Source organism: Oncorhynchus gorbuscha, linkage group LG06, assembly GCF_021184085.1.
Source record: "Oncorhynchus gorbuscha isolate QuinsamMale2020 ecotype Even-year linkage group LG06, OgorEven_v1.0, whole genome shotgun sequence".
NCBI classification, from domain to species: domain Eukaryota; kingdom Metazoa; phylum Chordata; class Actinopteri; order Salmoniformes; family Salmonidae; genus Oncorhynchus; species Oncorhynchus gorbuscha.
Genome location: NC_060178.1, coordinates 63,296,677 through 63,424,919, shown reverse-complemented (window position 1 = coordinate 63,424,919; position 128,243 = coordinate 63,296,677). Strand labels below are relative to the sequence as shown.

The 128,243-nt window shown below is 43.6% G+C and overlaps 1 protein-coding gene across 1 annotated transcript; it reads left to right on the top strand.

The window, feature by feature from the left end:
- The first annotated feature begins 9,120 nt into the window (after positions 1-9,120).
- On the top strand, positions 9,121-68,299 carry LOC124038222 (V-type proton ATPase subunit B, brain isoform-like). Its single transcript, XM_046353816.1, has 14 exons — positions 9,121-9,390; positions 48,422-48,477; positions 49,076-49,174; positions 49,256-49,349; positions 49,924-50,001; positions 50,685-50,824; positions 53,210-53,311; positions 54,152-54,249; positions 54,422-54,545; positions 62,944-63,094; positions 63,758-63,840; positions 64,057-64,161; positions 65,668-65,797; positions 67,395-68,299. Exons 1-14 carry the CDS (start codon positions 9,285-9,287, stop codon positions 67,535-67,537), a joined length of 1,509 nt encoding a protein of 502 aa, XP_046209772.1. The 5' UTR covers positions 9,121-9,284; the 3' UTR covers positions 67,538-68,299.
- The last annotated feature ends 59,944 nt before the right edge of the window (positions 68,300-128,243 follow it).

The following is a 128,243-nucleotide window of genomic DNA, read 5'->3' as shown; positions in this document are numbered from 1 at the left end:
TATATGTATATATATGTATATATGTATATATATATGTATATATATATATATGTATATATGTATGTATGTATATGTACATATATATATATATATGTATATGTGTATATATACATATATATAGTATATATGTATATGTATATGTATATGTATAGGCTCAAGGTCATTGGCCACAGATATCAATGTCAAATCATATATCTACCGTAGCTTTGATTGGAATGATCCTTTCAACATCATGCTTTTCAAAATCTTAGCTATATATATACATATATACATATATATACATATATATATATATATATGTCTTTTATACTGATAACAAGTTCAAACAGGTGCCATTAATACAGGTAACGAGTGGAGGACAGAGGAGCCTCTTAAAGAAGTTACAGGTCTGTGAGCCAGAAATCGTGCTTGTTTGTAGGTGACCAAATACTTATTTTCCACCATAATTTGCAAATAAATTCTTTAAAAATCCTACAATGTGATTTTCTGGATTTTTTTTCTTATTTTGTCTGTCATAGTTGAAGTGTACCTATGATGACATTTACAGGCCTCTCTCATCTTTTAAAGTGGGAGAACTTGCACAATTGGTGGCTGAATAAATACTTTTTTGCCCCACTGTAAAATACAGATTAGCAATCTACGACTGACTTATCTTTGCCAGAACAATAGGCTGTGACATTTTGACGGACCATTTTCATATTTCAGTCTACCCACTGGACACAAATTTCAATGAATTGCCTATTCCACATTGGTTCAATGTCATTTCATTTAAATTAAGTGGAAACAACGTTGATTCAACATGTGTGTCGAGTGGGTAGTTTGGGTGGCTACATGTCTAAAGATGAGCAGCTCTAACATCACACTGCCTCCCATATTATAAGATAAAGATGTAACATATTCCTATGACCTTTTTACCATATTTGTGAAAAAGAACAAGTTTGGCAATAAGCACTCTGCAGGAAGGCTGCCTCTACTCTGTTTTTGTCAGGCAAAAATGGAAGAAATTAAACAAGTTATTTCAAGTCACTAATCTGGATATATGCACTGCTTTTGCAAGCCAATGCTGATGACTGGTCATTGGTCAACAAAGACACGTAACGTTTTGGTTCTGAAGCATTGATGATAATTTAAAGTTGACTTGTGGGCAGTGGGTTCAAAACAACATTTTTTTAAATAAAAATAATGGGAAGTTATACCACTACCAGAATGGGCAATTTTGAGACTGGAGGAACAAAGGGGCACGTGCTCTTCGGTAAAGTCATATCTGGGCAGTGTGCACATGCCTGAAGTCTGGGCTACCATGGGAACACAAGACCCTGTTCAGATTCCACATGCCATACGGTTATATCGTTTTTCGGGGCATGTTTGCATTGGGTCGGAAGTAGAATTTTAAGACACATTTTCATTCCATCCATCCCTCTCTCTTCTGTGGATGAGTATAGTAATGCTTCAGTGGCATTGGAAACTGACGGTCTTTTGTCAATTAGAAGTATGAGCATAGGCAGAAAATCTTACCTTCCCCACTGTGTCTTGGGAATCTCCCAGGAGAGAGAACAGTCACATTTATGTCCACCCCCTTTTTTACCCCCACCCATTTTCTCTCTTCTCCTGCAGTCCAATTAGACAGAAGGTTGGGAGGTTTTGTAAATGGGGGGGTTAGGGAGCCGGTACATTTGTTAGGGGGAGTTTCATAGCTTGAGACCACCACCAACACATTTCTCCCAAAAGTCTTTAAAACTAAGGCTTTGGGAGGAAATAAAAACTGCATCCAGTCTGTTTTTGTTTGTTTTGTCCACCTCTTTCCTTTTCCTATTTGTACATACAGTACCAGTCAAAAGTTTGGACACACCTACTCATTCAAGGGTTTTACTTTATTTTGACTACTTTCTACATTGTAGAACAATAGTGACCACATTAAAACTATGAAATAACACATATGGAATCATGTAGTAACCACAAAAGTCAAAATATATTTTATATTTGAGATTCTTCAAAGTAGCCACCATTTGCCTTGAACTTTGCACACTCTTGACATTCTCTCAACCAGATTCATAAGGGGTGGCAGGGTAGCCTAGTGGTTAGAGCGTTGGACCAGTAACCGGAAGGTTGCAAGTTCAAACCCCTGAGCTGACAAGGTACAAATCTGTCGTTCTGCCCTGAACAGGCAGTTAACCTGTCATTGAAAATAAGAATTTGTTCTTAACTGACTGGTTAAATGAAGGTAAATAATGAATGGAATGCATTTCAATTAATAGGTGTGTCTTGTTAAGTTAATTTGCGGAATGTCTTTGAGCCAATCAGTTGCATTGTGACAAGGTAGGGGTGGTATACAGCAGATAGCCCTATTTGGTAAAAGACCAAGTCATATTATGGTAAGAACAGCTCAAATAAGCAAAGAGAAACAGTCTTTAAAACATGAATTTCAAGAACTTTGAAAGTTTCTTCAAGTGCAGTCGCAAAAACCATCAAGTGCTATGATGGCTCTCATGAGGACTGCCACAGGTAAGGAAGACCCAGAGTTACCTCTGATGCAGAAGAACAGTTCATTAGATTTACCAGCCTCAGAAATTGCAGCCCAAATAAATGCTTCACAGAGTTCAAGTAACAGACACATCTCAACATAAACCGTTCAGAGGAGACTGTGTGAATCAGGCCTTCGTGGTCAAATTGCTGCAAAGAAGCCAATACTAAAGGACAGCAATAAAAAGAGACTTTTTGATTCCAATTGCCATGTCTTTGTGAGACGCAGAGCAGGTGAACAGATAATCTCCGCATGTGTAGTTCCCACCGTGAAGCATGGAGGAGGAAGTGTGATGGTGCTTTGATGGTGACACTGATTTTATTTGGAATTCAAGGCACACTTAACCAACATAGCTCCCACAGCATTCTGCAGTGATACACCATCGCATCTGGTTTGCGCTTAGTGGGACTATCATTTGTTTTTCAACAGGATAATGACCCAAAACACACCTCTAGGCTGTGTAAGGTCTATTTGACCGAGAAAGAGAGTGATGGAGTGCTACGTCAGATGACCTGGCCTCCACAATTACCCAACCTCAACCCAGTTGAGATGGTTTGGGATGAGTTGGACTGCAGAGTAAAGGAGAAGCAGCCAACAAGTGCTCAGCATAGTCTTGAAGGAGTTCCCACATATTGGAAAAGTATCCCAGGTGAAGCTGGTTGAGAGAATGCCAAGCGTGTGCAAAGCTCAAGGAAAAGGGTGGCAACTTTGAAGAATTTCAAATGTAAAAAATATATATTAAAAATATATTTGGATTTGATTAACAGTTTTTTTTTTGGTTACTACATGATTCAATATTTGTTATCATGGTTTTGATGTGTTCACTATTCTACAATGTAGAAAATAGTAAAAATAAAGAAACATTCTTGAATGAGTAGGTGTGTCCAAACTTTTGACTGGTACTGTATGTATGGGGATTAGAAAGTACAGGCCTTATCAAAGCTCCAACCCTCTCATGCCACATAAGACTAGCCAAGAACTAGTGACCTCAGGTCCTGTAGTGCGCCAAATCTAGAGGATGTTCTAGCCTTCCCAGCCTGTTAAGTGACCTGCCTACCTTTGACAAGCTGTTAACATAGCCCGGTGCGGTTCATACCAGCTCTTTGTATTGGCCGGACTAGAGAGGGAGCATCGAGCCAGGTAAGGTTGGGCAGGCTTGGTGCTCAAGAGCTCCAGTGCGCCTGCATGGTCCGGTCTATCCAGAACCACCTCCACACACCAGTCCTCCGGTGGCAGCTCCCCGCACCAGGCTTCCTGTGCGTGTTCTCTATCCAGTTCCACCAGTGCCAGCACCACGCATCAGGCCTACAGTGCGCCTCGCCTCTCCAGCGCTGCCAGAGTCTCCCGCCTGTTCAGCGCAGTCGGAGCCTTTCTCCTCTCCTGCCCTGCCGGAGTCTCCCGCCTGTTTAGTGCAGCCAGAGCCTTCTTTCTCTCCAGCGCTGCCGGAGTCTCCTGCCTGATCAGCGCAGCCAGAGCTGTCAGGTTGCATGGAGCAGCCAGAGCTGTCAGGTTGCATGGAGCAGCCAGAGCTGTCAGGTTGCATGGAGCAGCCTGAGCTGTCAGGTTGCATGGAGCAGCCAGAGCTGCCAGTCTGCATAGAGCTGCCAGTCTACATAGAGCAGCCAGAGCTGCCAGTCTGCATGGAGCTGCCAGTCTGCATGGAGCTGCCAGTCTGCATGGAGCAGCCAGAGCTGCCAGTCTGCATGGAGCAGCCAGAGCTGCCAGTCTGCATGGAGCAGCCAGAGCTGCCAGTCTGCATGGAGCAGCCAGAGCTGCCAGTCTGCATGGAGCAGCCAGAGCTGCCAGTCTGCATGGAGCAGCCAGAGCTGCCAGTCTGCATGGAGCAGCCAGAGCTGCCAGTCTGCATGGAGCAGCCAGTCTGCATGGGTCAGCCAGATTCTTCCAGATCTGCCAGTCAGCCAGACTCTTCCAGATCTGCCAGTCAACCAGACTCTTCCAGATCTGCCAGTCAACCAGACTCTTCCAGATCTGCCAGTCAGCCAGACTCTTCCAGATCTGCCAGTCAACCAGACTCTTCCAGATCTGCCAGTCAACCAGACTCTTCCAGATCTGCCAGTCAACCAGACTCTTCCAGATCTGCCAGTCAACCAGACTCTTCCAGATCTGCCAGTCAACCAGACTCTTCCAGATCTGCCAGTCAACCAGACTCTTCCAGATCTGCCAGTCAACCAGACTCTTCCAGATCTGCCAGTCAACCAGACTCTTCCAGATCTGCCAGTCAACCAGACTCTTCCAGATCTGCCAGTCAACCAGACTCTTCCAGATCTGCCAGTCAACCAGACTCTTCCAGATCTGCCAGTCAACCAGACTCTTCCAGATCCGCCAGCCAACCAGACTCTTCCAGATCCGCCAGCCAACCAGACTCTTCCAGATCCGCCAGCCAGGATCTGCCTGAGCTTCCTCTCAGTGCCGGGCTTCCCCTCAGTCCCGAGCTGCCCCTCAGTCCCGAGCTGCCCCTCAGTCCAGTGGGGTTCTGGGTGAGGACTATTAGGCCATGGTCAGCGGCGAGGGTGGATTATCCCAGGACGCGAGGGGGAGGAACTAAGACATTTATGGAGTGGGGTTCACGTCCCGAGCCGGAGCCGCCACCATGGACAGACGCCCACCCGGACCCTCCCTATGGTTTTGATGTGCGTCCGGGAGTCCGCACCTTAGGGGGGGGGGTGGTTCTGTCACGCCTTGGTCTTAGTATTTTGTGTTTTCTTTATTTGTATGGTCAGGCCAGGGTGTGACATGGGTTATTGTGGTGTGTTTTTGTCTTAGGGGTTTGTGGGGTGTCTACGTCGTCTATGGCTGCCTGAGGCGGTTCTCAATCAGAGTCAGGTGATTATCGTTGTCTCTGATTGGGAACCATATTTAGGCAGCCATATTCTGTGAGTGTTTTGTGGGTGATTGTTCCTATCTTTGTGTTTGCACCAGATAGGGCTGTTTCGGTTTTCGTTATTTCATTTCGTTATTTTTTGTAGTTTCTGTTTGTATAGTTTTTCCTTCATTAAAATATCATGAATCATCATCAAGCTGCATTTTGGTCCGATCCTTGTTCTACCTCCTCGTCAGAGGAGGAGATAGAAAAGAGCCGTTACATCTACAGTATGAAGATTCCAGGTAGCTTATGTAGGTAGTAAAGGTGTTTGCGTGGAATCATATCTGATAAATGAGGGCAGTGCTCCTGTGGGCGGGAGCCCTTCAGTAGTATTAATGTGCTATTTTTTTGCATGCAGTCTAAAACTTTTGGATAGGCTCTCCAGGGACTACGGGAATGGGTTGTGTCGTCAGATTCCCCACTGTAAAGCTTACCCACTTCAATTTGTAGTGCTTTTTCTGCCATCAGAGAGCTGGAGTGAGTGAATGAGAGTGTGTGTGGGGGAAGGTGGGCAGTTAAGAGCGCTGGGCCTGTAACCGAAAGATTGCTGGTTTGAATCCCTGACTCGACTCGGTGAAAAATCTGTGCCCTTGAGCAAGGCACTTAACCCTAATTGCTCCTGTAAATCACTCTGGATAAGAGTGTCTACTAAAATGTAAGCGTGTGTCGGTTGGGTAGGAAACAGAGGTTCAAAACCATCTTCAAACGTTCACTTTTAACCTATTGTGCTGGATGTGCTGCTTTAAGTGAAACAGGATCAGTGATTTTATTTTTTTATTTTTTTACCTGGCACTCAAGTGAACGCGCTCACCAGGACACGTGTCAGTGTGAGGCACATGTGGTTTCAGAAATCTGGAGCAAATACTCAACCTAAGGTCACAACGCACTAGCAGATCACCGATTTTGATAGATCACTAACTCGTGTACGGTAGCAATAGGTTATGTGGACAAAGCGTCTCTTTTGCCATACATTATATCAAACTAAATTATAAGGTGAGAAGTCATGATTTTCATTCATGACTCATGAGATTATAGTGGGCATTGTTGTTCTCTCATAATTTTCTAATATAGTACCTGAAAAAACAAAATCATAGGGAAAAGCAAAAAAAAAAAAATTTTCACATGCCTAAAATAGACATTGAACGTTCAGTGAGGCTTTACTGCCACACTGGCGGTGAGAAGTCATCCCATTTGGGTATTTTGTAGCACTGTTTTTAAATGTAATTTTGAAATGTAACCTTTATTTATCCAAGCAAGTCAATTAAGAACAAATTCTTATCTACAATGATGGCCTGGCCAGTGACGACTTGGAAGTGCGGTTCAATAAAGGTATTCTAACTGAAGTGCCCTACTTTCAATGACCTTTTAAACTGTATGCCCTCAATATACAAGTACCCTTGCCCGATCCTGGCCATTCTACTGCTGTAGGCTAGGCAAAATGTGTGGATTAATAGGGACAGGTCGAAAAGCATTAAACATTTGTCCTATTTAGCTAATTTGTCCTATTTAGCTAGCTTGCTGTTGCTAGCTAATTTGTCCTGGGATTTAAACATTGAGTTGTTATTTTACCTGAAATGCACAAGGTCCTCTACTCAGACAATTAATCCACACATAAAACGGTCAACCGAATTGTTTCTAGTCATCTCTCCTCCTTCTAGGCTTTTTCTTCTCTGGACTTTATATTGCGATTGGCAACTTTCATTAATTAGTTGCTACCGCCACCGACCTCGTTCGTCTTTCAGTCACCCACGTGGGTATAACCAATGAGGAGATGACACATGGGTACCTGCTCCTATAAACCAATGAGGAGATGGGAGAGGCAGGACTTGCAGCGCAATCTGCATCAGAAATAGAACTGACTTCTATTTTAGCCCTTCGGTAACGCAGACTCCTCATTGGCGCACGAGAGCAGTGTGTGTGCAATTATTGAACAACATAGATTTCTAAATTTATTTAGCAATAAATTAGTCAGCCTGTTAGGCTATTTGATCAGAGAAATGTGCAGGTTGTACAAATGATGTCTTATTACATTGTCATACACTTTATCTACAGCCTGTAGAACATAGAAAGAACACAAAGTATTTATACCTTAGGGTACAGTATATTTTCTACATGATTTATGTTAGATTATTTTTTGATGGAATGTTGCTGGTGCGACGCGTCTCTCCAACCTGGAGAGGCGCACTGGGAATGGACAAGCGTTATTTTTCGCACCTGCTTAGTGGGCACTGCTTATCACAGGGCGGCTCAGCACTCACCTAAAAGGCCCAAATGCCACTGATTGATATACATTTTCTTTGTTTTTGAGCAGAATTGTGTGAGGGTTTATGTGTTGTTGGAGGTGCGTATTGGTCAGTTTAGCTTGGAAGATGCCCCCCTCGTCATAGGCGGCAGCCTAATCTTGTCTAATGGGCAGGTTGGCCATGCAAGTACCACTATAGCTAAAAGGTGGACATGCTCATAGAGGGCGGGGTGCTGAATTTTTGGGGGGCTCGCTCTACAGACGGCTATATTGGTCCTCTAGTACAGGACTAGTAAAGGACCAGTGGACTACTTTTGTGAAGAAAATAATAACAACAATACAATTCAAATAATAATAATTTCATGGGGGTGCTGCAGCACCCTGCACATCCCTACATCCCACGGCTATGGGCATGCTGGGAGAATGTCAATTTCTTGATACCATACCAAAATGTAATCCCCATAGGTGCTGGAAAAGACAGCCTAAACTGAACAAAAATATAAACGCAACATGTAAAGTTTTGATCCCATGTTTAATGAGCTAAAATAAATCCGTATGCACAAAAATCTTATTTCTCTCAAATTTTGTGCACAAATGTGTTTACATCCCTGTTAGTGATCATTTCTCCTTTGCCAAGATAATCCATCCAACTGACAGGTGTGGCATATCAAGAAGCTGATTAAACAGTATGATCATTACACAGGTGCACCTTGCACTGGGGACAATAGAAGGCTACATTAAAATGTGCAGTTTTTCACACAACACAATGCATAGATGTCTCAAGTTCTGAGGGAGCTTGCAATTGGCATGCTGACTGCAGGAATGTCCACCAGAGCTGTTGCCAGAGAATGTAATGTTCAGTTCCTAAAACAAAAGCTGCCTCCCAACATAATTTTTGAGAATTTGGCAGTAGGTCCAACAGTCAAAACCACATTTGGGGTTGGGGGGGATATTTCTGTCTGTAATAAAGTGTTTTTGTGGGTGTAAAAAGGGGCCACTGCTTATCTCAGGATGGCTCAGCACTCACCTAAAAAGTCCATAGTGTTTTTGTGGGGAAAGACTCATTCTGATTGGTTGGGCCTGCCTCCCAAGTGAGTGGGCCCGCCCGCTAAGTCCGCCAAGGCCCACCCATGGCTGCACCCCTGCCCAGTCGTGTGAAATTAGTTAGGGACTAATGAATTAATTTCAATTGACTGATTTCCTTATATGAGCTGTGACTCAGTAACATCTTTGACATTTTTTCATGTTGCGTTTATATTTTGGTTCGATTATAGATAATCACATTTTAATTTGGCATTATAAAATCTATCAAGTGTGCGTTTAAAAATTACCTCCAATTCTTCGGTTGTGAGTCGTGTTAATATCATTATTTAGTGCAGGATCGGTCTGTATCCCATATACACTATGTTGAGTTTATTTAAAAAAAATGTGCCTGTGATAAGAGAGGCGCGCGCAGGCACCCGCAATGATCATGTGAACGCGCCCTCTGTCGTGCCTTCCAATGTCATATGACTAGCCGCCGCAGTGTCATTTAATACCATACAGAAATAGCTAGCTTGTTACCAGTATCTTTTAGTTGTTACCCTTAGCACACCAGCTATACTGTAGTTCAGGTAGAGGGTTTCGTTTATTTAAGTATGACAACCTTGGTGGGAAACAGGACAATGGACATCAACGGTCCTGCTGCGGCAAGGACACACACACAAGCTGTGACCAGAAACTACATCTCTCAACCAAGGCTGAGTACGTAGCTAGCTACCTAGCCATATGCTTGGTTCTCCATAGCTTGCTAACTACTGGATTGTTTGCGCGAAAACAAATACTTAGTGTATGTGAAATATTCGATATAAAATACATTTTGCTTTACCATTGAACCGACTGTCACTGCAGCGACATAAGTAAAATGCTTAAACCTGTGTGCGGAGTTGTTTTGCAACAGTCCCATTTATAATCTTTGCTTGTCTGTTATGTAAAAGTGTAATCGACCAGTTTAATATTAGCGTACACTTATAAATATAACTATGTGTTTAACTATTTACTATATTTTTTCATCATCAAGCGTTGTGCGAACATAAGCTAGCTAGCTAAAGGTAAAGGCAAAGTAGGCTAACTAGCTAGCATAGCCAAATCAGCTGACTGCTCCTGACAGAATGAATAACCGTGCGATAGGAAAATATAGCGTGTCACGAAATCAACGCCTTTTACTCTATAATGTACAGAAGATTGTATGTCATTGGAATTGTAACTATGGCGCTAACTAATTGTATTGGTTTGTGGTGTGGAAATTATTGCTAGGAAGATGGAGTTATAGATTGACAAATGTTAATTATCCCACTAAGACGTAATCACGTGAGGCTGAAGGCACAGATAACATTGAGACCGATGTTTCACTGGATGTACAAATGTGACGCATCCGGTTGGCGTTTCCACTCACTACCAAATATGGTAGTGAGGAAGCCAACTGGCGTGCAGTGGGAGAAGATGGAACGAGATGGATTTTGACCGACATTCAGCAAATCTACTCAATTAAACATTTTAATCTCAATACAGTTCTGTTCCCAAAACTAGAATATGTTATAAACAGAACGGACTAAGTTTTGTAGACTTCACTCTTTGCAAAATAAAAATAAAAGTGTGCTGTTTTAGGCGTGTGAAGGTGAACTGAGGTATTGCACACGGTCACCTCAGAGTAGGCATTCTCTTACAGAATATGCAGATTCAGATTAGAATGCGCCAATAGGATATAGCTATTGCTTGTTCTGCCCACTGACTCATTTGTTCCTGTTGGGAATTACAAGCTTTGGTCTAGTTATCACTGTACATATATTTTTTCCCCTTATTGTGTTGTTGACTGTAAGTTTAACTGTTTTTGTCGCACTGCTTTGCTTTATCTTGGGCAGTTGTAAATGAGAACTTGTTCTCAACTGGCCTACCTAGTGAAATAAACATTATAAACAATCTTTGTTGCAGGCCTGCTGCTGGTAGTCATTAGATATCATGTTTTTGGTTTTCACCCTAGCACTACACAACTGACTCATCCCTAGCACTACACAACTGACTCATAACAAACTCATAATCAAGCTTTGATTATTTAAATCAGTTGTCATGCTAGTGTAACTGATGTGAAATGGCTAGCTAGTGGTGGTGCGCGCTAATAGCGTATCAAATCTGTGACCTCACTTGCTCTGAGACCTTGAAGTAGTGGATCCCCCTTGCTCTGCAAGGGTTGTGGCTTTTGTGGCGCGATGGGCAACGATGCTTCGTGGGAGGCAGTTGTTGATGTGTGCAGACGGTCCCTGGTTCGAGCCCAGGTAGGGGCGAGGAGAGGGACGGAAGCTATACGCCAGGACAGCGGAGTCAATCACCACCTTCCGGAGACACCTGAAACCCCACCTCTTTAAGGAATACCTAGGATAGGATAAGTAATCCCTCTCACCCCACCCCCCCTAAGTTTTAGATGCACTATTGTTAAGTGACTGTCCCACTGGATGTCATAAGGTGAATGCACCAATTTGTAAGTCGCTCTGGATAAGAGCGTCTGCTAAATGACTTAAATGTAATGTAAATGTTACACTAGGGCAAAAAACAAAAAGTGCACTGGTGGGTGGGGGCAGGACAGAGTTGGGGAAACCCTGATGTAGACTACCATGGGCAGTGACATGCTACTTACGGCCTTTCCCAATGCATAGCATTTAAAAAAAACAGAAGGTAAACACTTAATAAAAGACAGTGAATAATGATAACTTGGCTATATACAGTAACGAGTCTGTGCAGGGGTATGAGGTAATGGAGGTAGATACAGTGCATTTGGGAAATAATTCAGACCCCTTGACTTCTTACACATTTTGCTACATTAGTCTTATCAAATTGATTAAATGGTTTTTCCCTGATCAATCGACACACAATACTCCGTAATGACAAAGCAAAAACAGGTTTTAGAAATGTTTGAAAATGTATTAAAAATAAAACATCACATTTACATAAGTATTCAGACCCGTTACTCTGTTGAAACACCTTTGCAGCAATTCCAATCAAGGCTTCTTTGGTATGATGCTATAAGCTTGTCACACCTGTATTTGGGGATTTTCTCACATTCTTCTCTGCAGAGCTTCTCAAGCTCTATCAGGTTGGATGGGGAGTGTCACTGCACTGCTGTTTTCAGTATCTCCAGAGATGTTCGATCGGGTTCAAGTCCGTGCTCTGGCTGGGCCACTCAAGGAGATTCAGAGACTTGTCCTGAAGCCACTCCTGCCTTGTCTTGGCTGTGTACTTAGGGTCGTTGTCCTGTTGGAAGGTGAACCTTCGCCCTCAGTCTGAGGTCCTGAGCGCTCTGGAGCAGGTTTTCATGAAGGATCTCTACTTTGCTCTGTTAATCTTTCTCTCGATCCTGACTCGTCTTCCAGTCCCTGCCGCTGAAAAAAACATCCCCACAGCATGATGCTGCCACCACCATGCTTCACTGTGGTGCCAGGTTTCTTCCAGATGTGACGCTTGGCATTCAGGCCAAAGAGTTCAATCTTGGCTTCATCAGACCAGACAATCTTGTTTCTCATGGTCTGAGAGTCCTTTAGATTTCTTACAGTTGGTAGAGCATGGCGTTTGTAACGCCAGGATAGTGGGTTCGATCCCCGGGACCACCCATACGTAGAATGTATGCACACATGACTGTAAGTCGCTTTGGATAAAAGCGTCTGCTAAATGGCATTTATTATTATTATTACATTTCAGAATGGAAGCCACTGTGTTCTTGGGCACCTTCAATGCAGCAAACATTTTTGGTACCCTTCACTAGAACTGTGCATCGACGCAATCCGGTCTCGGAAATGTACTGACAACTCCTTCGACCTCATTACTTCGTTTTTGTTCTGACATCAACTTTGGGCCCTTATATAGACAGGTGTGTGCCTTTCCAAATCATGTCAAATCAATTGAATTTACCACAGGTGTAGAAACATCTCAAGGATGATTTAATGGAAACAGGATGCACCTGAGCTCAATTTCGAGTCTCATAGCAAAGGGTCTGAATACTTTTCTAATTTAATGTTTGTTTCTTGGTTTAAATGTTTTTAATTTAAAAAAATTAAAACAATGTTTTTCACTTTGTCATTATGGGGTATTGTGTGTAGGTTGAGAATTTGTATGTATTTAATTCATTTTGGAATAAGGCTGTAACGTAACAAAATGAGGAAAAAGTCAGGGGCTCTGAACTACCCCAATGCACTGTATGTGCATATTTCTAGGAATAAAGTTAGATTGTTAACAGCAGCAGCATATGATGAGTCAGTTTATACAAAAAAAAGTTTATACTAAAAGGGTCAATGAAGTTAGCAGACTTATGGCATGGGGGTAGAAACTGTCCAGGGTCCTGTTGGTTGCAGACTTGCATCGGTACTGCTTGCCATGCTTAAGCAGCGAGAACAGTCTTTAACCTGAACCCCGTTCCACGGGCACCATTAGGCACCATTTTAAAGATAAAATTCTCGTTAATCCAGCCACAGTGTCTGATTCCAAAAATGCTTTACAGCGACAGCTTCACAAACGATTGTTACGTTACTAACAACTCACTGAAAAACCCAGCCATTTGTCCAGCCAAAGAGAGGAGTCCCAAAAGGCACAAATGGAGAAAATGAATCACTAACCTTTTGAGGATCTTCATCAGATGACACTCATAGGACTTCATGTTACACAATGTACGTTTTGTTCGGTAAAGTTAATATTTATATCCAAAAATCTTATTTTACATTGGCGCGTTACGTTCAGTAGTTCCAAAACATGCAGTGATATTGCAGAGAGCCACATGAATTCACAGAAATACTCATTAGAAATGTTGAAAATTCAAGTGTTATGCATGGAACTTTAGATACACTTCTCCTTAATGCAACCGCTGTGTCAGATTTTAAAAAAACTTTACGGAAAAAGCATCATCTTAGAACGGCGCTCAGAGCCCAAACCAGCCAGAGAAATCTCCACCATGTTGGAAAGTAGTGACATGCGAAATTACGCCTAGTTTCTTGAAACGGGTCGCATATGGTCACCAAGAGCAGAAGACTGAATTCAGACTACAACATTTAAAAAAAAAATGTTTGGTCACACACACATATTTAGCAGATGTTATCGCAGGTGTAGAGAAATGCTTGTGTTCCTAATATGGTTCTAAGGTTGTTTGTGTACTGCCTTTAGCCGGCATCAGAAACAGCAGGATGATGGCCAGGCCTATTTTCACACTGTGGTGGAGAATAGATCTCTGAAAGGCAGCCTTTTCCCAATACACCACTGCTAAAAGGCCTGTGAGATGGAGGCATATCACAGATGGATGGTGACCCCATTAACTGTCCCTTGAAATAATAACATGGGGATGTGATTTCTCTCTGTTCTCTTTCCTGTATAATTTTTTTGCCAATATTCAAGAACACATCAAAAACCACATGTTATCCACTTTTAGGCAAAGAGATTCATATAAATTTAAGTAAACGCTGGGCTGAAAAATTGATTATTTAGCAACACAATGCAGACAGGTATTTTTGTACAGACAAGACAAAAGATTTGCAAGCTTCAGTTCAATTGATAAAGCTAGTCACAATTTGATAATGGGAAATTTCAGTTAGGTAACAGAAACTAAACTTGGTATCTGCACAGTTCTTCCTGTAAATGTGTTATACAATTTTCTGTGGAAATTGTTAAAAGTAGTCATTGTGCATGGATTTCTATGGTTTGTTCAACTTTTAAACTCAATTGTTCGTTTGGTACACATTGTAAAGTGAAAAATCTGAGTCCGCATGATTTCGTTACCATGGAATTGCCCTACTGCTAACATGAGTCAATTAACCTAAATTGCAGTTGGCTAGGCTATATCTTGGGTGCCAATTTCAACCATTTAATGGATATTTTAGAACGGGGCATCGGCGAGATGATTAGTTGTAATATTTGCAGTGTCGTAGACAAAGTCATTGTCAAAAACATGTTTACAAATAAAATATATTTATACAGGATGATAATACAAGAGGGAATGAATCAAGTAACTTCTTCGGGGTATCCCCCCCCCCCTTCTCAATTTCCGCCTGAAGACATACTCTAATCTAACTGCTTGTAGCTCAGGCCCAGAAGCAAGGATATGCATATTCTTGGTATCATTTGAAAGGAAACACTCTAAATTGTGTGGAAATGTGAATTGAATGTAGGAGAATATAACACAATAGATCTGGTAGAAGATAATACAAGGAAAAAAGTTTTGTTGTCGCATCATATTTCAAATGACCAAGAACAGCCAAACATTCAGATAGGATACTGGTTATAACTCCTATTGGTTATAATTTGAATGAAGAACATAAGAGGGCAACAATAGTTTAGCAAAGTTTCAGACAGACAACTTCAAGAATGAGCGAGCTACATGACATTGAGCATGAAGTCTCCCAGGTGTCCCACACAAATGTACCCAATTTTGAAGCAAATGACTATATAAAAATACATAAATGCTATTATAACCCCCCCCCCCCACACACACAGTGGGGGCAAAAAAGTATTTAGTCAGCCACCAATTGTGCAAGTTCTCCCACTTAAAAAGATGAGGCCTGTAATTTTCATCATAGGTACACTTCAACTATGACAGACAAAATGAGAAAATAAATTGAGAATCACATCGTAGGGTTTTTAATGAATTTATTTGTAAATTATGGTGGAAAATAAGTATTTGGTCACCTACAAAGCAAGATTTCTGGCTCTCACAGACCTGTAACTTCTTTAAGAGGCTCCTCTGTCCTCCACTCGTTACCTGTATTAATGGCACCAACTTGTTATCAGTATAAAAGACACCTGTCCACAACCTCAAACAGTCAAACACTCCAAACTCTACTATGGCCAAGACCAAAGAGCTGTCAAAGGACACCAGGAACAAAATTATAGACCTGCACCAGGCTGGGAAGACTGAATCTGCAATAGGTAAGCGGCTTGGTTTGAAGAAATCAACTGTGGGAGCAATTATTAGGAAATGGAAGACATACAAGACCACTGATAATCTCCCTCTATCTGGGGCTCCACGCAAGATCTCACCCCGTGGGGTCAAAATGATCACAAGAACGGTGAGAAAAAATCCCAGAACCACACGGGGGGACCTAGTGAATGACCTGCAGAGAGCTGGGACCAAATTAACAAAGCCTACCATCAGTAACACACTACGCCGCCAGGGACTCAAATCCTGCAGTGCCAGACGTGTCCCCCTGCTTAAGCCTGTACATGTCAAGGCCTGTCTGAAGTTTGCTAGAGAGCATTTGGATGATCCAGAAGAAGATGGGGAGAATGTCATATGGTCAGATGAAACCAAAATATAACTTTTTGGTAAAAACTCAACTTGTCGTGTTTGGAGGACAAAGAATGCTGAGTTGCATCCAAAGAACACCATACCTACTGTGAAGCATGGGGGTGGAAACATCATGCTTTGGGGCTGTTTTTCTGCAAAGGGACCAGGACGACTGATCCGTGTAAAGGAAAGAATGAATGGGGCCATGTATTGTGAGATTGAGTGAAAACTTCCTTCCATCAGCAAGGGCATTGAAGATGAAATGTGGCTGGGTCTTTTCAGCATGACAATGATCCCAAACACACCACCCGGGCAACAAAGGAGTGGCTTCGTAAGAAGCATTTCAAGGTCCTGGAGTGGCCTAGCCAGTCTCCAGATCTCAACCCCATAGAAAATCTTTGGAGGGAGTTGAAAGTATTTGTTGCCCAGCAACAGCCCCAAAACATCACTGCTCTAGAGGAGATCTGCATGCATCATTTATGTTTTGACATAAATGTTGAACTTTATCGAACAAATCAAACATTTATTGTGGAACTGGGATTCCTGGGAGTGCATTCTGATGATCATCAAAGGTAAGTGAATATTTATAATGCTATTTCTGACTTCTGTTGACTCCAACATGGCGGATATGTCTGGCTGGTTTGGGCTCTGAGCGCCGTACTCAGATTATGCTTTTTCCACAAAGTTGTTTTTAAATCTGACACGGCGGTTGCATTAACCTGTTAAGTCGACCCTCTACTTTTTCGAACATTCTGTTAAAAATTGCGCAACATTTTAGCGCCCTGCTACTCATGCCAGGAATATAGTATATGCATATTATTAGTATGTGTAGATAGCAAACACTCTGACGTTTCTAAAACTGGTTAAATCACGGCTGTGACTTTAACAGAGCGTGAGTTTCATCGAATAGTGCAGGAAAACCTGATCACTGAAAATGGAAATGAATATCCTTGCGCTTACTTCCAGGAATTGTTCAAAGTGAACCGAATTACATGAGACCGAGGTTTCAGCGCCTACAGCTACCACACGTTGTCTAGAGTCTTGTCATTTGATTCGCAATTGATTCTTGGTCTAACCGGTTCAAGGGAACTCCTTCCCTCCGTTCTCCGACCGGATGTTTTGGTCGAGCTCTCTCGGCCATGTTTTTTTCCAAGACGACACCTATAGAAGTTACATCGCCTCCTGATGAATTTGGTCGCTTATTAACATGTACTAATACCTAAAGTTGCATTACAAAAGTATTTCGAAGTGTTTTGTGAAAGTTTATCGTCGACTTTTTGAATTTTAAAAAATGACGTTACGTTATGAAACGCTATTTTTTTCGTTTATCATACAGTCTACATAGAACAATATCTAGGCTATATATGGACCGATTTAAATCGAAAAAAAGACCCAATAGTGATTATGGGACATCTAGGAGTGCCAACAAAGAAGATGGTCAAAGGTAATGAATGTTTTATATTTTATTGTGCGGTTTGTGTAGCGCCGAATATGCTAATTATTTTGTTTACGTCCCCTGCGGGTCTTTTGTGGTGTTACATGCTTTCGCCGAAAAGCATTTTAAAAATCTGTTGCCTGGATTCACAACGAGTGTAGCTTTAATTCAATACCCTGCATGTGTATTTTAATGAACGTTTGAGTTTTAACTAATACTATTAGCATTTAGCGTAGCGCATTTGCATTTCCAGAGCTCTAGATGGGACGCCTGCGTGTCAGGTAGGAGCAAGTGGTTAAGGAGAAGTTTATCTAAAGTTCCATGTATAATAGTTGTATCTATCAATGTTTATTATGAGTATTTCTGTAAATTGATGTGGCTCTCTGCAAGATCACTGCATGTTTTGGAACTACAGAACATAACACACCAAAGTAAAATGAGATTTTTGGAAATACATATTCACTTTATCGAACAAAACATACATGTATTGTGTAATATGAAGTCCTTTGAGTGTCATCTGATGAAGATCATCAAAGGTTAGTGATTCACTTGATCTATATTTCTGCTTTTTGCGACAACTCTCTGACTGGAAAAATGGCTGTGTTTTTCTGTGACTTGATGGTGACCTAACCATAATTGTTTGTGGAGCTTTCGCTGTAAAGCATTTTTGAAATCCGTCACTGTGGCTGGATTAAAGAGAATTTTATCTTTAAAATGGCGCCTAATACTTGTATGTTTGAGAAATTTGATATGAGATTTCTGTTGATTGAATTTGGCACCCTGCAATTTCATTGACTGTTCCCAGACATGTTAACAAGAAGTTCATCTTTTAAATGATGTAAGATGCATCTATTTACATAAATGTTTAATATTACGAATGGTCTATTTATAATTTTAGAGCCCTGCCATTTCACCGGATGTTGACCTGGTGGGACGGTAGCATCCCACCTACCCCAGAGAGGTTAACTCCTTAGTGACGGCAGTATTTTCACATCCGGATGAAATGCATGCCCAATATCTTGCATGTATGATTTAACCTCTGGGATATGTGGGACGCTAGTATCCCACCTGGCCAAAAGACAGGGCAAATGCAGAGCGCCAAATTCAAATAAATTACTATAAAAATCTATTTATCCATAAAAACACCGGTTCCAACTTGTGCAAAGTGACAACAAAATATCTCAAAAGTTACCTGTAAGCTTTGCCAAAACATTTCAAACTACTTTTGTAATACAACTTTAGGTATTTTATTACGTAAATAATCAATAAAATTGAAGACTGGATGATCTGTGTTCAATACAGGAAGACAATAAACTGAAGCATGCTTTCTGGTCATGCGCCTCGATCTAACAGTACACTTCAAGTGACCCTCGTTCAAGATGGCCGTACTTCTTCATTGCACAACTGAATAACCTCAACCAATTTCTAAAGACTGACATCCAGTGGAAGAGATAGGAACTCCAAGAAGGTCCCTTAGAAATCTGGATTCCCAATGAAAACTCATTGAAAAGAGTGACTTAAATATATTTTAAAAAATCTGAATGGTTTGTCCTCTGTTTTCGCCTGCTAAATAACTTCTGTTATATACAGACATGATTTTAAACAGTTTTAGGAACTTCAGAGTTTTTTACATTTTTTACAAATCCAAATCTAAAAATACGCATATCTTTATCTTCAGGCATTTGAATTTGGGCAGGCATTACATCCGGACGTGAAAATACAGCCCCGTCACCAAGAAGTTAATGAAAGTTTGATTTTATAGTAAATTATTTGAATTTGGTGCTCTGCATTTCCCCTGGCTTTTGGCCAGGTGGTACCCTAGCGTCCCACATATCACAGAGAGGTTAACACACTTGTATGCCATCTGTTAATACGAATAAAATGGGTAAATAACGAGCCTAGTTGGTTTACCCACAGAAAAATACAGGAACCTTCCTCCCAGCCATGATTGGCTGAGATGATGGATGGGCTGGAGCTGTCGAGATTAGTTCAGATTGGTCTGCCATGTAGCATGCTTCTGTGTATAACATGAGCTGCTAAGTATGTGTGGATAATCCGGTCTTCCATAGCTTTTTTTGAAAGATATCATGAACTGAACGGTTTGCTATACTGCTCTCAACACTGCTGCCCTGAAGTTAATAGCGCTATCGACAAAGCTCAGTGGGAAAAACGTTGGAGTAGTTTCTAGAGGATGTCGTGCCATGCTTACTCTCACTGACTCTGAAAATGAATCAGCCAATGAGGAAACCCCTGACTTAGTTGACATTTTCATTGATCCAGACATTATAGTGTCTTCTGATGACAATGGTGGGGAAGGCTGGCTCGCTAGGTAAAGATAGCTGGCTCGCTAGGTAAAGATATGTTTACAATCTGTGTAGGACAAGCCCCCCGAGTTCCCGAGTTGGATGACAGTTCAAATTGTTGTTTTTTTGTTTTTTTTCTCCCCCCCAGTCAGTTTTGTCTCTCTCTCGTACCCAGTTATTTTCAACCCGGTATTAGTTGGGATTATGGTTAATTGTTTAGCAAGCAAGCTAGCTAGCTTCCTACATTTCATAACAAAAGACTCCACTATGGAAGTAACAATTTCACTGTTTACTGTGCATGTGAGTTTAGGGATCCTGAGTGGCGCAGCGGTCTAAGGCACTTAATCGCATTGCTCTAGGTGTCACTACAGACCTGGGTTCGATCCCGGCTGTATCACAACAGGCCGTGATCGGCAGTCCCATGGAGCGGCACATAATTTGCCCAGCGTTGTCCGGGTTAGGGGAGGGTTTGGCCAGGATAGGCTGTCATTGTCAATAAGAATTTGTTCAAAACTAACTTGCCTGTTTGAATAAATAAAAACGTGACAGATTTTATTTTATATAGTATATGTATACCAGAAACTTTAATGTGAACAACATTTTTTTGTTACATCCTGAATTCAAAATGAATTAAATCTTTTTTTCCTCACTCCTCTACACACAATACCCCATAATGACAATGAAGACATGTTTTTAGCACATTTTTTTGGACAAATGAAATGGATATCTAATTTGTACTGTACAAAAATATAAATGTAACATGCAACAATTTCAAAGATTTGATTGAGTTACAGTTCGTATAAGGAATCAATTAATTGAAAGTATTAAATTGAGGCCCTAATCTATGGATTTCACATGACTGGGAAACTAGATATGCATCTGTTGGTCAGATACCTTAAAAAAAGTAGGGGCGTGGATCAGAAAACCAGTCAGTATCTGGTGTGACCACCACTTGCCTCATGCAGCGTGACACACCTTCGCATAGAGTTGATCAGGCTGTTGATTGTGGCCTGTGGAATGTTGTCTCACTCGTCTTCAATGACTGTGTGAAGTTGCTGGATATTGGTTGGAACTGGAACACTGGTGGAATATGCAATTCAAGTGAGAGACTTTGTCATATCTTCAAACCATCTTTATTTAAATATTGATACATTTTTGCAATAATGAAACCGGACAACTCTACAGTCTTCACTATTGGGATGAGCAGCCTAACTGAAAATGTTTTTTTTATTTTTTATTTCACCTTTATTTAACCAGGTAGGCTAGTTTGAGAACAAGTTCTCATTTGCAACTGCGACCTGGCCAAGCTAAAGCATAGCAGTGTGAACAGACAACAGAGTTACACATGGAGTAAACAAGTTAATAACACAGAAAAAAAGGGGAGTCTATATACAATGTGTGCAAAAGGCATGAGGAGGTAGGCGAATAATTACAATATTGCAGATTAACACGAGTGATAAATGATCAGATGATCATGTACAGGTAGAGATATTGGTGTGCAAAAGAGCAGAAAAGTAAATAAATAAAAACTGTGGTGATGAGGTAGGTGAAAATGGGTGGGCTATTTACAAACTTATCTTATATAGGACCTAAAAATGCTTACTCAGACTAGTTCTAACCTCCCCATAAGCCACCTTGGTCCATCTCCTGGTTATCTGCATGGGATGTTGTTTGACTTCCTTAGTTTCCCAGATGCCAGGAAGATTGGACAATGAGGCATTGTTCTAAACTCTCCCAGGCTCTCAGTTCACACACGCTACAGGTTTTTAATCACATTTAACATTTACATTTAAGTCATTTAGCAGACGCTCCTATCCAGAGCGACTTACAAATTGGTGCATTCACCTTATGACCTCCAGTGGAACAGTCACTTTACAATAGTGCATCTAAATCTTAAAGGGGGGTGAGAAGGATTACTTTATCCTATCCTAGGTATTCCTTAAAGAGGTGGGGTTTCGGGTGTCTCCGGAAGGTGGTGATTGACTCCGCTGTCCTGGCGTCGTGAGGGAGTTTGTTCCACCATTGGGGGGCCAGAGCAGCGAACAGTTTTGACTGGGCTGAGCGGGAACTGTACTTCCTCAGTGGTAGGGAGGCGAGCAGGCCAGAGGTGGATGAACGCAGTGCCCTTGTTTGGGTGTAGGGCCTGATCAGAGCCTGGAGGTACTGAGGTGCCGTTCCCCTCACAGCTCCGTAGGCAAGCACCATGGTCTTGTAGCGGATACGAGCTTCAACTGGAAGCCAGTGGAGAGAGCGGAGGAGCGGGGTGACATGAGAGAACTTGGGAAGGTTGAACACCAGACGGGCTGCGGCGTTCTGGATGAGTTGTAGGGGTTTAATGGCACAGGCAGGGAGCCCAGCCAACAGCGAGTTGCAGTAATCCAGACGGGAGATGACAAGTGCCTGGATTAGGACCTGCGCCGCTTCCTGTGTGAGGCAGGGTCGTACTCTGCGGATGTTGTAGAGCATGAACCTACAGGAACGGGCCACCGCCTTGATGTTAGTTGAGAACGACAGGGTGTTGTCCAGGATCACGCCAAGGTTCTTAGCGCTTTGGGAGGAGGACACAATGGAGTTGTCAACCGTGATGGCGAGATCATGGAACGGGCAGTCCTTCCCCGGGAGGAAGAGCAGCTCCGTCTTGCCGAGGTTCAGCTTGAGGTGGTGATCCGTCATCCACACTGATATGTCTGCCAGATATGCAGAGATGCGATTCGCCACCTGGTCATCAGAAGGGGGAAAGGAGAAGATTAATTGTGTGTCGTCTGCATAGCAATGATGGGAGAGACCATGTGAGGTTATGACAGAGCCAAGTGACTTGGTGTATAGCGAGAATAGGAGAGGGCCTAGAACAGAGCCCTGGGGGACACCAGTGGTGAGAGCGCATGGTGAGGAGACAGATTCTCGCCACGCCACCTGGTAGGAGCAACCTGTCAGGTAGGACGCAATCCAAGCGTGGGCCGCGCCGGAGATGCCCAACTCGGAGAGGGTGGAGAGGAGGATCTGATGGTTCACAGTATCGAAGGCAGCCGATAGATCTAGAAGGATGAGAGCAGAGGAGAGAGAGTTAGCTTTAGCAGTGCGGAGCGCCTCCGTGATACAGAGAAGAGCAGTCTCAGTTGAATGACTAGTCTTGAAACCTGACTGATTTGGATCAAGAAGGTCATTCAGAGAGAGATAGCGGGAGAGCTGGCCAAGGACGGCACGTTCAAGAGTTTTGGAGAGAAAAGAAAGAAGGGATACTGGTCTGTAATTGTTGACATCGGAGGGATCGAGTGTAGGTTTTTTCAGAAGGGGTGCAACTCTCGCTCTCTTGAAGACGGAAGGGACGTAGCCAGCGGTCAGGGATGAGTTGATGAGCGAGGTGAGGTAAGGGAGAAGGTCTCCGGAAATGGTCTGGAGAAGAGGAGGGGATAGGGTCAAGCGGGCAGGTTGTTGGGCGGCCGGCCGTCACAAGACGCGAGATTTCATCTGGAGAGAGAGGGGAGAAAGAGGTCAGAGCACAGGGTAGGGCAGTGTGAGCAGAACCAGCGGTGTCGTTTGACTTAGCAAACGAGGATCGGATGTCGTCGACCTTTTCTAAATGGTTGACGAAGTCATCTGCAGAGAGGGAGGAGGGGGAGGAGGATTCAGGAGGGAGGAGAAGGTGGCAAAGAGCTTCCTAGGGTTAGAGACAGAAGCTTGAAATTTAGAGTGGTAGAAAGTGGCTTTAGCAGCAGAGACAGAAGAGGAAAATGTAGAGAGGGAGCGAAAGGATGCCAGGTCCGCAGGGAGGCGAGTTTTCCTCCATTTCCGCTCGGCTGCCCGGAGCCCTGTTCTGTGAGCTCGCAATGAGTCGTCGAGCCACGGAGCGGGAGGGGAGGACCGAGCCGGCCTGGAGGATAGGGGGCATAGAGTCAAAGGATGCAGAAAGGGAGGAGAGGAGGGTTGAGGAGGCAGAATCAGGAGATAGGTTGGAGAAGGTTTGAGCAGAGGGAAGAGATGATAGGATGGAAGAGGAGAGAGTAGCGGGGGAGAGAGAGCGAAGGTTGGGACGGCGCGATACCATCCGAGTAGGGGCAGTGTTGGATGAGAGCGAGAGGGAAAAGGATACAAGGTAGTGGTCGGAGACTTGGAGGGGAGTTGCAATGAGGTTAGTGGAAGAACAGCATCTAGTAAAGATGAGGTCGAGCGTATTGCCTGCCTTGTGAGTAGGGGGGGAAGGTGAGAGGGTGAGGTCAAAAGAGGAGAGGAGTGGAAAGAAGGAGGCAGAGAGGAATGAGTCAAAGGTAGACGTGGGGAGGTTAAAGTCGCCCAGAACTGTGAGAGGTGAGCCGTCCTCAGGAAAGGAGCTTATCAAGGCATCAAGCTCATTGATGAACTCTCCGAGGGAACCTGGAGGGCGATAAATGATAAGGATGTTAAGCTTGAAAGGGCTGGTAACTGTGACAGCATGGAATTCAAAGGAGGCGATAGACAGATGGGTAAGGGGAGAAAGAGAGAATGACCACTTGGGAGAGATGAGGATCCCGGTGCCACCACCCCGCTGACCAGAAGCTCTCGGGGTGTGCGAGAACACGTGGGCGGACGAAGAGATGGCAGTAGGAGTGGCAGTGTTATCTGTGGTGATCCATGTTTCCGTCAGTGCCAAGAAGTCGAGGGACTGGAGGGAGGCATAGGCTGAGATGAACTCTGCCCTGTTTGCCGCAGATCGGCAGTTCCAGAGGCTACCGGAGACCTGGAACTCCACGTGGGTCGTGCGCGCTGGGACCACCAGATTAGGGTGGCCGCGGCCACGCGGTGTGGAGCGTTTGTATGGTCTGTGCAGAGAGGAGAGAACAGGGATAGACAGACACATAGTTGACAGGCTACAGAAGAGGCTACGCTAATGCAAAGGAGATTGGAATGACAAGTGGACTACACGTCTCGAATGTTCAGAAAGTTAAGCTTACGTAGCAAGAATCTTATTGACTAAAATGATTAAAATGATACAGTACTGCTGAAGTAGGCTAGCTGGCAGTGGCTGCGTTGTTGACACTACACTAATCAAGTCGTTCCGTTGAGTGTAATAGTTTCTACAGTGCTGCTATTCGGGGGCTAGCTGGCTAGCTAGCAGTGTTGATTACTTTACGTTGCGTTAAAAGAACGACAATAGCTGGCTAGCTAACCTAGAAAATCGCTCTAGACTACACAATTATCTTTGATACAAAGACGGCTATGTAGCTAGCTATGTAGCTAGCTACGATCAAACAAATCAAACCGTTGTACTGTAATGAAATGAAATGAAAATGTGATACTACCTGTGGAGCGAAGCGGAATGCGACCGGGTTGTTGAGTTCTATTAGGAAGACGTTGGCTAGCTGTTGGCTAGCTAGCAGTGTCACCTCCTACGTTAAGGACGACAAATAGCTGGCTAGCTAACCTCGGTAAATTAAGATAATCACTCTAAGACTACACACTCTAAACTACACAATTATCTTGAATACGAAGACAGCAAAGACAACTATGTAGCTAGCTAACACTACACTAATCAAGTCGTTCAGTTGAGTGTAATAGTTTCTACAGTGCTGCTATACGGTAGACGGTGGACGTTTGCTAGCTGGCTAGCTGCTTGGGCAGATAGCAGTGTAGCCTACGTTAGGACGACGAAATACAATAATTACGCAATTATCTTTGATACAGAGACTGCTATGTAACTAGCTAAGAAGAAATTGCTAAGATTAGACAAATCAAACCGTTGTACTATAATGAAATGTAATAAAAGTTATACTACCTGCGGACCGAAGTGTGGATGCGACCGCTCGCTCCAACCCGGAAGGTGTGTGATCACCAAGTCATTGTCAGCTCAGGCTATTTCTAGCAAAACCTATTTTTCTTGACCATACGCCCAGACTAACTGCAGGAAGCTAGAGTGAGAACCACCTCTTTTATAGAAACGCATTATTAAACAGAACAGGAATGTCCTACTACTTAAGTATTGATTGCTAACTATTCATATCAGACAAATCAAGTAAAATGTAATTTATGACATTCCCCCATTTTGAGAATTCGCTTACCTTTTAAAAAGAATTACAAGGTTTTAAAGACATTTCCTCTGTTTAGTGCCTAATGAACATGACCCAGGACAAGCATCACGATTCCACTATGTAAAAAGCAACGCCTATGAACTCTGTGCCATTATAGTTCCTAAGTATTATCATCAAAAATTGCAATTTGGCAATGGTTATAAATCAAATAGATTAGGATCAGTTTCACTCCGGATCAGAGTTCACCCCTCCATTCACCACGGCATGCTGAGAATAGTCTCAACATAGTACACAACTTCTTTACCCGTGTCATCATTAGTATAACAACAATCAATCCATACATACATTCATTGCTCCACTCATATAGTTATCATACAAAACTTACTAAAATCAGTCATTTAAAAAAAAAACATTCAGTTTCCAAATCATAATTAAAACACCAATTTAATTATCCAACCCAAATTTAGAAAGAACCAATATGAATCACTGAGGAATGTCAATCACTCAATGTAAAATCCCCAACTTAACACAAATCAACACTGGCAGAATGTACATTTATATTTATAACATACAATACATTCACATTATAATTAACAAACTTTCTCATCGGGGTTATAATTACAGATCAGTAGCAGTGTATAGACCTCAATCAACCTGATTTATTATAATCAATTACGTGCACAGTTGACCAACCCCCTCCCTTTCCCAGCACTCAATCTTCTGGCATTTCTTCATTTTTCTTCTTCAGATAGCTTCAAAGTGGATGGCCCATGACAATGCCCCAATTTCAATGTCTCACCTGAACCCCACCAAAATTATTAAGTTTTGGAACGGATCTCTCTCCATGCTCACTCCACATGGACTTCTTTTGCACTCCTGATAGAAAAGGCAGTTTATAGCTTCAACTGGATGCTGTACACTCTGGATCGGACACAGATCTCTCGATAGAAGTGGTGTATGACAAGGCCGTATTGAATGCCATGTCTTCAGCCGGTTAGAGGGGGTTTTGAGGTCCACACCCTGTTTGCTCAAATGATCCCTTCCATGCATCTTCAGTGGTTCCTCCTTTAAAAGTTGCAAACTTACACCGCAGGACCTAAGAGGTAATTTGTGGTTTAGGACGGTACCCTGCGTCACTACTTCATTGCTCCAGACCAGCGCAGGGGGGAGTTAGGACACTGATTATGCTTTTGGGTCCTACTGTGTCTTTAACTGACGATGAATGGGTGACACAAACTTAAATATAAACTGATAATTGTGCACAACTTCAGTATTACTTACTAAAACTGTTGTTAACTAAGATTTTTATTTTCTTTTGTAAGCATTATTTTGGTTTTACTGTAGGCCACTCTCGATCAGTCACGTTTTACAGCGCCTAAGTGGCGTAGCGATCTAAGACGCTGCATAGCATACTGTGTTGCTGCAGATGCAGGTTCAATACCTGTGCCGGCCTCAACTGGGAGACCCATGAGATGACTAGGTTTTTCTCCCTCTAAAAACAGAAATAAATCATTCTAAATAACAAACTGGCTTTATTTACAAATTAGTAACAATGTCTCACTTCATGTTCAACAATGGCCTTTTTATAATTGATTTAGAATGATATAAAAGCCTGTTGTATATTCTCACAAATATATTATTAACCCTGTTATTAGCAGTACAATATATTTTGTTCATGGCTCCCGAGTGGCGCACAATGGGACTGCCTTGCAATTCTCCAGCTGTATCCACTGAACGCGTGCAACGTTCAAGGCACGGGGGCAGGGTACGGGATGGGCCGCAGAGCCGCGCACAGAAGACTGACCTAGCCCATAGGGACGGGAGGGGGAGGACCTCCAGACTGGCAGCACTTTAAAGGGCATTACACTAATAATGGCCGATTAAACTTTTTTTTTTTAATAAAAAATTTAAATTAGGGCTGATTTTCAAAAGTTTTCATAATCAGAAATCAGTATATATTTTTTTGGACATCTATATGGACGAATAATTTTTATTTAACTAGGCATTCTTACTTTCAACGACGGCCTAGGAACGGTGGGTTAACTGCCTTTTTCAGGGGCAGAACAACAGATTTTTACCTTGTCAGCTCGGTGATTTTTTTTGCAACCTTCCGGTTACTAGTCCCAACGCTCTAATCACCTGCCTTACATTGCACTCCACGAGGACCCTGTTACGTGAGGGAAGCAAGAAGCCAAGGTAAGTTGCTACCTAGCAGTAAACTTATCTTATCTTATACAAAACAATCAATCTTAACATAATCACTAGTTAACTACACATGGTTGATATTAGTTTATCTAGCGTGTCCTGCGTTGCATATAATCGATGCGGTGCCTGTTAATTTCTCATCGAATCACAGCCTATGCCAAACGGGTGATTTAGCACTCGTTGCACCAAACCTAACCATAAACATCAATGCCTTTCTTTAAAATCTGTACACAAGTATATATTTTTAATTGTATATTATATTTAGGTAATGCCTGCTAACGTGAATTTCTTATAATTAGGAAAATTGTGTCACTTCTCTTGCGTGCCGTGCAAGCAGTCAGGGGATATGCAGCAGTTTGGACCTCCTGGCTTGTTGCGAACTGTGTGAAGTCCATTTATCCTAACAAAGACCATAATTTGCCAGAATTGTACATAATTACGATATTACATTGAAGGTTGTTCAATGTATCATCACCCGTTAGATAAAATACAGAATATTTCACTGAGAGTATAAACGTTTTGTTTTCGAAATGATAATTTCTGGATTCAACCATATCAATGACCAAAGGCTCGTATTTCTGTGTGTTATGTTATAATTAAGTCTATGATTTGATATTTGATAGAGCAGTCTGACTGAGCGATGGTAGGCAGCAGCAGGCTCATAAGCATTCATTCAAACAGCACTTTTGTGTGTTTGCCAGCAGCTCTTCACTGTGCTTCAAGCATTGAGCTATTTATGACTTCAAGCCTATCAATTCCCGAGATTAGGCTGGTGTGAAATGGCTAGCTAGTTAGTGGGGTGAGCGCTAATAGCATTTCAAACCTCACTCGCTCTGAGACTTGGAGTAGTTGTTCCCCTTGCTCTGCAAGGGCTGCAGCTTTTGTGAAGCGATGGGTAACGATTTTTCGAGGGTGGCTGTTGTCGATATTTTCCTGGTTCGAGCCCAGGTAGGGGCGAGTAGAGGGACGGAAGCTATACTGTTACACTGGCAATACTAAAGTGCCTATAAGAACATCCAATAAATCAAATTTATTTATATAGCCCTTCGTACATCAGCTGATATCTCAAAGTGCTGTACAGAAACCCAGCCTAAAACCCCAAACAGCAAGCAATGCAGGTGTAGAAGCACAGTGGCTAGGAAAAACTCTCTAGAAAGGCCAAAACCTAGGAAGAAACCTAGGAAGAAACCTAGAGAGGAACCAGGCTACGTGGGGTGGCCAGTCCTCTTCTGGCTGTGCCGGGTGTAGATTATAACAGAACATGGCCAAGATGTTCAAATGTTCATAAATGACCAGCATGGTCGAATAATAGTAAGGCAGAACAGTTGAAACTGGAGCAGCAGCATGGCCAGGTGGACTGGGGACAGCAAGGAGTCATCATGTCAGGTAGTCCTGGGGCATGGTCCTAGGGCTCAGGTCCTCCGAGAGAGAAAGAAAGGAGAGAATTAGAGAACGCACACTTAGATTCACACAGGACACAGAATAGGACAGGAGAGGTACTCCAGATATAACAAACTGACCCTAGCCCCCCGACACAAACTACTGCAGCATAAATACTGGAGGCTGAGACAGGAGGGGACAGGAGACACTGTGGCCCCATCCGAGGACACCCCCGGATGGGGCCAAACAGGAAGGATATAACCCCACCCACTTTGCCAAAGCACAGCCCCCGCACCACTAGAGGGATATCTTCAACCACCAACTTACCATCCTGAGACAAGGCTGAGTATAGCCCACAAAGATCTCTGCCATGGCACAACCCAAGGGGGGGCCGCCAACCCAGACAGGATGACCACAACAGTGAATCAACCCACTCAGGTGACGCACCCCCTGCAGAGAGAGCGCTCCAGTAAGCCAGTGTCTCAGCCCCTGTAATAGGGTTAGAGGCAGAGAATCCCAGTGGAAAGAGGGGAACCGGCCAGGCAGAGACAGCAAGGGCGGTTCGTTGCTCCAGAGCCTTTCCGTTCACCTTCCCACTCCTGGGCCAGACTACACTCAATCATATGACCCACTGAAGAGATGAGTCTTCAGTAAAGACTTAAAGGTTGAGACCGAGTTTGCGTCTCTGACATGGGTAGGCAGACCGTTCCATAAAAATGGAGCTCTATAGGAGAAAGCCCTGCCTCCAGCTGTTTGCTTAGAAATTCTAGGGACAATTAGGAGGCCTGCGTCTTGTGACCGTAGCGTACGTGCAGGTATGTACGGCAGGACCAAATCAGAGAGATAGGTCAAAGGTATATGAAATACAAATCGTATAGAGAGAAATAGTCCTATAATTCCTATAAAAACTACAACCTAAAACTTCTTACCTGGGAATATTGAAGACTCATGTAAAAAGGAACCACCAGCTGTCATATGTTCTGAGCAATGAACTTAAACGTTAGCTTTTTTACATGGCACATATTGCACTTTTACTTTCTTCTCCAACACTTTGTTTTTGCATTATTTTAACCAAATTGAACATGTTTCATTATTTATTTGATGCTAAATTGATTGTATTGATGTATTATATTAAGGTAAAAGAAATGTGTAAATTCAGTATTGTTGTCATTGTAATTATTACAAAAAATAAAATAATAATCTGCATCTGCTTTTTGGGTCCTCCCATAATCTGTATCGGCGTTGAAATATCATAATCGGTCGACCTCTAGTATAGAAATGTTATGCTCTTAGTGTAACCTTTTTATTTAACTAGGCAAGTCAGTTAAGAACAAATTCTTATTTACAAGGACAGCCTACTCCTTCCTCGCTGTCGGGGAATTGAACCCCGGTGTCCCACTTGCCTGCAGGACATGGGGATTTTTTAAAGCTAAATAGCCCAGTAATGTACTCTCGACCGTCACGTTGTACAGAGCCATATTTTCAGTTCCATCCTAACAGAAACAGAGGGTTTTTCTTGGAATCGAAACACCATAATATTAATCAGATTTAACCTTTTGTGACTAGGGGGCAGTATTTTAATTTTTGGAAAAATAACGCTCCTGTAGTAAACGGGATATTTTGTCAGGACAAGATGCTAGAATATGCATATAATTGACAGCTTAGGATAAACACTCAAAAGTTTCCAAAAATGTACAAATATTGTCTGAGTATAACAGAACTGATATTGCAGGCAAAAACTTGAGAAAGATCCAATCCGGAAGTGACTCATGCTTTGAAAGCTCTGCGTTCCAATGCGTCTCTATTGTGCAGTGAGTGGGCTATCAACCAGATTACTTTTCTCCGTATTCCCCAAGGTGTCTACAGCATTGTGACATAGTTTTACTCATGTATGTTGAAGAATACCCGTAAGCGGCTACATTGCTCAAGTGGTCACCTGATGGTAGCCATTATTCCAGTCGGTCCTACTGAAAAACCAATTGTCCCGGTGGATATATTATCGAATAGATATTTGAAAAACACCTTGAGGATTGATTATAAACGACGTTTGCCATGTTTCTGTCGATATTATGCAGCTAATTTGGAATATTTTTTGGTGTTTTCGTGACTGCAGTTTCCGGGCGATTTCTCAGCCAAACGTGAAGAACAAATGCTTGTCTAGCTTTGACCTTAAAGCATATTTTGAAAATCTGAGATGACAGGGTGGTTAACAAAAGGCCAAGCTGTGTCTCCAATATATTTCACTTGTGATTTACATGAATAGGAATATTTTCTAGGAATATTTATGTCTGTTGCGTTATGCTAATTAGTGTCAGTCGATGATTACGCTCCCGGACCCGGGATGGGGAGTTACTAGAGGTTAATAAAGAAACAGTCAAAAGTTTGGACACCTACTCATTCTAGGGTTTTTCTTTATTAAAAAAACTTTTCTACATTGTAGAACTATGAAATAACATATATGGAATCAGTTAAGAACAAATTCTTATTTACAAGGACAGCCTACTCCTTCCTCCACTTTGGGGAGTTGAACCCCGGTCTCCCGCGTGCCCGCATTCTCTAGTACAGCCATTTATTGAAGGCTATCAAATGCTTCTTAAAGGTGCCCTCTGGTGGTCAAACTAGCACTAACTAGCATTACTGGTACCAGTGGTTCACACTTAAATAACGAGCCATAGAATTCTGCTGCACTGTGCAAGCTGCGCCGCAGTACACTGCAACTTTTAAAGTAGGAACCACTAGGCAGGTTACCAAGAGTGACGAAATGCTCCTCGCCCCAGCAAATGGCTCTAAACTGTTACTGTGGTGTCATTGTTCTTTCGATTTATAGTAACTGCACCACTCTGCCACCTTTTGCAGAGGCTGTGGGTTTAACCAGCTGTCTCTTTGAGTAGGTGTCCCGATCAGTATGCACCCTGCCAGCAAAAATATCCCACAGATTAGTGTTCCCACCCTGCCAGCCAATTCTACCCCATTTTCAAGCCTGATTACACCTGCCCCAATCAATGCAGTCAGGTGGGGAGTTTTCTTTACATATTGGGTCCATCTACTTGCAGGGTTAAAAGCCTGCCCATTTGATGGGGTTGTCATCACTAAGGAGCATTGTTAGAAGAGCCAAGTGTTAGAAACTTGAAAGAGCAAGGTTGGCAGCATCCACATTTTTGGTGAATGCCTCAGACCTAGGCTATTCAGTAATTAAACCTATTCATACTATTTGATGAATGTCTTAATCATTTGCACGCTTACATTTTTATATGATGAGTTGGAATATTTCAAGATACTTAAAATTAAACCTCCTTTTCCTCCCCATCCATCATACAAGGGTGGACATTATATTTTGTTTGGAATTTGGCTTCTCAGAAACGTGATACTTTCTAGTTTGAAGTTCTGCCATTTCAAGAAATTAGTCAACGTACCAATGCCTGTATGCAGGCTTTTATAGCCTTTAATTCATAAAGCAGGCTGATTTTAGGCTATGTAATGTCATATTCACGTAAAAAATAATCCTGCTAAACTGTCCTTGTACCATTATAATATATTTTTGTTAATTGGTTTTTGTTTGATCTTTCTTACACTGGTTTTAGAAGCCATCGAGATTTTACTGAAGGTTACTTTAATTCAGTTTTGCAAGGACCGTCTTGACTCTTGTCCAATGTTCCCTCTAAGCTGCCACTCATCACCCCCAGGACTGCTGCTCAGAAAAAGTCCACAGAGAGAAGCACGAGATTGAACTTCACTCAAGTTTCCACAGCAGTGATCATCAACCTGGACTGGTTGATCTCCAAGGGTTTCCTAGTTGGCAAACATTTCTGTAATAAAACCAACGATAAAGCCTTGTTCCCAAATGACCAAAATGTATTTTAAAAAACAAATACAAATAATAATATGAGCGGTAGATCTTGGCTTGCATTTTGACTCAGGAATCTTGAAGGTTGGAGACCACTGTTCTAGTGTTTTCCCTGTTAGGACTATCAACATCTCCCTTTACTGTGGCAATTGTGATCAAATCAACACAATATTAGCCACTGTCAATGCAACATAACAAAACTAACTATTCAAGATATCTTTTTGTAGGCTGAACGCATCGGAGTAGGATTCTATTGTATTGACACGCACTACTCAGCCCGTACCCTACACAGACCAGTGCAGCATAAGCAATCAGAGCTGCAGTAGGCCCTTATGCAAATAGACCATTGCCATATATGGATCTGTGTCATTTACTTTGAACTGGACTGTGTTTACTGCATGAGCGGTCTTGAGTAGATGCCTTGTTTTGAGATCAAAGCGAAAGCTGCATGTAGCTAGTTGTGCACATTTTGTTTATCCTTTGCTAGTTAGTTATTAGCTGAATTCATAGATCATTTGAAGTCAACGATAAGGGAGTGATTTAAGAGCACAAAACGTGTACATTTCTAGACATCTTTGACGTCAGAGCTTTTTTTTGTCTTAAAGGGGCACTGTTGTATTGAGGCAGGCTTGAATAAGCTAAGTAGCCAATAGGCAGAGGGTAGTATTTTTCTGATTCTCTGTAATGGTATGGGAACAATCTTACACTACGAGGTCCGGAGTACTGCTCGAAAATATGGTGTATAAAGGAAGATGTCCCATTCAGGCCGTTTAACATTGAAAATAATGTCAGTTCCGGTCTGTTTAACATGGTGACTCTCCCATAGGCACGCACACATGCATTAGCAGCTGGGTCTGGTCCGCTTAGTTCATGGACTGTATATGAACCACACAAAATTAGGGAGTGGGATGTCTTGCCTCCTCTTCAATCTCTGCTGCTGGTTTTCTTTTCTACCTGATAACTAATTATAGTCACCTGGTGCCTCAGGTTTATATCAGTCCCTAATTAAAGGGGAAGTGTGGAATTGCTTTCAAAGTCCAGATTTGTATTTGAGGTTCCTATAGCGCAGTGGTTCTCAAACCTCTCCTCGGGGAACCCCAGCCATGTATTGGATCTATTCCAGAGGTAGCACACCTGATTTCAGCTTGCCTCCAACTAATCATCAAGCCTTTGACTTGGTAAATCAGGTGAGCTTGTTGAGGCCTACAACAAAATTGTGAAACGTCTGGAGGTCCCCAATGAAAGGTTTGAGAACCACTGCGTATAGCAAACAGTTACAACTGTAACTGTATAGTGTTGTAAAGTTTGTTCACACTGCAGGCCTTTTTTGGCTCGCCACAGCAGTCAGCTAGCTAGGTAGCTTGTAAACAACTGACACAACTTGGTCGAAGAGCATTTTGTATTATTCTGTGTAGAATCTAAGACACTCCATTTAGTATGGCATGTATTCATTTGTGGTTGTCCATTAACCATTTTATGTGAAATATTACAAATTACAATTCGTATTATATGTTACGAATTCTAGCTAGGTGGCAATGTTAGCTAGCTGGCTAACATTAGCTAGGCAAGGGGTTAAAACCTGTTATGGCTGCAATCCCGATATCGGGATCGACATGACAACTACCAGTGGAAATGGAGGGCGCCAAATTCAAACCACAGAAATCTCATAATTACTATTCCTAAAACATACATGTATCTTATATCATTTTAAAGCTATTCTTGTTGTTAATCCCACCAAAGTGTCCAATTTTCAAATAGGCTTTTCAGCAAAAGCACTACAAACGATTATGTTAGGTCTCCACCAAAACACAAACACAGCCATTTTCCAGCAAAATATAGCATTCACAAAATGCATGAATAAAGATAAAATTAATCACTAACCTTGAATTATCTTCATCAGATGACACTCATAGGACTTCATGTTACACAATACATGCATGTTTTGTTTGATAAAGTTCATATTTATATAAAAAAATCAGAGTTTACATTGGCGCGTTAGATTCACTAGTTCCAAAAACATCAAGTGACTTTTGCATAGCCACAACGTTTCAACAGAAATACTTATCATAAATGTAGATGACAATACAAGTTATACACATGGAATTATAGATATTACCTCTCCTTAATGCAACCACTGTGTCAGATTTCAAAAAAAGTTTACGAAAAAAGCAACCCATGCAATAATCTGAGACGGCGCTCAGAACAGTAGCCAAATTAGCCTCCATGTTGGAGTCAACAAAAACCAGAAAATACATGAGAAATGTTTCCTTACCTTTGATGAGCTTCATCAGAATGCAGTCCTAGAAATCCCAGGTCCACAATAAATGCTTGGTTTGTTCGAAAATGTCTTATGTCCAATTAGCTACTTTGGTTAGCGCGTTTTTGTAAATAATTCCAAAGTCACAAAGCGCGTCCACTATAACGTGATGAAATGTCCCAAAATTCCGTCACAGTCAGTAGAAACATGTCAAACATTTTACTGAATCAATCTTTAGAATGTTGTTTACTGCTGGGGCGGCAGGGTAGCCTAGTGGTTAGAGCAACCGGAAGGTTGCAAGTTCAAACCCCCCGAGCTGACAAGGTACAAATCTGTTGTTCTGCCCCTGAACAGGCAGTTAACCCGCTGTTGCTAGGCCGTCATTGAAAATAAAGAATTTGTTCTTAACTGACTTGCCTGGTTAAATAAAAATATATATAAATAAATATCTTGAATAACGTTCCAACCGGAGAATTAGAATTACTTCAGATGAGCGGTGGAATGCAAGTCCTTCCCCTGTGAACGCACCTGGTGAAAGCATCATCCACTCATGGCTGTGGTGACTATTTCCTGTGTCAATCGACCCCCCCCCCCTTCACATCAGTCATCAGACAAAGTTCTATTGACTGCTGACATCTAGTGGAAGGCGTAGGAAGTGTGAACTCTCATATCTCGCTGTAATTTTAATGAGACCTTGGTTGAAAATCTGCCACCTCCAGAAGAAAAAAAAACGAAGTGGAATTTCTCAGGTTTTTGCCTGCTATATGAGTTATGTTATACTCACAGACATAATTCAAACAGTTTTAGAAACTTCAGTGTTTTCTATCCAATATTAATAATAATATGCAAATGTTAGCAACTATGATTGAGGAGCAGGCCGTTTGATATGGGCACCTTTCATCCAATCTACTTAATACTGCCCCTACAGCCATAAAAAGCTAAACTCAGTTTTCACTATTCCTGACATTTAGTCATAGTTAGAATGACCACTTTATTTTAAGAATTAGAAATATCAGAATAAAAGTAGAGAATTATTTATTTAAATTGTATTTCTTTCATCACAATCCCAGTGGGTCAGAAGTTTACATACTAATTTAGTGTATTTGGTTGCATTGCCTTTAAATTGCTTAACTCGGGTCAAACTTTTCGGGTAGCCTTCCACAAGCTTCCCATAATAAGTTGGGTGAATTTTGGCCCATTCCTCCTGACAGAGCTGGTGTAACTGAGACAGGTTTGTGGGCCTCCTTGCTCGCACACACATTTTCAGTTGTGCCCACAAATTTTTCATGGGATTCAGGTCAGGGCTTTGTGATGGCCACTCCAATACCTTGTCTTTGTTGTCCTTAAGCCATTTTGCCATAACTTTGGAAGTATGCTTGGGGTCATTGTCCATTTGGAAGACCCATTTACGACCAAGCTTTAACTTCCTGACTGATGTCTTGAGATGTTTCGTATTTTGTGTAGTGCACTAGTCCCTCCTGCAGCAAAGCACCCCCACATTAAATCAAATGTATTCATATAGCCCTTCTTACATCAGCTGATATCTCAGTGCTGTACAGAAACCCAGCCTAAACCCCAAACAGCAAGCAATGCAGGTGTAGAAGCACGGTGGCTAGGAAAAACTCCTTAGCAAGGCCAAAACCTAGGAAGAAACCTAGAGGAACCAGGCTATGAGGGGTGGCCAGTCCTCTTCTGGCTCTGCAGGGTGGAGATTATAACAGAACCTGGCCAAGATGTTCAAATGTTCATAAATGACCAGCATGGTCAAATAATAATAATCACAGTAGTTGTCAAGGGTGCAACAGGTCAGCACCTCAGGAGTAAATTCAGTTGGCTTTTCATAGCCGATTATTGAGAGTATCTCTACTGCTCCTGCAGTCTCTAGAGAGTTAAACTGTGGCAGCATTTTTTATTTATTCTAGCAGCCGTATTTAGCACTAACTGCAGTGATGCATGCACATGATGCTGCCACCCCCGTGCTTCATGGTTGGGATGGTGTTCTTCGGCTTGCAAGCCTCCTCCTTTTTCCTCCAGACATAAAGATGGTCAAACAGTTCTAATTTTGTTCCATCAGACCACAGGACATTTCTCCAAAAAGTACTATCTTCAGTCTCATGTGCAGTTGCAAACCGTAGTCTGGCTTTTTTATGGCAGTTTTGGAGCAGTGGCTTCTTCCTTGCTGAGCTGCCTTTCAGGTTATGTCGATATAGGACTCATTTTACTGTGGATATAGATACTGTTGTGCCCGTTTCCTCCAGCATCTTCACAAGGTCCTTTGCTGTTGTTCAGGGATTGATTTGCACTTTTCGCACCAAAGTACGTTCATCTCGAGGAGACAGAACTTCAGACAGAATTTCTCCTTCCTGAGCGTTATGACGGCTGTGTGGTCCCATGGTGTTTATACTTGCATACTATTGTTTGTACAGATGAACGTGGTACCTTCAGGCTTTTGGAAATTGCTCCCAATGATGAACCAGACTTGTGGAGGTCTACAAAAAAAATATTCTGAGGTCTTGCCTGAATTTCTTTAGATTTTCCCATGCTGTCAAGCAAAGGCACTAGGTTTGAAGGTATGCCTTGAAATACATCCACATTACACCTCCAATTGACTCAAATGATGTCAATTAGCCTATCAGAAGCTTCTAAAGCCATGACATCATTTTCAGGAATTTTCCAATCTGTTTAAAGGCACAGTCACCTTTTTGTGTATGTAAACTTCTGACACAATGGAATTGTGATACAGTGAATTTGAATTGAAACGATCTGTTTGTAAACAAAATTAATTTTCAAATACCAAGTAGATGGACTGACCGACTTGCCAAAACTATAGTTTGTTAACAATACATTTGTGGAGTGGTTAAAAAACGAGTTTAATTGACTCCAACCTAAGTGTATGTAAACTTCCGACTTCAACTGTACCTATTTAGCCAGCCAGCTAGTAGACTTCAGCTGCAACAGAGTTCCCAAAACGATTTTCACATGTTCACATTTTAACACTGTTAATAATAGGAATGTGTGGTTTGGAGTGGATTATTAATTTAAGGAACCATCTGTTTTATGTTATCATATGGAACCTAACATATCATAAACTCAGCAGAAAAAGAAATGCCCCCTTTTCAGAACCCTGTCCTTCAAAGATAATTAGTAAAAATCCAAATAACTTCACAGATCTTCATTGTAAAGGGTTTAAACATTGTTTCCCATGCTTGGTCAATGAACCATAAATATTTAATGGACATGCACCTGTGGAACGATCGTTAAAACACTAACAGCTTACAGAAGGTAGGCAATTAATGTCACAGTTATGAAAACTTAGTACACTAAAGAGGCCTTTCTACTGACTCTGAAAAACACCAAAATAAAGATGCCCGGGGTCCCTGCTCATCTGCGTGAATGTGCCTTAGGCATGCTGCAAGGAGGCATGAGGACTGCAGATGTGACCAGGGCAATAAATTGCAATGTCCGTACTGTGAGACGCCTAAGATGACGCTACAGGGAGACAGGATAGACCGCTGATCATCCTCGCAGTGTAACAACCCCAACACAGGATCGGTACATCCGAACATCACACCTGCGGGACAGGTGCAGGATAGCAACAACAACTGCCCGAGTTACATCAGGAACGCACAATCCCACCCTCAGTGCTCAGACTGTCCGCAATAGGCTGAACTGAGGGCTTGTAGGCCTGTTGTAAGGCAGGTCCTCACCAGACTTCACTGGCAACATCGCCTATGGGCACATACCCACAGTCGCTGGACCAGACAGGACTGGTAAAAAGTGCTCTTCACTGAGGAGTCGCTGTTTTGTCTCACCAGGGTTGATTGTTGGATTCGCATTATCGTCGAAGGAATGAGCGTTACACAGAGGCCTGTACTTTGGAGCGGGATCAATTTGGAGGTGGAGGGGCCGTCATGGTCTGGGGCAGTGTGTCACAGCATCAGCGTACTGAGCTTGTTGTCATTGCAGGCAATCTCAACACTCTGCGTTACAGGGAAGACATCCTCCTCCCTCATCTGGTACCCTTCCTGCAGGCTCACCCTGACATGACCCTCCAGCATGACAATGCCACCAACCATACTGCTTGTTCTGTGTGTGATTTTCTGCAAGACAGGAATGTCAGTGTTTTGCCATGACCAGCGAAGAGCCCGGATCTCAATCCCATTGAGCACGTCTGGGACCTGTTGGATCGGAGGGTGAGGGCTAGGACCCCCCCCCCCCAGAAATGTCCGGGAACTTACAAGTGCCTTGGTGGAAGAGTGGGGTAACATCTCACAGCAAGAACTGGCAAATCTGGTGCAGTCCATGAGGAGGAGATGCACTGCGGTACTTATTGCAGCTGGTGGCCACACCAGATACTGACTGACTTTTGATTTTGACCCCTTCTTTGTTCAGAGACGCACTATTCCATTTAAGTTAGTCAGAAGTCTGTGGAAGTTGTTCAGTTTGTCTCAGTTGTTGAATCTTGTTATGTTCATATAAATATTTACATGTTAAGTTTGCTGAAAATAAACGCAGTTGACAGTGCGAGGACATTTCTTTTTTTGTCATTAGTCTAACAAAACAAGGGCAAATAAATCAGATTTGACCATTCAGACCCAAGTTACATTTTTATGTAATTTTTTATTTAACTTGGCATGTCAGTTAAGAATCTTATTTTCAATGACGGCCTAGGAACAGTGGGTTAACTGCCTTGTTCAGGAGCAGAACAACAGATTATAAAAAATAATAATAATAAATAAATCGGGGATTCGATTTTGCAACCTTTCGGTTACTAGTCCAACGCTCTAACCACTAGGCTACCTGCCGCCCAGGTACATGGCCAGGAATCAGATTTGTATCAGACTTCAAACCACCTGTGAAGGTGGCTTGAAATATCAGATTACATGTGGTTTTGGGCTGTTCAGAATGGAGGAAAAATAACCAATTCAAATTGGATTTTGATTCACTTCAAACTGCCAATGTGAACATTGCTTAAAGAACCCTGTCTTGGTGAATTACTTTCAAGTTTCAAGTGCTTTGAGATTCTTTGCTTGTTGCTTCATGATTATTGGACAATTTAACAATTCGTTGCATGCTCCGTGATTTGTAGTTGCACAAACATGAAAGGCTCTGAGTTTGAACATTTCTGGGGGTGTGCTTCCTTGAATCCCTTTGTCCTGTAAATGATCATTGAAAGTCTAGGAATATACACTTTTGTTTACCATCAAGGACATCAGAATTGAGTTGAAATTGCCTCCCTATTACAAATTGATTGGTGCTCTTGGTCCATTTTGTCTCCTTTGCCTTGGATTTTGCGCCATTGAACATTCACCGAAGATCCAACACCTCCATCTCAGAGTAACCTATCTATCCAACTTGAATAAGGCAGAGCATTGTTTGGCAATGGGCAAGCCTTTAATTTGCCTAAAGATAGTAGGGATGTTTTCATTCCAACATCCAATAAGCCTATTCTGATACTATACAGGATTTGTACTGTTTGTCTTAAATGCTGCCATATTTCTTCTGATGAGTGGCAACAAGGAGATTGTTAGGTTTAGGCTGATCTAAGCAAACTTTTTTGGTTGAGTGTGTTTGTTGGCCAAGAGTTGCATGTTTGAGTTAAGGAGGTTCCCTGGTTTCAGGCTTGGGCCAATTAGCATTCCCATCTCCTGGTGGCCTGTGAGAAGCCCCCTGTGCGTGCTTGTGGTCGGGTAGAACTTGATTGTGAGCCGCATGTCACTGTTACCACTGCTTTGTACCATGTATTCAGCGTTCAAATGATGCTGCGCTCCATCCCAGCACCCACAGAGCCCCCTCTTTTTAGCTGGGAAATTCAATTGTGTTGGAATGCTCTGTGCCTCTTTTCTCTGATACTTGAATGGGCCCTTTAGTATTTCACACCAAGGTGTCCTTCAGGGTGTGAGGTCAGGCTACCAAAACAGTTTCTAGTGGCGGATTAGGACCAATTAACATCTTTGTACACAAAGGGCTCTGGCAGCTGAACAGGCCAGAGGGTGACCCACACTGCCGTTGCATGCCAAGCCAGGGGACTGCTGCACTTGAGCTCAAGTAGCAAAAGAGGGGTGGGGAAAGTTTTTCAAACCTAATGAGAAATGTTGCTCCTTCACATCATATGAATGTGTAGCGCATTGATTAACCATGATCTTGTGTAATGAGTGGGTACTATATTTCTTTTAGCTGTGTGCAACTGTCTCAGAGGACATCTGAGTTTTTTCATTATTAGGAAAGTTCTGGTGGGCCTAATCTAAACCATAATTTCAACAATGAATCTGTGCAATGCACCACAACATTTTATTTTCTTTGTTGGAAGTACTTATTGTGTTCTAAACGGGTACTATCCACCAGATTAAACTATGGTCATTTTTTCACACAATAAATGGGAAGATGGTCTCTGCAAATAGGGCTATCTTGAAATTGGGTTTATGTTCCCATTTTCTGTTTTCAAATATTTTCCATTAGAGCTTTGTAGACTTGTGGAAAGATCTTAAGAGGTTGATGTACAATTGTACAGCCACAATTTTCTTGCATCATAATTATTATAACCCTTCAGTAAGTAGCCATATGTATCTCCTTTGAGCCATATATGGATAATTTGTAAGGTAAGTGTAGCTATTACGTCCATAATAGGTCTAACATGACCAACCAACATACATTCTGCAATTTGTCTGAGGAGAAATGGGCAAACAAAAAAAACTGTACAACACATACATTAAGCCGCTTTTTAAGGGTTATTTGGATGCAAGATTTGTCAGAGGCGAAAGTATAATCATGTCAATCATGAGGCTAATCTTTTATTTAATTGACTGTTGAGCTTGTGGGCCAATAGGAGATAAGGGGGTGCTGATGACTAGGAGTATATCACACATTTGTGATGGCCTGCATTACTCGTTATTTGGGATATTGACAGTGCTTCTGCATATTTCTGCAGTTACGTTTTTGTATTTTTAGTTTTTGGAACAAATTCGAGTGGGAACTCTAGCTTTAGGCTATGAAGTAGAAGTCCATCTGAGATGAGATTTTTTTAACAGATTTTAGATGCACGGTTAATTGCAAGGTTTGAATGCAATGTTTTTAGTCTGAGAAAAACGAATCATTAGCGCTATAGCCACTTCCCACACACACACACCTGCATTTCAACCCCTATTACCCAGACAGGCTGTAAGAGAGAGATGGGGTTACGGGCCCTAACCTTAAAAAAAAAAAAAATGATAATCAAAGATTTGCCTATATTTTTATCAACCGGGTAGTTATAACCAAAACTCAAATGCTAGGCTGTATTATGGTGTGGCATAGTTAATCATTTAATATGTCAATATATCATGTAGGCTAGCCTACATCATGATTATCACCACTGCATGCTTATATTGAATTCATATAGGCCTACTTGCAGATTTTTAGTTGTGCCAAGTTATGAAATAGAGCTAACCAGCTCATTAGGAGATCATTTGAAATAAAAACAGTTTTGAGACTGGGATCGTGGTCTCGCACTGAGACTTAGCAATGTTAATTAATCCTAGACTACTCATTAGCCTACGTTCAAGGCCTGTGCCTTAGGGTAGAGGTAGGCAAAACAGAATTAATCAATGACTTTAATCACTGGTAGGCGCTAAGTTTCTATCAGGATGAGATGCTGCATAATTGTATTGTAGATTTTGGAATCTTTAAGTATCTTTACGCCTCTACAAATGTCTTTACTCCCGGTGCAGGGAGTTCATAGAGTAGTCAGAGCAGAGGCAGTTTATTTGGAGAAGGAAGGGAAACTAGTGCCCCTCTGTTGGGGTGGTCCTTTTATCACACTTGAGCACTCCCTTTGTCTCTCACACTCTCTGTCTCACTCTCTCTCACTCTTCCCCATCTCTCTCTTACAGCCTGTCTGGGTAATAGGGGTTGAAATGCAGGTGTGTGTGTGGGAAATGGCTATAGCGCTATAGTGCATTGACAGGTTATTTGTTGGCCACTGCCTAATTAGTGGCAAAGTGGATGCACCCCGCCAGGCTTTAGTGTTCTGTGTTAGAACCAGTCTGCTCTAATTTCCTTGCAGCTTTGATATTGGCCAAGAGATTGACGGTTCATAGAAAAAAAGAAACACAAGGGCATGATGGAAGACCTGGTGAAAACAATGCCCCCGTACTCCCCTTCACTTCGCCTCCTCATGCTATAGCTGTGCGAGGAGAAGCAGACGGAGGCCCCCGGTTTTTGCAGACACTACCAAATTGGCTCTAATGTCAGCAGAGCTAATGTTTTCCCAAAGAAAGTAAGAGGACAAAGTTTTGGACCACACCTATGCTCTTCTGTTTCTCCATACTTGGGCCTTTAAAAGGGGGCCTGAACCTCCTGATTTTGGCCTAGTTTTTCATTTTGGTCATTAAGCAATGCAGCGGCCATGACTGAAGTTGTTGGTGGTTTCAAATCAAAGCACCTTGCAGATTAAATGCTTCCTTACTTGCCCTTACCAACAATGCAGTAAAATTAAACATTAAAAAATATATATAAATAACAACCTCTCTAGGGTATGTGAGATGCTAGACTCCCACCTGGCCAACATCCAGTGAGATTGCAGAGCGCCAAATTCAAATACAGAAATACTCACTATAAACATTGAGAAAAGATACAACTATTTTACATAGGTTTAAAGAATAACTTCTTCTGAATCCAACCACGGTGTCAGATTTCAAAAATGCTTTACGGCGACCGCATACCTTACGATTATTTGAGAACATAGCCCAGCAGACAAATCATTACAAACAGTAACCAGCCAAGTAGAAGAGTTAACCAAGTGAGAAATAGAGATAAAATGAATCACTTACCTTTGATGATCTTCATATGGTTGCACTCAGAAGACATTCATTTATTCAATAAATGTTCCTTTTGTTCGATAGTCTCTTTTTATATTCACAAACCTCTGTTTTGTTCCCGCGTTTTCTTCAGTAATCCACAGGCTCAAACGCAGTCACAACAGGCAGACATAAAAACCTAATTGTATCCGTAAAGTTTATATTCAATCCTCAGTTTGTTTTTAGCCTAAATAATTGATAATATTTAAACCGGACAATAACGTTGTCAATATAAAAGGTAAACAAGAAAGGCAGTCTCTCGGTCGCACATGTGAAAAAGCTCTGTGACACTGCAGGGTCAAACTCATTCAGACTGCTCTTACTCCCTCATTTGTCAGAATACAAGCCTGAAACTATTTCTAAATACCGTTGACATCTAGTGGAAGACATAGGAGCTGCAATTTGAGTCCTAAGTCAATGGATACTGTAATGGCATTGAATCAAACTACCAACAAAATAAAATCCTACTTCCTGAATGGATTCTCTCAGGTTTTTGCCTGTCAAATCAGTTCTGTTATACTCAGACACTATTTTAACAGTTTTGGAAACTTTATAGTTTTCTATCAAAATTGACCAATTTAATGTAAATGTATATGCATATCCTATCTTCTGGGCCTGAGTATAAGGCAGTTTAATTTGGGCCTGCTTTTCATCCAAAATTCCAAACGCTGCCCCCTACCCTAGAGAAGATCATTATAGAGCAGCAATAAAATAACAATAGCGAGGCTATATACAGGGGTTACCGGTCAATGAGCAGGGGCACCGGTTAGTCAAGGTTATTCAAATCAAATCAAATCAAATTTATTTATATAGCCCTTCGTACGTCAGCTGATATCTCAAAGTGCTGTACAGAAACCCAGCCTAAAACCCCAAACAGCAAACAATGCAGGTGTAAAAGCACGGTGGCTAGGAAAAACTCCCTAGAAAGGCCAAAACCTAGGAAGAAACCTAGAGAGGAACCGGGCTATGTGGGGTGGCCAGTCCTCTTCTGGCTGTGCCGGGTAGAGATTATAACAGAACATGACCAAGATGTTCAAATGTTCATAAATGACCAGCATGGTCAAATAATAATAAGGCAGAACAGTTGAAACTGGAGCAGCAGCACAGTCAGGTGGACTGGGGACAGCAAGGAGCCATCATGTCAGGTAGTCCTGGGGCACGGTCCTAGGGCTCAGGTCAGTTGAAACTGGAGCAGGAGCATGGCCAGGTGGACTGGGGACAGCAAGGAGTCCTCATGTCAGGTAGTCCTGGGACATGGTCCTAGGGCCCAGGCCAGTTGAAACTGGAGCAGCAGCATGGCCAGGTGGACTGGGGACAGCAAGGAGTCATCATGTCAGGTAGTCCTGGGGCATGGTTCTAGGGCTCAGGTCCTCCGAGAGAGAGAAAGAAAGAGAGAAGGAGAGAATTAGAGAACACACACTTAGATTTACACAGGACACCGAATAGGACAGGAGAAGTACTCCAGATAAACAAACTGACCCCAGCCCCCCGACACATAAACTACTGCAGCATAAATACTGGAGGCTGAGACAGGAGGGGTCAGGAGACACTGTGGCCCCATCCGAGGACACCCCCGGACAGGGCCAAACAGGAAGGATATAACCCCATATTATTGAGGTAATATGTAGGTAGAGTTATTAAAGTGACTATGCATAGATAACAGAATAGCAGCAGTGTAAAAGGGGTGGGACGGACAATGCAAATAGTCTGGGTAGCCATTTGATTAGATGTTCAGGAGTCTTATGCCTTGGGGTTAGAAGCTGTTTAGAAGCCTTTTTGGACCTAGACTTGGCGCTCCGGTGCCGCTTGCCATGCGGTAGCAGAGACAACAGTCAATGGTGGATGGAGGCTTTGATCATTTTTAGGACCTTCCTCTGACACCGCCTGGTATAGAGGTCCTGGATGGCAGGAAGCTTGGCCCCGGTGATGTCCTGGGCCGTACGCACTACCCTCTGTAGTGCTTTGTGGTCGACGGCCAAACAGTTGCCATACCAAGTGGTGATGCAACCAGTCAGGATGCTCTCAATGGTGCAGCTGTAGAACCTTTCGAGGATCTGAGGACCCATGCTAAATCTTTTCAGTCTCCTGAGAGGGAATAGGTTTTGTCGTGGCCTCTTCACAACTTTCTTGGCTCGCTTGGCCCATGTTTGTTTGTTGATGTGGACACCAAGGAACGTGAAGCTCTCAACCTGCTCCACCACAGCCCCGTCGATGAGAATTGGGTCGTGCTCGGTCCTCCTTTACCTGTTGTCCACAATCATCTCCTTTGTCTTGATCACGTTGAGGGAGAGGTTGTTGTCCTTGCACCACACAGCCAGGTCTCTGACCACCTACCTATAGGCCGTCTCATTGTTGTCGGTGATCAGGCCTACCACTGTTGTCATTTAATGTGTGTGTTCTCACATAGCAAAAGTTTGTACATTCACTCTGCCAAAACAGTACACATTTAGTCACTCACTCTTCTAGATAACTTGAAAGAGTCTAACCAGGTCTTGTCTTGAATTCTCCTAGGCTAGCTAGTGCTAGCCAATTTATAGTTATTTATGGACCGTCAATAAATTACACAATGTAAATTGGACAATATTTTCATGTTGTGCACCCTTTTAGTTGTCTCATTAAATTATTTCAATAGTTGTATATTCATTTCTATAAGCAATAGTTGGTTTGAGATTAAGTCATTGAAATTTGGGGCTATTTACATTCTACAATATTGTCCATGTAACTAACCGACGGTCCCTAACTAGCCCCTTAGGGAAATCAAATGTCAAAGCAAATTGACCATGGGAATTACAATTGGGTGGCACCCAATTTATGATTACATACCTACTTACAGCTGCCAGCTGTGGACAGGATCGAAATAAACCCAACCTAAGGAAAACTGTTAGGACATGAGTGTTTCAGCATGATATAGATAACGTTTAATCGGGGAGGGGCTTTTTGGGGGAGGGTGAGGTGGAAATTAGTAGGGATTTATTAGGTTTATATTTTATTTTTGTGGTAGTACAGAATTGGGCAGATCTGGATTGATCGTACATTCCAGCACAGTAAGTGGCGGTATGCACTTAAACGGTTGTTTGCGGACCGCCATGATATCATAGAAGAAGTAGAAAACTGTTACTGTACCCTTCATTCTGTGACACAATTTCTTTCTGGCATCTTGCGAACTTCTTTTTTTGGACAAGATTAACTTTATTACAAATGATCCTATTTACACTTTGTAGTCAATTTTGACACTAGAATAAGTGTTTCTGACTCGTATTGATGCCAAAGACTGTTTTCAAAACGTGAAGTTTATTTTTAGGGGCAGTTGCTCTTTAATCATAGCCTCCTGGCCCGCCTCCATCTATTCCTCCATCTGCATATTTTCCCTTGACCGTAATGGCTTGGCCTCCTTAATACCCAGTGTGGTGAGTTTGGTTAGTTAAAAGTCCTATTTCAGATGAAAAGATTCAGCAAACATTATTTTTTATTATTATTGGGTGTTCTGTAAAAAAAAATGCATGATCGCCTAGTTTGCACTGCCTTGGTTGGCAAAGAGATGGTTTTGATGAGGAGAGCAGGTGTTTGTGTTTTGGAAGCATGAAATAAACAAAAGAGAACCAAAGCGGCCCACCCGTGCTGTAGTATAAAGTCTGTTATCTACCATACCATGTGTGTGTTTGGGAGGGCTTTGATCACTGGTGTGGTGTTGGGCTCCTGGCCCACCCTTAGGGGAGGGATGTGGCCCTTCAGGTGGTAAGTGTTCTAATATGTGTATTTACAAAGGGGTTAGGATCCCGGAACCAAGTGAACACGAGGGCTGAATTCTCCTTGATACATCTAAAACTGATGTTATGGAGTTGGGTAGAATACATTTTAAAGATACGTGTCTGGTGTATTGTTTAATAAATTGTAAACTTTGGCCTATGTAAATTCTATTTTATCCCATATGTTCAAAGTGCGTGCATCATGTTTTTTTTGGCCATGAAATGCATGAAAGGCATTTTAAATCCTTTACGAAAGTTTAGTTTTTAATTAAAAAAATAATAATAATACAAATTCATGTTATTTTCCCCCTATACTGATGGTCATTGTTTTGATCAACTACTTGTAAAACATTTAAAATATATTTTAAATATATGATGAATAAAAAATGTAAATTAAAAAAAATATATATATATGTGTGTGTGTGTTTATTTATTTAAAAAAAAAATATATATTTACTGTTATTCTCTATTTCAGCATATTCTACTGTGTCTGGAGTGAATGGCCCCCTGGTGATTCTGGATAATGTGAAGGTGACTAGATATTTAAAATTACTTTTCTACGAGGGCTCAGACACAGCAATATCATTTCCTGAACAAGTACTTAGTATCTCGATCAGCAGACCCACGCTAGGTCCACGTTCGGTGCGATGTGTGCAAGCCTTTAATCTCTGGTGGAAAGACGCACGTAACGTGAATGGTATTGTAGCTTCTGTCAACAGACTGGGATGTGATGACTAAGGAGGAACTTTTTTCCAGTATGCACATTTTTTGTCGCTGGTCATTTTGAAAAAATCACAATTTCTCAATGCTCGCATCATTTGAATTTTGAAAGGGAATAGAATATTTGTGTTGAATTTTGAAAGGGAATAGACTTGCGTGAAACTTGCAGTTTTCGTTAAGGGGGGTGGAGACTGCAAATCACATTTGTATCTTTCCCCCCACTGCCCCCAGAACTTATTAGAGCATGTGATGCAATTATGCAAGATTTTTGTTCTGTGGTTCTGGCTTGCTTAGTGACATTGATAGTCTTATTTTACCCTAATTGCTGGCCATGTATGTTTCCTGTTTTGAAAGACCGAAATAAACATGCTTGTTAAATGGAGTTTTCCAACCTTTTTTAATGTGGCAGTTTCCCAGGTATGCAGAGATTGTGCACCTGACTTTACCTGATGGCACCAGGAGGAGTGGCCAAGTGCTGGAGGTGATTGGCACCAAGGCTGTCGTTCAGGTGAGTCCCTCGCAACACGCACACGCACACACACACGCACACCACAAACGACTGAAAGATACCGTTTAATGTCATTTTCAGGTGTTTGAGGGGACATCTGGTATTGATGCCAAGAAGACGGCCTGTGAGTTCACCGGTGACATCCTGCGCACACCTGTGTCTGAGGACATGCTGGGTAAGATGAGCCTTTCATGACGAGCGGAGTGGCATCCGGTGGGCGCTAGGCAGGAGGAAGCATGAAATCCACCACTGATTAATTAAGACTAATGTTTTCAGCACTCTGTATAACTGTTTCCACCCACCCTCTTTCTCACACAGAAGAAAATACCCTGCAGGCTTTACTCTCTTGGTGTGCTAAATACAATTGTTCTGTTCCATTTTTACCTCTCCTCTCTTAATGCCTCAATTTGAGTCCTGCATTGAGTATTCTCTGTGAGCAAATTAGGGGAACAAAACATTGAAGAGAATCTGAGGCTTGTATGACTTTTTATAAATCTCCCAGTCATACCGCCTCAGTGGGACTCAAGGTTAGGTGTATTTGAATAGTTGAGTGAACCATCTGTTGCTAGTATATATAATTCAATAATGGGCCTAAATTAATTGGAAATATAAAATGCAGCATCTCTACCATTGTCTGAAACCTGAAGTAACTGCTCATATTCTTTAACGAATCAGAGGCAGAGATTATTATGTGGATGGCAATCCATGCAATATGAAATTAAACTAATAGAGAATGTCTTTCATTTTAGGACGTGTTTTCAATGGCTCAGGCAAGCCCATTGACCGTGGCCCCACTGTGCTGGCTGAAGACTACCTGGACATCATGGGTAGGACGGAGCTATGATTCAGTTCATTCAGGAAGCGCAAGATATTCTTAGATAACCTTGTCTGTGTTGAAATGCAATTGACCCTGATGTGCAGAAATATAAACATTGTACCTGGACTATATTCTTAGTATACGGAGTTTACACCGGATCAATCCCATCTTTACTCTGCTAGTGGACTTAGATGTGAAGCTAACATTAGCTTGTATATTGTGAGTTCAGTCTTTACTTGTATCTCACTGCTACAAGGCCAAACACTATTTATATTGACTGTTGATCCCATCCCTGAATCCCTTTCACATGTAGCTTGCCATTATGTAGGCATGGCATCCCAATGAATAGATGACTTGAAGAGGGTCATGAGTCTTCCATCTTAAGGGCAATAAGGTCTTTGACCCTGACCTCTGGTCTGACCATTTGTTCCATCTTGGTACCATGTATGGATGTATAACCTTTTGGCGGATTTCATTTATCTCCTTCAAGTGTACTTACTTAATTTTATTTGCTAAACCATAGTTTATGCTATGTATGTTTGCAACTGCACATACAGTGTAAATGGCTGAATTGAAACTATTATAAGGACAACTCTACCATTTATATCCCAAATTTGACTACTACCTGTGTTGAAAGTGGCTAACTCTGGTATGTGTTTCTGAACCTCTGCTGTGACCGCTGCCCTGTCCCAGGCCAGCCCATCAACCCTCAGTGCCGTATCTACCCTGAAGAGATGATCCAGACCGGTATCTCTGCCATCGATGGGATGAACAGCATCGCCCGAGGTCAGAAGATTCCCATCTTCTCTGCAGCCGGCCTGCCCCACAACGAGGTACAATGTAGACGCTTGCTCTGCGAAGGCTAGGACACCCAAACGCATACGCTATATATGCCTTAGGCTGCATTTTGCCATATTATAGCCTCCGTCAATAGCATTGGAGATGGGACAGGTGCATGAAATAAGAAAACGCCCTCCACAATCAGTAAAATGTCAGTGGATTTCTGAGATGTCCTCCAGACACACACACACACACACACACACACACACACACACACACACACACACACACACACACACACACACACACACACACACACACACACACACACACACACACACACACACACACACACACACTGTGGAGGACATCTCAGAAATCCACTGACAAATCCACTGACATTTTACTGATTGTGGAGGGTGTTTTCTTATCTCACAGAGAGCTTCGCCCTGTCTATCGTCACACACCGCATTCCAGAAATACACACACATCTACTAATTTTACTCACTTCATATGTCTTGTAGTGTTTGTACAATCACGCACCTGTCACATTTGATAGTCTATCAGAGACACTGTTAACTAGATGCTTGTTCCCCATTTCATTTTAGGCTCATGTATTAACAACCTATTTAGTTACAATGGTTTGAACACATTGCATTAAACCTACTAAAGAGAGAACCTGAAGGTAGTGTATAACGTTATTATACGGCACTGCTATTAGTTGCCAACCTGCCTCTAAACATGAGTCAGATCCATGTCTCTGTGTGTCAGTGTGTTAGTTATGGGCACATGACAGCCATCTGGACTTCACTTCCTGTCTCACCGCCTAAAATATAGGACGGACCAACCAAACCTCCCAGAGTTCCACTGGTGTCATAGAGTATGTCATTTGGATTTGGAGAACAGAGTTGAAAATATTTGCCTATCGCAGACAGTCATTTAAAATTGGATTCCTTAGAAAAGTTAACTTTTTGTGGAAAAGTGCCACAGCTAACTTACATGGCGTGAACTCAAGCGAAAAGGACATTCGTCAACTCTTTGAGGACATTCAAAGTTGGTAAAAGTGCTTATTTATTGTTGAAAGTAAAACCAACATGTTTTTGTCAGGGTTTTACCTTTGACTGAACTTGGAATGGGGTGAAAAATAATGTCTTGTCATTGCCAGCTTGACTGTTGTTCAACTGACTCAATTTTGGGAGTTATGGCACATGATAGGTGCAAGGTGCTGGGCAGTGAAGTCAGAATCATTCTCCATTCCAACATGTTATAAGCCTAATTTTCTGTTAGTTTTATCAGTCTCCATGAGCATTTGAAATCTCAGGGAAAAGATGAGATATATCAGTGCTAAAGGACTAACCCAAAAAGTCCGGAGCACCGAGCTATTGCACAATGACTTTGAAAACAAGGTTATGAGTTTCAATAGTTCATGTATACAGTCTTAAACACGTTTAAGAGTATACTGCATCGTTTCATGATTTCATATTGTCATATCAGACCGTGTCCATGGTTTCCCATGACTGAAGGGAGGCTATTTTCTGATGCCTTGGGGAGAGAGCGTGATGGCCGCCGAGGCCTTCTGGTTGAACTGGTAAACGAATTAAACTAATAAGACAATGGGGGCGAGAGGAGATTAGGCGATCGTGTGAATAGCACTGATTTAATGTAGGATTGGTAGCCCAACCATGAGGTCGTTAACGCTTGAGGTGGCTGTCCTCTCACCAGTCATCTCTGTTTGTAAACAGCCTCATTATGACCTTATGACTGTCCGGGCACACTGCCAAAATAAAACATGCAAGATCAAATTTCACCGGAGGAGGAGCCTCAATCAAATGCATAGAATCCCACTGAAGCAACAGAATAACAGTGATTTTGGGCAGTGTAAATAAATGAAGATAATCTGGTCGCTTGATTAGCAACTTTGTTTTGGAAGTGAATAAAATAATCAAAGAGGGTGGTTGAATGGAGCGCCCACTGTAGAATCCTACTGTAGTAAAAACAGTGAACAGGGTACTCCTTGCCTGACTAATGGTGCTGGTTGACTTCTCGTGTCACTGGAATGGTATAAAATGCTTCTCGTTTCATTAAACAGATGTCATGGGGTCATTTGTGCCGCGGATCTCAATGGGCCAGGTGTCTCAGCTCAGGGTGCACTGAGAGGCCAACCCTGATTTAACAGACAGCAGCCATTACATTAAGTGATAAGCGTGAAATTCCTCCCCACTACATTCCTAATCACTGAGTTTTTTTTTATCCAACTATGCACCTCCGACACAAGCAGAGTTGGGCACACACGCATGCCGACACGCACAGAAGACTCCAGTAGCTAGCTGGCTGGATGGGGCGCTCGCTGATGTTCAAACATTTGAATAGACTGGCTGTTTTATCAACATAAATGTTTCAAGACCTCGTCATTTTTAATCCTGTGTTTTGGTTCTCAGATTGCTGCCCAGATTTGTCGTCAGGCTGGCCTGGTGAAGAAATCCAAGGATGTGATGGACTACAGCGACGATAACTTTGCCATCGTCTTTGCCGCCATGGGGGTGAGCTGAGCGGCACCAGATAGACAAACTTTTTTAAATTTTTTTATCTTTTTCTTGTCTGTTTTTTCCTCTAGTGTGTGGCTAATTCTTCCTCTTAACCCCAACGTGACACTGCCCCAGCTCTTTCACTTCCATTCACCAGGTGACTTAGCGTTTTAAGTGCCCTGTTACGTCTGCTCCTTTGAGCAGGTTCTGGCCACGTCGACAGGTTATTATTCAGCAGTCTTGAACACATTCACCCGGCCAGTATCAAGTTCTCTCTAGTTCAGCTGCTCTGGTCCTGACTATTTAACACCGGGTGGGGAATCTTCTGTGACCTGTGGCAGAGATGTTAGTGACCCCCACCTCTGCTCCTCTGGGCCCCCTTATCCTCTCCCTGCTGATGGCTAATTCACACATTATTGAGGGCCTTGTAACATAAGCATGAACTCTGTAACAGGGTAGCGGAAATGCAATGCATATGGGGCAGACTGGTGTGAAAAGGGATTAGGACATTTTGAGGCATATGTAAAGGAGATTACAATTTAGGGAAAGGACACGTGTGTAAAGGAGAGCGTATTAACACTTAACCCTGTTTTCACATATCAGAACATATTAAGTTACCTTGAGTTGAAAACTGCTGAACCAGTAAGCTGCAGCATAATTTGCACTACATTGCCCCCTGTATAGTATTTGGGAAGAATTTACCCTAATTTGTTGTGATATTTGAAAACAGGAGCTCCTTTTTCTCATTTTTTCTTTCTCTGCCATTGGGTGACTAATATATTCCTGCTTTTGTTGAAGAATGTTCAAGGCCTTCTACTATCAACTTGGTGTGTAATCTCAAACCTGTCTTTTCAGGTGAACATGGAAACTGCTCGCTTCTTCAAGTCCGACTTTGAGGAGAATGGATCCATGGACAATGTTTGCCTGTTCTTGAACCTAGCCAACGACCCCACGTGAGTTCATTTGCATAAGCTCTGTGCCAAATCAGTAATGCACTAGCTCCCTCCTATAATGAATAATCTATGGAATCATGGATTCACGGCAATAAAGTGTCTGTATAATATTGCTACCTTTTTTATTATGTTAATTAAAATTGAATTCCTTCCTTGTTCTTTCCTTTCTCAGTATTGAGCGCATTATCACCCCTCGCCTTGCTCTGACCTCAGCTGAGTACCTGGCCTACCAGTGTGAGAAGCATGTCCTGGTCATCCTGACTGACATGAGCTCATACGCCGAAGCTCTGAGAGAGGTGGGCAACCAAACTAACTCAATGAGGTCTGCTGTTTACACCTGGGGGAAAAAATAACTCGTACTTTCTTTTTGTGACGTGTCAGACTTGCACGTTAATTCTGTCAAAGTTTGAGAGCTTTAACTCTCAAACTTTTGAATATGGGTAGCAAATTCAATATGTCGGTTAAAGTTTGGTCAGTACAGGCTACATGGTTGTGATATTGAAAACCTCCACAAATCAAATCAAATGTTATTGGTCGCAAACACGTATTTAGCAGATGTTATTGCAAGTGTAGTGAAATGCTTGTGTTCCGAGCTCCAACAGTGCATTAATATCCAACAATACACGCAACAGAAAGTAAAATAATGGAATAAAGAAATACAGAGATGTTAGGGTGTGTGTGTACAGTGCATTTGGAAAGTATTCAGAGCTCTTGACTCTTTCCACAATTTGTTACGTTAGTCTCATTTTAAAATGGATCGGAAAAAAAATCCCTCATCAATTTGCACACAATACCCCATAATGATAAAGCGAAAACAGGTTTTTAGAAATGTTTGCTAATTTAATCAAAATAAAAACTGAAATACCTTATTTACAATAGTTAAGAATCCTTGACTTTTTCCACATTTTGTTACATTACAGCCTTATTCTTAAATGGATTAAATTAATAAAAAATAAACAGAACAATCGACAATACCCAATAATGACAAAGCGAAAAAAATACCTAATTTACATAAGTATTCAGACCCTTTGCTATGAGACTCATAATCGAGCTCAGGTGCATCCTGTTTCCATTGATCATCCTTGATGTTTCTACAACTTGATTGGAGTCCACCTGTGGTAAATTCAATTGATTGGACATGATTTGAAAAGGCACACACCTGTTTATATAAGGTCCCACAGTTGACAGTGAAAGTCAGAGCAAAAACCAAGCCATGAGGTCGAAGGAATTGTCTGTAGAGTTCCGAGACAGACGGGATTGTGTCAAGGCACAGATCTGGGAAGTGTACCAAAACATTTCTGCAGCATTGAAGGTCCCCAAGAACCCAGTGGCCTCAATCATTCTTAAATGGAAGAAGTTTGGAACCACCAAGACTCTTCCTAGAGCTGGCCTTCCTGCCAAATTGAGCAATCGGGGAAGAAGGACTTTGGTCCAGGAGGTGACCAAGAACCCGATGGTCACTCTGACAGAGCTCTGGAGGACCTTCCAGATGGACAACCATCTCTGCAGCTTGACTGGGATGTGGATTTTAATCGTGTTAACATACTGTTTTACCCATTTCATATGTATAGTGCATTCGGAAAGAATGATGGAGGCCACTGTGTTTTTGGATCTTCAATGCGCAGAACTGCTTTGGTATCCTTCCCCAGATCTGTGCCTCGACACAATCCTGTCTCCGAGTTCTACGGAGAATTCCTTCGACCTCATGGCTTGGTTTTTGCTCTGACATGCACTGTCAACTGTGGGACCTTATATTGACACGTGTGTGACTTTCCAAATCATGTACAATCAATTGAATTTACCACAGGTGGACTCTAATCAAGTTGTAGAAACATCTCAAAGATGATCAATAGAAACCGGATGCACCTGAGATCAATTTTCGAGTTTCATATCAAAGGGTCTGAATACTTACGTAAATAAGGTATTTCTATTTCCGCTTTGTCATCATGGGGTATTGTGTGTGTCGATTGCTCAGGATCCTTATTTTTTAAAATTCATTTTAGAATAAGACCGTAACATAACAATGTGGAAAAAGTCAAGGGCTCTGAATACTTCCCGAAGGCACTGTAAATGTATGTGGATGTTGTGTGAGTGTGTAGGGCCCTGTGAGTGTGCAATAAAAAGGTCAATGAGGATACAAGATTAACTCCGATTCTCCATGTAGCTATTTTGTTAGGTCTTTATTGCTTAGGAATAGAAGCTGTTCAAGAGCCTGTTGGTGCCAGAGTTGATGCACCGGAACTGCCTGTCGTGCCGATGCAGAAAGAATAGTCTATGGCTTGGGTGGCTGGATTCTTTAACAATTTTTCAGGCCTTCCTACCACACCGCCTGTAGATGTCCTGGATGGCAGGGAGCTCGGCCCCAGTGATGTACTAGTCTGTCCGATCGAGGGCGGCTCTATTGCTATACCAGACAGTGAGGCAGCCAGTCAACATGCTCTCAAAGGTATAGCTGTAGAGCTTTTTGAGGATTTCAGGGCCCACTCCAAATCCTTTCAACCTCCTGAGGGAGATGCTGTCGTACCTTCTTCATGACTGTGTGAGTTTGGACCATTTTAACTCTTTAATAATTTGGACACCGAGGAACTTGAAGCTATCAACCTGCTCCACTACGGCCCGTCGATGTGGATGGGAGTGTGCTCGCCCGCCCCGTTTCCTGTAGTTTACTATCAGCTCCTTGGTTTTACTGACATTGAGAGAGCGGTTGTTGTTCTGGCACTGACCTCCATGTAGGCTGACTCATCGTCGCCGCTGATAAGGCCTACCACCGTCGTGTTGTCAGTAACTTGATGATGGTGTTGGAGTTGAGCATGACCACACAGTCGTGGGTGAACAGGGAGTACAGGAGGGGACTAAGCACACACCCCAGAGGGGCTCCCGTGTTGAGGATCAGTGTGGCAGATGTGGAACTGACAGTGTTCACTACTTTTGCAGATAATGAAACAAACAATCGATCATAATATCAGTCAACAATCTCAAATTCCTAGTTTATGCTACAAAACCAACTTTTTATAAGATGTTTTTAAAATGTGTTCTATTTGACTCACATTCCATGATGTCCACTAAGGCATTGTTGGCAGAATAGATGGATGCAGTTCAATGCATGATTAATATAATTCACCAATACTTCCTTGGTAGTCCAAAAAATATTGCTATTAGGTTGTAAATCACAGCTGGCCTGGTACATTGTTTGCTGCTTCCATCCGGGATGCACTGTTTCCGTTTCAATGACTCAATATTTTGGACAAAAACAGTCGAATGCAACTAAGGCTGGGAATGTCATTTACAATCCAACTAGCAAGGGCAATGGCAGCAAGGGCAGTCATAACGTGGCTAATAATTCTAGCGTATCTTTATGTAACAACCTAAAAACACAGAGCCTAAAATTAGCTAGGAGGACGTCATGTCATTGGAGGAGTTGGTGAATGACTGACTTTTTCCCCCCTCATATTGTTTTTCGGTGGCTACACAGCTAGAGATGCACATGTCATTTGGTTAGCAAGTAAGAAATTACTGTTATCCATTTAGCATATCACTTGCATTTGCAAATTCACTCTGGCTAGCCATCTAGGCAAAATGTAGGCAAAATAAGTTAGTTAGTCATGAACACTCTATAAAACATGTCAACAGCCTAACCAGCTCTGCTAGACTGAGTGAAATGGTCAGTGAGGTGTTTTCTCATGTGTGTCTGGAAGTAACTAGCTACTAAGCTAGCCAACTTTAGCCAGTTAGCTTGGGTGCTTGGTTGGGAAAACGCGTGCATTGGCAGGCAATTTGCAGAAGGACGAGCAGACTATTTATGATTGTTTGATCGGTAGGACTGTAAAATTCCAAAATGTAAGAGGACTCTTGTGGTATTTAGCTTCGTATTTGCAGATATCCATTCAAGTGTGTATTGTGGCTTTTGACAAATGATTCTAAGCATTCTAATGATCTAAAGTCGCACTGTTGCAATTGCATGTAAACAAAGTCCAATTCAAAGTGAATGATAGCAGGCCCTTGTGGAAAACTGCATATTTGCAAATAGGACTACTGTACCGCTGAATGACTGTGGCGCACTAGTCTGCATAGACTCCGGTCCTCGATGAGACGTATGCTTTTATTAGGTTTGATTAGCTGCAGTGTCTTAATTTTCCAAACGCATAACACTTTCCCACTTTATATTGCTATAGAATTTTCACAAATGCCTTAGTATACGTAATTCCTAAACATTCTAACTACTTGTGGAAATGACAATGTCTAAGCGCTTGCTTGTTATAATTTTTTATTTTTTAAAAGTGTAATTCTTCCTGGTAGTGTACAGTTGAAGTTTAAATACACCTTAGCCAAATACATTTAAACTCCGTTTTTCACAATTCCTGACATTTAATCCTAGTAGAAATGCCCTGTTCCCTGGTAAATTAGGATCATCACTTTATTTTAAGAATGTGAAATGTCAGAATAATAGTAGAGAGAATGATTGATTTTTTCCATCAATTTCCCAGTGGGTCAGAAGATTACATACACTCAATTAGTATTTGGTAGAATTGCCTTTAATTTGTTTAACTTGAGTCAAACATTTCAGGTAGTCTTCCACAAGCTTCCCACAATAATTTAGGTGAATTTTGGCCCCTTCCTCCTGACAGAGCTAGTGTAACTGAGTCAGGTTTGTAGGCCTCTTTGCTCGCACACGCTTTTTCAGTTCTGCCCACAAATTTTCTATAGGATTGCGGACAGGGCATTGTGATAGCCACTCCAATACTTTGACTTTGTTGTCCTTAAGCCATTTTGTCACAACTTGGAAGTATGCTTGGGGTCATTGTTCATTTGGAAGATCCATTTGCAACCAAGCTTTAACTTCCTGACTGATGTCTTGAGATGTTGCTTCAATATATCCACATAATTTTCCTTGCCTGATGAAGCCATCTATTTTGTGAAGCGCACCAGCCCCTCCTGCAGCAAAGCACCCCCACAACATGATGCTGCCACCCCCGTGCTTCACTGTTGGGATGGTGTTCTTCGGCTCAAGCCTCCCCCTTTTTCCTCGAAACATAACGATGGTCATTATGGCCAAACGGTTCTATTTTTGTTCCATCAGACCAGAGGACATTTCTTGAAAAAGTACGATCTTTGGCAGTTGCAAACCGTACTCTGGCTTTTTTAATGGTGGTTTTGGAGCAGTGGCTTCTTCCTTGCTGAGTGGCCTTTCAGGTTATGTACATTTACATTACATTTACATTTAAGTCATTTAGCAGACGCTCTTATCCAGAGCGACTTACAAATTGGTGCATTCACCTTATGACATCCAGTGGGACAGTCACTTAACAATAGTGCATCTAAAACTTAGGGGGGGTGGGGTGAGAGGGATTACTTAACCTATCCTAGGTATTCCTTAAAGAGGTGGGGTTTCAGGTGTCTCCGGAAGGTGGTGATTGACTCCGCTGTCCTGGCGTCGTGAGGGAGTTTGTTCCACCATTGGGGGCCAGGGCAGCGAACAGTTTTGACTGGGCTGAGCGGGAGCTGTACTTCCTCAGTGGTAGGGAGGCGAGCAGGCCAGAGGTGGATGAACGCAGTGCCCTTGTTTGGGTGTAGGGCCTGATCAGAGCCTGGAGGTACTGAGGTGCCGTTCCCCTCACAGCTCCGTAGGCAAGCACCATGGTCTTGTAGCGGATGCGAGCTTCAACTGGAAGCCAGTGGAGAGAACGGAGGAGCGGGGTGACACCAGACGGGCTGCGGCGTTCTGGATGAGTTGAAGGGGTTTAATGGCACAGGCAGGGAGCCCAGCCAACAGCGAGTTGCAGTAATCCAGACGGGAGATGACAAGTGCCTGGATTAGGACCTGCGCCGCTTCCTGTGTGAGGCAGGGTCGTACTCTGCGGATGTTGTAGAGCATGAACCTACAGGAACGGGCCACCGCCTTGATGTTAGTTGAGAACGACAGGGTGTTGTCCAGGATCACACCAAGGTTCTTGGCGCTCTGGGAGGAGGACACAGTGGAGTTGTCAACCGTGATGGCGAGATCATGGAACGGGCAGTCCTTCCCCGGGAGGAAGAGCAGCTCCGTCTTGCCGAGGTTCAGCTTGAGGTGGTGATCCGTCATCCACACTGATATGTCTGCCAGACATGCAGAGATGCGATTCGCCACCTGGTCATCAGAAGGGGGAAAGGAGAAGATTAATTGTGTGTCGTCTGCATAGCAATGATAAGAGAGACCATGTGAGGTTATGACAGAGCCAAGTGACTTGGTGTATAGCGAGAATAGGAGAGGGCCAAGAACAGAGCCCTGGGGGACACCAGTGGTGAGAGCGCGTGGTGAGGAGACAGATTCTCGCCACGCCACCTGGTAGGAGCGACCTGTCAGGTAGGAAGCAATCCAAGCGTGGGCCGCGCCGGAGATGCCCAACTCGGAGAGGGTGGAGAGGAGGATCTGATGGTTCACAGTATCGAAGGCAGCCGATAGATCTAGAAGGATGAGAGCAGAGGAGAGAGAGTTAGCTTTAGCAGTGCGGAGCGCCTCCGTGATACAGAGGAGAGCAGTCTCAGTTGAATGACTAGTCTTGAAACCTGACTGATTTGGATCAAGAAGGTCATTCAGAGAGAGATAGCGGGAGAGCTGGCCAAGGACGGCACGTTCAAGAGTTTTGGAGAGAAAAGAAAGAAGGGATACTGGTCTGTAATTGTTGACATCGGAGGGATCGAGTGTAGGTTTTTTCAGAAGGGTGCAACTCTCGCTCTCTTGAAGACGGAAGGGACGTAGCCAACGGTCAGGGATGAGTTGATGAGCGAGGTGAGGTAAGGGAGAAGGTCTCCGGAAATGGTCTGGAGAAGAGAGGAGGGGATAGGGTCAAGCGGGCAGGTTGTTGGGCGGCCGGCCGTCACAAGACGCGAGATTTCATCTGGAGAGAGAGGGGAGAAAGAGGTCAGAGCATAGGGTAGGGCAGTGTGAGCAGAACCAGCGGTGTCGTTTGACTTAGCAAACGAGGATCGGATGTCGTCGACCTTCTTTTCAAAATGGTTGACGTCATCTGCAGGGAGGAGGGGGAGGGGGCGGAGGATTCAGGAGGGAGGAGAAGGTGGCAAAGAGCTTCCTAGGGTTAGAGGCAGAAGCTTGGAATTTAGCGTGGTAGAAAGTGGCTTTAGCAGCAGAGACAGAGGAGGAAAATGTAGAGAGGAGGGAGTGAAAGGATGCCAGGTCCGCAGGGAGGCGAGTTTTCCTCCATTTCCGCTCGGCTGCCCGGAGCCCTGTTCTGTGAGCTCGCAATGAGTCATCGAGCCACGGAGCGGGAGGGAGGACCGAGCCGGCCTGGAGGATAGGGGACATAGAGAGTCAAGGGATGCAGAGAGGGAGGAGAGGAGGGTTGAGGAGGCAGAATCAGGAGATAGGTGGGAGAAGGTTTGAGCGGAGGGAAGAGATGATAGGATGGAAGAGGAGAGAGTAGCGGGGGAGAGAGAGCGAAGGTTGGGACGGCGCGATACCATCCGAGTAGGGGCAGTGTGGGAGGTGTTGGATGAGAGCGAGAGGGAAAAGGATACAAGGCAGTGGTCGGAGACTTGGAGGGGAGTTGCAATGAGGTTAGTGGAAGAACAGCATCTAGTAAAGATGAGGTCGAGCGTATTGCCTGCCTTGTGAGTAGGGGGGGGGAAGGTGAGAGGGTGAGGTCAAAAGAGGAGAGGAGTGGAAAGAAGGATGCAGAGAGGAAAGAGTCAAAGGTAGACGTGGGGAGGTTAAAGTCGCCCAGAACTGTGAGAGGTGAGCCGTCCTCAGGAAAGGAGCTTATCAAGGCATCAAGCTCATTGATGAACTCTCCGAGGGAACCTGGAGGGCGATATGTCAATATAGGACTCATTTTACTGTGGATATAGATACTTTTGTACTGGGTTTCCTCAAACATTTTCACAAGGTCCTTTGCTGTTGTTCTGGGATTGATTTGCACTTTCGCACCAAAGTACGTTCATCTCGAGGAGACAAAACGCATCTCCTTCCTGAGTGGTATGACAGCTGCGTGGTCCCATGGTGTTTATACTTGCGTATTGTTGTTTGTACAGATGAACGTGGTACCTCCAGGCGTTTGGAAATTGCTCCCAAGGATGAACCAGACTTGTGGAGGTCTCCAATTTCTTTTCTGAGTTCTTGGCTGATTTCTTTTGATTTTTCCCATGATATCAAGCAAAGAGGCACTGAATTTGAAAGTAAGCCTTGAAATACATCCACAGGTACACCTCCAATTGACTCAAATAATGTAAATTTGCCTATCTGAAGCTCCTAAAGCCATGACATAATTTTCTGTAATTTTCCAAGCTGTTTAAAGGCACAGTCAACTTAGTGTATGTAAACTTCTGACCCACTGGAATTGTGATACAGTGAATTATAAGTGAAAAAATCTGTCTGTAAACAATTGTTGGGAAAAATACTTGTCATGCCCAAAGTAGATGTCCTGACCGACTTGCCAAAACTATGGTTTGTTAACAAGAAATTTGTGGAGTGGTTGAAAAACGAGTTTTAATGACTCCAACTGTATATGAACAGATTTTAATAAGAATTCATGTTGCTAAAATGCTGTCCATTCCACTTTAAATCCCAATGCACAGTCCAATACATTCATTGACTCAATCACATGCTCTAACAATGAAATGTTCAGTAGTTTGTGTTCAGGGTCCCATTTCCTATTACCTGGTTCCACCTATGGCTCACTTCTTTGTCCCATGTCTCCCCAGGTGTCTGCTGCCAGAGAGGAGGTCCCTGGTCGTCGTGGTTTCCCTGGTTACATGTACACTGATCTGGCCACCATCTACGAGCGTGCTGGGAGAGTGGAGGGCAGGAACGGCTCCATCACTCAGATCCCCATCCTCACCATGCCCAACGATGGTGAGACATGCCGGTTTTTCACAGAAAAACAACCTAGATTTATTTAGGAAATAATGTATTTATATAATTTATTATTTTTATTTATTTACTTGTCACATTAGCAATATTGGCCCAGCGTTGTCCGGGTTTGGCCGGTGTAGGCCGTCAATGTAACTGACTTGCTTAGTTAAATAAAGGTTAAATAAAAAATGTTTTGTTTTGTCTCCGAAGAGCTGCGTTCTTTCTTTTTTTTTGACAGGGAACAAATTGTTGCTTGCCGTTACTATAGAAACCTCTTGATGGGCCTCCAATCTGTATTTGAATGGGAGTCCCCCCACTTTTAACGTCAAAGAGAATTTGAGCGAGCATATTTTTGAGCACTATCCTCCCAAGATGTGGATCAAAACACTCATTGTCCTTAAACTGGGAAATGCTGTAAACTTTAAATTGGATCTGTATTTCAGTATCTATAGGCATTCTACGCTTAAATTGTAGACATTTTAAAGTGTATTCCTGGTTCATTGACATTTATTTTGGGAACAGTGATTTACGAGCGTGCTCAGTGCATGCTTTATCAAACATAGGCTCGCTTTACTGTACATTCAAAGGCCACTTGATTTATCGTGACTTGAACCCTGGATATTATCTCTTGATGTTGACCTCCATGTTAACTGTGTTTTCCAGATATCACCCACCCCATTCCTGATCTCACAGGGTACATCACTGAGGGACAGGTCTATGTGGACAGACAGCTGCACAACAGACAGGTACAGACATACTCACTGATGATAGACATGTATTCACATTCTCACTAATATGGCTCAAACCCACCCTTTGTACCTGACTATTGAGGAGTCTATCTTGAGTACTATAGTTCTCTCTCCTGACAATTGTCCAATTGTTGCCCTATGATCATTTGTTTACTACTACTTTGTTGAACATTGAATTGACTATTATTCTATTATTTCATGCTTTCCTTTCAGATTTACCCACCCATCAATGTGCTGCCCTCTCTGTCTCGATTGATGAAGTCTGCCATCGGTGAAGGAATGACCCGTAAAGACCATGCTGATGTCTCCAATCAGTTGGTAGTTGTCAAGATCTTCTATAACGAAGCCTAATTTCTAATGAACTACAATACACATTCAGCGTTTGTTGCATACAGCACCTTTAATTCACTGACCTCCCTCCATGCTTCTCTCTCAATGGCTCACATCAACACCATCATCCCAGAAACCCTAGACCCACTCCAGTTGGCATACAGCCCCAGCAGATCCCCAGACGACGCAATCTCTATTCCACTCAACACTGCCCTTTCCTACCTGGACAAAAGGAACACCTACATGAGAATGCTGTTCATTGACTACAGCTTAGCATTCAACACCATAGTGCCCTCAAAGCTCATCACTAAGCTAAGGACCTTGGGACTAAACACCTCCCTCTGCAACTGGATCCTGAACTTCCTGATGGGCCACCCCCAGGTCGTAAGGGTAAGCAGCAACACGTCTGCCATGCTGATCCTCAACACTGGGGGCCCTCAGGGGTGTGTGCTTAGTCCCCTCCTGTACTCCCTGTTCACCCATGACTGTGTGGCCAAGCACAACTCCAACACCACTACTAAGTTTGCCGACGACACATCAGTGGTAGGCCTGATCACCAACAACGATGAGACCGCCTATAGGGAGGAGGTCAGAGACCTGGCAACAACCTCTCCCTCAACGTGACCAAGACAAGGGAGATGATCGTGGACTACAGCAAAAGGAGGGCCAAGCACGCCCCCATTCTCATCGACGAGGCTGTAGTGGAGCAGGTTGAGAGCTTCAAGTTCCTTGGTGTCCACATCACCAAGAAACTATCATGGTCCAAACACACCAAGATAGTCGTGATGAGTGCACGACAACACCTATTCCCCTCAGGGACTGAAAAGATTTGGCATGGGTCCTCAGATCCCCAAAGTTATACTGCTGCACCATCGAGAGCATCCTGACTGGTTGCATCACCGCCTGGTATGGCAACTGCTTGGCCTCCGATCACAAGGCGCTACAGAGGGTAGTGCGTACGGCCCAGTACAGCACTGGGGCCAAGCTTCCTGCCATCCAGGACCTCTATACCATGCGGTGTCAGAGGAAGGCCCTAAAAATGATCAGACTCAAGCCACCCTAGTCGTCATAGACTGTTCTCTCTGCTACAGCACGGCAAGAGCTACCGGAGCGCCAAGTCTAGGTCAAAGAGGCGTCTTAACAGCTTTTCTCCCAAGCCATATGACTCCTGAACATCTAGTCAAATGGCTACCCAGACTATTTGCATTGACTCAGTTATGATCTATGCATAGTCACTTTACCCTTACCCTACCCCCTTCACGTTGACTCTGTACCGGTACCCCCTGTATATAGCCTCGTTATTGTTATTTTGTTTTTGTGTATTTCAGTTTATTTAGTAAATATATTTCTTAACTGCATTGTTGGTTAGGGGCTTGTTAGTAAGCATTTCACGTAAGGTCTGTTGTATTTGGCTTATGTGACAAATAGAATTTGATTTGATTTGAATCTCCATGTCTTGATCTACCTCTTTTCCCATGCCTTTGTCCACCTCAGTATGCCTGCTATGCCATTGGTAAGGACGTGCAGGCCATGAAGGCCGTGGTGGGAGAGGAGGCCCTCACCTCCGATGATCTGCTCTACCTGGAATTCCTGCAGAAGTTTGAGAAGAACTTCATCGCTCAGGGTGAGACAGATGAGACTCAACTTATGACCGTAGCACCACAACCAGAGAGCATGCCTAGTAAAAATCTAGTTGTATGGCATAATTTAAATCAAAAGGTGAAAACGGTGGCATGGCATTCTCCCGGGGTCCAGTATTTGGTTACAGAATGAATGGGTGTTTTGGCAGGCTTTTCACACCGTTAAGTGAGAGGCATTATGCTTGGCCAGGTCATTGACACACTTGTTCAGAGATCTTGTCTGGAGATTTTATTTACATGTTGCATTACATATTATACATTTGCCTCCATGGCTTTTCCTGTATCTTATGTTTGTCTTACCTTTATTCCACTAATTCCTTTAAAGCATTGACTGATCATGTGTTGCCTGAGGTCTTTGACCTCTATTACCCCAAAATTCTGCCTGCATATCGGCATCATTCAAGTGTGATATTAAAATGGAGATTGATTTTGCCCAATGACTGAAAAAATATTGTATTATTGTAATCCAATAATCCAATATTTTGTTTGCATGTTGAATCACATTTCAGCTATTTAAGGTTTGTTAGATGTTTCTTAATAAAACATTTTGTTTTGCATGTCATTAATTGCCGATATTATCATAAAATGTTGCCTCGCTGGGTTTTGGAATATATTTGACTGAGATCTGCCAGCTCTTGGCTCTAGCAAAGGACCTATGAATTCTGCATTTTGTTTATTCTTCTTTCCTTCAGGTCTTTGTTAGTAAAGGTACCTTTTCAATGCCTTCAGTCATGATCATTTTTATCAGCAGAGGGAAACAAAAACCAATGGCAAACTTCATGTCACATATATAGATGTATTTTCTTCCCTCAGCATCTTGGTGACATTCATAATGTGTGCATGTTGTCAAAGCATAATGCCAAACCTATTCTCACACTTGGCCTTGGATTGATGAGATTGCTAAAGGAAGGATTTGTGAGCAAATCTATCCAGCCTAGTGTATAGTGAGCCTGAATTCCTTTTTTTTAACATGAGTCAAAGCCTAATGCGATCCATTAAAATGAGAATCTCATTAGTATTGAGTCTACTGAAGTGAATTGAAACCTCAAATGGAAAACCTCGCTCCATAGTAGTAATATGAAATGCAAGTATCATGTCAGACTTTTGCGTCTTCTCTCTCAGCTAAAACAGACAAATGGGGCTGTCTTTTGGCCGAAAAACAAGTGCCTGCCGTTCAGTCTTGTCCTTCAGATAATGAGATTACAACGAAGGGATTGCACAATTGTAGGCTATGTTTCACAGGGACCTAATGCTTGTAATCCTGTTGTGACACGATATGATTATTGACTTAATATCTAGCCTATAAATGATCTCTTTCCGACAAGAGTAATCTGTGATGTATTGTTAGGGGGGGGGCGGCGGCGGCGGCATTTAAGACATATTAAGCTCGATGACCTGACGTTGACCATGGCACCCACAAGTGTTCTGAAAAATATCACTGAATCACTGGGGAATATTGTTGTATTCATACTCTTAATAAAACCTCTGAGTAAAATATTACATTTGCAATTGGCCATCACATGGAATATTGTCAAATGTCATAGCATTCAATATCTAAAACGATGTAACCTCACCCCTCAGGCCCTTACGACAACAGGACTGTGTATGAGACCCTGGACATTGGCTGGCAGCTGCTCCGAATCTTTCCCAAAGAAATGCTGAAGCGGATTCCCCAGAGCACCCTGGCTGAGTTCTACCCCAGGGAGTCTGCAGCTCGTCACTGAGCGCCCCTCAACTCAGAGATCAGAGCAGTAATCTCAGCTCCCTCTGTAATGTATTGTACTGTATCTGTGTCCAGAACCCCGTATGGATTGTCTCATCTCATTTTATTTAGAGATTTAAGCTTACCCTTAAATCAAAGAATGATCCTGTTATTTATTGGGATATGTTACTGTTGGATTTTGTTCATTGAATGTTGTCCCCACCTAAAGTAAATGAAACTTTCCAAGAAGGTAAAACATCCTATACATTTAGATCTCAAAGGAAGTTGTGTGTTCTCTTTCACATTTCAATGGTTTAAATTTGTCCAATATGTGTGTTACTGTCACCCTGAAGATAGCACTTCAATCACTTATTTCAGATGGTGGGCAATTACTGTCAAATTGTAGGACTTCATCAAACACCCAGGAGGTCTGAAAGTGACATGACATAGTTTAATTTATTACACTGAACCTCATTGGTACTTAAATGTTTACTTGTATAGGCTTCAGGTAAGGGTTTCGATATTGGACAAACTTTTGGGCTACTTGAAATGGATTTATATTGTAGATGTTGAACTTTGTAGACTGTAATTGCTTATTTATTGGCCTCTAATTACTATTGAAAGAGAATTGTTTACATGGTTTGTTATTGCTATATGTATGCGCTGTAAAAAATAATACTAAACATTCCCCTGTTTTGTTGTTAATTCTCTTGTTCGTTTGCCGAAATCATCTCTGTTATGGCTCTTCTGTTTTCCTGTCCATAAATAAATTCTATTAGAACTATGAAGGATATGACATGTTTATAATCCCACCTGACATTGCATTCAAAATCAATGTTATTTAAAGGGGCAATCTGCAGCTCAAACAGCCGCTACCCTGCCACTGATTTGGTAAATAGCTTTGACCACTGTCAAATTCATAGATGGAGCTATGGTTGCAAGGGCGGGCTGTCCATCCATCATAATGCAATTATAGTCTAAACCACGTTGAGGCTATACGGTGTTTGTTTACACACATGATGGGTTAAGACCAATTAACGAAGCTTGTGAGACATTTATAAGTCATACCTTTCAAGAATCAATGGGTATATATGAATTTAAGAATCCCAAAATGGATATAGCAACAGCAGATTGACCCTTTTAAGGTTGATGGGTCTCGCGCACTTGTAGTAGGGCTTAGTAGTGACTGTCAGCAAAAAAATCGAAATCCAAACTCAAATAATATTTTTTTATATTAAGTGTCTGAGTCGTAGACTGTAATATAGGCCCAAATTAACAAAAACATGCACTTGTATCCTAGATCAGACCTGAGGTTGTAAAATATGACCAAAGGTGAGTCGTGTACATCGGCAGAAAGGAAGAGGCATAGCAAGAGGGTCCACTCCCATTAAAATCTGTTCCCGTGGAAATGCAGCTATAAGCAGAACACCTGCCTTACTGTGTTTGGGACAATGACTCCCATTGCGGAGACGAGACCATCTCAACATTATATGCAGTATCTCTGGCACAGGTGTCTCAAGGTATCAATTTCCTGTTGCACGTGCCAGTAATGTGTAGCCTACTCACTTCTGTAATTTTAGAATTTCTTGCAATAGTGACCCCAGAGGAACTAAATAAAACTATACTAAACAAAAATATAAACACAATATGTAAAGCGTTAGTCTAATGTTTCATAGAGCTGAAATAAAAGATCCCCCAAATTTTTGCGCACAAAAAGCATATCTCAAATTTTGTTTTTCCATGGCCTGCATACTCAGCAGACCCATTGAGCATGTTTGGGATGCTCTGGATTGATGTGTACAACAGCGTGTTCCAGTTCCCACCAATATCCGGCAACTTCGCACAGCCATTGAAGAGGAGTGGGACAACATTCCACATCTTTCAGAACTAACCTGCTCCGGGGTAGGCTAACTCCACTTACCCTGAATGAAATTACTGAGCTTTGCGTTGAGGACCAATGAAATCATATTCCCTCATCTTGCAAAGATTGCGTCATCATCCCCTTAATTCGAGGAAGGTGACTGGTTAAATATTTTATGAATTATATTGAATATATACACATACATACTAGCTACTATGAAATATTTTTACCCTAACTGAACGTATGATGTCAATGTAGTCTGTCTGAGGTGCCCTCTGAATCACCTATTTGGAACACGGTGAATGCACATTATTCACCCCATTATTCACCCACTCAACCCCAAATTCCAGCTCATCCTCTCTGGCTGCAAGTACAAACTACCTAAAGTAAAAACAAAAATAGGGCCAAGCATTCAGAGAGAGGCTGAGTTTGGGGGTAGGGGGCTAGCCAGCATGATGTGTTAGATCAGCAGTGTTGAGTAAGTACATGTGACCTGAATGTTGTACCCTAAAGGAAATAGTACTTGACCTGGTGTGTAGATTGAAATATGACTGCACAGTGCCTCACAGTAGGGTACCTACTAAGCAACCAATGCTGATTATGTTACATGTAAGTCAGTTATCCTCAATTTAAAAAATAAATACATTTGAAATACTTCCACAAGGGTTCTTCTGCTGTCCCCATAGGAGAACCCTTTTTGCTTCCAGTTGGAATCCTTTTGGATTCCATGTAGAACCCTCTATCGAAAGGGTTCTACCTGGAACCAAAAGGGTTCTTTCTACTTGCAGCCAAAAAGGGTTATTCAAAGGTTTCTCCAAATGGGACATCCTACGAACCCATAAGTTTCTAGAAAGCACCTTTTTTTTCTAAGAGCGTATGCATTGTGCCTTAGGACCATCAATGTAGTCTGACTTTGGATGATATTGCTTTTCTCATTTCACTTTAAAGCCATACGGCAGCGGTTTATATAGCACTTGTTAAGGTTCACATAAGGTTCATTCATATTGGGAAGCTTTGTTACATAGCCCATCATCCTCGTGACCTCAGCTTCTCTCCCTCTGAATATCTAACTCCGATTGAGTTTAAGTGGAGTCTGATCTTGCATTGACTGGCTCAGTGAAAGTAGGTCACTAATGAAAATGAAAAAGAGATATTGTCAGTGTTTTTTGTTCTCTTTTGTGCTTTTGGTCGTATCAGTGTCGGCGGATGCCGGCAACAAGAGACGAGGCAGTCTTAAAAATTGATTGAGCTCGTATTAACATGATATTCTTACATATCAGACTGATATTGTTTTCCCACCATTTGCATCATTTGCATCATATTGGAAACTAGTCCGTGATTGTATAAGAGGGAATGTTGTGACTGTTAACACATTCAGTTCTGTTGTGTAGTGTTTACTGATAACATTCTCTGTCAACTATCAACCACACAATCTCTGCTGCTGTGACCTTTGAAACCTGGACTCGCTATGAACTGCGTATGTTTGATGTTTACCTTTGGTAAAAAGCACACCCTAGTACAGAGTTATTTACTCTTGCTGCCCCTTTTGTCAATGCAAAATGTATTCATCTTTAGTTTAATAGAGAAACATACACCAACTGGATTCTCTTTTGTAGATGTTAGTGTTCAGAATGCAAAATGACACCTAAAGCATCTCTGCCACTTCTCCTTGTGGCTTTTACTTTTCCTTTTTCACATACACATACAAATGTGCTCGAAATACAATGTGTTTCTGTGTTATTTTGCAGGGACAGTTTTTCTTAAAACCAAAAACTGCATCACTCAAGCCAGTGATTTTGATCTCTGGAATTTTAGAAAAATATCGAAGATATTTGGAATAGTTCTTTGTAATCGTTACAGTCGAGGGATTTTTATCTGAATAGATGTGGCCTTTGCTCATACATCCAGTGCTTCTCCAGTCAAAAAACACATATTGTGTTTGACTTCCACTTTAAGAGGCTGCCTTGCTATGCCAAGCAGCTGCATATTAGGACCTATTACGTGATTTCATAGCTCTTAGAAAATTGCTCCTATTCACAACGAAACACCGGGGCTACAGAGGGAGAGAAAAAAAAGCCCCCGACACACAATCATGTCTTTTCAATTGACGATGGCAAGGTTGATGACAACATGACCATTGTACTATAATGATAACACCACAAAGGCATCTGCCCCCTCATCAAGGCTTCCGTACGGCTGCAGATACAATTTAATTCACTCCTCTGTCTGCGCTGATACCATTATGCAGCACGTCGGCACAGGGGTAATCACTGTCTTCCCCGATAGGAGGGAAAAGAGGGGAGAAAAAAAAGACGGGACTGATGATGGTGAGGCCGAAACTTACAATTAAGACTGCCAAATCTGACGTGTCAGAACCCCTGTCACCCCGCACTTGTACACTTCCAGGCCTGTTTGTTTACCACGTCTACCAGCAATTATAATTAACGTGTAATTTAGTTCAAGACGTCCTTTTCTGGTGTTGAGTGAGTTGGGCATTATGGAATCTGTGAAAGAGAAGAGCAGGAGAGTGCTGTTGAATGAATGACGTGGAGAGGTTGCAGGAGGAACTTTGATATCTGCAGGCACAGACGTTCATCAAGTTTTAATTAGGTATCATTGGGAAGGGAACGGCCCGTGTTAACGGCCTTAATTCCTATTTTTCCCATTCAACCACAATGTTTAATTAGTTAAGTGGCAGTAAGACTCTTTCACTGGGGTTTGTGATTACGCCTGTCAATGTTTATAGTATTAAGTGTGTCTCTGAATGTTTCTGTTTTTACAACAACTCTAACTGGCTAAAGTGAGATTTTATACTTCAATGTTTAAAAAGTCTAACATCAGGGTCTAAGAAATGTTCCCTAAATAACTTGAATAATTCATCATAGATTCAATCTCATGTCCTTTGTTTTCCATCAACAATTTATAACCATTCTGGCGATAAGATCCATTATTGCCTTTCTGACCTTGATCACACAATGACATTAATTACGTTGTAATAAAATGCACCCATTGTTGCAGGGAGGTGGTTTTCTTTGACCTTTGTATAGTGATCTCAAGTAGTCTCAAACGTGTTCAAGTAGTTCCGCTGATGTTGTGGCTTTTACAGAAAGCAGAATAGTTAACACCTCAGTCGCAGTGGTAATATTAGTTCACCTTTTCAATTGAAAAGAGAACATATGTGGTTCACGGCAAAGCTTTGACATAACAGAAAAATGCAAACATACATACTTATATTGTCAAGTTTGTCAAGTACATTTCTTAGTAAAGTTTCAGATTTCACAGTAAGTCTACAGAAATGCTCGTGTTTCTGCTTGTTTTGTAAAAAGCACATAAGAAGTGCACAAAGCGTCAAAGTCCTAGTCGTCCCATCCTTCAGCGTTACCTCTGTCCTTGAGATGTAAAGCTAATTGTGAAAGCAACTGAATATGACCCACCAAAGACATGTCAAAACATTTTTTTTATCTGTATGATATTAAAGAGATGAGTTCCAATAAGGTGAACCTTAGGATCAGACAACATGGCAACATTTGTCACGGTTTTCTAATGGTCAAGGAGAGTCGGACCAAACTGCAGCTTGTCGATTTCGATCCATGTTTATTTAAACAAACGTACAACACGAACACTACAACACTACAAAACAATAAACGAAACCCGAAACAGCCTATACATGTGTCAACTAACATCTAACAAGGACATCAAGACACTCAGGACAATCACCCACAATACAACCAAAGAATATGGCTGCCTAAATATGGTTCCTAATCAGAGACAACGATAACCACCTGCCTCTGATTGAGAACCACTTTAGACAGCCATAGACTTTCCCAGAACACCCCACTAAGCTACAACCCCACTAAACTACACACCACATACAAAAACCCATGTCATGTGGACCCCACTCAGTTAATGTCTTAGTCCCCTCTCCTTGCGTCCCTGGATAGTCCAACCTCTCCGCCAACCATGGCCTAGTAGTCCTCACCCAGAACCCCACTAGACTGAGGAGCAGATCGGGACTGAGGTGAAGCTCGGGACTGAGGTGAAGCTCGGGACTGAGGTGAAGCTCGGGACTGAGGTGAAGCTCGGGACTGAGGTGAAGCTCGGGACTGAGGTGAAGCTCGGGAGCGGAAAGGAAGCTCGGGAGCGAAAAGGAAGCTCGGGAGCGAAAGGAAGCTCAGGAGCGAAAGGAAGCTCAGGCAGGTTGATGGATCTACCAGATCCTGGCTGACTGGCAGATCCTGGCTGACTGGCGGATCCTGGTCGACTGACAGATCCTGGCTGACTGGCAGTTCTGGCAGATCCCGGCTGACTGGCAGATCTGGAAGAGTCTGGCTGACTGGCAGATCTGGAAGAGCCCGGTTGACTGACAGTTCTGGCAGATCCCGGCTGACTGGCAGATCTGGAAGAGCCTGGCTGACTGGCAGATCTGGAAGAATCTGGCTGACTGGCAGATCTGGAAGAGCCTGGTTGACTGGCAGATCTGGAAGAGTCTGGCTGACTGGCAGATCTGGAAGAGCCTGGCTGACTGGCAGATCTGGAAGAGCCTGGTTGACTGCCAGATCTGGAGGATTCTGGCTGACTGGCAGATCTGGAGGATTCTGGCTGACTGGCAGATCTGGAGGATTCTGGCTGACTGGCAGATCTGGAAGATTCTGGCTGACTGGCAGATCCTGGCTGACTGGCGGCTCTTGGCTGACTGGCGGATCTTGGCTGACTGGCAGTTCTGGCGGATCCTGGCAGACTGGCGAATCCTGGCAGACTGGCAGATCCTGGCGGATCCTGGCTGATCCTGGCGGATCCTGGCTGATCCTGGCGGATCCTGGCTGACTGGCGGATCCTGGCAGACTGGCGGATCCTGGCAGACTGGCGGATCCTGGCAGACTGGCGGATCCTGGCCGACTGGCGGATCCTGGCCGACTGGCGGATCCTGGCCGACTGGCGGATCCTGGCAGACTGGCGGATCCTGGCAGACTGGCGGATCCTGGCAGACTGGCAGTTCTGGCGGATCCTGGCCGACTGGCAGTTCTGGCGGATCCTGGCCGACTGGCGGATCCTGGCCGACTGGCAGTTCTGGCGGATCCTGGCAGACTGGCGGATCCTGGCAGATTGGCGGATCCTGGCCGACTGGCAGTTCTGGCGGCACTGGGCAGACTGGCGGCACTGGCGGCGCTGGGCAGACTGGCGGCACTGGTGGCGCTGGGCAGACTGGCGGCGCTGGGCAGACTGGCGGCGCTGGGCAGACTGGCGGCGCTGGGCAGACTGGCGGCGCTGGGCAGACTGGGGGCGCTGGCGGCGCTGGGCAGACTGGGGGCACTGGTGGCGCTGGGCAGACTGGTGGCGCTGGGCATACTGGCGGCGCTGGGCATACTGGCGGCGCTGGGCATACTGGCGGCGCAGGGCAGACTGAAAGATTTGGCTGCTCCATGCTGACTGTCGGCTCTGGCTGCTCCACGCTGACTGGCGGCTCTGGCTGCTCCACGCTGACTGGCGGCTCTGGCTGCTCCATGTGGGCTGACAGCTCTGGCGGCTTCTTACAGACTGACAGCTCCTTGCAGACTGGCAGCTCCTTGCAGACTGACAGCTCCTTGCAGACTGACAGCTCTGGCTGTTCCATGCAGACTGATAGCTCCTTGCAGACTGGCAGCTCCTTGCAGACTGACAGCTCTGGCTGTTCCATGCAGACTGACAGCTCTGGCTGCTCCATGCAGGCTGACAGCTCCTTGCAGAATGACAGCTCCTTGCAGACTGGCAGCTCCTTGCAGACTGGCAGCTTCATGCAGACTGACAGCTCTGGCTGCTCCATGTAGACAGGCAGCTCTGGCTGCTCTATGCAGACAGGAGACTCCGGTAGCGCAGGAGAGGAGAAAGGCTCCGACAGCGCAGGAGAATCCGGCAGCGGCGCCGGACAGGCGGGAGACTCCGGCAGCGGCGCCGGACAGGCGGGAGACTCCGGCAGCGGCGCCGGACAGGCGGGAGACTCCGGCAGCGGCGCCGGACAGGCGGGAGACTGGGGGCACTGGTGGCGCTGGGCAGACTGGTGGCGCTGGGCATACTGGCAGCGCTGGGCATACTGGCGGCGCTGGGCATACTGGCGGCGCAGGGCAGACTGAAAGATTTGGCTGCTCCATGCTGACTGTCGGCTCTGGCTGCTCCACGCTGACTGGCGGCTCTGGCTGCTCCACGCTGACTGGCGGCTCTGGCTGCTCCATGTGGGCTGACAGCTCTGGCGGCTTCTTACAGACTGACAGCTCCTTGCAGACTGGCAGCTCCTTGCAGACTGGCAGCTCCTTGCAGACTGACAGCTCCTTGCAGACTGACAGCTCCTTGCAGACTGACAGCTCTGGCTGTTCCATGCAGACTGATAGCTCCTTGCAGACTGGCAGCTCCTTGCAGACTGACAGCTCTGGCTGTTCCATGCAGACTGACAGCTCTGGCTGCTCCATGCAGGCTGACAGCTCCTTGCAGAATGACAGCTCCTTGCAGACTGGCAGCTCCTTGCAGACTGGCAGCTTCATGCAGACTGACAGCTCTGGCTGCTCCATGTAGACTGGCAGCTCTGGCTGCTCTATGCAGACAGGAGACTCCGGTAGCGCAGGAGAGGAGAAAGGCTCCGACAGCGCAGGAGAATCCGGCAGGACAGGCGGGAGACTCCGGCAGCGGCGCCGGACAGGCGGGAGACTCCGGCAGCGGCGCCGGACAGGCGGGAGACTCCGGCAGCGGCGCCGGACAGGCGGGAGACTCCGGCAGCGGCGCCGGACAGGCGGGAGACTCCGGCAGCGGCGCCGGACAGGCGGGAGACTCCGGCAGCGGCGCCGGACAGGCGGGAGACTCCGGCAGCGGCGCCGGACAGGCGGGAGACTCCGGCAGCGGCGCCGGACAGGCGGGAGACTCCGGCAGCGGCGCCGGACAGGCGGGAGACTCCGGCAGCGGCGCCGGACAGGCGGGAGACTCCGGCAGCGGCGCCGGACAGGCGGGAGACTCCGGCAGCGCAGGAGAGGAGAAAGGCTCTGATAGCGCTGAACAGGCGGGAGGCTCCGGCAGCGCAGGAGAGGCGAGGCGCACTGTAGGCCTGATGCGTGGTGCTGGCACTGGTGGTACTGGGCTGAGGACACGCACATGAAGCCTGGTGCGGGGAGCTGCTACCGGAGGGCTGGGGTGTGGAGGTGGTACTGGATAGACCGGACTGTGCAGGCGCACTGGAGCTCTTGAGCACCGAGCCTGCCCAACCTTACCTGGCTCGATGCCCACTCTAGCCCGGCCGATACGAGGAGTAGGAATATACCGCACCGGGCTATGCACCCGCACTGGGAACACCGTGCACACCACTGCATAACACAGTGCCTGCCCGGTCTCTCTAGCCCCCCGGTAACCACAGGAAGTTGGCTCAGGTCTCCTACTTGGCGTAGCCATACTCCCTGTGAGCCTCCCCCCAATACATTTTTGGGTCTGAATCTCGGGCTTCCATCCGCTCTGCCGTGCTAGCTCCTCATAATGCCGCCTCTCTGCTTTTGCTGCCTCCAGCTCGGCTTTGGGGCGACAATAATCTCCAGGCTGTTCCCAGGGTCCTTTCCCGTCTAGAATCTCCTCCCAAGTCCATTTCTCCAGGTAGTGCAGCCTCTCCCACTGCAGCTCCTGCTGCTCCTGCTGCTACTGCCTTTGTTGCCTCTCCTGTGGCTCCTGCCTGTTGACACGCTGCTTGGTCCGTTTGTGTTGGGTGATTCTGTCACGGTTTTCTAATGGTGAAGGAGAGTCGGACCAAACTGCAGCGTGTCGATTTCGATCCATGTTTATTTAAACAAACGTTAAACATGAACACTACAAAACCCGAAACAGCATATACATGTGTCAACTAACATCTAACAAGGACATCAAGACACTCAGGACAATCACCCACAATACAACCAAAGAATATGGCTGCCTAAATATGGTTCCCAATCAGAGACAACGATAACCACCTGCCTCTGATTGAGAACCACTTCAGACAGCCATAGACTTTCCTAGAACACCCCACTAAGCTACAACCCCACTAAACTACACACCACATACAAAAACCCATGTCACACCCTGGCCTGACAAAATACATGAAGAAAAACACAAAATACTTCGACCAGGGCGTGACAACATTTGTGTTGTCTACAGTATGCCAACAACCAAGCTACTGTATTCCTACCGCTGTAGTGTAACTCTGCTATTGTTCAAAATAAAAAAATAGATGTAGTTCTTGGGCTTCAATTCAATCAAATTGTTCTCGTCACATGCTTCGTACATTAACAGTGAAATGCTTACCTACGGGCCCTTCCCAACAATGCAAAGAGATAAAAATAGAGAAATAATAGATAACTAAAACTATTAACAACAGAGGAAATAATAAATACATAATGAGTAACGATAACTCTTGGCTATATACAGTACCAGTCAAAAGTTTGGACACACCTTCAAGGGTTTTTCTTTGTTTGTACTATTTTCTACATTGTAGAATAATAGTGAAGAAATCAAAACGATGAAATAACACATATGGACTCATGTAGTAACCAAAAAAGTGTTAAACAAATACAAGTATATTTGAGATTTGAAATTTTTCAAAGTAGCCACCCTTTGCCTTGATGACAGCTTCATGAGGTAAACTGGAATTAACATGTGTACCTTGTTAAAAATACATTTGTGGAATTTCTTTCCTTCTTAATGCGTTTCAGCCAATCAGTTGTGTTGTGAAAAGGTAGGGTTGGTATACTGAAGATAGCACTATTTGGTAAAAGACCAAGTCCATATTATGGCAAGAACAGCTCAAATAAGCAAAGATAAATGACAGTCCATCATTACTTTTAGACATGAAGGAAGGCCAGTCAATCCGGGCAGCAGGTAGCCTAGTGCTTAGAGCGTTGGACTAGTAACCGAAAGGTTGCAAGATCAAATCCCTGAGCTGACAAGGTAAAAATCTGTGGTTCTGCCCCTGAACAGGCAGTTACCCACTGTTTCTAGGCCGTCATTGAAAATTTGAATTTGTTCTTAACTGACTTGCCTAGTTAAATAAAGATAAAATAAAACAATGAACAAATCCGGAACATTTTAAGACCTTTGAAAGTTTCTTCAAGTGCGCTAGCAAAAACCATCAAGCGCTATAATGAAACTGGCTCTCATGAGGAAAGGAAGACCCAGAGTTACCTCTGCTGCAGAGGATAAGTTCATTTGAGTTAACTACACCTCAGATTGCAGCCCAAATAAATTCTTCACAGAGTTCAAGTAACAGACACATCTCAACATCAACTGTTCAGAGGAGACTGCATGAATCAGGCCTTCATGGTCGAATTGCTGCAAAGAAACAACTACTAAAGGACACCAATAAGAAGAAGAAACTTGTTTGGCCAAGAAACAAATAATATTTGAGATTTTTGATCCATCTGCCGTGTCTTTGTGAGACGCGAAGCAGGTGAACGGATGATCTCTGCATGTGTGGTGGTGAGTTGGAGTGGGGGTGCTTTGCTGGTGACACTGTCTGTGATGTATTTAGAATTTAAGGCACAATTAGCCAGTATGGCTACCACAGCATTCTGCAGCGATACGCCATCCCATCTGGTTTGCGCTTAATAATAATAATTTGTTTTTCAACAGGACATTGACCCAAAACACACCTCCAGACTGTGTAACGGCTATTTGACCAAGGAGAGTGATGGAGTGCTGCATCAGATGACTTGGCCTCCACAATCCACCGACCTCAACCCAATTGAGATGGTTTAGGATGAGTTGGTCCGCAGAGTGAAGGAAAAGCAGCCACCAAGGGCTCAGCATATGTGGGAACTCCTTCAAGACTGTTGGAAAAGCATTCCTCATGAATATGGTTGAGAAATGCCAAGAGTGTGCAAAGCTGCCATCAAGGCAAAGGGTGGCTACTTTGAAGAATATCAAATATATTTAGAGGTTTTTAACACTTTTGTGGTTACAACATGATCCATATGTGTTATTTCATAGTTTTGATGTCTTCACTATTATTCTACAATGTAGAAAATAGTAAATATAAAGAAAAACCCTTGAATGAGTAGGTGTGTCCAGACTTTTGACTGGTATTGTACATGGGATACCAATTCCGACGTGATGTACGGGGTAATTGATGTAGATACAGTACATATAACTTGGAATCAAGTGGCAGATAATAAACAGTAGCAGCAGCGTGTGTGATGAGTCAAAAGAGTTTCTGCAAGAAGTCTGAAAGAGGATAGTCTGGGTAACAATTTAGGAGTCTCATGGCTTGGGGTTAGAAGCTGTTCAGTGTCCGGTTGTTTCCGGACTTGTTGCGGTAGCAGAGAGAACAGCCTATGACTTGGGTGGTTTGACAATTTTTTGAGCCTTCCCCTGACACTGCCTTGTATAGAGCAGTGGTGGAAAAAGTACTAAATTGTCATACTTGAGTAAAACTACAAAGTAAAAGTTAATTCTATAGATCAAATTCCTAACATTAAAGCAAACAGGACCGCGCAATTAAAAATTATTTTTTTACGGACAGACAGGGGCATATTCCAACACTGACATAATTTACCAACACACTAGTTGTGTTTAGTGAGTCCGCCAGATAAGAGGCTGTAGGGATGACAAAGCGTTATATTGATAGATGCATGAATAGGACCTGATTACAGTAGATGCATGAATTGCTGTCCTGCCTGAGCATTTTAAATGTAACGAGTACTTTTGGCTGTCATGGATAATGAATGGAGTACAAAGTACATATTTTCTTTAGGAATGAAGTGGAGGAAAAGTAAAAGTTGTCAAAAATAGAAATAGTAATGGAATCTACAGATACTAAAAAATACACTTAAGTAGTACTTTAAAGTATTTCTACTTAAGTACTATTCATCACTGGTATAAAGGTCCTGAATGGCAGGGAGCTCGGCCCCAGTGATGTACTGGGCCGTAGCACTACCCTCTGTAGCGCCTTGCGGTCGGATGGCAAGCAGTTGCCATAGCAATCGGTGATGCAGCCAGTCAAGATGCTCTCAAAGGTGTAGCTGTAGAACGTTTTGAGGATCTGAGGTCCCATGACAAATCCTTTCAACCTCCTGAGGGGGAAGAGGTGTTGTCGTGCCCTCATCATGACTGTGTTGGTGTGTGTGGACCATGATAGATCCTTGGTGATGTGGACACCGCAGAACTTGAAGCTCTCGACCCTCTCCACTAGAGCTCCGTCGGGCCACCATGCGGTCTTGTGAAAGTTAACCTGTTTAAAGGTTTTACTCACACCTGCTCGTCAAACATCTCATTCCAAAATCATGGGCATTAATTTGGAGTTGTTCCCCCCTTTGCTGCTATAACAGCCTTCACTCTTCTGGGAAGGTTTTCCGACTTGCTTCCATTCATTAGTGAGGTCAGGCCATGATGTTGGGCGATTAGGCCTGGCTCGCAGTCAGCGTTCCAGTTCATCCCAAATGTGTTTCATGGGGTTGAGGTCAAGGTTCTGTGCAGGCCAGTCAAGTTCTTCCAAGCCGATCTTGACAAAACATTTTTGTATGGACCTCGATTTGTGCACGGGGGCATTGTCATGCTAAAACAGGAAAGGGCCTTCCCCACAAAGTTAGAAGAACATAATCATCTAGAATGCCATTGTATGCTGTAGCATTAAACTTTCTATTCACTGGAACTAAGGGGCCTAGCCAGAACCATGAAAAACAAACCATTATTCCTTCTCCACCAAGCTATACAGTTGGCCCTATTCATTTGGGGCATTCTCCTTGTTCTGCCAGATGGTGAAGCGTGATTCATCACTCCAGAGAACGTGTTTCCACTTGCTCCAGAGTCCAATGGCGGCTAGCTTTGCACCACTCCAGTCGACGCTTGGCATTACATATGGTGATCTTAGGCTTGAGTGCGTCTGTTCAGCCATGGAAACCCATTTCATGAAGCTCCCAACGAGCAGTTCTTGTGCTGACGTTGCTTACAGAGGCAATTTGGAATCGGTAATATGTGTTGCAAACGAGGACAGACAATTTTTACGCGCTACACGCTTCAGCACTCAGCTCAACAGGACACCTGTTGTGAGCTTGTGTGGCCTATCACTTCGCAGCTGAGCCGTTGTTGCTCCTATGCATTTCCACGTCACAATAACAGCACTTACAGTTGACCAGGGCAGCTCTAGCAGGGCAGAAATTTGACAAACTGACTTGCTGGAAAGGTGGCATCCTGCGATGGTAGCACATTGAAAGTCACTGAGCTCCTTAGTAAGGCCATTCTACTGCCAATGTTTGTCGATGGAGATTGCATGGCGGTGTGCTGTATTTTATACAACTGTCAGCAACAGGTGTAGCTGAAATAGCCAAATCCACTCATTTGAAAGGGTGTCCACATACCTTTGTATACAGTGCCTTGCGAAATTATTCGGCTCCCTTGAACTTTGCGAACTTTTGCCACATTTCAGGCTTCAAACATAAAGATATAAAACTATATTTTTTTGTGAAGAATCAACAACACGTTGGACACAATCATGAAGTGGAACGACATTTATTGGATATTTCAAACTTTTTTAACAAATCAAAAACTGAAAAATTGGGCGTACAAAATTATTCAGCCCCTTTACTTTCAGTGCAGCAAACTCTCTCCAGAAGTTCAGTGAGGATCTCTGAATGATCCAATGTTGACCTAAATGACTATCTCTGCCTGGCCGGTTCCCCTCTCTCCACTGGGATTCTCTGCCTCTAACCCTATTACAGGGACTGAAACACTGGCTTACTGGTGCTCTTTCATGCCGTCCCTAGGAGGGGTGCGTCTCTTGAGTGGGTTGAGTCACTGACGTGATCTTCCTGTCTGGGTTGGTGCTCCCCTTGGGTTGTGCCGTGGCAGAGATCTTTGTGGGCTATACTCGGTCTTGTCTCAGGTTGGTAAGTTGGTGGTTGAAGATATCCCTTTAGTGGTATGGGGGCTGTGCTTTGGCAAAGTGGGTGGGGTTATATCCTTCCTGTTTGGCCCTGTCCGGGGGTATCATCTGATGGGTCCACAGTGTCTCCTGACCCTTCCTGTCTCAGCCTCCAGTATTTATGCTGCAGTAGTTTGTGTCGGGGGGCTAGGGTCGGTTTGTTATATCTGGAGTATTTCTCCTGTCTTATCCGGTGTCCTGTGTGAATTTAAGTATGCTCTCTAATTCTCTCTTTCTCTCTTTCTTTCTCTCTCTCGGAGGACCTGAGCCCCAGGACCATGCCTCAGGACTACCTGGCATGGTGACTCCTTGCTGTCCCCAGTCCACTTGGCCGTGCTGCTGCTCCAGTTTCAACTGTTCTGCCTGCGGCTATGGAACCCTGACCTGTTCACTGGACGTGCTACCTGTCCCAGACCTGCTGTTTTCAACTCTCTAGAGACAGCAGGAGAGGTAGAGATACTCTTAATGATCGGCTATGAAAAGCCACCTGACATTTACACCGGAGGTGCTGTGCTGACTTGCTGCACCCTCGACAACTACTGTGATTATTATTATTTGACCATGCTTGTCATTTATTAACATTTGAACATCTTGGCCATGTTCTGTTATAATCTCCACCCTGCACAGCCAGAAGAGGACTGGCCACCCCTCATAGCCTGGTTCCTCTCTAGGTTCCTTCCTAGGTTTTGGCCTTTGTAGGGAGTTTTTCCGAGCTACCGTGTTTCTACACCTGCATTGCTTGCTGTTTGGGGTTTTAGGCTGGGTTTCTGTACAGCACTTTGAGATATCAGCTGACGTAAGAAGGGCTATATAAATCAATTTGATTTGATTTTGATTTGATAGTCACTGTGGGGATGATGTCGTCGATGCACGTATTAATGAAGCCGGGGACTGATGTGGGAAACGTAATGCCATCGGATGAATCCCAGAACATATTCCAGTCTGCACTATGGAAACAGTCCCGTAGCTTTAGCATCTGCTTCATTGGACCACTTCCATATTGAGCACGTCACTGGTACTTCCTGTTGGAGTTTTTGTTTGTAATCAGGAATCAGGAGGATAGAGTTATGGTCAGATTTGCCAAATGGAGGGCGAGGGATAGCTTTGTATGTGTTTCTGTGTGTGGAGTAAAAATGATCTGGAGTTTTTTCGCCTCGAGTTGCATGCTGGTAGAAATTAGGTACAACGGATTTCCGTTTCCCTGTATTAAAATCACCGACCACTAGGAGCGTCGCCTCTGGATGAACATTTTCTTGTTTGCATTTGGCCAGCTCGTTGAGTGCGGTCTTAGTGCCAACATCTGTTTGTGGGTGTAAATAAACAAAAAATATAGATGAAAACTCTCTTGATAGGATAGTCTCGAACAGCGCTCGTACTGTTTGTTTTGCAGTGATTGTACGTCCGCCAATAGACTGGAGGGTTGCAGCGGTTTATGTACTAGCGGACATACTGTAGTTTCGTCAGGGTTCCCGCACAACGGCTTCGTTTAAGCCACATTTGTTTGATGATTCCGACTCGTTGAAGTAGAAATCCTCATTCAAATCGAGGTTAGTGATTGCTGATCTGATGTCCAGAAGCTATTTTCGGCCACAGGAAATGATGGCGGTAACATTATGTACTAAAACAGTTAAACAAACAACACAAAATAGCAGAATTGGTCAGGAACCCTTAAAACGTCTGCTAGCCATTGCAGCACCATTCCTTGTGTCAATTAATCGCAGATAAAGGAAAACTGCGATGCGAAATGTTTATGCTGGTTTGGAGATGATTAACAGTATTGTTTCTGTCGCTCTCCAACAGTGTCCCACATGGTCATTGAAGAGGTCAACAGCATTCAAGAGAACCTGGACATAGAGAGGACATGCAGACAGAGTGTGGAAGCCATGGCCTCCAAGGTAGATCAGCCTAATGAGCATTGCCCTTTGTTTTCTTCCAATTCTAACTTTTGTATGCTCACAATTCTTCCCTTAAACCAAATATTGGTCCTAATTTACTAAAACTTTCTGTGGTAAAATTGGTCCTGTAATCAGTGCACAGTTATTGTTGTGTAATGCTTGCCAAACTTCTATGTCTAATCACTACCCACACATGTTTTTTGGACAGAAGCCTTCTGTGTCCACCTGGCAGTTCTGTACAATACCTTCTCCTTCTCCTTCTCCTCCTCCTTCTCCTCCTCCTAACAGTCCAGTCCAATTTGAGCTTTACCAAAGAAATATCAATCTATATAAGTTGCAAACATTTAACCTTGTAGCAGCATGTTATACAATGTGCGAGTTCTTTGTAGATTTACACGTGTGTGTGTGTGTGTGTGTGTGTGTGTGTGTGTGTGTGTGTGTGTGTGTGTGTGTGTGTGTGTGTGTGTGTGTGTGTGTGTGTGTGTGTGTGTGTGTGTGTGTGTGTGTGTGTGTGTGTGTGTGTGTGTGTGTGTGTGTGTGTGATTGTGTGTACTTGCCTGTGTGTGTACTTGCGCATGTGTGTATGAGCGCTCACGTGTTTTTGTATGATTAATTAATTGGCTTATCATTTGAATCTGTTTGTTGTGGTCTTACAGGTTTGGATAACCACATAGGAAGGCACAAAGAGGGAGAGAAGGATAAGAGAAGGTCTCGCAGATGAATCAAAGCCCTTCTTCAATTTAAAAAAAGGGGAGAGAAAAAGATGTTGCTTACAACAACCATGGAGAGAACAACATTATAAAAGCGCTCCAATATGGGTCAGACCAGCCTTGTAAAGGGGTCTTTGTTCTCTTCTTTCTCTGGTGAAAACAATGCAAGAGAAAAATGAAGACATCTCTTTTCTTACTGTGATAAATGGGCTTTACTGGAACATCATAAAATGAATCTTCCAGAATGAACTAAAATATCAGAGAACCTTGAATGCTGTGTCACTGTATAATCCTCTATTGTTCACGCAGGGGACATGCAAGTCTAAAGGACGGCCTAAACACAGAGTAAAGAATTTAGAACACATGATTACAAATGCATTGTTGTCAATTACAACCACCTGGAAATATTGTACTGTTTTCCCGTGAAATGTATTTTCATGTCAAATGATGAGCTTCCCTTATATTTAGGCACTACCTTTGTAGTGCCTCTCAAACCCCTCCTCATGTATCCCCAGATGTTTCAGCATTTTGTTGTAGCCTTGAACTAGCTCACCTGATTCACTAATCAAGAGCTTGATGATTAAATCAGGCATAGCCTACGTTCTATGGTTTTGTCAAAGTGCTCTGCACACCACTTTAGTCTGACGAACAGTTTTTCCCAATACAAGGAGTATGTGTGAGGTGGTAGACATCTTAATGGGATACTATGAGATCCAAGTAATTCATTATTTTTTCCAATATGGAAGGTATTAGGATATAGTGTGAAAAATAAATAATAGAAAATGAATTAAATGTGTTTGAATCCAAAGAAAGTGCCATTTTGAAGATGACAGCATTGTTAGCTCATTTACATTTAAATTGAACACAACATATTTTGGTAGGTCTCATGTAAAAAGACAGCCAAACTGACTTCTATGAGTCATTTGTTTAATTTTCTTGAGCCCAACGCTGGTAATTCTTACTGCTAACAGCACCCAAGAAAAAAAAGTTATATCAAAATATTAAACTCTCCAACATTTTAAATGAAAAATCAATAAAATCAATAATAGCGGGTACTTGCAATTTACCACCAGTCAAATCGCAACAGCGTTTAGTGTTGATGTTTGATCAAAGAAGATGAGGGGGCCATGATTTTGTAATGGTGACCTCTGAAGCGCCTTGGATAGCCCGCCTGCAAGCCAGACTGATTTCTCTGAGTATGTAATTTCATAATAATCTGCTATTGATGAGAACGAATTTATCAAAGACTGTGTTATGTATTGTTGATTGATTGCCTTTTTTTTAAAGATGCACTTCGAAGAGCACCATCGGAAAATGGAATTGCTGCAATCTGCCCTGACTGGGATGTCATTAATAAATGCTTCTATTATAGCTCTGCTTTTTTCTCTCTCACCACACTCTCCGTCTGAAATGACATCAAGAAATGTGCATCGTCTGCACCCCCTTTCTTTCCTTAGGCTTCATTAGTCTTTACTTAGTAGTAGTATCCATAATTGACACATATGGCCATCTTAATGATAGAACTTTAGATTTTGAACGTCTCATACTGGTAGTTCAATATGGGCGACTTAGGTTGAATTGATGAAATTGTTTGGAATTTGAAAAGAAAAAGGACACAAAGTCCAAAGTGCCATAGGAATGGGGGATGTAAATAAATATGTTTCATAAATTAATGTGAGAAAGCCCTTTTCCCCTGGCTCTTTCTAATGCCATGGCTGTTATTTCACACCTGAATATTGCTTGTGCATCCTTCCGCGATGCCACTTACAGGTACAGTGTGATTAAATGGATGATGAATGAGGAAATCGGACCAACATTTTATCTGGCATCTTGTGCCACATGGTCTATTATCTGCTTTCCTTCCCATCTGTTTCCTATGAAATGTTCTTGAGATGCTATCTAACAAATACAAAAAATACTTACATTTGTGTTATATAAATTACTCCGTTCGTTTTGCCTTATCTAAGTGAATTGCTTGCTTATGGAATGTGCCATGAGCTGCAAGCCACTAACAAGTGAGATTCAATCAGTGTTTAAACCTACTTCTTGTGGTTCTGAGCCAGAGTCGGCAGCAGGATAAAGTGATAATTATATTGAATTCTGCTTATATCATTTTATTTTACCAGGTAAGTTGACTGAGAACACATTCTCATTTACAACAAATCATTGAGTGCACTGTATCAGCACAATTGACAGTGCCCTACAGCAAGGGCTTTTTAGTAATGAATATAGGCTACAAGATAGACAGGGCAGTTCAACTATTACAAACAGCCTATGTGAATGCAGCCGTACACACAGGTGTCTTAACAAAATAATGCAAACTAATGTTGAAAGTAGTAGCATAGTTATTCATGCATGCAAAAAAAAAATACTGAATCGCAGTTTAGCTTAGAATACCGACACAACTGCGAAAGCAAATGAATGAATGTGAACAAAATCGATAAAGGCATGACACAATCTATGTTTCGGCTAGTTACGTTAACTTCTTGGTGACAGGGGGCAGTATTTTCACGTCCGGATGAAATACATGCCCAAATTCACCTGCCTGCTACTCATCTCCAGAAGATAAGATATGCATATTATTAGTGGATTTGGATGGAAAACACTCTGAAGTTTCTAAAACTGTTTGAATCATGTCTGTGAGTATAACAGAACTGATTTAGCAGGCGAAACCCCGAGGACAAACCATTCAGATTATTTATTTTTGAGGTCACTCTTTTCAGTGAGATTTCATTGGGAATCCAGAGTTCTAAGGGACCTTCTTCGAGTTCCTATCGCTTCCACTGGATGTCAACAGTCTTTAGAAATTGGGTGAGGTATGTATGGCCATCTTGAACAAGGGTCACTTGAAGTATACTGTTAGATAGAGGCGCGTGACCAGAAAGCATACTTCAGTTTGTTTTCATCCTGTATTGAACACAGATCATCCCGTCTTCAATTTTATCGATTATTTACGTAAAAAATACCTAAAGTTGTATTACTTTTGAGATATTTTGTAGTCACGTTGAGCAAGTTGGAACCAGTGTTTTTCTGGATCAAACCTGCCAAATAAATGGACATTTTGGATATATATCGACGGAATTAATCGAACAAAATTACCATTTGTGATGTTTATGGGACATATTGAAGTGCCAACAAAAGAAGCTCGTCAAAGGTAAGGCATGAATTATATTTTTATTTCTGCGTTTTGTGTCGCGCCTGCAGGGTTGAAATGTGGTTTCTCTCTTTGTTTACGGAGGTGCAATCCTCAGATAATAGCATCGTTTGCTTTCTAATAATAGTAGCATCGTTTGCATCGTTTTGAAATCTGACATGTTGGCTGGATTCACAAAAAGTGTAGATTTAATTTGCTATCTTGCATGTGTGATTTAATGGAAACCCAGATAAAAATCCAATCAGGAAGTGCCACATTTTTTGAAACCGCCTCATGCCAATGACTCCTTATACGGCTATGAATGTGCTACGAATGAGCTTATGTTTTCTACATATTCTCCAGTTGTCTACAGCATTGTGAAGTCTTTATAGGCATTTCTGTTGAAGAATAGCCGTAATGGACCACATTTAGCATGTGGTCGCATGGTGTCTCCCGCAGAAAATCTTGCGTAAAATACTGAGGTAGCCATTTTTCCAATCGCTTTTTATGAGAAACCAATTGCCTCGACGGATATATTATTGAATATATATGTTAAAAACACATTGAGGTTTGATTCTAAACAGCATTTGCCATGTTTCTTTGCCATGTTTCTGTCGATATTATGGAGCTAATTTGGAAAAAAGTTAGGTGTTGTAGTGATAGCATTTTCCTGTCGATTTCTCAGCCAAGCATGATGAACAAACGGGAGCTATTTCGCCTACAAAAATAATATTTTTGGAAAAAAGGAACATTTGCTATCTAACTGGGAGTCTCCTGAGTGAAAACATCCGAAGTTCTTCAAAGGTAAATGATTTAATTTGATTGATTTTCTTATTTTCGTGAAAATGTTGTCTGCTGCCAGCAGAGCCTAGCATAGCATTATGCCATGATAAACTTACACAAATGCTTGTCTAGCGTTGGCTGTAACGCATATTTTGAAAATCTGAGATGACAGTGTGATTAACAAAAGGCTAAGCTGTGTCTCAATATATTTCATTTGTGATTTTCATGAATAGGAACATTTTCTAGGGATATTTATGTCCACTGCGTTATGCTAATTCGTTTGAGGCTATGATTACGCTCCCGGATCCGGGATTGCTAGTCACAAGAAGTTTTTAAAAAATTGTATCAATCAAAAAGTAACACAAGACATATAGATAACAATAACGAGGCTATATACAGGGGGGTACCGGTACAGAGTCCATGTCAATGTTCTGGGGGTACAGGTTAATCGAGGTCATTTGTAAAGTGACTATGCATAGATAATATACAGCAAGTAGCAGCAGTGTAAAAAAAGGGGTTAGGGGGGGGAGTCAATGTAAATATTCCGGGTGGCCATTTTATTTAGTTTAGTTGTTCAGCAGTCTTATGGCTTGGGGGTAGATGCTGTTAGACTTGGCCCTGCGGTCCTGCTTGTCGTGCGGTAGCAAAGAGAACAGTCTATGACTTGGGTGACTGGAGTCTTTGATCATTTTTGAGCCTTCCTCTGACACCGCCTAGTAAATAGGTCCTAGATGTCAGGAAGCTTAGTCCGAGGGATGTACTGGGCCATACGCACTACCTTCTGTAGCGCCTTATGGTCAGATGCAGAACAGTTGCCATACCAGGCGGTAATGCAACCGGTCAGGAATCTCTCAATGGTGCAGAACTTTTTGAGGATCTGGGGACCCATGCCAATTCTTTTCTGTCTCCTGAGGGGGAAAAGGCATTATCGTGCCCTCTTTACAACTGTCTTGGTGTGTTTGGACCATGATAGTTCGTTGGTGATGTGGACACCAAGGAACTTGAAACTCTTGACCCACTCCACCAGTCCCGTTGATGTTAAAATTCTGGGTTTTCTGCACGTTAACACTATAAGCTTATTACCTAAAATGGACCAATTGAAAGTGTGGGTTCATGCCAAATCTTTTAAGTCTCCTGAGAGGGGAAAAGGTGTTGTTGTGCCCTCTTCACAACTGTTGTGGTGTGTTTGAACCATGATAGTTTGTTGGTGATGTGAACACCAAGTGACTTGATACTCTTGACCCGCTCCACTTCAGTCCCATTGATGTTAAAAACCTGGTTTTCTGCACGTTAACACTAGAAGCTTATTACCTAAAATGTATCAATTGAAAGTGTGGGTTCACAGCTCCAATCCAATCCATTACTGAGAAGTTGTTCAGGAAGATTGTTTTGAATACTGATGTTAACCTTTCTGGTTATAACCTTTTTCGGCAAGACAGATCTTCCAAAGGTGGGGGATTGGCATTCTTTACCAAGGATCAACTCTGTTGTCTCCACCAAGTCTGTCCCCAAACAATTTCATTTGCTGGTTTTAAGCATTAAACTTTCAAATAGCTCTTTGTTGACTGTTGCTGGGTGCTATCGTCCTCCATCATCACCGGCCTGTACCATACAGTACCTGCCCTAAGCTCTCTCCTGGCCCCTTACACTGAGTCTAAATTTGTCCTGCTACGTGATCTAAACTGGGACATGCTTAAACCACCTGACCAAGCCCTAAAGCAACGGGACTCCCTAAATCTTTCTCAGATTATTACCAATCCCACAAGGTATGACTCCAAACCAGAAAAGGCTACTCTCCTCAATGTTATCCTCACAAATACTCCTGATAGGTATCAGTCTGGTGTTTTTTGTAATGACCTTAGTGATCACTGTTTTACAGCTTTTTTATAATGGCTGCTTAGTGAAACGACATTTGTCATAGATGCTTGCTAAAAAAAACTTAATGAGCAAGCATTCCTTCATCAACTTGCTTCTGTAAAATGGCATAGAATCAGCTTGATCCCCTCTGTAGAAGACGCTTGGACCTTCTTTTTTATATTGAGAATTAATAACAGGTTCAGCTGCTGGTTCGACCGGGATCTTGCAGAGTTACTCCACCTCAAGAATTGCATTTGGCAAAAGGCTCGGCACACGCATACTCAGGCTGACTGGCTATCGATCAGGCAAATGAGAAATAAGTGCACTCAGATTATCTTGAGGGCCAAAGTTAGTTACTTTAAGGAGCAGTTCTCTCTCTGTGGGTCTAACCCAAAGAAGTTCTGGAAAATGTTTGAAGACTTGGAGAATAATCCCTCCTCCTCACAGCTGCCCATCCCTTAATGTTGATGATATGGTTGTTACCGACAAGAAGCACATGGCTGAGCTCTTTAATCACAACTTCATTAAGTCAGGATTCCTATTTGACTCAGACATGTCTCCTTGCCGTCCAACATTTTCTCATCTCCCACCCCTTCTAATGTGACTATCCCCAATGCTTCTCCCACTTTTCCCCCTGCCCCGCTACAAAGTTTCTCCCTGCAGGCAGTCACTGAATCCGAGGTGCTAAATGAGCTTCTTAAACTTGACCCCCATAAACATCTGGGTCAGATAGTTTAGACACCTTCCTCTAAGTTTGCTGCCCCTATCATCGCCAAGCCTGTCTCTCCTTTCTGGGGAGGTTCCCATTGCTTGGTAGGCAGCCACGGTTCATCCTTTGTTTGAAGGGGGAGATCAAGCTGATCCTAACTGTTATAGGCCTATTTCTATTTTGCCCTGTTTATCAAAGTGTTAGAAAAACGTATCAATAATCAACTGACTGGCTTCCTTGATGTCTATAGTTGTCACGACTTCTACCGAAGTCGACGCCTCTCCTCCTTGTTCGGGCGGTGGTCGACGTCACCAGTCTTCTAGTCATCATTGATCTATGTTTCATTTTCCATTGGTTTTGTCTGGTCTTCTTACATACCTGGTTCCAATCCCATTCATTATACAGTGCCTTGCGAAAGTATTCGGCCCCCTTGAACTTTGCGACCTTTTGTCACATTTCAGGCTTCAAACATAAAGATATAAAACTGTATTTTGTGAACAATCAACAACAAGTGGGACACAATCATGAAGTGGAACGACATTTATTGGATATTTCAAACTTTTTTAACAAATCAAAAACTGAAAAAAACTAAGTCGGTTAGGACATCTACATTGTTTATGACACAAGTCATTTTTCCAACAATTGTTTACAGACAGATTACTTCACTTATAATTCACTGTATCACAATTCCAGTGGGTCAGAAGTTTACATACACTCAGTTTACTGTGCTTTTAAACAGCTTGGAAAATTCCAGAAAATTATGTCATGGCTTTAGAAGGTTCTGATAGACTAATTGACATCATTTGAGTCAATTTGAGGTGTACCTGTGGATATATTTCAAGGCCTACCTTCAAACTCAGTGCCTCTTTGCTTGACATTTTTTACCTTTATTTAACTAGGCAAGTCAGTTAAGAACAAATTCTTATTTTCAATGATGGCCTAGGAACAGTCGTTTAACTGCCTGTTCAGGGGCAGAACGACAGATTTGTACCTTGTCAGCTCAGGGGTTTGAACTTGCAACCTTACAGTTACTAGTCCAATGCTCTAACCACTAGGCTACCCTGCCGACATCTTGGGGGAAAGACCTCAGAAAATAATTGTAGACCTCCACAAGTCTGGTTCATCCTTGGGGGCAATTTCCAAATGCCTGAAGGTACCACGTTCATCTGTACAAACAATAGTACGCAAGTCTAAACACCATGGGACCACGCAGCCATCATACCACTCAGGAAGGAGACGCGTTCTGTCTCCTAAAGATGAACGTACTTTGGTGCGAAAAGTGCAAATCAATCCCAGATCAACAGCAAAGGACCTTGTAAAAATGTTGGAGGAAACAGGTACAAAAGTATCTATTTCCACAATAAAACAAGTCCTATATCGAGATAACCTGAAAGGCCGCTCAGCAATGAAGAAGCCACTGCTCCAAAACCGTCACAAAAAAAGCCAGACTACGGTTTGCTACTGCACATGGGGACAAAGATTGTACTTTTTGGAGAAATGTCTTCTGGTCTGATGGAACAAAAATAGAACTGTTTGGCCATAATGGCCATCGTTATGTTTGGAGGAAAAAGGGGGAGGCTTGCAAGCCAAAGAACACCATCCCAACCGTGAAGCATGGGTTGGCAGCATCATATTGTGAGGGTGATTCGCTGCAGGAGGGACTGGTGAGGAAGGAGGAAGGAAAATTATGTGGATATATTGAAGCAACATCTCAAGACATCAGTCAGGATGTTAAAGCTTGGTTGCAAATGGGTCTTCCAAATGGACAATGACCCCAAGCATACTTCCAAAGTTGTGGCAAAATGGCTTTTTAAATTAATTTTTTATTTCACCTTTATTTAACCAGGTAGGCTAGTTGAGAACAAGTTCTCATTTGCATCTGCGACCTGGCCAAGATAAATCCTAGCAATTTGACACATACAACAACACAGAGTTACACATGGAATAAACAAAACATACAGTCAATAATACAGTAGAACAAAAGAAAACAAAAAGTCTATATACAGTGAGTGCAAATGAGGTAAGTTAAGGAAATAGGCCATGGTTGCGAAGTAATTACAATATAGCAATTAAACACTGGAATGGTAGATTGGCAGAAGATGAATGTGCAAGTAGAGATACTGGGGTGCAAAGGATAAAATAAATACAGTGTACAGGTGCAGTGATTTGTGAGCTGCTCTGACAGCTGGTGCTTAAAGCTAGTGAGGGAGATGTGAGTCTCCAGCTTCAGAGATTTTTGCAGTTCTTTCCCGTCACGGACAGCAGAGAACTGGAAGGAAAGACGACCAAATGAGGAATTGGCTTTGGGGGTGACCAGTGAGATATACCTGCTGGAGCACGTGCTACGAGTGGGTGCTGCTATGGTGACCAGTGAGCTGAGATAAGGCGGGGATTTACCTAGCAGAGACGTGAAAATAACCTGTAGCCAGTGGGTTTGGCGACGAGCTTAAGGACAACTAAGTCAAGGTATTGAAGTGGCCATCACAAAGCCCTGACCTCAACCTCATAGAACATTTGTGGGCAGAACTGAAAAAGCGTGTGAGCAAGGAGGCCTAAAAACCTGACTCAGTTACACCAGCTCTGTCAGGAGGAATGGGACAAAATTAACCTAACTTGTTTTGGGAAGCTTGTGGAAGGCTACCTGAAATGTTTGCCCCAAGTTAAACAATTTAAAGACAATGCTACCAAGTACTAACTGAGTGTATGTAAACTTTAACCCACTGGGAGTGTGATGAAAGAAATAAAAGCTGAAATATATCATTCTCTATACTATTATTCTGACATTTCACATTTTAAAAATAAAGTGGTTATCCTAACTGACCTAAGACAGGGAATTTTTACTAGGATTATATGTCAGGAACTGTGAAAAACGGAGTTGAAATGTATTTGGCTAAGTTGTATATAAACTTCCGACTTCAACAGTATATTGTATTTATTTAAATCCCAGGCCCCTGTCCCCACTGGAGGCCGTCATTGTAAATAAGAATTAGTTCTTAACTGACCTGACTAGTTAAACAAAGGTTAAATAAAATAAAATAAAATTAATGGGTGCCTGTCCACGATCAGCTCCTTTGTCTTGCTCACATTGAGAGAGAGGTTGTTGTCCTGGCACCACACTGCCAGATCTCTGACCTCCTCCCTATAGGCCGTCTCATTGTTGTCGGTGATCAAGCCTACCACTGTTGTGTCGTCAGCAATCTTAATGATGGCTTTGGAGTTGTGCTTAGCCACACAGTCGTGGGTGAACAGGGGGTACAGGAGTGGACTAAGCACGCATCCCTGAGATTCCCCAGTATTGAGGATCAGCGTGGCAGATGTGTTGTTGCCTACCTTTACCACCTGGGGGCGGCCTTCCAGGAAGTCCAGGATCTTGTTGCAGAAGGAGGTGTTTAGGCCCGGGGTCCTTAGCTTAGTGATGAGCTTTGTGGGCACCATGGTGTTGAACGCTGAGGTGTAGTCAATGAACAACATTCTCACATAGGTGTTCCATTTGTCCAGGTGGGAAAGTGCAGTATGGAGTGCGATTGAGATTGCGTAATTTGTGGATCTGTTGGAGCGGTATGCGAATTGGAGTGGGTCTAGGGTTTCTGGCATGATGGTGTTGAGGTGAGCCATGACCAGCCTTTCAAAGCACTTCATTGCTACTGACATGAGTGCCACAGGACGGTAATCATTTAGACAGGTTACCTTCGCTTTCTTGACTATGGTGGTCTGTTTGAAACATGTAGGTATTTCAGACTCGGCCAGGGAGACGTTGAAAATGTCCATTTGTCTTGCTATTTGCACTTCTTTACTTGAAGTTTACCAAAGTAACCCTATCTCTGACTGGCCTAAATTCTTCCTTCAGCTTTCCCTCCGTGGAGTGTCCGGTCCAAGCTGCTCCTCTTTGCTCTCAGCCTGGCTGTCAGAGGCAGCTCAACAATCCACAACCCGTTTTCTCAATCGACCCCCACACCCAATCTACTCACATGCGCACACACTCACATACAGACTCATACATACACACTGTCCCTCTCTCCCCTTATCTTTCCTTGGCCTCTATTTCTTACATCTCTCAGAGAAAAGGACCATTTTCGTGGTATTGCTTTGTGCCTGACATTACTAAACTCTGGAGAAAACGAACATTGTCGCTCGGTAAGTACATCTGACAATGTGCTCTCCCGTCCATCAGACATTTTGTCTGCGGGAACTCGCTCTTTTTCACCCCGTCCACTTGTCCAAGTGCCGATGCATTTGTGGCATGATGTGAACAGTATGAACTTGTCACTACCAAAGTCTAACGGTTTTAAATGACTGTTTTGTATTGTCTGGAAACTCACTTGTAGAATTCACTTGCAGTAGGTCTCTTAAAAAAGAGAAGCCGTGCAAGGTTATTAAACAGAGGTGCCTAGTTATTCTTCTTTTGTTGATATCAAGTAACGTGCAACCTAACCCTGGCCCTGATAAGTAATGTCTCCAAACCCCCTCACATTTGAAATCTAGATCTTGTTTTGGTATTTTTCAAATAAATGTACACAGCCTGTTGTCAAAAATGGATGGGGTTTGTATTTTGGCTAAATCAACTGATTCTGATGTAATTGTGTGTTCTGAAACCTGGCTCAGCAAGCCTGTTCTTGATAAGGATATTTGTATCAATGTTTACAATGTGTATAGCACTGATCGAGTTAAGAAAGGTGGGGGTGTGGCTATATATGTAAAGACTAAATAAATAAGTGTGGCAAAGTCTGAAACTATTTGTAAATAGTTGGAATGTCTTGCTTTGAATATTGAGGTTTCAAAGAGTCTCTCTATAACTGTGATTGGCAGTTATAGACCCCCCTCTGCTCTCGGTGATGCATTTTCTTCTCTGATGCACCTTATGTCTAAACTTCTTTCCAGTGAAATGATCTTGATTGGTGGTGTTGATTAAAGCCGGTGTCTGATGATTTCAAAATGTTTCGGAATTCTATGAATCTTACCCCGTTGATTAACTCACCCACTCGCCCAGATCTCAAATGCCCAGAGAAATCTACCCTGATTAATTTGATATTGACATATGTTCCACATAAATATTCTGCGGTTGGTGTTATTTTGTAATGATTTAAGTGACCCTTGTGCTGTTGTTGCTGTTAGAAATACTAAGGTTCCTAAGACAAACCCACCCTTTATTCGTAAGTGGCAAGAGTTTTATTGAGCAGGCTGTCTTTCTTGATTTGTTTTATTTTGACTGGAGCAAGATTGAGCTTTTTCCTGATGTGGAAACTGCCTGGAAATTCTTTCATTATGTTTTTTTCCAAATAGTAAACAAACATGCCCCATTCCGCAGGTTCAGGGTTAAAGGGCGGGATAATCCATGGTTTTCTTCTGAGCTGTCTTGTATTATTCACGAATGTAATCTAGCCTGGGCTAAAGCAAGGAAATCATGTTCTGATGCTGATTGGCTTATTTTTTTGGCAGTTATGAAACAAGTGTTCTTTCTTCTCAGGAAGGCCAAGTCTGAATATTTTATGTCTGTTACCACTGATAACCTGAATGACCCAAGAAAGTTTTGGAAGTCTATGTCTGGAAACGGTAATGTTAATGAATTACCGTCATGTGTATTGAACGACTTTGTTGCTGTGTATGACAAAACTGAAATGCTGAATTGTTTTAATGAGCACTTTGTATCATCTGGTGTCCAGTGTCCTCTGTCTCCGTACAACCCTGTGTGGATGAACCAGTGAGAGCTGGTCAAACTTTTAGCTTTTTGCCATTCTCAGTGCAGGAGGTACTGTACATAAAGCCCTGAAATCCTTAGATAAGAGAAAGCCTGCAGGTCCTGATTTTCTTGATCCCCTCTTTTTAAATCTGGCAGCTGATTTCATAGCTGAACCACTTACATATACAGTGCCTTGCGAAAGTATTCGGCCCCCTTGAACTTTGTGACCTTTTGCCACATTTCAGGCTTCAAACATAAAGATATAAAACTGTATTTTTTTGTGAAGAATCAACAACAAGTGGGACACAATCATGAAGTGGAACGACATTTATTGGATATTTCAAACTTTTTTAACAAATCAAAAACTGAAAAATTGGGCGTGCACAATTATTCAGCCCCTTTACTTTCAGTGCAGCAAACACTCTCCAGAAGTTCAGTGAGGATCTCTGAATGATCCAATGTTGACCTAAATGACTAATGATGATAAATACAATCCACCTGTGTGTAATCAAGTCTCTGTATAAATGCACCTGCACTGTGATAGTCTCAGAGGTCCGTTAAAAGCACAGAGAGCATCATGAAGAACAAGGAACACACCAGGCAGGTCCGAGATACTGTTGTGAAGAAGTTTAAAGCCGGATTTGGATACAAAACGATTGCCCAAGCTTTAAACATCCCAAGGAGCACTGTGCAAGCGATAATATTGGAGTATCAGACCACTGCAAATCTACCAAGACCTGGCCGTCCCTCTAAACTTTCAGCTCATACAAGGAGAAGACTGATGGAGGCCAATGATCACTCTGGATGAACTGCAGAGATCTACAGCTGAGGTGGGAGACTCTGTACATAGGACAACAATCAGTCGTATATTGCACAATTCTGGCCTTTATGGAAGAGTGGCAAGAAGAAATCCATTTCTTAAAGATATCCATAAAAAGTGTCATTTAAAGTTTGCCACAAGCCACCTGGGAGACACACCAAACATGTGGAAGAAGGTGCTCTGGTCAGATGAAACCAAAATTGAACTTTTTGGCAACAATGCAAAACGTTATGTTTGGCGTAAAAGCAACACAGCTCATCACCCTGAACACACCATCCCCACTGTCAAACATGGTGGTGGCAGCATCATGGTTTGGGCCTGCTTTTCTTCAGCAGGGACAGGGAAGATGGTTAAAATTGATGGGAAGATGGATGGAGCCAAATACAGGAACATTCTGGAAGAAAACCTGATGGAGTCTGCAAAAGACCTGAGACTGGGATGGAGATTTGTCTTCCAACAAGACAATGATCCAAAACATAAAGCAAAATCTACAATGGAATGGTTCAAAAATAAACATATCCAGGTGTTAGAATGGCCAAGTCAAAGTCCAGACCTGAATCCAATTGAGAATCTGTGGAAAGAACTGAAAACTGCTGTTCACAAATGCTCTCCATCCAACCTCACTGAGCTCGAGCTGTTTTGCAAGGAGGAATGGGAAAAAATTTCAGTCTCTCGATGTGCAAAACTGATAGAGACATACCCCAAGCGACTTACAGCTGTAATCGCAGCAAAAGGTGGCGCTACAAACTATTAACTTAAGGGGGCTGAATAATTTTGCACGCCCAATTTTTCAGTTTTAGATTTGTTAAAAAAGTTTGAAATATCCAATAAATGTCGTTCCACTTCATGATTGTGTCCCACTTGTTGTTGATTCTTCACAAAAAAATACAGTTTTATATCTTTATGTTTGAAGCCTGAAATGTGGCAAAAGGTCGCAAAGTTCAAGGGGGGCGAATACTTTCGCAAGGCACTGTACATGCCTAAAGAAAATACTCTACTTCGCCAGATGATTACATGACCTATCAAGTTAGCCGGGTGTGTCCGACGGTTATTACGACTATCTATTGTATAATAATGCAAAATCTGGAATCAGTAGAACACTCCTGACTCTCCTCCACAAGTCATACAAGGATAATGGTCTAATGCCTCCCATCAAAAGAGAGCTGGAAAAGCAAGCACTTGTTCAGAGTGAGCGGTCTGTCTACTAGAAGATGGTTGCTCACTGCAATACCACCTGTCAAGACCTGCAGTTGTCTCTGGGGGCCCTACTGAACCATCAAGCAAAGACATTAGGATGCATTACAGCTTTGTTTTTGCTCAACAAGTAAGCAACATTTCCTCCTTTATACTGATTAAGGACATAGATAGATAGATGGACCCAATTAATTTACATTTATCTTGATGTTCTTTTGTTGTTTGCAAGTGCACTATCCTTCGTACTCTATGTAGCCAGGTCCCACCCACTTTTTAACTCCTTGCAAGTGTGGCTTGTTTGGTGTCTGCTGTGAAGGAATACCACAACAAGTCAACTACTTGTTTGATGAAGGCATGTCATCCAGCAAAAGCAGCAGTGCAGTCATCAAGTCATCAGCTGCATGCACTATTTCTTCACCAACTACAGAGTTGAGAAAACACATGTTGACCTGAATTGTGAAAACTGCAAGTGGCCAAAACACGAACAAGTTTGTGCTCTGATATTGTGCCTGCCGGACTATACACAAACACCGCCACAGTCAGGACCTTCACCTCCTGATCACAGGCCACACCAAGTTTGCCCCCAGACTGTTGCTTTGGCCTCATTAAGCAGCGTTTCAGATAGACCAGAGTGAAGACTTTGTCTGAGATTGCTGGTGTTGTGAAGGACAGCACTGTGACAGGGGTCAACATCCCACAGCTGGTTGGACTGGAGGATGGTACGGTGCTGGTGGAAAGCTATGGCTGGCAACAACACCTGACTCCGTACTTCTGGCCGCTGCCACAGATCAAGCAGTACCAGTACTTCAGGTGAATATAATTTTCATTGCATTGTATGAGGTTATTCCATCTTATCTAGGAGGTGAATTGATGTGGTGCAAGGTTGTAACGTCTTCAAAAAAATGTGTTGTTATTTCCTGTTTTACAGCTTCAATGATCTGGAGCCTGGTGTTGTTGTCGCCAAGGAGCGTTTGGACTCAGTGGGGACCAAGTTTCAGCTGCTGCACAACCCTGAGATCCTTCCTCACATAGATTGTCTGCCTGTACAAGCACCACCTGGACTGGACACAGCTGGAAAACATATTATTTTGAGAAGACCGGGCAGTTTTGGGACGAAGAATCTATGGACATCACATGCCCAGCACTATGGTCAAGGGCCGGACAGAAATAGGCTCCGAATATGGATTCCCTTGTTCATGCGTTGTTCGGACGGACCAGTTCAACACTGGGGGCGAGTTCCCAGTCACCAGCACTATCTGTAGTGCCTCTATTCACATGACTCTCTCCTAACAATACGTTGCTGGTACTATTATTATGTATCCTGCTGCTCAGCCACTTTACCCTTGATTGTATGCATATAACTGCCTTGTCTATCACCAATATCACTGATGTCGTTATTAATAGTGTTCTTGTCATGTTTTGTCTTAGATTGTCTTGTCATTTTGCTTTTCCTCTGTTCATTTTCCCCCTGCTGGTCTTTTTAGGTTCGTTCCCCTTTTTCTCTCTCCCTTCCTCTCTCTCTTCTCTCTATCGTTCCGTTCCTGCTCCCAGCTGTTCCTATTCCCCTAATCAATCATTTAGTCTTCCCACACCTGTTCCTTATCTTTTCCCCTGATTAGAGTCCCTATTTCTTCCCTTGTTTTCCGTTCCTGTCCTGTCGGATCCTTGTCTATTGTTCACCGTGCTGTGTCTGTGTATCGCCCTGTCGTGTCGTGTTTCCCTCAGATGCTGCGTGGAGAGCAGGTGTCTGAGTCTGCTAGGTTCAAGTGCCTTCCCGAGGCAACCTGCAGTTCTTGATCGAGTCTCCAGTCTGTTCTCGTCATTACGAGTGGAATTAGGTCTTATGTTTGTAGAATTACTTTTCTGGATTAAAGACTCTGTTTTCGCCAAGTCGCTTTTGGGTCCTCATTCACCTGCATGACAGAAGGATCCGACCAAAGAATGGACCCAGCGACTACAGACGTTCGTAACACTGCCGTCGAGATCCAAGGAGCCATGCTCGGCAGACACGAGCAGGAATTGTCTGCTGCTCGCCATGCCGTGGAGAACCTGTCCGCTCAGGTTTCCGACCTCTCTGGACAGTTCCAGAGTCTTCGTCTCGTGCCACCTGTTACTTCCTGGCCTGCCGAGCCTCCGGAACCTAGGGTTAATAACCCACCTTGCTACTCCGGGCAGCCCACGGAGTGCCGCTCCTTTCTCACCCAGTGTGATATTGTGTTCTCTCTCCAACCCAACACATACTCTAGCGAGAGAGCTCGGGTTGCTTACGTCATTTCACTCCTTACTGGCCGGGCTCGAGAGTGGGGCACAGCTATCTGGGAGGCAAGGGCTGATTGTTCAAACAATTACCAGAACTTTAAGGAGGAGATGATTCGGGTTTTTGACCGTTCAGTTTTTGGTAGGGAGGCTTCTAGGGCCCTGGCTTCCCTATGCCAAGGTGATCGATCCATAACGGATTACTCTATAGAGTTTCGCACTCTTGCTGCCTCTAGTGACTGGAACGAGCCGGCGCTGCTCGCTCGTTTTCTGGAGGGACTCCACGCAGTGGTCAAAGATGAGATTCTCTCTCGGGAGGTTCCCGCCAGTGTGGACTCTTTGATTGCTCTCGCCATCCGCATAGAACGACGGGTAGATCTTCGTCACCAAGCTCGTGGAAGAGAGCTCGCGTCAACGGTGTTTCCCTGCTCCGCATCGCAACCATCTCCCTCCTCTGGCTCAGAGACTGAGCCCATGCAGCTGGGAGGTATTCGCATCTCGACTAAGGAGAGGGAACGGAGGATCACCAACCGCCTGTGCCTCTATTGCGGATTTGATGGACATTTTGTCAATTCATGTCCAGTAAAAGGCCAGAGCTCATCAGTAAGCGGAGGGCTACTGGTGAGCGCTACTACTCAGGTCTCTTCATCTAGATCCTGTACTCCTATGTCGGTCCATCTACGCTGGACCGGTTCGGGTGCTACATGCAGTGCCTTGATTGACTCGGGGGCTGAGGGTTGTTTCATGGACGAAGCATGGGCTCGGAAACATGACATTCCTTTCAGACAGTTAGACAAGCCTACGCCCATGTTTGCCTTAGATGGTAGTCATCTTCCCAGTATCAGATTTGAGACACTACCTTTAACTCTCACAGTATCTGGTAACCACAGTGAGACTATTTCTTTTTTGATTTTTCGTTCACCTTTTACACCTGTTGTTTTGGGTCATCCCTGGCTAGTATGTCATAATCCTTCTACTAATTGGTCTAGTAATTCTATCCTATCCTGGAACGTTTCTTGTCATGTGAAGTGTTTAATGTCTGCCATCCCTCCCATTTCTTCTGTCCCCACTTCTCAGGAGGAACCTGGCGATTTGACAGGAGTGCCGGAGGAATATCATGATCTGCGCACGGTCTTCAGTCGGTCCCGAGCCAACTCCCTTCCTCCTCACCGGTCGTATGATTGTAGTATTGATCTCCTTCCGGGGACCACTCCCCCTCGGGGTAGACTATACTCTCTGTCGGCTCCCGAACGTAAGGCTCTCGAGGATTATTTATCTGTGTCTCTTGACGCCGGTACCATAGTGCCTTCTTCCTCTCCGGCCGGGGCGGGGTTCTTTTTGTTAAGAAAAGGACGGTACTCTGCGCCCCTGCGTGGATTATCGAGGGCTGAATGACATAACGGTTAAGAATCGTTATCCGCTTCCCCTTATGTCATCAGCCTTCGAGATTCTGCAGGGAGCCAGGTGCTTTACTAAGTTGGACCTTCGTAACGCTTACCATCTCGTGCGCATCAGAGAGGGGGACGAGTGGAAAACGGCGTTTAACACTCCGTTAGGGCATTTTGAGTACCGGGTTCTGCCGTTTGGTCTCGCCAATGCGCCAGCTGTTTTTCAGGCATTAGTTAATGATGTTCTGAGAGACATGCTGAACATCTTTGTTTTTGTCTATCTTGACGATATCCTGATTTTTTCACCGTCACTCGAGATTCATGTTCAGCACGTTCGACGTGTTCTACAGCGCCTTTTAGAGAATTGTCTCTACGTGAAGGCTGAGAAGTGCTCTTTTCATGTCTCCTCCGTTACTTTTCTCGGTTCCGTTATTTCCGCTGAAGGCATTCAGATGGATTCCGCTAAGGTCCAAGCTGTCAGTGATTGGCCCATTCCAAGGTCACGTGTCGAGTTGCAGCGCTTTTTAGGTTTCGCTAATTTCTATCGGCGTTTCATTCGTAATTTCGGTCAAGTTGCTGCCCCTCTCACAGCTCTTACTTCTGTCAAGACGTGTTTTAAGTGGTCCGGTTCCGCCCAGGGAGCTTTTGATCTTCTAAAAGAACGTTTTACGTCCGCTCCTATCCTCGTTACTCCTGACGTCACTAGACAATTCATTGTCGAGGTTGACGCTTCAGAGGTAGGCGTGGGAGCCATTCTATCCCAGCGCTTCCAGTCTGACGATAAGGTTCATCCTTGCGCTTATTTTTCTCATCGCCTGTCGCCATCTGAACGCAACTATGATGTGGGTAACCGCGAACTGCTCGCCATCCGCTTAGCCCTAGGCGAATGGCGACAGTGGTTGGAGGGGGCGACCGTTCCTTTTGTCGTTTGGACAGACCATAAGAACCTTGAGTACATCCGTTCTGCCAAACGACTTAATGCCCGTCAAGCTCGTTGGGCGTTGTTTTTCGCTCGTTTCGAGTTTGTGATTTCTTACCGTCCGGGTAGCAAAAACACCAAGCCTGATGCCTTATCCCGTCTGTTTAGTTCTTCTGTGGCTTCTACTGATCCCGAGGGGATTCTTCCTTATGGGCGTGTTGTCGGGTTGACAGTCTGGGGAATTGAAAGACAGGTTAAGCAAGCACTCACGCACACTGCGTCGCCGCGCGCTTGTCCTAGTAACCTCCTTTTCGTTCCTGTTTCCACTCGTCTGGCTGTTCTTCAGTGGGCTCACTCTGCCAAGTTAGCTGGTCATCACGGTGTTCGAGGCACTCTTTCGTCTATTCGCCAGCGCTTTTGGTGGCCGACTCAGGAGCGTGACACGCGCCGTTTCGTGGCTGCTTGTTCGGACTGCGCGCAGACTAAGTCGGGTAACTCTCCTCCTGCCGGTCGTCTCAGACCGCTCCCCATTCCTTCTCGACCATGGTCTCACATCGCCCTAGACTTCATTACCGGTCTGCCTTTGTCTGCGGGGAAGACTGTGATTCTTACGGTTGTCGATAGGTTCTCTAAGGCGGCACATTTCATTCCCCTCGCTAAACTTCCTTCCGCTAAGGAGACGGCACAAATCATCATCGAGAATGTGTTCAGAATTCATGGCCTCCCGTTAGACGCCGTTTCAGACAGAGGCCCGCAATTCACGTCACAGTTTTGGAGGGAGTTCTGTCGTTTGATTGGTGCGTCCGTCAGTCTCTCTTCCGGGTTTCATCCCCAGTCTAACGGTCAAGCAGAGAGGGCCAATCAGACGATTGGTCGCATACTACGCAGCCTTTCTTTCAGAAACCCTGCGTCTTGGGCAGAACAGCTCCCCTGGGCAGAATACGCTCACAACTCGCTTCCTTCGTCTGCTACCGGGTTATCTCCGTTTCAGAGTAGTCTGGGTTACCAGCCTCCTCTGTTCTCATCCCAGCTTGCCGAGTCCAGCGTTCCCTCCGCTCAAGCGTTTGTCCAACGTTGTGAGCGCACCTGGAGGAGGGTGAGGTCTGCACTTTGCCGTTACAGGGCACAGACTGTGAGAGCCGCCAATAAACGCAGGATTAAGAGTCCTAGGTATTGTTGCGGCCAGAGAGTGTGGCTTTCCACTCGCAACCTTCCTCTTACGACAGCTTCTCGTAAGTTGACTCCGCGGTTCATTGGTCCGTTCCGTGTCTCCCAGGTCGTCAATCCTGTCGCTGTGCGACTGCTTCTTCCGCGACATCTTCGTCGCGTCCATCCTGTCTTCCATGTCTCCTGTGTCAAGCCCTTTCTTCGCACCCCGTTCGTCTTCCCTCCCCCTCCCGTCCTTGTCGAGAGCGCACCTATTTACAAGGTACGTAGGATCATGGACATGCGTTCTCGGGGACGGGGTCACCAATACTTAGTGGATTGGGAGGGTTACGGTCCTGAGGAGAGGAGTTGGGTTCCGTCTCGGGACGTGCTGGACCGTTCACTCATTGATGATTTCCTCCGTTGCCGCCAGGATTCCTCCTCGAGTGCGCCAGGAGGCGCTCGGTGAGTGGGGGGGTACTGTCATGCTTTGTCTTAGATTGTCTTGTCATTTTGCTTTTCCTCTGTTCATTTTCCCCCTGCTGGTCTTTTTAGGTTCGTTCCCCTTTTTCTCTCTCCCTTCCTCTCTCTCTTCTCTCTATCGTTCCGTTCCTGCTCCCAGCTGTTCCTATTCCCCTAATCAATCATTTAGTCTTCCCACACCTGTTCCTTATCTTTTCCCCTGATTAGAGTCCCTATTTCTTCCCTTGTTTTCCGTTCCTGTCCTGTCGGATCCTTGTCTATTGTTCACCGTGCTGTGTCTGTGTATCGCCCTGTCGTGTCGTGTTTCCCTCAGATGCTGCGTGGAGAGCAGGTGTCTGAGTCTGCTAGGTTCAAGTGCCTTCCCGAGGCAACCTGCAGTTCTTGATCGAGTCTCCAGTCTGTTCTCGTCATTACGAGTGGAATTAGGTCTTATGTTTGTAGAATTACTTTTCTGGATTAAAGACTCTGTTTTCGCCAAGTCGCTTTTGGGTCCTCATTCACCTGCATGACAGTTCTTGTACATACTGTATATTATTTTGTTCTTTCTCTGCTGGCATTGACACTTGTTATTTTTGTCTTTATATTGACAGTGTCTATTTTTGATATTGCTACTATGCAAGGAACCATTTCTGTACCGTTTACACCTTCTGTAGAGACCCATCCACTTAGCAAGATGTTGCTGGGGGATATAACATTTATTTCACATGACCCATCAATTTAGAGTGTGTCTTGGTAAGCGTCATCTAATATTTATAAAATATTTTTTATTTCTGGACACTTTCTGTTTACCTGGAATTTTTCCTTATTGTCGGCTACTACTTTTACCACTTTTAATCTGAATCTTTACTACACTACTCACTGTTTGGCACATGCCCTCATATGTGAATTCTTAAAGAGATGGGTGGGGCTGGCTTAAGACAGTGTGAACAATGCTGAATGGGTGTAGACGAAGAAGATCTCTCCAGTGGGTTTACAAAAACAGTCAAGGGCCATTTTCTCAAAAGTGGGGTTACAAGTTATTCAACTTTCAAAGCGGAATTACTTCAAATTTTGCTACATAAGACCGACTCAAGGCGGTCAGTCACATATGATGATGCACCATGGCTGTTTCCCAAAAAGTAAACAATGGAATCAGGCCATTTCCCTAATATCAGACGAGGTGGCTGTGTTTATCTGTAAATGAATGATGCATTTCAGCTGTAACATTGGACACCAGTATCCAATAGTACAAGGTTTTTAATGTTGAGAATATGTGATGCTGCTGTGTTCAAAGGTTGAATCAGTCATACGCACAGGTGCACCTTGTGCTGGGGACAGAACAATTGTTAACGGGTATGTACAAAAGCACAAGAAAGAGAGAGAGGTTAACATTACATTTAAACTACTCAATCAGTTATTTAGGAGTGAAGTCTCTGATGGGCATTGACTAGTGCAGTGAAGTCAGGTATAGTTTCTGAAGTTGCTATTTGCAGGGTTGCTGAGAGGTGAGAGCCGATAAGAGATGATCTGTGCATTGACGTGTTATATTTTGTCACTGAAAATGTCTGTTCACATACATAGGTTGACCCAAACAGTACAAATCTTCTGAGCATGACTCCTAATCTTTGGAAAGTTTTGTTCATCGAGAGATGCATAGAACCTGGTCAGTGACATTGTTTTGAATAGTTCACCAATCACTGCATCAGACTGAAGAACGATAAGCTGAAGTTACAGGTCAGTGGGAGCATTATTCACATTGAAGGTGAAAGGAGAAGAAACCAACAGCATGTCATTTTCCAACACTTTGAAATCCTCAAAACGACGAGAAAACTCACCGTTCAAAGCATGCAGCAGCGATGTATACTTCCCCCGCTGGTCATCTGATAGGGAACAGACTAGTAGTGTCGCAAGGTGGGTGAGATTGTTGGCTTCTACTTAACGGGTCAGGAGGAGTCATTTTCCCTTGAAGGCTTTGACAATGATGTACAAAAATGATGTGTACAAATGATGTTGTGCAAAAAGGCCCTTCCCTTGTAGTTCAGAATTCAGTTAATTCATTAGGGCCGTGATGTCCACGGTGAAGGCAAGATTAGCCAACCATTCTTTATCTTGCAGTTGAGGGGAATCCACATGTTTTCCTTTCATTTGAAAAAACTCAGCAATCTCAGACTTCAGGTCCCACACCCTTTTAAGCACCTTCCCCAAACTCAGCCATCTCACGTTTGTGTGGTAGGGGAGATCTGCATGACCCAACTCTGTCTCTTCCAACAGTGAGACAAACTGTCTGTGGTTTAAAGATTTTGCTCTTATGAAGTTTACCACTTTAGAGACTGTATCCCCAACATGGCTCATTTTCAGAACACATTTACAGAGCACCTCCTGATGAATATATATATGCCATTTAGCAGACGCTTTTATCCAAAGCGACTTACAGTCATGTGTGCATACATTCTACGTATGGGTGGTCCCGGGGATCGAACCCACTACCCTGGCGTTACAAGCGCCATGCTCTACCACCTGAGCTACACAGGACCCACAATAATACAACGCAGGAAAGAAATATTCTGATCTGGTTTCAGCTCAGCTACTAGGTCCCACGCTCTTCTCAATTTACATCAACAATATTGCTCAGGCAGTAGGAAGCTCTCTCATCCATTTATATGCAGATACAGTCTAATAGTCAGCTGGCCCCTCCCCGGATTCTGTGTTAAATGCTCTACAACAAAGCTTTCTTCACGTCCAACAAGCTTTCTCCACTGTTAACAGTTTTTTGAACACCAAAACAAAGGTCATGTGGTTTGGTAAGAAGAATTACTGCCTCTGATGGTTTAGAGCTTGAGGTAGTCACCTCATACAAGTACTTGGGAGTATGACTAAACGTCACACTGTCCTTCTCTCAGCACACATCAAAGCTGCATGCTAAAGTTAAATCTAGACTTGGTTTCCTCTATCGTAATCGCTCCTCTTTCACCCCAGCTGACAAGCTAACCCTGATTCAGATGACCATCCTACCCATGCTAGACGTAATTTATAGATCGGCAGGTAAGGGTGCTCTCGAGCGGCTAGATGTTCTTTACCATTCGGCCATCAGATTTGCCACCAATGCTCCTTATAGGACACATCACTTCACTCTATACTCCTCTTTAAACTGGCCATCTCTGTATACCTGTTGCAAAACCCACTGGTTGATGCTTATTTTTAAAACCCTCTTAGCCTCACTCCCTCCTATCTGAGATATCTACTGCAGCCCTCATCCTCCACATACAACACCCGTTCTGCCAGTAACATTCTGTTAAAAGTCGTCAAAGCACACACATCCCTGGGTCGCTCCTCTTTTCAGTCCGCTGCAGCTAGTGACTGGAACGAACTGCAACAAACACTCAAACTCGACAGTTTTATCTCAATCTCTTCATTCAAAGACTCAATCATGGACACTCTTACTGACAGATGTGGCTGCTTTGTGTGATGTATTGTTGTCTCTACCTTCTTGTCCTTTGTGCTGTTGACTGTGACCAACAATGTTTGTACCATGTTGTGTTGCTACCATGGTGTGTTGTCATGTGTCGCTGCCTTGCTATGTTGTTGTCTTAGATCTCTCTTTATGTAGTGTTGTGTTGTCTCTCTTGTCGTGATGTGTGTTTTGTCCTATATCTATATATTTTGTAAGTATTTTTAATCCCAGCCCCAGTACCCGCAGGAGGCCTTTTGCCTTTTGGTAGGCCGTCATTGTAAATGAGAATTTGTTCTTAACTGACTTGGTTAGTTTGATAAAGGTTAAATAAATAAAATCTTGTATCCTTTTCAAAAGGCTAATGTTTCTTCCCGTCAAGTTTGGGCACCATCTGTGGTCCCACTGGATAACTTTCCAAAACTCAGCTTTGCCACACACTTATTAACCTCCTCCAATAAATATTTCCCTGTGGTTGTGCTCTTCATTGACTGCACTGAAGCAAGCTTCTCTGTAATTTAAAAGTCTTGTGTTATGCCTTGTAGGAATATCAGCAACTGCGCCGTGTCACGTGCATTACTGCTCTCATCTAGGGCCAAGGATTAGCAATAGTGTGGGACAGTACAAAGCTAGCTCTCACAATTCTGTTGTTTGCTGAATGCAGTTTTGTGAAAAGTCCTTGCTGCTTTTGCAACTGAGAAAGCAGCTCTTTCGATGCATTTGCCCTTTGCTCAGAAGACATTCCTATATTTCTCTGCATGCTTCGTCTGGAAGTTTCGGGACAAGTTGTAGTCTTTCAAGACATCGATGCTCTCTTTGCACACTAAGCACACAGCTTTCCCTGATACCTCAATAAATAAATATGTTGATCTCCGTTCTTGTTTGAACACCCTACATTCATTGTCTACTTTCCTTTTCTTTTAAATCTTTGAAAAACACATTTTTGCGCAATTTCTAGCTAGCTACTATTTGTAACTAACGTGTGTGTTAGCCTGTCTGTCAATGTCTTTCCTCGTGCAGTTGTTATTTATACGTGCCTTCAAAATAAATGTCCCACAAGCGATGAGAGTTAAATCATTATACAAAGGCAAGTATTAACCATTGTATAATGTGTAAATTCAGACCGTTTCGCTCTCGGAGCATTCATAGCACATACTGGACGCTATGGACGAGGCGTAGGGTTGATCTGAGCGTTCTGACCTCGTAACTGCAGTAAAGCACCCAAGCTAATTGGCTAAAATTAACTAGCTTACTAGCTACTTCCAGACACAAATGAGAGACCTCCCTCTGACCATTTTCCTCAGCCTAGCAGAGCTGGTTAAGCTGTTTTCATGTGAACTAGAGCGTTAATGACTGTAAATATGCTTCTGGCAACAATTTTAATGACCTTTTACTGATACCGGTCATATTCAGTGGGTATTGCGCATTCATGAATTCAGTTATTCTGTGCTCTGGCACACTCAGACGAAAGTGCTCTGAAATCAGAGTACATAGCCAGAGTAAATTTAGGAACGCACCCTTAACTTCCGGAGGACCTATCATCCTTCTACTCCCTCTTATCTACCTTCTCTTCCTCTGTATCCGCTGCTAACGCCACTTTATATCACTCTAAATTTCAATTTAAGCCTTGGAAGCTCTTTCCACCATCTCCTCCTTCCTTAATCCTCCACCCCTCCCTCCTCCCTCTCTCGACGTTGTCCACCACTTTGAAAAGAAGGTTGACAACAACTCTCCTCATTTACTCAGCCTATTGAGTCCACTGGTCCCACACACAGAACTACCCTACGCCTTGACCTCTTTCTCCCCTCTCTCTCTAGATGAAATCCTGTGACTAGTGAGGTCCGGCCGGCCGACAACCTCCATCTCTGGAGACCTTCTGTCTTTCCTCACTTCCCTTATGAACTCATCCCTGACCATTGGTTGTATCCCCTCTGACTTCAAAACGGCCCGAGTTTCTCCACTCCTCAAGAAACCAACACAAGACTCCTCTGACGTCAAACTACAGACCGGTATCCCTTATTTATTTTGTTTCCAAAACACTTGCAAGCTGTCTCTGACCAGCTTTTCGCCATCTCTTTCAGGTTAGAAGCTATGGTGAGCTTCGACTGGTCACAATATCGTGGAGGATGTGAATAAATGTAAGCTTTTCCCTCCCTGTTCAGCTCCCTTGCCCATGCTTGCATCGCTCAGAGGTCCGTTGCTCAACGATCCACTTTAGAATGTTCCTGCCTGTCTCTGGCTGTCTCACCGTGGTGAAGCAAGATAGAATTTTTTGCAATCCTTCAATCCTTTTGCAATCCTTCAGAATAAGTCTCATCCTGTATATTTTGTAAATTAATTTTGTGAGAAGATTTGGGAAAATGTGTACAATTATCAGTATATTTTAAACTAGTTATCATTCTACTCAGCCCTTCAGTTTCAAAATCAAGTTTACACCCCCAGCATTGTCGCTGGTCATTTTGTGGCCCTTTAAGATTGGCCAAGTGTGGCATGCTGCATTATGAGACCTTTACAAATTACCTCTTTGCAAATACACATTTGTATAACCTCACTAGATTCTATACAAGCTAAGGTGCTTTAATCTGCATAGACAAATATTTTTATTATACTGAAACTACCAACACACCATCACAGATTATTTCCCTTGTCAAATATCACCTTTTATAGATTACAAGAATATTAAATTAAATTGAATTCAGTTTTGTGTGGGGAACCAATATGAATGTATATCTGAACAAGACTGAATGTCAATAAGCATGTCAATTAAACTGTGAAATTCCCTTTTGAATGATAATGGCCAAAGGAGCACTATGGGCAGCGACTTGCTGTGTCCATCATAATAATAATAATACTAATAAGGAGCTTTAGCATCACCATTTACTCGCAGCAGTATGGATGAAAACAATTCTAAAACAGTGGGATCACTGATCTCTCCTAGTCTAGGGTGAAGGTGAGCCATACCCTCCATTCAAAGAACAATTCACACATGATTTGAGGAGCAGAGAAAAAAATGTTGACTGGCACCAACCCAAAGCTACTGATCAGCAATTATCACCACATGAGCTGTTTGTTTTGCAGGCTCTGAGCAGCTTACGTTGTGTTCCATTGTTTTGTGTTTTTGCCACAAAAAAGATCTGTCAGTAGTGGAGAACCACTGCATGCCATTTAGAACCACCATAGCACTCTTTATTTCCTTATTCACATCAAATTTAGTAAGAATGACACAGGTAAACAGAATGTCTTGGAGGATTGTCACCATTCACACTAATGCTCTTTAGAGCCACCGTAGCTCAAACAGTGGCTCTCTCAATGATGTGTTCTTATATTCTGTGAGTGAATGTGAAAATGTTTTGCGGTTGCAGATGAAGGCGATTGACACCAGCTCAAGGGTTTAGAGCTACAGAAGGTGGTGGCATTGCAGTGCAAGCTAGAGCTCCTGGAGGAGAGGAGGGAGCATGAGGAGAGGTGTACCAAGGTTTAGGAGGAGGCCATGGATCTCAACTTTACTATTGAGTGGCAAAGCAGAATTGGAGGACTGACATACTAATGGTACACAAAGTTGCTATACATGATCCCAGCAGGGAATGAGTGGGCTTTGTCAAAAGAGTCATATTATTTTTATGGTTTGACAATGGGATTCCAACATGTATAGACCTATCCAACCTTTGGTTTTAACTGTAGTGAAATGCACAGTACATCCTTCATTTGTTAGCAGCAATGGGCTCCACAGAAAATAGTTTCTTAGTGCACTTCATGGCATTTGTGGGTTCATCTTTTCATGTCAAAGTTCTCCCAAAAAGCCTCCCAAGTGGTCTAAGGCACTGCATCGCAATTCTGGGTTTGAGTCCAGGAGAACCATGGGGGAGGATTTGGCCAGCAGGGATATCTTTGTCCCTCACGTACTAGTGAATCCTTTGGCGGGCCGGGCGCAGTGCACGCTGACACGGTCGCCAGGTATACAGTGTTTCCTCCAACACATTGGTGCGGCTGGCTTCCCGGTTAAGTGGGCATTGTGTCAAGAAGCAGTGCGGCTTGGCTGGGTTGTGTTTCGGAGGATGCACTGCTCTCGACCTTCACCTCTCCCGAGTCTGTATAGGAGCGATGAGACAAGATTGTAACTACCAATTGGATACCAAATTTGGGAATATAAGGATATCCCTGCCGGCCAAACCATCCCCTAACCTGGACGACACTGGGCTAATTGTGCACTGCCCCATGGGTCTCCCGGTCACGGCAGGCTGGGACAGAGCGTGGTCTCGAATCCAGAATCTCTAGTGGCACAGCGAGCCCTGTGATGCAGTGCTTTAGACCACTGCGCCACTCGGGAGGCCCTATTATAATGCATCTGACGCCTCTCTTAATAAGTGGATAATGATGTTACTCCTCCATTTGTTCCATTGACCAGTTGAGGAGCTGTAGAAGAAGCTCCAGGCGCTATCTAACCCTCGTCCTGCCCACTCACTAACCCACTGAGGTGAGATACAAACAAATGGGAATCATTTATGTACATTTTAAATGAAATGTATGTGCATGATGTCTTCATACTGGGGACCAGGCATACTTCCTGGTCAGGTCACATGGTTCAGAAAAACTCCCTATAGGGCCCTATATGTAACACATCAATAAATCTGGTCCATGGTCAGCGAACTCTCTTCGGCCACAAATTTTGCTTATCTGTTTCTTTACAGCTCACAGCTTGAGTTTGTTTGAGTGTATTTTGTTTTTACAGGGACAGTGCACATTAATCAAGGTTTCAGTAAAAGTGCCGGTTTTAGCCAGCTTGCTAATTTTCAACCCCAGTCCCTGGGCAGGTTATTAAAAACAATTACAATATAGACAATCATTGAGCAGTGAGCACACGCAGAGCAACATAGGACAAGCAAGACATAGCATACAGACAGAGCAACATAGGATGAGCAAGATGTAGCATACAGACAGAGCAACATAGAACAAAAAGCAGCAAGACAAAATTCATAAAAGCAACAAAGTGTTTCCACACCTCACAAGCTACAGACAACAGACAACATTGAAAGCGGCAATACACAGCTAGGGATTATGATCACAAATCTGATTGACCTTTAGCCATGTATTCACACATTTTGTGAAAGTGTGATAGGTGGTGCAGTTATGTGTGTCTGATGGCAGTGTATTCCAGACATGGGAAGCTCTCACAGAGAAAGCGGATTTACTAAAGGTGCTTTTCCTTAAGGGAACTATACAGTCACCTCTCATGGCAGACCTTGTGGATCTGCTGCCATATGTTTTGGTTTTCTGTTTAACAAAAACACTGAGTGGAGGGGGAGAGGAATGTAGTGATTCAAGACTCAGCAAAGGAGCCATGTACAGTAAACAGAAAAAAAATATCAAATCTATATTTTAAGAGCTTTGACAAAGTGTTCCTGTAACCGCTTTGTCTTTGGTTGTAGCGTTTAATTGCAGGCACTCTGTGACTCTATACTATTTATTTTATTGCACTGGCACTGAACACTTGAATAGTAGTTGAAGGGTGTCATTGTACAGCCACCCCCTTTCCAGTACACTATGCAGCTGAGGAAGCACTGTCTGGAAGACTTGAATTGTTTCAGAGCCTCTCACAGAAGCTCTGATCTTTGGGTTGCCTATTAAGTTATTAACTAACATGGGTCTTATTGATACATTACCTACACGTCCACATTGACTTTGGACAACCTGTCATTTCCACAATATTATAATTTTCTCAGTCCATCCACAAAGTTTCACTGTTTATAGTTTTCTCTCTCTCTTGTTTCAAGTTTCACTCAGATTGAATCACCTCACCAAGTTCTAATCTTGAGTTTTGTTGATATACCATGTTATTTGTCCTTGGGTTTCTTGCAGTATCCATAATTGCATTCTAAGTTAAAACTGCTTACAATACATTTTTCTTTCATTTATTTTCCCCACCTCAATACGATTTCAAAAACTTCCTTGGTGGGAGTGAATGGCAGCTCGACTTAATTGAGGACCATTATTTAACCTATAATTAAAGTTGTTTTATAAGAAATTTATATTTTCCAGAATCAATTTGGGTCAGTTGTGTCACTTTTGTATGAGGAACCTTGACATTAATAATTGAATAGTCGAAGGACGCACGTGGCTGGGTTTTATGAGAATGTATTGGGGATGCATTGGGCATTCACGGGCCATGTGAGTTAAAGTTACATTCTACCATTTACACAAACAAAAAACAAACCTTGAATAGCTAGTTGGTGGTACATTTCTATTTTATTAACATTAAAAATACACGTATTTTGTTACCAGTCCTTTATTTTCTGTGTTTTTCTGTTATTGGGCGCTCAATACTGCATTTGGTTGCCTCTAGAGGTAGAGAAGTTCGTCTTGAATACCGTCATCAATTATCTTTTTCAGTTGAATAAGAACATTTAATAAGAAAATATATTTCTTTAATACCTTGGATATTTCTGTCAATACTTTGAAGGACCACATTTTCATAGCTGAGTTATGTGCTAGCTAACAATGGCTTTATTGTATTATCTTAATCGAAGGTCACAAGGGTTTACCCATTCAATTGTTGCCATTCTCTCAACCAGCTTCACCTGGAATACATTTCCAAAAGTCTTGAAGGAGTTCCCACATATGCGGAGCACTTGTTGGCTGATTTTCCTTCACTCTGCGGTCCAACCAATCCCAAAACATCTCAATTGGGTTGAGGTCAGGTGATTGTGGAGGCCAGGTCATCTGATGCAGCACTCTCTCACTCTCCTTCTTGGTCAAATTGCACTTACACAGCCTGGAGGGGTGTTTTGGGACATTATCCTGTTGAAAAACAAATGATAGTCCCACTAAGTGCAAACCAGATGGGATGGCGTATTGCTGCAGAATGCTGTGGTAGCCATACTGGTTAAGTGTGCCTTGAATTCTAAATAAATCATGGACAGTGTCACCAGCAAAGCACTCCCACACCATCACACCTCCTCTTCCAAGCATCATGGTGGGAACCACACATGCGGAGATCATCTGTTCACCTACTCTGCGTCTTTCAAATAGATATTGCGGTTGGAACCAAATATCTCAAATTTGGACTCATCAGACTAAAGGACAGATTTCCACCAGTCTAATGTCTATTGCTCGTATTTCTTGGCTCTTGCAAATCTCTTCTTCTTATTGGTGTCCATTAGTAGTTGTTTCTGTGCAATTTGACCATGAAGGCCTGATTCACACAGTCTCCCGTGAACAGTTTATATTGAGATATGTATGTTACTTGAACTCTGTGAAGCATTTATTTGGGCTGCAATTTCTGAGGCTGGTAACTCTAATGAACTGTTCCTCTGCAGCAGAGGTTACTCTGGGTCTTCCTTTCCTGTGACAGTCCTCATAAGAGCCAGTTTCATCATAGCGCTTGATGGTTTTTGCAACTGCACTTGAAGAAACGTTCAAAGTTCTTGAAATGTTGACTGACCTTCATGTCTTAAAGTAATGATGGACTGTCATTTCTCTTTGCTTATTTGAGCTGTTCTTGCCATAACATGGACTTGGTCTTTTACCAAATAGGGCTATCTTCTGTATAACAATCCTACCTTGTCACAACACAACTGATTGACTGAACCGCATTAAGAAGGAAAACATTTCACATATTAACATTTAACAAGGCACACCTGTTAATTGATATTCATTCCGGGTGACTACCTCATGAAGCTGGTTGAGAGAATACCAAGAGCATGCAAAGCTGTCATCAAGGCAAAGGGTGGCTACTTTGAAGAATCTCAAATATTTTCTCGTCCTCCTGGTTTTGACCCTTGCCTGTCCTGACTATGAGCCCGCCTGCAGTCCTGTTCCATTTTGGACTATGCCATGGCTATGAACTCTTGCCTGTCCTCAACCTGCCTTTTGTCTATCCCTTGGACTATAATAAATATCAGAGCTCAAACCATCTGCCTCCTGTGTCTGAATCTGGGTCTCGACTTGTGTCCTTATAGTGCAACACTGTAATCAAGACAATGGGTGGCTACTTTGAAGAATCTCAAATGTAACATATTTTGATTTGTTTAACACTTTTTTGGTTACTACACGATTCCATACGGGTTATTTCCATAGTTTTGATGTCTTCACTATTATTCTACAATGTAGAAAAAAGTACAAATAAAGAAAAACCCTGGAATGGATAGATATGTCCAAACTTTTGACTGGTACTGTATAGTGTGCAAAAAAATATCTACAAGCTGTTAAATCAAATAACTCCAATCTTTGTATGCTGCACATAACTTTGATTTCTTACTGAATTTTCTCAACTTCTGAATGAACATAATGGCTGTTGATTTTGAAGGAGCAGCCTACCGAAGCCATTTGTAAAGACCACTGTATGAATTGTTGCCTACAATGTTTACCCTCAATACTCACCTTTATGGAACGTAAAAACTGGAATAAGGGAGGATGGAGGTAATGCTTCTTATAAAATCTCCTCCTGAAGTGGTACTGTATAGTTATTATTGATCAAAATCCAGACAGTAGCTTTTGACTGATATCAGGCAACATGCTGTGGCTGAGTTGATACAGAGAGTCAAGAGAGGGGTTCACCTCCGACACGTGGGCCAGGCCCTCAACAGAACCAAAGCCGTACATACATCACAAAGGGTCACCAACATTGTACCACTTCACCTCAGAGAAAAGCTGTGTTTAAACATAAATGCACTCTTTCATCTTTGCTGGTGAAATGGCTTTATGACTTGTGCAATCATATTCATAGGCGTGTCTCCCTGTTCCTGTACTCCCTGTTCACCCACAACTGTGTGGCCACGCACGAGCTCCTCTTTCCCCTTCAGGAGGTTGAAAATGTTTGGCATGAGCCCTCAAGTTCTACAGCTGCACCTTTGAGAGCACATTGATTGGCTGCATCACTGCTTGGTATGGCAACCGCACCGCCCTCTGATCACATGGCTCTAAAGAAGGTGGTGCGGACACCCAGTAGGGGGCCGAGCACCCTGCCATCCAGGAACTCTATATCAGGCCGTGTGACAGGAAGGCCCGAGAAATCGTTAGTCTCCAGCCACCCAAGCCATAGACTGTTCTGTCTGCTTCCGCATGGCAAGCGGTACCGGTGCATAAAGTCTGACACCAACAGGGTCCTGAACAGCTTCTATCTCCAAGTCATAGGACTGCTAAATAGCTAACAAAATGTCTATGAGTTGACCCATGCATTTATTTATTTTTTTGCACTGTCTCTATGCACACTCACAGGACTCCACAGGACACTGACACTCCAACACACACAACATGCACATACATTTATACTGACTCTACACACACACACATGCACACACCCTCACATAAAATCTTAATTTACACTTACACTACTCTGTTTGTCATACATCCTGATGCCTAGTCACCTTTCCCCTATACATGTCTACCTCTGTCACTCCAGTATCCCTGCACATTGTAAATATGGTACTGGAATTGACCCTGTATATAGTTTCTTACTTCAAATCAAATCCTGTGTATTTTAGTTCTAATTTTATTTGTTGTGTGTTTTTGATCTACCTTGTTATTTTAGTACTACATTGATATTGATTACTGCATTGTTGGGTTTAGAGCTTGCAAGTAAAGCGTTTCACTGTACTTGTGCACGTGACATTCAAACTTGAACTTGAGACTGGAAGCAAACTTAAAATAGAAAAACCTAATCCTGCATTATTTATTCACAACTGGTAAATGTTAGTCAACTGATAATCAAGTTAATTTAAATAGCATGTCAATGTCAGTATCACAAATAATTAAAGTATCAAAATGACATGTCAATATCTAAATCACATTCATCAGCATTGTAATGAATTTCCTCCTCTTCTTCCGAAGATGAGAGGCTAAACGGATCAGAGGACCAATACGCGGCGTGGTAAGTGTCCATGGTTCTTTTTAATGCGTTAAGGTACACATGAACAACTGACTACAAAAAACAAGAAATGTGAAATCTCAAAACAGTCCTATCTGGTGCAAAGACAGAGACAGGAACAATCACCCACCAACACACAGTGAAACCCAGGGTACCTAAGTATGATTCTCAATCAGAGACAACTAATGACACCTGCCTCTGATTGAGAACCATACTAGGCCGAAACATAGAAATTCCCAAAACCTAGAAAAACAAACATAGACTGCCCACCCAACTCACGCCCTGACCATACTAACTAAATACAAAACACAGGAAATAAAGGTCAGAACGTGACATGCCTGTTACTCAGGCCCAGAAGCCAGGATATGCATACAATTGGTATCATTGGATAGAAAACACTTTGAAGTTTGTAGAAATTTTAAAATAATGTATGAGACTATAACACAATTGATTTGGTAGCCGAAAAAAACAACCAGAATATTTTTTGAGATCCCATGCGCTTTCAGTGGAAAGCTATGGGTCCTATGCAGTTCCAGCTCCCAGATTGCAATTCCTATGGCTTTCACTAGATGTCAACAGTCTTTGTTCAAGGTTTAAAGCTTGTTTCTTCCAAAACGAGGAAGAATTTTGAGTCTGTGGGCATGCAACGAAGAGGACGCACACTTGCTAATTTTACTTTTCTATTGAACATACTTCTTTCTGCTTGAAATATTATAGTTTATTTACATTTTAGAGCAGCTGAGGCTTAAATAGAAAAGTAGTTTGACTTATTTTAACAAAGTTTAGTGGTAGCATGTTGAACGAGTGGATTATGGTGCCAACTAAACTGACTTTTTGGGATATAAAGAAGGATTTTATCTAACAAAACGAATATGCATGTTGTAGCTTGGACCCTTGGGATTGCGAAACAGAGGAAGATTTTCAAAAAGTGTGTGATTATTTATTCGCTTTTTGTGATTTCATGAAGCATGTGCTGGTTGAAAAATATGTTGATGTGGAGCACCGTCCTCAAACAATTGCATGATATGCTTTCGCTGTAAAGCCTATTGTAAATCAGACAATACATTTAGATTAACAAGAATTTAAGCTTTTATCCGATATGAGACACTTGTATGTTCATAAATGTTTAATATTCTAATTATTTATTTGAATTGCGCACCCTCCAATTTCACCGGATGTTGTCAACAGGTGTCCGCTGTCGGGACGCTTACCATTATTAACACATTATTATTTACAATGAAGGACAGAAACCTGGGCTAACACTTTAACATCCATCCTTCTACAGTCAGTAGGTCATCATCAGGGTGGTGGGGGTGCTTGGAATCATTGTTCTTCCTCTGTCAACCATGGTTTCCTGCAAGGAAACGTGCCGTCATCATTGCTTTGCACAAAAAGAGCTTCACAGGCAAGGATATTGCTGCCAGTAAGATTGCACCTAAATCAACCATTTATCGGATCATCAAGAACTTCAAGGAAAGCAGTTCAGTTGTTGTGAAGAAGGCTTCAGGGCGCCCAAGAAAGTCCAGCAAGCGCCAGGACCATGTCCTAAAGTTGATTTAGCTGCGGGATCGGGGCACCACCAGTACAGAGCTTGCTCAGGAATGGCAGCAGGCAGGCGTGAGTGCATCTGCACGCACAGTGAGACAGAGACCTTTGGAGGATGGCCTGGTGTCAAGAAGGGCCGCAAAGGGCTCACCCACAATTTTGCCTAAGAACACAGCCATGAATAAAGAATGATACCAACACATCCTCTGAGAGCAACTTCTCCCAAACATCCAGGAACAGTTTGGTGACAAACAATGCATTTTCCAGCATGATAGAGCACCTTGCCATGAGGCAAAAGTGATAACTAAGTGGCTTGGGGAACAAAACATCGATATTTTGGGTCCATGGCCAGGAAACTCCCCAGACCTTAATCCCATTGAGACCTTGTGGTCAATCCTCAAGAGGTGGGTGGACAAACAAAACCCCACAAATTCTGACAAACTCCAAGCATTGATTATGCAAGAATGGGCTGCCATCAGTCAGGATGTGGCACAGAAGTAAATTGACAGCCTGCCAGGGCAGATTGCAAGAGGTCTTGAAAAAGAAGGGTCAACACTGCAAATATTGACTGTTTGCATCAACTTCATGTAATTGTCTATAAAAGCCTTTGACGCTAATGAAATGTTTGTAATAATAGGTCAGTATTCCATAGTAACATATGACAAAAATATCTAAAGACACTGAGGCAGCAGACTTTGTGAAAATTAATATTTGGGTCATTCTCAAAACTTTTGGCCATGTCTGTACACTTGGGTGCGACACTCACATGCCATCTCAGCAACACCATGGGGGCCTTGACGAAGGGACTGGAATCGTTTAGCGGCATCCTTTCCACAGACCTGGTGGTCGAAGACTTTCTTTATCTCCTCCGTGAATCTGGAGTAGAAGAAGCAGATTGGGGACTGTCTCTCCCACACCGCCGTAGCCCAGGAAAGCGATGCTCCATGGAGGCAGCCAATCAGGAAGGAAATCTTGGCCCTATCGCTATCATAAGATTAGGGCTGTTGCTCAAGTGACTAGTGAACATTGTACTAAAAAGGCTCTGCAATCTCCGAGGTTGCCATCATAGTGCTCAGGATTTGGAATAAACTGCTCCCAGGGCGTAAAATAAGTATTTGGGACTGGTTGTAAGCTCTGGACGAAGGTTCGGTCCTGTAGGTCAGACAGATTCAGTGAAAACTCCTTGATGTGTTCCAGAAGGGCTTTCAGGGCCTGGTCATGTTGCTTGAGCAGGGCGCCTTGGCCAGCGAGGGTCTGGTGGAGAGGATCTGAGTCTGCCGGGTTCATCTCGTTGGCCAGATCGTACTGTTAGGCAGAGTGGAACAGGGAAACACAAGAGCAGTCTCAGTTGAGGAGACTGGGATGAAGTAACCAAGGTATTTATTGAAATACAGGGGTAAGATGTAGTGCAGGCCAGGGGAAGCTCGGTCAGGTTGCAGGAAACCAGTTGCGGAGGCTGAGGCTGGAGCGAGAGGGGTTGGGACACAGGGTAAGCAGGTCTGTAGGGGAATCCAAGGTAGCAGTAGAGTGGGGAATCCAGGGTAGAGTAGCAGGATGAGGAGACGTGGGACTGGGGACAGGAACCAGTCAGAGCTGGCAGAACTGTAGCGGAGAGGAGAGCAATGTCAGGCAAGGAAAACAGGCACAACAGGATAACAGGAGATAAATAGTAACAAATGGCTAGAAACGTAGACTGACTGAGCAGAGATTATGATCTGGCAGTGTATAAGTGGCAGGACTGAATATTTGTAAAGGTCTTGGTTATGGAAGAGGTTGCAGCTGGTGGGGATCTGCTCGGACTCTAGCACACCTGTCTCTGCCCACACAATCACACACACACACACACAGAGAGGGAGAGGGAGAGAACACTGGGGGAGTGGCGTCAGGTCAAGGAGACACAGGATGAGCAGTAGAGGGCGTGGCAGGAGTAGATGTAACATGTTCGTTCCTGATGCCGTCCACTCCGTGGTCCTGGAGTGGGCCAACTCCTTCAGGCTTGCCTGCCATCTGGGCTCCCATCGGAACCTGGCTTTTGTGCAACAATGCTTTTGGTGGCCTACCATGGTCCCTGAAGTGTTCAGATTCGTCGCCGCTTGCATGGTTTGTGCACAGAACTCCTTGTCCTTGACTCCTTGTCAAGCTCCGGCTGGTCTCCTCCAACCTCTGCCTGTCTCTCATCTCCCTGGACTTTGTCACAGGTCTTTCCACATTTGATGGCAACACCATCCTGACCATGGTGGATCAGTTTTCCAAAGCCACCCACTTCATTCCTCTCCCCAAACTACCCTCTGCACCCAGGTCATGGTGCAGCACGTCTTCTGGATACATGGTCTAACAGTAGACATGGTCTCCGACCAGGGTCCTCAGTTCTTGTCCCAGTTCTGGAAGGTGTCCTGCACCCTCATTGGGTCATCGACCAGTCTGTCCTGATGGTTCCACCCCCAGTCCAATGGCCAATCAGAGCGGGCCAACCAGGACCTATAGACTACTCTGCACTGCCTGGTCTCTGATAAACCCCACCACCTGGAGCCAGCAGCTTGTGTGGGTCAAATATGCCCGCAACACCTTTCCCTGCTCCGCCACGGGCCTATCACCTTTTGAGTGTTTATTGAGGTATCAGCCCCCGCTCCTCCCTGAGCAAGAAGAAGAGGTTGGCATACCTTCAGCCCAGATGTTTGTCCGCCGCTGTCGTCGTACCTAGAGGAGAGCCCAGCCGGGCCCTCCTCAAGACCACCTCCAGGTATCGACGACAAGCAGATTGCCACAGGAACCCGGCTCCCCGGTATCGGCTAGGGCAGAAGGTATGGCTGTCCACCCGGGATCTGTCTCTCCAGGTTTAATCACACAAACTCTTCCACCAGTTTATCAGCCCGTTTCCTATCTCAAATGTCCTTAACCCTTCTGCTGTTCATCTTCTGTTGCCCCATACCTTTCATATACATCCTACCTTTCATGTGTCCAGAGTCAAACCCATGTCTCACAGCTCTTTGTCTCCTGTTTCCACGTCCACACCTGTCCCCATCTCAACAACGGGCAACCGGCATACACTGTGAGGCGTCTCCTGAGGGTTCAACCTCGGGGCAGGGGGTTCCAGTACCTGGTTGACTGGGAGGGTTACGACGGGAAACTGGCGTACACTGTGAGGCTTCTGCTGAGGGTTCAACCTCGGGGCAGGGGGTTCCGGTACCTGGTTGACTGGGAGTGTTAGAGGTGGTGGGTCCCTGCCAGGGAATTCTGGACCCAGGCCTCATCGTGGATTTCCAATGCCGGAACCCTAGTCAACCAGGTAGGACGCCAGGTGGCGCTTCTAGGGAGGGGGGGGTGGTACTGTCACACCCTGATCTGTTTCACCTGTCCTTGTGCTTGTCTCCACCACGGTGTTGCCCATCTTCCCCATTATCCCCTGTGTATTTATATCTGTGTTCTCTGTTTGTCTGTTGCCAATTCGTTTTGTTTTGTCAAGTTTGTCATGTTTCCTAGTTTTTCCGGTGTTGACCATTCTGCCTGCCCTGACTACCTCACCTCCAGCACCACCTTCAATGACTTAACCCACTCCTCTGGCGGCGTCTGGCCCCAGCGCACTTTGTCTCGCACCCCCGAGGGAGTACGATGGAGCGGCGGCTTAGGTGCCAGGGATTTTTCCTCCAGCTTGAGCTATTCCTGGCTACCGTTCGGCAGACTCCCTCGGGTGAAGAGAGTGTGAGTGTCCTCGTCTCCTGCCTGACGGGCAGAGCCCTGGAGTGGGCCAACGCAGTTTGGAATAGCCCAGAATCTGCTAGGAACCACTACCCAGAGTTCACCGCCGTTTCCGGACCGTGTTCGACCACCCTCCAGAGGGCCGAGCGGCGGGTGAACGGCTGTTCCATCTTAGGCAGGAGACGAGGAGCGTGCAGGACTTCGTGCTGGAGTTCGGGACCTTGGCCACTGGGGCGGGGTGGAATGACAGGGCCCTGATGGACCTCTACCGGTGTAGCCTCCGGGAGGACGTCCGAAGGGAGCTAGCTTGTCGGGACGCCACTCTCTCCCCTCGATGAGCTCGAAGACATGTCGATCAGACTGGACAATCTGCTAGCTTCCCGCGGGCGTTCAGAAAGGGCCCTGTCAGTTCCACCTCCTGGCCCTCCCGCTCCCATACCTATGGAGTTAGAGGGAGGCGCAGGGGGGGGGGGGGGGACCGGAAGAGGAGGCTCCTCCTGCACCAGCTGTGGTCGGAGAGGACACACTTCCGACCGGTGCTGAAGGAGCTCGTCTGGGAGTTGAGAGGGCAGAGCAAACACTTCTCGGTCACCCCAGGTGAGTCAGCACCACACTCACCCAGAGCTCCCTGTTGGTCACATGTTTTTTAAATTTAGTTTTCTGAGTTTTCTCCCTCTCATCAGCATAAAGCGCTAGTCGATTCAGGCGCAACTGGGAACTTTATGGATCGCGGACTCGCCCGTAGGTTGGGGATTCCGCTGGTGCCAATAGATCCACCCTTCCGCGTGCACTCCTTGAGATAGCCGACCGTTAAGGTCAGGGCTGGTCGGGGAGGCCACGGTTCCACTGGACATGGTAACGCAGGGGGATCGTAGGGAGTGGATTAGTCTCTTCCTTATCGATTCACCTGCGTTTCCAGTGGTGCTAGGGGTTCCCTGGCTGGCTAGCCACAATCCCAGGATTTCATGGAAACAAGGGGCTCTCCAGGGGTGGTCAGAGGAGTGTTCAGGTAGGTGTATAGGAGTTTCCATGGGTGCCACGTCGGTGGAGAGTCCAGACCTGGTTTCCACTGTGTGCACTCCCTCAGAATATGCCGATTTGGCTATCGCCTTCTGTAAGAAGAGGGCAACCAAATTACCACCTCATCGACGGGGGGATTGCGTGACAAACCTCCAGGTAAACGCTGCACTTCCCAGGAGTCATGTGTACCCATTGTCACAGGAGGAGATGTTGGCTATGGAGACATATGTCACTGAATCTCTGGGATAGGGGTACATTCGGCCCTCCACTTCACACGTCTCCTCGAGTTTCTTTTTTGTGAAAAAAAAGGAGGGAGGTCTGCGTCCGTGCATTGATTATCGAGGACTCAATTCCATCACAGTGGGGTTTAGGTACCCGCCACCTCTCATCGCTACGGCGGTAGAATCATTTCATGGATTGTGTTTTTTCATGAAACTGGACCTCAGGAGAGAGTATAATCTGGTGCGAATTCTGGAGGGAGATGGGTGGAAAACCACGTTTAGTACCACATCTGGCCATTATAAGTACCTTGTCATGCCTTATGGGTTAAAGAATGCTCCAGCCGTCTTTCAATTCTTTGTAGACGAGATTCTCAGGGACCTGCACGGGCAGGGTGTGGTGGTGTATATTGATGATATCCTGATCTATTCCGCCATATGCACCGTGCATGTGTCTCTGGTGCACAAGGTACTTGGGCGACTGCTGGAGCATGACCTGTACATTAAGTCTGAGAAATGTGTGTTCTCCAAATGAGCCGTTTCCTTCCTGGGTTATGGCATTTCCACATGCGAAATGCGATGATGGTGGGGTGGTGATGGAATGTGACCGCTGTTTTCCTGACACTCCCGTGTTGGCACATCCGGACCCCTCTTTGGTGTTCATAGTGGAGGTGGACGCGTCCGAGGCTGAGCTGCCCCTCTGTCCTGAGCTGCCCCTCTGTCCTGAGATGCCCCTCTGTCCTGAGATGCCCCTCTGTCCTGAGCTGCCCCTCTGTCCTGAGCTGCCCCTCTGTCCTGAGCTGCCCCTCTGTCCCGAGCTGCCCCTCTGTCATGAGCTGCTCCTCAGTTATGTGGCGATCTGGGTGAGGACTATTAGGCCATGGTCGGCGGAGAAGGTGGATTATCCCAGGACGCGAAGGGGAGGCAATAGGACATTTATGGAGTGGGGTCCACGTCCCGAGCCAGAACCGCCACCATGAACAGACGCCCACCCGGACCCTCCCTATGCTCTTGAGGTGCGTCCGGGAGTCCGCACCTTAGGGGGGGGGGGGTTCTGTCATGCCTTGGTCATTGTATTTTGTGTTTTTGTTATATGTTTAGGTAGGCCAGGGTGTGACATGGGTTTATATGTTGTATTCGTATTGGGGTTTGTATTATTTGGGATCGCGGCTGATTAGGGGTGTGGTATAGGCTCGGCTGCCTGAGGCGATTCTCAATTAGAGTCAGGTGCTTATCATTGTCTCCAATTGGGAACCGTATTTAGGCAGCCTCAGTTTCGCTTTGTATTTTGTGGGTGTTTGGCCCTGTCTCTGTGTTGTGGTCACCAGATAGGCTGTAATTAGTTTCACGTTCCGTTCTGTTGTTTTTTGTATTTAGTTCAGTTATTTCATGTACCGCGATACTTTCATTAACCTCTTGCTCCTACCTGGCACGCAGGCGTCCCATCTAGAGCTCTGGAAATGCAAATGCGCTACGCTAAATGCTAATAGTATTAGTTAAAACTCAAACGTTCATTAAAATACACATGCAGGGTATTGAATTAAAGCTACACTCGTTGTGAATCCAGGCAACAAGTCAGATTTCTAAAATGTTTTACGGCGAAAACATAGCACATATTTATGTCAAACCACCACCGCAGACATAGCTCATTAGCATAGCCAAGTAGGAAAAAATATGCAATCAACAAACGCAGGATTAAAAAAAAAATCATTTCACTAACCTTTTGAAATCTTCATCAGATGACAGTAATATAACATGTTACACAGACATTCATTTTTTTCAATAATCTGCAATATATATCCATAAATCTCTGTTTACAATGACGCATCGTTCAAAAAATGCTACTAAAATGTCAGGAGAAATGAAATAGCTCCGGCAGATAACGTCAGCTAACAAGGAATACACATCATAAACTTTGACTAAATATGCATGTTTTACATATGTATAGGAAGATACACTTCTTCTAAATGCAATCGCTGTGTTACATTTATTTTCAACGTTACAGGTTGAGTTCACTAGGCTATACTAGGAGTCGGCGCTCCAAATGTATCATTATGCCTCCTCTATTTTGGAGTCGACAGAAACCCAAAATTAACACATAAATATTCCGTTACCTTTGCTGTTCTTCCATCAAAAGACCTGGAAGGGATTATACTTACCAAAACAGCGTTTAGTTTTCAAGTCTGCATCTTTCGGTTCTCATTTCAGGCGAAATGTAGGCAAAATTCAAGTGGATGCGCACCAAAACTTCAAAAACACATATTATATGTCGAGTAAACTTGTCAAACTATGTTCATAATTAAGCTTTAACATGTTATAAAGGTGTACAGCAATTGTGAGGACGAAGCGAAACACACACGTCTTTTAATCGATCCTGAAGAAAAGACTTCACCGGAGCAGAGCCCGCATAATCGTACACTTTTTTTTTGCGTGACCGAGACCTTTCGGCACGCTCAACGTCTCGTGAGCGCGTGATTCTCACAATGAGAAGCCCCATTGAAATCAGGCTTCGCGCTGAACACGTACAGACTGTTCCCAGAGCGGTAGTTGTTTGGGAAGGCGTATACGATGACGTCAAAGTTGGGCCAACTTTTTCCATGACAAGAGAGACTTTGGGAGAATGCATGCCCTGAGACTTCTGCTTTACGTAGAGACAAAATTTAAACGGTTTTAGAAGCTTTAGAGTGTTTTCTATTCGATAATATTTTTTATATGCATATATTAGCAACTTTTGACAAAAATGTATCCTGTTTTATATGGGTACCCAATTCCTCCAGAAGGGGCAGTAAACAGGGGTAGGCTTAACAGGTTAAAGTCATGAGTAACCTACACGCTGCATTTCGGTCTGACTCTCTTCATTCAACAGACGAACGCCGTTACATTGAGGATTGATTATAAAAACCTTTTGCCATGTTTCTGTCGATATTATGGACATCATTTGGAATATTTTTCAGCGTTGTTGTGACCTCTATTTCCGATGGATTTCTCAACATAACGTGACCAACAAAAGTAGGTATTTTGGGTATAAAAATAATCTTTATGGAACAAAAGGAACATTTGCTGTCTAACTGGGAGTCTCGTCAGTGAAAAAATCCGAAGATCATCAAAGGTAAACGGTTAATTTGATTGCTTTTCTGATTTTCGTGACCAGGCTTCCTGCTGCTAGCTGGACATAATGCTATGCTAGGCTATCGATAAACTTACACAAACGCTTGTCTTGCTTTGGCTGTAAAGCAT

Excerpts from the sequence above, each read along its gene's own strand:
- LOC124038222 (XM_046353816.1), top strand. The coding sequence starts at position 9,285 with ATGACAACCTTGGTGGGAAACAGGACAATGGACATCAACGGTCCTGCT. Across the intron at positions 63,095-63,757 it reads CCTCACCATGCCCAACGATG|ATATCACCCACCCCATTCCT; the intron begins GTGAGACATGCC and ends TGTGTTTTCCAG. Across the intron at positions 64,162-65,667 it reads CTGATGTCTCCAATCAGTTG|TATGCCTGCTATGCCATTGG; the intron begins GTAGTTGTCAAG and ends TGTCCACCTCAG.